Here is a 134,862-nt window from a genome sequence, read left to right on the forward strand (position 1 = left end):
TGGACACTAGGTGGCTTTCTGGAGCTAAGGCAAACCTTGGCAGATGAGACAGTAAATCCTGTTCACCAGAATCATGTCCAAATTACACGCAGCACTTTGATGAGGTAAGCACGGGAAGAAATGTCCCAGCAGTTCTCATTGAGGAGACATAAATGTGCAGTTGAAGGTAACTTGAAGATATCAGTTGCTGTCTTCATTTGCTTGGTCTGATTGTGGAGGACATATGCCCTGAATGGAATTAAACAAATTAGGTAATGGTTTCTATATGAATTTGTGAGAAAATAATTAGATAACAGCTTCCATTATTGGTCTGTCTCTTTTCTTTTTTCTTTTCTTTTTTTTTTTTTTTTTTGTTAGTTGGCTTCATACCCAACCACAGGGCTTGAACTCACAACCCTGAGATCAAGACCTGAGCTGAGATCAAGAGTCAGGTGCTTAACCAACTGAGCTACCCAGGCACCCCCCCACCATGTCTCTTTTCTATTCTTGATGTCTCTTGGGTTTCTTTAAGGCTCTGAAAAATAACAGTAATAGCAAATAATTATTAGAGGCCTAGGGTCTAATTAAAGCATGTAGATGTTCAGGGGCTGATAATATTCTAGAGTGTTCCAGGGTCAATTAATCCAATAGTTGGAAAGTCCAATGGTTGGACAGTCCAGTGGTTGGAAAGAATTGCAGTCACTTCAATTGTTTCAGAATGATATTTAGGGATTTTCAAGTTCATTGTCAGATCATGGATCTTGATCCAAAGATCATGGGAGAAAGATGTTGATACCAAGAACCATAAAAACTCTTGGCATTAGAGCTCCTGGGTAGCTCAGTCAGTTGGGTGGCCAATTCTTGGTTTCGTCTCAGGTCATGATCTCAGGGTTGTGAAATTGAGCCCCATGTCAGCTCCCACTCAGTGCAGAGTCTGTTTGTCCCTCTCCCTCCACTCTGCCCCTCCTCCCCTCCTCCCGCTCACACACACGTGCCCTCTCTCTCTTAAAATTGTTCAAACAAAAAACTCTTGGCACAAATGGCTCCAATCCAAACCCATGCACTAAGAGGCTTGACCAAACTCTAGCATGGTTCCTAGCAGACTAAGGCCATGTCCCTGGGATGACCACCGCTCCCCCCTCACCACACCCCCTGGAAAAGCTCAAGACTGCCAAAAGAACTTGCTGTTTGTTTCAGCCAATACCTGATAATAGGCCCTGGGTCTTCCTTTCTTAGAACATTTACTAAAAAGGACTTACAAGTATAAATCCTTCCTCTGTCCCTTTGAGATGTGTTTGTACTTCCTATAACCAGGAGTGTCTTTCTCAAGGACCCAAAAACCATACCTTTGAAATGTAATCATCAGGAAGGATAGGGTATTTGCCTCCCAGTCTTTTGGGGGAGGGAGGGAGCCTAATTTTGATAAATGGTAGTTAGCAGAAACAGATGGTCTAATCACATTTAGGTTGACCAACACTTTTACACTTTTTATGTAATTTTTCACTTCCCTGACTCTGCTCAAGCCTGTACTTGCTCCCCCTCCCTATTCCCTCACTCTCCCTTAAAAAAAAAAAAAAAGATTTATTTATTTATTTGAGAGAGTGAGAGAGAGAGAGAGAGAGAAACTGAGGAGGGGGGGAGAGCAGAGGGAAAGCAACTCCAAGCAGAATTCCTGCTGAGTGCGGAGTCCAATGCAGGGCTTGATCTCATGACCCATGCAACCATGACCAGAGCCGAAACCAAGAGTCAGATGCCCAACCAACCGAGCCACCCAGGTGCCCCCCTCATTCTCCCTTTAAAACGCCCTATCACCTCTGCACGAATTATAATGGAGCTCACTTCTTTCCCCTATGGCACTAGCTGCTTTTACCACTTTAACCGATGTCCAGCTTTGTTTATCTTTGCCAATACCGAATGGTATCTTATTGCTATATAAATTGTTTGGAGATAGATTTCTACTTTTGGAAGTCTTCTGCTTATGGAAACCACTTAATGAATCTCAGGACTAGATCTCCAGTGGAGCTAGATATCTGGGATCCCAAACACATCAGGCTGATGGTATGGACTGAATTTCATCCACCCAAAATGCTTTTGTTGAAATCCTAACCAACAGTGCCTCAGACTGTGACTATATTTGCAGGTAGGGTCTTAAAGAGGTAATTAAGTTAAAATGAGGTCATCAGGGTGGGCCCTAATCTAAGTGACTGATGTCCTCATAAGAAGAGGATATTTGGATATACAAGAAGATACCAAGGATGCTTGTGGATGGAGGAAAGACCGTGTGAAGACACAGTGAGAAGGAAGCCATCTGCAAGTTCAAGGAGAAAGGCCTCAGAAAAAAACAATCCTGCCAGCACCTTGATCTTGGACTTCTAGCCTCCAGAACTGTGAGAAATAAATTTCGATTATTTAAGCCACCAGGTCTGTGGTATTTTGATACGGTAGCCCTAGAAAACTAGTACAGCTGGGAAGCACATTCCCACAAGAGTATGCATTGGAGCTTAGGCAACCCATATAAGGTCCAAAATGTTCCTTTGTAGTATGTTCTAAGGCTGACTTCTACTGGTGTCTCTTCTTATATCTTATGGTAGTACATGAAGAAGGAGTGTGCCTAGTAATGCTCGTTTTGGAAATGTGTCTCATACATGTTGGACATATACTATGAAAATGGTATTTTGAAAATACTTGACAATATTAGAAATGTACCAGGGAGGAATCTATCATAGTAGGAGTCAAGCCAATCTTTATGTGAACTTCTATAAAAATTTCATGTGGTGAAAGTTTATGGGGATTTTGAGGTACAGATTGTATTATTATTATTATTATGGAGTACAACTTTAAATAAAGGAAGACTATGCTTTTTAGGAAATTCAAACTGTTCTGCTCTTGTAATCATGTCATTTTATCTTCTTAGAGCTCAGGGAATGAAATGCACAATGACATTTCTGAAAGTGTCTTTCATAGTTCCTTAAGCATTTCACCTGTAAAATGGGGTGTTTTTAAAAATTATCATTAATAGACTATATTAAAGGAATTCCCCATGTTGGAAAAACAAATATATATATGTATATTTGTTTGGAAATGTGTGTGTATATATATATATATTTAGTAAAATTTAGAGCATGGCAGAAAAGTTTCAATACCAGAAAATTTACAAACTATTATTCGAACATATTCAAAGATTTACAATTTGGGTAACTGGAGGGTCTATTTGTAAATTTTTTTTTAAGATTTATTTATTTATTTGAGAGAGAGAGCACACACACACGAGTGCGGGAAGGGGCAGAGAGAGAGAATCTCAAGCAGACTCCCCACTTAACGCAGAGCTCAACTCAGGGCTCGATCCCAAGACCCATGAGATCAAGACCTGAGCCAAAACTAAAAATCGGGCACTTAACCAATTGAGCCACCAGGCACCCCTGTAAATTTTTTAAATAGTTCTTAAAGTGGAGATTCCAAAGTTTCTCCATTTTTCAGGTTTTTCTGAGTTATCATATGCTAATTATAAGATAAAGCAAAGTAAAATCAGGTAAAACAATTTTTCAACAATACTTTAATATTGTTTGAACCAGGGCGCCTGGGTGGCTCAGTTGGTTGGGCGACTGCCTTCGGCTCAGGTCATGATCCTGGAGTCCCTGGATCGAGTCCCGCATCGGGCTCCCTGCTCGGCGGGGAGTCTGCTTCTCCCTCTGACCCCCCTCTCATGTGCTTGCTCTCTCTCATTCTCTCTCTCTCAAATAAATAAATAAAATCTTTAAAAAAAAAAAAAATATTGTTTGAACCAGTTTGTCCCTGTCATTGTGGGTTATTCTTTGCAGCATTTAGTTGTCCAGTTTCTTTAGTTTTCTTTAATCTAGAGCGGTTTCTCAGTCTTCGTATTTCATGACACTGACCTTTATGAAGAGTACAAGTCAGTTATTCTGTAAACTGTTCTTCAATTTGAGTTTGGTGTTTCTTCGTGATAAAATTCAGGTGACGCACTTTTAGCAAGAATATCGCAGATATGGTGTCTTCTCAGAAAATCATTATCACACGGCATCTGATCTTGATTTGTCTCTCTACTGGTGATGTTAACTTTCATTATCTGGTTAAGGTGGTGTTTGTAAAGTTATTTTTCCTCCTGTCATTCACAAACATCTTTGGGGAAGATACTTAAAGCCTACATTAACAGACTCTTCCTCAAACTTTACCCACTAGTTGTAGTATCTGTTGCCTGTATTGATTATGATGATGAGGATGATAGTTGCCCAAAGAGATCTTCTAATTTCATGATTTCTTCTGCATTTATTAATTGGTATTCTAATGAAAGTAAGAGCTTTCTCATACCCCAATTATTTATTCATTAGTTTATATCAGTATGGACTCAAAGATTCTTATTTAATGGGACATAATCCATTAGTATCATGATTTTGATACTTAAGTTGCCTCAGATTTGGTCAATATCTCCCTTTCCCACCTGATTCTTTTTAAAAAATTTTTATTGTTATGTTAATCCCCATACATTACATCCTTAGTTTTAGATGTAGTGTTTCATGATTCATTGTTTGTGCATAACACCCAGTGCTCCATGCAGAACGTGCCCTCTTTAATACCCATCACCAGGCTAACCCATCCTCCCACTCCCCTCCCCTCTAGAACCCTCAGTTTGTTTTTCAGAGTCCATTATCTCTCATGGTTCGTCTCCCCCTCCGATTTCCCCCCCTTCATTCTTCCCCTCCTGCTATCTTCGTTTTTTTTTTTCTTAACATATATTGCATTATTTGTTTCAGAGGTACAGATCTGAGATTCAACAGTCTTGCACAATTCACAGCGCTTACCAGAGCACATAACCCTCCCCAGTGTCTATCACCCAGTCACCCCATCCCTCCCACCCCCCACCACTCCAACAACCCTCAGTTTGTTTCCTGAGATTAAGAATTCCTCATATCAGTGAGGACATATGATACATGTCTTTCTCTGTTTGACTTATTTCACTCAGCATAATACCCTCCAGTTCTATCCATGTCGTTGCAAATGGCAAGATCTCATTCCTTTTGATGGCTGCATAATATTCCATTGTATATATATACCACCTCTTCTTTATCCATTTATCTGTCGATGGACATCTTCACTCTTTCCACAGTTTGGCTACTGTGGACATTGCTGCTATAAACATTGGGGTGCATGTACCCCTTCAGATCCCTACATTTGTATCTTTGGAGTAAATACCCAGTAGTGCAATTGCTGGATTGTATGGTAGCTCTATTTTCAACTATTTGAAGAACCTCCATACTGTTTTCCAAAGTGGCTGCACCAGCTTGCATTCCCACCAACAGTGTAGGAGGGTTCCCCTTTCTCTGCATCCCTGCCAACATCTGTCGTTTCCTGACTTGTTAATTTTAGCCATTCTGACTGGTGTGAGGTAGTATCTCATTGAGGTTTTGATTTGGATTTCCCTGATGCCGAGCGATGTTGAGCACTTTTTCATGTGTCTGTTGGCCATTTGGATGTCTTCTTTGGAAAAATGTCTGTTCATGTCTTCTGCCCATTTCTTGATTGGATTCTTTGTTCTTTGGGTGCTGAGTTTGATAAGTTCTTTATAGATTTTGGATACTAGCCCTTTATCTGATATGTCATTTGCAAATATCTTCTCCCATTCTGTCAGTTGTCTTTTGGTTTTGTTGACTGTTTCCTTTGCTGTGCAAAAGCTTTTTATCTTGATGAAGTCCCAATAGTTCATTTTTGCCCTTGCTTCCCTTGCCTTTGGTGATGTTTCTAGGAAGAAGTTGCTGCGGCTGAGGTCGAAGAGGTTGCTGCCTGTGTTCTCCTTTAGGATTTTGATGGACTCCTGTCTCACATTGAGGTCTTTCAACCATTTGGAGTCTATTTTTGTGTGTGGTGTAAGGAAATGGTCTAGTTTCATTCTTTTGCATGTGGCGTCCAATTTTCCCAACACCATTTGTTGAAGAGACTGTCTTTTTTCCATTGGACATTCTTTCCTGCTTTGTCAAAGATTAGTTGACCATAGAGTTGAGGATCCATTTCTGGGCTCTCTATTCTGTTCCACTGATCTATGTGTCTGGTTTTGTGCCAGTACCATACTGTCTTGATGATAACAGCTTTGTAATAGAGCTGGAAGTCCGGAATTGTGATGCCGCCAGCTTTGCTTTTCTTTTTCAACATTCCTCTGGCTATTCGGGGTCTTTTCTGGTTCCATACAAATTTTAGGATTATTTGTTCCATTTCTTTGAAAAAAGTGGATGGTATTTTGATGGGGATTGCATTGAATGTGTAGATTGCTCTAGGTAGCATTGACATCTTCACAGTATTTGTTCTTCCAATCCATGAGCATGGAATGTTTTTCCATTTCTTTGTGTCTTCCTCAATTTCTTTCATGAGTATTTCATAGTTTTCTGAGTACAGATCCTTTGCCTCTTTGGTTAGATTTATTCCTAGGTATCTTATGGTTTTGGGTGCAATTGTAAATGGGATCGACTCCTTAATTTCTCTTTCTTCCATTTTGTTGTTGGTGTATAGGAATGCCACTGATTTCTGTGCATTGATTTTATATCCTGCCACTTTACTAAATTCCTGTATGAGTTCTAGCAGTTTTGGGGTGGAGTCTTTGGGGTTTTCCACATAAAGTATCATATCATCTGCAAAGAGTGAGAGTTTGACTTCTTCTTTGCCGATTTGGATGCCTTTTATTTCTTTTTGTTGTCTGATTGCTGTGGCTAGGACTTCTAATACTATGTTGAATAGCAGTGGTGATAGACATCCCTGCCGCATTCCTGACCTTAGGGGGAAAGCTCTCAGTTTTTCCCCATTGAGGATGATATTCGCTGTAGGTTTTTCATAGATGGCTTTTATGATATTGAGGTATGTACCCTCTATGCCTATACTCTAAAGAGTTTTGATCAAGAAAGGATGCTGTACTTTGTCAAATGCTTTTTCTGCATCTATTGAGAGGATCATATGATTCTTGTTCTTTCTTTTGTTAATGTATTGTATCATGTTGATGGATTTGCGGATGTTGAACCAACCTGCAGCCCAGGGTTAAATCCCACTCGGTCGTGGTGAATAATCCTTTTAATGTACTGTTGGATCCTATTTGCTAGTATTTTGGTGAGAATTTTTGCATCCATGTTCATCAGGGATATTGGTCTGTAATTCTCCTTTTTGATGGGGTCTTTGTCTGGTTTTGGGATCAAGGTAATGCTGGCCTCCTAAAATGAGTTTGGAAGTTTTCCTTCCATTTCTATTTTTTGGAACAGCTTCAGAAGAATAGGTATTAATTCTTCTGTAAATGTTTGGTAGAATTCCCCTGGGAAGCCATCTGGCCCTGGGCTTTTGTTTTTTGGGAGATTTTTGATGACTGCTTCAATTTCCTTAGTGGTTATAGGTCTGTTCAGGTTTTCTATTTCTTCCTGGTTCAGTTTTAGTAGTTGATATATCTCTAGGAATGCATCCACTTCTTCCAGGTTATCTAATTTGCTGGCATAGAGTTGCTCATAATATGTTCTTATAATTGTTTGTCTTTCTTTGCTGTTGGTTGTGATCTCTCCTCTTTCATTCATGATTTTGTTGATTTGGGTCATTTCTCTTTTCTTTTTGATAAGTCTGGCCAGGGATTTATCAATCTTGTTAATTCTTTCAAAGAACCAGCTCCTAGTTTGCTTTATCTGTTCTACTGTTCTTTTAGTTTCTATTTCATTGATTTCTGCTCTGACCTTTTTTATTTCTCTTCTCCTGCTGGGTTTAGGCTTTATTTGCTGTTCTTTCTCCAGCTCCTTTAGTTGTAGGGTTAGGTTGTGTACTTGAGACCTTTCTTGTTTCTTGAGAAAGGCTTGTATTGCTATATACTTTCCTCTTAGGACCGCCTTTGCTGCATCCCAAAGATTTTGAACAGTTGGGTTTTCATTTTCATTGGTTTCCATGAATTTTTTGAATTCTTCTTTAATTTCCTGGTTGACCCATTCATTCTTTAGTAGGATGCTCTTTAGCCTCCATGTATTTGAGTTCTTTCTGACTTTCCTCTTGTGATTGAGTTCTAGTTTCAAAGCATTGTGGTCTGAAAATAGGCAGGGAATGATCCCAATCTTCTGGTACCAGTTGAGACCTGATTTATGACCTAGGATGTGATCGATTCTGGGGAATGTTCCATGGGCACTAGAGAAGAATGTGTATTCCTTTGCTTTGGGATGGAATGTTCTGAATATGTCTGTGAAGTCCATTTGGTCCAGTGTGTCATTTAAAGTCTTTATTTCCTTGTTGATCTTTTGCTTAGACGATCTGTCCATTTCAGTGAGGGGGGTGTTAAAGTCCCCCACTATTATTGTATTGTTGTCAATGTGTTTCTTTGCTTTTCTTATTAATTGCCTTATATAATTGGCTGCTCCCATGTTAGGGGCATAGATATTTACAATTGTTAGATCTTTTTGTTGGATAGACCCTTTAAGTAGGATATAGTGTCCTTCCTCATCTCTTATTACAGTCTTTGGTTTAAAATCTAATTTGTCTGATATAAGGATTGCCACCCCAGCTTTCTTTTGGTGTCCATTAGCATGGTAAATGGTTTTCCACCCCCTCACTTTCAATCTGGGGGTGTCTTTGGGTCTAAAATGAGTCTCTTGCAGACAGCATATCGATGGGTCTTATTTTTTAATCCAATCTGATAGCCTGTGTCTTTTGATTGGGGCATTTAGCCCATTACTTTCAACTATTGAAAGATAGGAATTTAGTGCCATTGTATTGCCTGTAAGGTGACTGTTACTGTATATTGTCTGTGTTCCTTTCTGGTCTATGTTGCTTTTAGGCTCTCTCTTTGCTTAGAGAACCCCTTTCAAGATTTCTTGTAGGGCTGGTTTCATATTTGCAAATTCCTTTAGTTTTTGTTTGTCCTGGAAGCTTTTTATCTCTCCTTCTATTTTCAATGACAGCCTAGCTGGATATAGTATTCTTGGCTGCATATTTTTCTCATTTAGTGCTCTGAATATATCCTGCCAGTCCTTTCTGGCCTGCCAGGTCTCTGTGGATAGGTCTGTTGCCAGTCTAATGTTTCTACCATTGTAGGTTACATATCTCTTCTCCCGAGCTGCTTCCAGGATTTTCTCTTTGTCTCTGAGACTTGTCAGGGTGTTGACCTATTTTTATTGATTTTGAGAGGGGTTCTCTGTGCTTCCTGGATTTTGATGCCTGTTTCCTCCCGCAAATTAGGGAAGTTCTCTGCTATAATTTGCTCCATTATACCTTCTGCCTCTCTCTCTCTTTCTTCTTCTTCTGGGATCCCAATTATTCTAATGTTGTTTTGTCTTATGGTATCACTTATCTCTTGAATTCTGCCCTCGTGATCCAGTAGTTGTTTATCTCTCTTTTTCTCAGCTTCTTTATTTTCCATCATTTGGTCTTCTATATCACTGATTCTCTCTTATGCCTCATTTATCCTAGCAGTTAGCGCCCCCATATTTGATTGCACCTCATTAATAGCCTTTTTGATTTCGACTTGGTTAGATTTTAGTTCTTTTACTTCTCCAGAAAGGGTTTCTTTAATAACTTCCATCTTTTTTCAAGCCCAGCTAGTATCTTTTTTTTTTTTTAAGATTTTATTTATTTATTTGAGAGAGAGAATGAGAGAGAGAGCACATGAGAGGGCGGAGGGTCAGAGGGAGAAGCAGACTCCCTGCCGAGCAGGGAGCCCGATGCGGGACTCGATCCTGGGACTCTAGGGTCATGACCTGAGCCGAAGGCAGTCGCTTAACCAACTGAGCCACCCAGGCACCCAGCCCAGCTAGTATCTTTAAAGTGATGATTCTGAACTCTAGATCCGACATCGTACTAATGTCTGTATTGAGTAGGTCCCTGGCAGTCGGTACTACCTCTTGTTCTTTTTGTTGAGGTGATTTTTTTCTGTCTTGTCATTTTGTCCAGAGGAAAATAGATTAATGAGAGAATAAAATGCTAACAGGGTAACAACGTCCCCAGAAAATATACTCTAAACAAATCAGAAAAGACCTGAAGCAGTGGGAAAAGAAAGGGAAAGAGAGAAAAAAGAAAAAGAAAAGAAAAAAAAAGAAAAAGAAAAAGATAAAAACAAACAAAAACAGAACAAAAAAAAAAAACAGAATATGATCAAAAATGATCAGGCTGGTATATAGATCAGTGCCACACAAGATTTTGGGTGTATTTTGGTCTGTTAGAAGAAAGTGCCTCCCAAAATTTTAAAGAAAGAAAAACTTATATATGTACAAAAATAAGGGTTGATATGATGAAGGGATGGAATTTGACTGTAAAGATGGAAATTATAAAAAATTTTATAAAAGGAATTGATAAGAAGTTGTTTGAAAAAAGAAAGAAGAGGATTAAAAAAAAAAGGGAGAGAATGTGATCAGGCAGGGGAGTAGAAAAAACCATACACTAGAGATTTAGGGTATATTTTGATCCGCTAGAAGAAATTATCTCAAAATTTTAAAGAGAGAACAACTTATATATATATATGCCAAAAATACAGGTAACTACTATGAAGGGATAGAATATGACTCTAAAAATGAAAAATAAAAATGTTTTTTAAAAACGGGATTGATAAAATGTTGGCTGAAAAAGGGAAAAAGAAAAATTAAAAAAAAAAGACAGTTAAAAAAAAATTAACTTTGAAAGACTACAGAATCATGGTAAAAAAGCCATGGATTCTATGTGCAGTATTCCCCTAGCGCTGGAGTTCTGCTGTTCTCATTGATCAGTAAACTCGGTCTTGGCTGGCTGTTCTCGCTGATCTTCTGGGGGAGGGGCCTGTTGCCGTGGTTCCCAAATGTCTTTGCCAGAGGCGGAATTGCCCCACCCTTGCCCGGTCCGGGCTAAGTAATCTGCTGGGGTTTGCTCTCAGGAGCTTTTGTTCCCTGCAAGCTTTCCATACAGCTTTGGAGGCCAAGAGTGAAAATGGCAGCTTCCCAATCTCCGCCCCGGAGGAGCCGAGAACTCGGGGCCCCACTCCTCAATGTGCCCCCAGAGAAAAGCAGTCAATCACTCCCGTCTCCCCGGTCTACGGCTGCACTCCATGCTCACCCAGCCTGTGACCGCGCGTTTCTATCTCTGGCACCCGACCCGGGTGGAGTCTCCAAACCCAGCAGATCCCTGCGGTGCACTCCCGCACCGCTCCTCCTGGGGAGGAAAGGGAGTCTCCCTGGATCTGCCGCTTGTTGGGTCCCTGCTGGAGGAGCAGTGGCCCGACTGTGCCCCGGATCACGGTTTATGGCAACCCCGAGCTGAGAGCCCGCGCCTGGGCTCCGTCTCTGCTGCCGGCTTCCCTGCTCTGATACCTGGGAACTCTGCCGCACTCAGGCACCCCCGGTCTTTCTGTGACCCCAAGGGTCCTGAGACCACACTGTCCCCGCGAGGGTTCCACCCCCTGCTTAGCCACTGGAGCGACGTCCCTCAGCGGAGCCGACTTCTAAAAGTTCCGATTTTGTGCTCCGAGGCTCTATCACTTGCCAGAAGCGGCCGATGGAGGCCCCTCCCCCGCCGTCTATCCTCCTGAATATCACCTCAGATTCACTTCTCCACACGTCCTATCTTCCAGAAAGTGGTCACTTTTCTGTTCAGAGAGCTGTTGCTATTCTTTTCTTTGATCTCCTGTTGAGTTTGTAGGTGTTCAGAATGGTTTGATCCCTATCCAGCTGAATTCCTGAGACCAGACGAAATCCAGGTCTCCTACTCCTCCGCCATCTTGCTCCCCAGCCCCTTTTCCACCTGATTCTTACGTCAAGTTGACCATTTACATCATTATTTGAGCCCATCTTTACTTTCTAGAATTAAAAAAAAAAGTTCCAGATAGACTCAAAGATTCTTATTTAATAGGACATAATCCATTAGTATTGTGATTTTGATACTTAAGTTGCCTCAGATTTGGTCAATATCCTCTTTTTCTTTCTTTTTTTTTAAAGATTTTATTTATTTGACAGAGAGACACAGAGAGAGAGGGAATACAAACAGGGGGAGTGGGAGAGGGAGAAGCAGGCTTCCCACTGAGCAGGGAGCCCGATGCGGGGCTCGATCCCAGGACCCTGGGATCATGACCCGAGCTGAAGGCAGCCGCTTAACGACTGAGCCACACACGTGCCCCAATAGCCCCCTTTTCCACCTGATTCTTATGTCAAGTTGACTATTTACATCATTCTTTGAGCCCATCTTTACTTTTTAGAATTAAAAAAAAAAAAAGTTCCAGGCTCATCTTGTATTTTCTCTGCTTCAGTCCTTGAAATTAGCCTTTTTTCCAAGAAGTGCTAGATCCTTTCAGTGAAGAAAGGTACCAATTATCATTTTTTAAAGCCTTTTAAAAACAATTCTACTGTTTGTGTGAACCCAGTATTTAGACTTCTGGTAAATGATTTCTATCATAGTTCCATTCACCCATTGGTCCATTAATCCTAATTAGTAATTGCCTCTTATTTAAAATAATGTTTTTTAATCATAAGGCAGGGAAGTGTTCCTAAACATGATAGCTTAGACAGAAAGATTAAGAACATGCATGGAAATTTTAAATACAAAGTTTTACATTTCTGTATTAAAAATGATTCCCTTAAACACAATCAAAAGTTAAAAAATATCTGAGAAAAAAATACTTTCAATATTTGACAGACAGGGCGCCTGGGTGGCTCAGTTGGTTAAGCGACTGCCTTCAGCTCAGGTCATGATCCTGGAGTCCCTGGATCGAGTCCCGCATCGGGCTCTCTGCTCAGCAGGGAGTCTGCTTCGTCCTCTGACCCTATCCCCTCTCATGTGCTCTCTCTCTCTCATTCTCTCTGTCTCAAATAAATAAATAAAATCTTTAAAAAAAAAAAATATTTGACAGACAAAACTCAATACCTTTAATACATTAACACTCTTTTAAATCAGTAAGATACAAACAGCAATAGAAAAGGAGCAAATCTACATGGATGTAATTTACAAGAGAACAAATAAAAATGGCCAAATAATGTCTCAGTTTCATGAGCAAGCAAAGTACCAATTATAATAATTGAAACTACCTAAGAGGAAATTTTTGACCCATAACACTGGCAAAGATTCCATTTAGTGACTATTTTTTCAAGGCATTCATTTCTTATGGAATTGTAAATTACAATCGTTTTACCATAGGGCAATTTGATGGTATAAAGTAAAAGCCTTAGCAGATTTTCGTTCTACAGTACTAAGTGTAGAGGCCGCTTTTAGGCAACCAACTTGAGCAATGAAATCTGAGAAAGGTAAAAGGGCCCACAGTGACGCCCAGGCTGAATATAAACAGGCCCATTAGATGACCCACCTCAAAATATCTATAAGCCCTAGCTGACCGATGGGTACCGGTAAAAGGAAAATTCCATACTTTCCCATATTTCCTCACCTTCCCTCCTTAACTGTAGCCCCCCACCACTCCCTCCTGGTAGACAGTCTGTCCTTCGTGTCTGCTCCCTTGCAGTGTATTCAATAAACTTCTATCTCTCTTCAGCTTTGGGTAAATACTTTCACCTCCTGTGCTGCTGGCCTCCACCCAATCAGGTTGCCCTACACTATGTAGGGAAAGTGTTCCCTAGTCAGATATAATACTTTTACAAAACAAGATTCAACTGAGTAAGTTTTAAAGATCTTATTGGCTTTATTCAATGACTCATAAATTGGGAAGCATCCAATCTAGCAGATAGAAAGGAGCTCCGAGGAGCTATACAAAATGACGTGTTTTTTTTTTAAGATTTTATTTATTTATTTGAGAGAGAGACAGAGAGAGCAAGGGAGGAGCAGAGGGGAAGAGAGAATCTCCCGCAGAATCCACGCTGAGCACAGAGCCTGATATGGAGCTCGATCCCAGAACCCCCAGATCGTAACCTGAGCTGAAACCAAGAGTTGGACACTTAACCCACTGAGCCACCCAGGTGTTAAACTAGACAAAAACGTAGGTTGGTTATTGCAAGTTTGCTTTCCTTTTGGGTATAGCAGGCGGTCTATCAGGCAGATTGCCTAACTAGTGCTAATTAGACACTAGTTTAAGATTCCATCCCTGGGAAAGCAGAAACTAAGTTAAGTCTCAGTTCGGGCAGGGGGCTTTGCTGAAATGACTCCCCTTTAGGCCTGTTGTCTTGTTTTTAACAGTATCTATTCCCATAAAACATTCAGATAAAGGAGACAACAACCTCTTCACATAAAGCCTGTTTAAACATTACAATTTTCACTTAAACTTTCACCTTAATCCTATCAACTCTTACGTTTCTATATTCCTTCAATCTAATTGCAGCCCATGTTAGGGCTTCACCAACAGGTTTTGGTACCAGAGTGTATGTGTCTCCTGCATGGAGACACATGGAATGGAATCTCAGGAACTTCTTATCTTTATTCTCTGACCATTTTACCCATTTCTGAGTGTTAGCTTTGAGTCCCAAGCCAAGGGACCCTGGCCCGTGTGTCAATCTTTATCTGGGTTAATTTGCCTGACTATTGTCCTAGGTGATTCCAGGCCAGGTTTCTCTTTGCCTTCCAGCTTTTTAAATTCCTCCAAACTGGGGTAAATAGAGCAAACTTGTTTGGGGCATTTTAATGTTGGGGAACCAGAAGGGAGTTCATTTGGTCCACCCAATCTTCAATAGTTCTGTATTAAGAACTTTTTTCAACCCCATCTATGTCTGTTTTATTTCATTTCTTAATAACCACTTAAAGATTTCCACCTTACTGGGAGAGTTCTTTGACTCTCCTCTCTGCCTTTCCCCATTTCCTTGTTAACTAATTTAATTTTTTTATTAGTCTCTGAAAGACCCATGAAAGGAAGCTGAGACAACGAATTTTATAAGGCTTCTCAGACATTTGCTTGCTTTTGTTCAGGGAAATCCCATTCTTAAGGAGTTGTAATGGCAGTTTCATTACTTAGGCATGATTAAGTCATTGGCCATTGGTGATTAAACTTAATCCCTAGCTCCTCTCACCTAAGAGGTCAGGAATGGAGCGAAAAGTTCCAATCTAATCAAGGTTTGGTCTTTCCAGCAACTAGCTCCCATCCTTGTGCTATCTAGCTCTCCCACTCTTAGAGTCACATTAGCAAAAGATACTTCTATCACTTTGGAGACTCCAAGAGTTTAGGAACGCTGTCCCTGGAGGCAGGGACAAAGACCAAATGTATTATTTATTATACCATCGCCATCCTGATGTACGTGAAGTAGTATCTAACTTTGGTTTTGATTTGCATTTCCCTAATGATTAGTGATGTCATCTTTTTGTGTGCTTATTGGCCACCTGTGTATCTTATTCAGAGAAATGTCCATTCAAGTTCTTTGCTCCTTTTTTAATTGTGTTGTTTTACTGTCATCGAGTTGTAGGTCTTTATATATATTCAGGAAATTAATCTCTTTTTTTTTTAGGAAATTAATCTCTTATCAGATACATGGTTTACAAATATTTCTCCCATTCTATAGGTTGCCTTTCACTCTCTTGATAATGTCCTTTGACAGACAAAGGTTTTAATTTGATGAAGTACAATTTGCATATTTTTTCCTTTGGTGTCTGTGCCTTTGGTGTCATCCAAGACATCATTGCTAAATCCAATGTCCTGAAGCTTTCCCCCTATGTTTTCTTCTAAGAATTTCATAGTTTCAGGTCTTATGTTGACATCTTTGATCCATTTTGAGCTAATTGTTGTCTGTGGTGTAGGGTAAGAGTCTAACTTTATTCTTTTGCATTTGCTGAAAAGACTGTCCTTTCCCTAATGAATGGTCTTGGCAAACTTGTTGAAAATTGACTTTATATTGAGGGTTTATTTCTGGTCTCTTGGAATAGTGTTACATTTTATTTTTTAATCCTTCAGATCATTACCATTCATAAAACAGAAATTATGTGAAAAATCTTTTCTTTTTTAAATATTTTATTTATTTATTTGTCAGAGAGAGGGAACACAAGCAGGGGGAGCAGGCAGAGGGAGAAGCAGGCTCCCCGCTGAGCAAGGAGCCCGATGCGGGGCTCGATCCCAGGACCCTGTGATCATGACCTGAGCTGAAGGCAGACGCTTAACCGACTGAGCCACCCAGGCGTCCCGTGAAAAATCTTTTCATATCAATAGTGATTTTGCTCAAATGAAGGCAAGAAACTTAATCTTAGGTAATAAACACGTAATTCTACACATCTGTCTTCAAGGTGTTAGCCAAACATGGCTACCATACAACAAAACCCAGAAATGTGCAGTACTAACTCAGTTCAGGAGTCTGGTATTTTGCTGACTTTTAATCATTTAAGAAACATAGCTTTATCACAGACCTGTACCCCTGAAACAAATAATACATCATATGTTAACAAAAAAATTAATAAAAAAAGAAACATAGCTTTACATATTTGTGTGTAGAATATTGTCAAGCCCTGGTCTTCGCACTCCCCTTACTATTTATATCAAATGACCCAACACAGCATGGCTTACAGATCATTAAACTGTCAGAACAATGTTCACAATCAGTGTATCCATTAAATTACCCTGAGTCCTTAATTTTCTAAAAGTTAGCAAACCTTCAAAGAAACCCAAGCCATCCCACCCCCACGGGACGGACCATCACTGGAGTGTTCTAGAAGAGAGTCTCTGAAAGGGGTACTAGTATTCTAGAAGTTTCAATGAGTTAAAGGCTTTGAAACCATAAACACGGCATTTCCATTGTGCTATTACAATGACATAAGCAATGCTTCTATTCTGTCAGCACTGTTCATTTTTTATAGTTTGCATATATGCCACGGATCGCTCAGCAGCAGCTGGCCACCCAAACTTGCTTTACGGTGCTCTGCAACGGTGTCCCAACACCCACCAGCCTCGAGGGCGAAGACTGAAGCCGAAGTCACGGTGCGAGCCCGACGGCGCCGCCACGGAAGAACCCAAGGGGCCCCGGCCCGGCCCGCCACAGCCACCCAGCCGCACCCTCCCAGCCGGAGAACGCCCGCGCCTCCCTAGGCCCCCTCCCTCGGCGGAGCGCGCGGCATCTGGTGCGCCGGCGCAGGCCCCGCCTACTCGCTCGGCCCCGCCTTGCCGCCGCGACGCATAAGGACCCCGGCCTGGCGCGTCCGGTCTCCGCACCGTCTTGCGGCGCTTCGCTTGCGGAAGCATGGAGGGCGAGAGCACGTCCGCGGTGCTCTCCGGCTTTGTGCTCGGCGCGCTCGCTTTCCAGCACCTCAACACCGACTCGGACACGGTGAGCCGAGGGGCGAGGCGGGCTCCGGCGTCGCCTCGGAAGAGGCCCCGCGCGCCGGCGCCCCCCGCTGCCGTTTCCCCGGTCCCTGCCCACGAGCTCCCCGACGGCGCCCCACCGGCTCTCTGCCCTGGCGCTCTGCCTTCTCCCGTTCCTGGGCCGTCCTAAGTGTACCTACCTCCCGCCAAGTCTTTTCCAAGGCTAGCCCTCCCTCTTCTAACCAGTATTTATTTCTTCGCCCGGACCGGAGTGTCCCACACGCCCCCGTTTCTCTCTTCCAGCAGTCTCCCTTTTTTTCTGGTTAAACTTGGTTGGAAAAGGATGGAAAGTTCACATAGCGTTCTCCCACTACGCTAGGAAGGTGGCGGATTAACTTTCCGTTTTTCCTCACTACCGCCAGTAGTTTTCAAAGACAGCTGAATTTTTCATGCACAGCACCCACTGTGCGTGTTTGTTGAAATGGCAGGCTAGTGAGGGAATTGTAGGGGATGCATCCAGTGCCTGTTTTCGGGCAAGGCTTAGTGGATGATAAAGTCTAATTTGGTGTATCAGATATCTGACTTTTGTTTGCATTGGTATTAAATTTATGAAATTGTGCAGCCTTAGTTCCTTTTCTGATGAATTCAATTATAATGGAAACATTTGTTTATCCTCAAATATTAATTATTATTTTATACTTCTGCCAGGTTCAAAATCTATGGATGAAGTAGTTTTTTAAATACGGTACACGTTTTAAAAAACTTTTATGAAATCAGAAAACTTTGAGCCTGATAAGTAGTGTCTTAGATTTAAGTGCTTAGTATGCTAGTACAGTTTAGAGAATACCATACCGATCAAAACCTACTGATTTCTGCTAAATATTGTGCCCTTCATTTTATAACGTCTCTTTTCTCTAAAATTGTTTTTTGGCACAATCCTGATAAGGTTGGAATTGGTATCTTTCATGTGTCCAATTTTAAATAACCTTGTGGATTAACACCCAGCTAAGAGCAAATATATGGCGATTTAAAATGTGTGCGATGGTGGAAATCATTTTGGAATGCCTTAGTGTGAATATAAACAGAATGGGTCCTTAAGTCTGTGTAGCTTAAAATATTAGCCCTTGGGAAGTACCATAGTGTTAAATAGGCCCTTATTTCTTATATCTTTTTCCTAACATCTTTAAAAGGTGGCTTTCTGGATAGCTGTACTTGCATTGACCCTGCTTCGTTTCCCAGGGTTTGTCTACAACACTGGACTATAGAGTTCTGGATTGTTACCCCGATACTCCAGTAAAGACATCCAGTTATTGAAACATTCTATTTGTGGGGTTTATTTTTTTTAAATGAGGGGGGGGGCATTCTTAACTAATTATGAAGAAGATAAAATCTTTATTGTCTGTTAAGCGTATTGCGTCTTTAAATGTGCCAAGTGAAATAATTGAAAAATCCGAAATTCAAAGATATTATTACTGTTGTGGCAAATGCTTGCATTTTAAAAACAAACAGGGCTCGTAGCTCGCCTTTTAGAAATCAGACCGAATTCCCAGATCTTTAGTATTTTGTACAATTTTTAATCTAAAAACACTAATCATTGTGTCGTTTCATAGCTCAGAAGCATCCACTGGCTTCCAGAAGCACGTGCCATTAATCCAGAGTCCTTGACTAATTATTTGGGATGTTCCATTATCGGCGCTATTCCTATCTATCTATGATTTCATTACTCAGAAACGGGAGCCTTCTCTGTTCCAAGGCAAACTGCTCTGCTCCTCCTCCTTCAAACATTGTGTGCTCATTTCTGGCTTTAAGCCTTTTATGTTCCAGGTGTGGTAAAATCACAGTGGTATTTACAATCTCTTCCACTCATTTTATTATTTTATTTATAGTCGCTCTTCTGTTCATGTTTCCCAACTACACTGGAAGTGCACCTGGTCTTTCTTTTGGGTACCTGGGGCTGTAGCACACACTCCCCGTATACATTGTGTAACACTTAGGAAATATTGGTTAGTTAAATGACTGAGTAGTTGATTCAGTCACGGTATTCCATATACTGCTTATTTTTATCCTTATAGGAAGGTTTTCTTCTTGGGGAAGTGAAAGGTGAAGCCAAGAATAGTATTACTGATTCCCAAATGGATGATGTTGAAGTTATTTATACAATTGGTGAGTCACTTATTTCTGTGTCTCTTATATTTGGTGCTTTATGCTGAACAGGATCAGCATAAATTAGTTTTTAAATTGTTTTAAGAAACAGATAAAACATTTTAAAGCCAATTTTATTGCATTCATTTCTCAATTAAAATTATGGCCATGGCCTGCTAAAGCAAGATAGAGTGTGGGACATAGAATGCAGATAAGACTACTGTGGGGAAAAGGATGGAATAGCTCCTGCTTATATTTAAGTGGCACAGAGATGGCCCAGCAAAAGGAGAAGGAACCAGCAAGTGAAGACCAAAAAAAGATAAAACAGTTCGGACAAAAACATGAAATGCTCCAGAAAAGTTGGAAGAGGAGAACTGAAAAAACTGTGATTAGATCACCGAAAACCCTAAGTAACTTGTGGAGTATAAGGCCAGCCTGCGGAGAGGTTGAGGAGTGGGTGGTGAAGCACCTGCAGCAGATGGCAGCTGTTCTTTCAGGAAGAAGGGAAAAGGGAGCTTTAAAATATATATGGGGTTTTCTGATTACCTAGTATACGATTTTTTCTAAGCATATTTTGAAAAACAAAATTGGTGATGTGCTTTATAAAAAATGTGGCATGATGACATCAGACTGTGTCATGACCACTTTCCCATGTTAAACAAGCCTCTAAGTATCACTGTTTTTTTGTGTTTTTTTTTTTAAAGATTTTATTTATTTATTTGACAGAGAGAGAGATAGCGAGAGAGGGAACACAAGCAGGGGGAGCGGGAGAGGGAGAAGCAGGCCTCCCGTGGAGCAGGGAGCCCGATGTGGGACTCGATCCCAGGACCCTGGGATCATGACCTGAGCCGAAGGCAGACGCTTAATGACTGAGCCACCCAGGCACCCCTAAGTATCACTGTTTTAACTGCATTGTATTCTCTATGTGATTTCAACAGTCCTTTAAATAAATTATAATCAGTTTCCAGTTTTTCATTTTCATAAATTATACCACAGTAAACATCCTTACACATTTTTCTACATTTATTATGCATAGATTTCTGGGGGTGGTATTATGGTGTCAAAGGGTTTGAGCATTTTTAAGATTCTTGATCTGTATTAGCAAATTGCTTTGCAGAAAGATTGTATCGGTTTATAGTTCTGTATGTCACTTTTCGTTTGCCACTTTAAAAGGTTAAAACTGGAAGTATATATGTAAATTTACATCTGTATATAAATGTAGTATATGTGTGTAAAGTAAATATATAAAGTCAATTCAGTCTCATTAGAGTTTCTTCTGTGGCAACCCGTTTTACGAGTATTTTTTTACTCATTAACAATACACATGTATATAAATGTGTATATATTTTTATTTACACAAATGGGATTATACTATACGTGGATAAATATTTCCAAGATAAATATCTCTACTGATACTGTTCTATTAGTGTAGAATAGTATCAATGTGTATAGTTTGCCCTTCTTTCTAATGGATCTGTATTCTCACTGTATCTGTATACTGCAAATGAACGACTTCCTTTTTTTGTTAATACAAAACAGTATAATGATAAACACTTTATAGTGCATATATTTCTGTGCCTTGAGTCTATTGGAAAGTCAGATTCCTTGTAGATCATTGCCTTTGGAAAAGTCATGCTATTTTAAGACTCCTCCACAATATGTAAAAGTGCCTGGGTCCCCATACTGTTGCCACTACTAGGTATTATCCAATTTTTTAATCTTTGCCAATTTGATAAATGAAAGTAATTTTAATTTGTATTTCTTAATTACAAATGAAGTTGTTTATTTCTTTGGGGGCAGCTTTCGTTTTTTTGAAAAGGACAGGCCTGTTGCATGCTTCAACTATATTTCTGCTGAACTATTTTGCTTTTTATTACTGATTTGTAATACCATGTTACAACTTAAGGTAACTGGTCTTTTGTCCTGTGTTACACATGTTTATACAGTTTGTAATTTTACTTTGTTAATGATGTTTTTTTCTGCTCAGACACAAGCTTTATTTTTTTTTAAGATTTATTTATTTGAGCGGGGAGGGGCAGAGGGAGAGAAAATCTTAAGCAGGCTCCACGCTGACACTCAGCCTGGAACCCATCCAGGGCTTAAATTTCAGGACCCTGAGATCATGACTGAGCCAAAACCAAGAGTCAGATGCTTACCAACCGAGCCATCCAGGCGCCCCCAGATACAAGCTTTTTAAAAGCAAACCCTTGGGGGCATTTTTCCCTCTAATTGTAATTGGCATGCTGCCCAAAGTAATCAAACATATTTTAAGGAGTTAATTAAGCAATCATTTATTGAGCAACTCCATTGTGCTGGGAACAATGCTAAGCATCAGGGTATTAGGCAACTGCTGTAGGATTCCACTTAAGTATTTGCTCAGATTATTTTAAAATGTTGGATCACTAGATGACTAACAAGTAAAATCCAGAATCACCAAATCACACTGCTTTGGTTAATGAGATTTTCATCATAACACATTTTCAAACACACACCAGCATGTTTGGCCAGTTATCAGTAACAGACTATTTCTGTTAAGCTTTGTTTTGTTTTTCAGACAGGGATTTATCTGAGGATAACACATTTGCTAGAAAAATGTCTAAAGAGAATAATCACTTTTCCTTTTCTAAATAGACTGAATTATTTTTATTAATATACACATAAAGTTATTGAAATGGTGATTTCATGTAGTTTTCTCTTTAAAGATGGCACTTGCAGGTACAAACATGCAGAGATGTCTCCAGCCTTCAGATATTTACTTGAAGAGATTGTTCAACAGCAGTTTGGGTTTTTTTGTTTGTTTTTTAAAGATTTTATTTATTTATTTGATAGAGCATAAGCAGGGGGAGCTGCAGGCAAAGGGAGAGGGAGAAGCAGGCTTCCTGCCGAGCAGAGAGCCCGATGGGCTCAATCCCAGAAGTCTGGGATCACGACCTGAGCCGAAGGCAGATGCTTAACCGACTAAGCCACTCAGGTGCCCCTCAACAGCAGGGTTTCCTCATCTAGCTGAAGAGTCACAAATTCTCTGTAATCAAACGGATGTCTTTGATTTAAGTGACTAAAAAAATTTCTAGTAATCTGGCTAGGATATGCGCAAAGAAGAGACACACAAATAGGACATGTCACGGGAATGATCTGAAATAGATGATTGCTGTTACAGTGATCCAGTAAATGCTATCTGGTAAAATTTGATTTTTGACACAAGGGACACTTAAAAGTGGAAAGCCTAGAAGAACTTGTTTTCGCTTTGTTGTTCTTAAAATAATCTCTGCACCCAATGTGGGGCTCAGATTCACAACCTTGAGGTCAAGAGTTGCACGCTCTGCCTACTGAGCCAGCCAGGCACCCCAGAACTTGTATTCTCTTGACAGGTTTCTGTGTTATCAGGTGTGAATGTTTCACTCCTACTGTTCCTTCAATAACTTTGAAAGATCTGAAAATTTGGAATGATAGAGGGAACACCATATTCATCTTGATGTTTCTTACAAGATTTATAATGGTGTCTTATGCAATAGATTTCATCTCTTTCGCACAGAATTTAGATGTATTTTTGTTGACAAGAGTAAAACTCACTTCCTAAAAGACACTGGGGTTTTTTTTTTTTCCTTAGTCTGTAGTTAACATTGACAAATCCTTTATGAAGCAACTACTTGGAATAACAGAAGATAATCCATTTAGCAGCTGTTGTTGTCAACTGGGTAAAATTAGAGCATAACCTTTTTAGAACTCAATGAAAATATAGCAACTTTTAAATTTATCTCTTATGTTGCCGTTCATTATTAAACCTGTTTAGAGGGAATGTAGTGTTCTAGTTAAGACTGAGGCACTGGGTTTGAATTTTAGCCCCACCATTCTGTCTGTTACCTCATCTTTAAATGGAAGGAATGATATAACATCTGTGTCATAGGTTTGTTGTGAGAATTAAATGAGACTGTTAAAGTACTTCTTTGCTCAATATATGCTATTCATATATGAAGTCCTCAATATTTGCTATTCAAATGATAATTAATGTAATCATAGCAAAAAATTCCTTTTTTCCAGACATCCAGAAATATATTCCATGCTATCAGCTTTTCAGGTAAGTAGTAAGAGCAAGTAAGTGATCCATTGTGAAAATTACTTTCTGCAAATGAAGTAATTTTTATTTATTTTTATTTTTATTTTTTATATTTTTCTTAAAGATTTTTGTTTATTTATTGAGAGAGAGAGTGATAGCATGAGAGGGGGAAGCAGACTCCCTGCCGAGCAGGGAGTCTGATGCGGGACTTGATCCCGGGACTCCAGGATCATGACCTGAGCTGAAGGCAGTCGCTTAAACAACTGAGCCACCCAGGTGCCCTGAAGTAATTTTTAAAACAAAACATCTATCAGTTTATACGTGGTGGTACTGGTGAAAATGAAAAGACTTCTGAAAAAATACCTGAAAATTCACTTGTTCATTTCAACCCTAATAGTTCTTTCTCTGTATTTATATGCTTGCTTTAGCTGGTCTCCACTGACTCTCCCAGGTACCAGTTTACCTGGAGGATTGCTTTTCTCACAGAGTCACCTCATTGCATATTATAAGCTCAGTGACATGTTCTCATACATCAACAGCAGCCCTTTTTTTCTACTCTTTTATTCAGCTTATTTCATTATTTGTTTTCTCACTTACTACATATTTAATGTAATCTTTTGTCTGTTAACTGGTTAGGTTCTTTATCCAGCCTGCTTCCTATTGCCTTCCTATGGTGAAAATTTGTGTTATTAGTCCTACAGATAGTAATAGTACTGCAGCCCTAATAGGCCCTGATATTTTTTAAAAACTTTTCTTTGAGGTATAATATATATAGAAAAGTACACGCATAAATGAATTTTCATAAACACCTGTAACCACAATGTGTAGTTTTAACTTTATGATTTATATAAACTGTACTTGAAAAATCGGCATTTCTATTTTAGATATACCGTATGTACACTAAGGTTGTGTAAGAATTGCAGTAGAGCAAACAATAAAGGTGAAAAAGTTCTGTGGTTGCGGGTGACAGAAATCAAGGCTTCATGTGGTCTTAAACTGCTGTACCAAAAAGAGATAGATCTTGAATAGTGCTTTACATACAATGGACATAGAAAAATACTTGTGGAATGAGGGATTCTTGGTGGAGAGTCTTAAAAAGTACTTCCTTAAGGGACTCTGGACCAGTAAAAGATTAGGAAGGAAGAGTGAAAAGAAAAAGTGATTCAAAATCTACTGGCAACTGTCTTAAATAATTATACCAACTTAATAGTCTTAGAATGGAGGAAGCCCATCTGGTCCAATGATGATCAGCCTTTTAGCCTCAGCCTTTTAGCTTTACAAGATAAAGGGGAGGGAAGCATAAGGAGAACCACCTGAAAAGGCTGGCATTCAGTAAAGTTTTCTACACACTTCATTTTCCCTTAGTAAAACAATAGGCCTAAAAAGTTCATGTTACAACCAATGCCACAGAACTGGTTAATGGTAGGGCACAAACTAGAAGAATGAGGATTTCGTCAGTTCTAATCCAACAGCATACCATGATGTCTCTTCCTTGTTTTAAATAATACAGGTAAACATGTTAAAGCCTTTTGATACCATATTTCTTGGAGTCCCAGTTGGATAAGCTTTAATGCCCAGTTTTATGTGCTAATACAGAGGGTGCCAAAATATGGCCCATTTTTATAGGGCCATCTATGAATAGTTAATATATTTTTTAAGCGTTGTTTAAAAAACAAAAAGAGGGATGCCTGGGTGGCTCAGATGGTTGAGCATCTGCCTTTGGCTCGGGTCATGATCCCAACATCCTGGGATTGAGCTCTTCATCGGGCTCCCTGCTCGGTGGGGAGCCTGCTTCTCCCTCTGCCTCCCTTTCCCCTGCTTGTGCTCTCTCGCTCTCTGTCAAATAAATAAATAAAATCTTTAAATAAAATAAAATAAATAAAAAACAAAAAGAACAACAGAGGAACATGCAGCAGAGACTGTCCAGCAAAGCCTAAAATACTTACTCTCTGGCCCTTTACAGAAAAGTTTGCCAACCCTTTTCTAATAACATTGTTTCTCAAAGTTTTCCATTGAATAACACCGAATCACTTACCCAGAATCTGGAGGAAACATCTGGAAAACAATCCACTGAAGCCTAAAACTCACTTAAAAAATTACGCAGTTTAACATGAATTCTGCACGATATCTTTCTATATAAAAATGGCCCCACTTGCCAGGAACTTCACATAAAGTCAGTGTTTGCACAGAGTGTACACTGTTATCCTGTTGTTTCTTATATACCCAGTGTATTTAGCGTTATGCCCCAGTTTGAGAAGTGGGAAGTGGGCCATGCTAGAGAAATACAGGAATAAACTTGTATTTAGAGTATTCATGTTAGAATAATAAACAGGTAAAGTGGAAGGATCTGTTTGATCAGTTGAAACCCCCTTTTGATAAGTGGAACACTCCATTTTGTCTATTTTCCCATTAAAATTTTTTGATGGAAAATTTTTAATGAAAGTCTTTGTAAGTTAAAAAAAAAACATTGCTTATTAGGATATATTTTTTTCAGTTTGACATAACTAAGTTTTTTCAGTACAGAATAGAACTACCAGTAAAAGTCTATTACAGTGAGTATTATTTATAAAGGATTTTGCATAACAGGTATTTCACTATCATAGGAAAGAATATTGTTGATCTCAGTGCATGTTAAAAGGAGGAAAATATGCAATCCCTTTTATTGAAGAAGGAAGAAAGCCGGAAGTAAACACTTTAGAATCTTTTAGAATTATCTTTCAATTCTCCCTACATCTTTGACATTCCAACAGAACAAAGACCACTAAACTAAACTAACATCTAAACCCCCTTGTCCCCCCACAAAAAAAAAAAAACCCAAAACCAACCAGCTCCTAAAGTGCTTCTCAACTTGATAGAAGTATATAGCTTTTGGAATTAGCAATGAATAAACTGTCTTTTCATTATGTGTTTTTTCAGAATGTGTTTCATTACTCACGCATTCTTTTGTATGTATCAATATTTTAAAAAAAGTTTTAATAAGTGAATTGTGAACTGGCTATGTAGACTTTTAAAACTTCTTATATTTAATGGATAGTTTGTTTTGTTTTAGGCTTAAAAAAATGTGATGCCCAAACTTATTTCTTGAAATTTCTCCACTCCTTTTCCTTTCTCGTTGCTTATGGGCCTCATATTTCAACCACTTTAAGTCTGTTAATTTGAGAAATTTCTGTTTTTAGAATTTCATCTGACCAGCAAGTGGGTATATGGATTTTGGTTGGGTAAGGAGTAACTAAATTAAAAGTGCTAGTAAAATCATATTTTTAGCCTATTTGTAATGCCTTTAATTTTGGCTTTTACAGCTTTTATAATTCTTCTGGTGAACTAAATGAGCAAGCACTGAAGAAAATATTATCAAGTGTCAAAAAGGTATTCCCTGACTTACCTTTTGTTTTTTGTTTGGTATTATATGTATTATCTTCAGCTCTGAAAAAACGTGTAATACTTTAACAGAACTTTCAAGCAGTACTTACTTGTCTTCACAATGTCCTATAAGCAGGTGAGGAAAGGCTTGTTCTTTCTGGAAATTCAAAGTTTTGCTCTGAGAACAAACTAGTCATTAAAAGTATTAATCTTGGTCTCATCCTCAAATATTTTAATTAGCATTGATCTCTTTCTCTTCTACATTCCTACCATACCCCTTTCCAGTGCCATTTATTCTAGGACCTAATTCATTACTGTTCTTTTACATAGCTGCAGTTACTAGCACTTTGCTATATAGAACCTCATTGGAACCCTCCACACATACGTGGTGTTTAGTTAAGACTTGTTGAGTGATCAAAATAGGGTTTTTTTTTCCAAATACATAATGGGGCGGGGGGGATACTTTCTTTTTAAAACATTTTGATCTTTGAGTTGAGAATAAAAGTAGATTCAGTAAAGGGAGTTTCTTTTAAAAACCATCCTTTGATGAAAATGCTTTGGACTTCCCCCCACAATTATATTTGGATATTTAAAATGTACCTGTAAAAACGTTTTAGTTTTAAAAAGAAGAGAACTCATTTTAATTTCCTCTAGTGCAGATATAAAACTTAGTTGCTAAAGTTGTCACACAGAGATCTCTAAGCAAAGTGGTTGTTTTTCTCTTATAATTATTAAGTTCCCTGTGAATGAGATTTATTTTTCCAGTTTAAAAACATTTAGTAATAACTAACAAATTTGTTCAGCAGATGTTACAGTTTATAAAACCATTTAATATGATTTTACTCAATTTTGAAACCAACTCTGTGGGGTAGGTGATATCATTCCCATATAAATTTCAGTTAAAAGTTGTTGGGTTCAGTTTACTTATTTAGCAAACCAAGTACCCAAACAGGAAGTTAACTTGTTTTCCGTGACATTTTCTTCATTTAAATTTTGACTAAAGACTAAAAATAGCAAAAACCATAAAGAAACTAGAGGAAGTTAGGAATTTTTTTCTCTATATTGACTAAAATAGTAGCCCTGTAACTGGATGGAAAGTAATTTGACTGTAAGTCAGTTTGCATACTTTAAAAGTAAAGTGTAGGGGCACCTGGGTGGCTCAGTAGGTTGGGTGAGCCTTTGGCTGGGGTCATGATCCTAGGGTCCTGGGACTGAGCTCCACCCCGTCGGGCTCCCTGATTGGCGGGGAGTCTGCCTCTCCGTCTGCCCCCCCCCCGGCTCGTGCTTGCTCGCTTTCTCGCTCTCTCTCAAACAAAATCTTTAAAAAAATAAATAGAAAAAAAAAGTAAAGTGTATACTTAAGTTTGTGCTTTGTTTATAAATTTAAGAAAGCCATTTTTAAGGCTGTCAACTTTATTGCTTAATTATGATAGTAAGACACATAGTAATTGTAACCATTAAGGTATATACCTGATTTTTTTTTTTTTTTTTGTATTTTCTCTCAGACTGTGGTTGGTTGGTACAAATTCCGACGTCATTCAGACCAGATCATGACATTTAGAGAGAGACTGCTTCACAAAAACTTACAAAATCATCTTTCAAGCCGGGAACTTGTTTTTCTACTGTTAACACCAAGTATAATAACAGAAAGCTGCTCTACTCATCGGCTGGAGCATGCCTTATATAAACCTCAGAAGGGGTAAATGTTGGCCAGTCACTGGCAATTTAAGTTAATAGGAAAATATACCCAATGTTTGCATTGTACTTTTTGCCTCTTACCAAGTATTTTCAAATATTGTTGCATTAGATTGTCACAATAACCCTCCGAAGTTGGTCTACCATGTTTCTTTATAGATGGGAAAATGAAGGTTAGATAAGGAAATTAGACGCCTAGTATGGAACGATGACGAGTGTTTTTGACACCGAGGATTTGTTATTATTTACCATAAGGTGGAAAAGTGGTTGCTAAAGGACATAATATGGAACTAAGCCTCGGTACTTGAGCAGCTTTTCTCTAACCTCTGCAAGGAAGAAAGGTCATTCTTGATGGCCCACCAAAATGAGTTAACGCCCCCCCTCCCAAGTTATAGAACATTCTCATGGAATATGAGGATTAAGTAAAAGAGTTCGAAATAAGACTAATTTTATTATTCATGGAAGACAGGCTAAATCTCAACAATACTGCCTATTTTTACATGTTAAGATAGCTATTAAAGTATTATTTTCACACAGCTATCTTACACTGTGCACATTTCACCACTTTTGAAAGCCATTTGCCTCAAGTCAGTAAATTCTATCTCAGGTAAGTAGTATGGAATGGTTTTTTTTTTTTGTTTTTTAATCTTGTAGGGGAAAGGTACTCTGTACATAATATATATAAGTATATATAGGTATATAATAGGTGGATGCTAATATTTCACTTTAAGTTTATACTTTAAAATTTCATTTCTTCAGACTTTTTCACAGGATACCATTAGTGGTGGCCAATCTGGGCATGTCCGAACAACTGGGTTATAAAACCGTGTCAGGTTCCTGTGAGTCCACTGGTTTTAGCCGAGCAGTAAAAACTCACAGGTGAGATTCTTCAGCTGCTTTCCACTGAACTTACTCCTATTCGTTTGTTAAAATTAATTTTTTATTACATAAAATAAAAATGAAACTAAAGACCACCTTACTCAAGTAAAACAGACTTTTTAATTTCTCCATATTTCCTTCTAGCACTTGTTCATTTATAATATACAAAAAAGGGGGGGTATTTTATATCCTGTATGTGTCCTCATATGTATTCTAAGAATAAGTAGCTAGTCTCAAAATAATTTTCTAAGGCAACAATTTAGATTATAAAGGCATTAGGGCGCCTGGGTGGCTCAGTCGTTAAGCGTCTGCCTTTGGCTCAGGTCATGATCCCAGCGTCCTGGGATCGAGCTCCGCATCGGGCTCCCTGCTTTGCAGGAAGCCTGCTTCTCCCTCTCCCACTCCCCCTGTTTGTGTTCCCTCTCTCGCTGTGTTTCTGTCAAATAAATAAAATCTTAAAAAAAAAAGATTATAAAGGCATGGAATTAGAGTGGATATTAAGTAATGACAAAAATACGAGGCTTATCAAAAGGAATGAGATCTTGCCATTTGCAATGACATGGATGGAACTGGAGGGTATTATGTTGAGTGAAATAAGTCAAACAGAGAAAGACATGTATCATATGATCTCACTGATATGAGGAATTCTTAATTGCAGGAAACAAACTGAGGGTTGCTGGAGTGGGGGGTGGGGTGGGAGGGATGGGGTGACTGGGTGATAGACACTGGGGAGGGTATGTGCTCTGGTAAGCGCTGTGAATTGTGCAAGACTGTTGAATCTCAGATCTGTACCTCTGAAACAAATAATGCAATATATGTTAAGGAAAAAAAAAGAAGAAGGAGGTAGCAGGAGGGGAAGAATGAAGCGGGGGAAATCGGAGGGGTAGACGAACCATGAGAGATGATGGACTCTGAAAAACAAACTGAGGGTTCTAGAGGGGAGGGGGGCGGGAGGATGAGTTAGCCTGGTGGTGGGTATTGAGGAGGGCACATTCTGCATGGAGCACTGGGTGTTATGCACAAACAATGAATCATGGAACACTTCATCTAAAACTAATGATGTAATGTATGGGGATTAACATAAGAATAAAAAATTAAAAAAAAAAATACGAGGCTTTAGCCAAGACTCACTCATCCTGTAGGGTGCTGAGCTATAACTTTTTTGTGTTCATTAAGGGAATAGTTAATGTCAGAAATAACACTGGTACTATAGAGCGCTTACTCGAGTGGAAACTGAGAATAAGGGACTAGATTTTTATTTATTTTTGTGTCCCCACAAGGATTAACCATTTTATAGAAACTGAATACCATATTTCACTGATTCTGAGAAGCAGTTTTACATCTCAAATTGGGATATTTTACAAACTATGCCTTAGCCCTTTTTTTTTTCCTTTTTGGTATGTAAAATAATGTTGCCTCTTTCAGTGATGACTTAAATTCAATAAAATATTTTTTAAATTGACTGGTCCCCATTGCCAAGAAAGAAACCTTTTCAACCCCTCTCTCCTTCAGTCTTTATTTTTACTTAACCTCTTTTGAGTCCTGGCAATAGTCCTTAAGAGGCTTCAAAGTCTGCTAATATGAAGATATATGAACTAAGTTTTCTTTTTTTTTTTCTTTTCAAAGATTTTATTTATTTATTTGACAGAGAGAGAGAGAGGGAACACAAGCAGGGGGGAGAGGGAGAAGCAGGCTTCCCACAGAGCAAGGAGCCCGATGCGGGGCTCGATCCCAGGACCCCGGGATCATGACCTGAGCCGAAGGCAGACGCTTAACCGACTGAGCCACCCAGGCACCCCTGAACTAAGTTTTCTGATTGGTTTTGCTGTGAAACAAGTAGGTTGACAAAATATGGTCCCTACAACCAGTAAAAAGAATCTTCTGTTGTTCCTCAACTACAAATAAGTGTTTCATTATAGCATTAAAATGACTTCTATACATTTGCCTGACAAAATGGTAATTTTTCCAGCTCTGAATTTTTTACAGAAGATGGATCTTTAAAGGAGGTAAATAAAATAAATGAAATGTATGCTTCTTTACAAGAGGAATTAAAGGTAAGTTAACATATCAAACACTTAAAAGACTACTTCTGGAGTTCATATCAAATTGATAACTGAAATCTTTTAGGGATAACTTGACATTTTATTAGGTTTATATTTTTGTAGTAGTTTAGGTTCGGTAAGACCTCAATCTCAGTGGCCTACAAAAGCAAAAGTTCAATTTCATTCACATTATATCTTGGCTGCAGCTCTCCTCTTGTTCTAAGTGCCATCTTCATTCTAGGATCCAGACTGAAGGAGTAGCCCTTATGTGGGACATGCTCTTCTCATGACAAGGGAAAAGAGCAAGAAAGCTGGTAGACATTCACAACAGCTCTTAAAACTTCTCAGAGCCGGCATGTCACTTCCACTCACTTTCATTGGCCAGATTATATATCCCTATTTCATGGTGGTAGACAGGGATATATAATCCTTTTACAGGATAAAAAGGGAAGCAGTATTTGAGAACAGAATAATCTACCACAGGACTGAATTCAGTCTCATTTAATCAGTTGAGTAGTAGACATCAAGATGGGACTAGCCATGTAAGAGATTGATTAGGCCTGAGAAGGATAAAAGGGGGGAGGAGCAAGAGCGGGCAGAGAGACTTGTAATGCTGAGTCTGACACCTGAGAAAGGGGACAGGAAGGAGGACAGTTGGGTAGAGACAGTTTTAGATTGCAGGGCCGGAGTGGTTTCAGCCAGGCTGATGGGAGTCTCAGCAAAGTTTTCCTACTGGAATGGATTTGTACCAATACCCCACTGTGCTCAGTCAGTTAAGAGCAGCCTCTGGCTTCAGTAGTGGACCCAAAAGGATGGTAGCTGGGGCTGTTAGTCAACTATGCTTCCTCCAAATGGAGATGTGGGTAGTATATTCCATGGCCACCATACTCATCAACAAGGCGCATTAAGAGAAGTAGGGTTAATACATTTTACACTACTAATATTGCTGTTTTTTAATGTGAATGATAAAATGGGAATTTTAGAAACTAGAGAAAGATCCAGAATCCCATCATTGTAGCATAACCATTTACACTTTGCCATATTTTCTAATTTTTTGTATATATGTATAAAGTATATACATACTTATACATAGTTGACAGTGATGGGGACTTACAAATTTGTGTCATTTTTACTTGCTGTCATTAAGCATTTTTCATTTCAAAAGCATTAAGCATTTTTGTTACATATTCTTTAGTTCTTTTTAATGGCAGTGTATTTCATATAGCAATATATTAGAACTCTTGTGTCAGAGTACTAACTAGGGCTAAAATAGGGGATGTAGAGGTATATTACAGGAACTGTAGGCAGAAAGCAGCTGAGCTTCAGGAAGGAATTGGAACCAGGAGCCGGAATGTCATCAAACTTACTTTTTCCCTTTTGTCTGCACACTGCCTGCCTTCATAGTACCTACAGATCTGTTTGTTCATTCACTGGCTAACCAGAGAACAGCATTTAGATCTGTTCAGAAGATTGGGATTTGCCAGCTGGCTATGTGGTATCTCTGCTTGGGTCAGTTAGGGTGGAAGTTGGTAAAGGGGTTACTGGTGAACTTTTATGGCATGGTGGACAAGATCATGAGAAATAGGCTGGGCAGATATCCTAAAATGTATCCATTTTAAAACTAAGCATGAAGAAGTAAAAAAACTAACATTCTAAAACAAGATGTAACAATCTGTTACCCTATAATTGGAAATAAGTAACTTTTGATTTGATATTATACTAAGAAACATCATCTTATATAAATTTTTATTATTTACTTAAAATATATTCCCAAAATGAAATCACGGAGTCAAAGGGTATTTTAACTAGTACTTAAAACTGATGACAAGTAAGGCCAGTCTGCTTTTCAGAAGTTGTTTCTTTCACACTAATTAAAAATCTGTAATAGCTTTTTCATAACAATAAAAGTTACTTTTCCTTATTGTCAGTTTCTTAATGTTAAATGTTTGCAGTAAGCAAGCATCTCTCAAAATACTACAGTATTTTTTGTTCCAAAGTGACTGAAATACCTTTTTTATTTCTGTGTATTATCAAGCAGATATCACTGGTGTGATAAAGCTGTGTATAAATGGAAAGTTAATACGTCTGGAAAGCATGTTATAATCTATAAAGCACCATATAAGTGCTTGTTGAGTTCCTTCAGAAAATAGCAAAATACAGTGTTTATAAAGGCTAATAATAATTGATACTGTGTACCACAAAGGACTGTCTATCATTTGTGAACCTAGCTGTAGTATACAACTTGGATTTTGTCTGTGCCCTTATTTTATTTTGCAGAGTATATGCAAGAAAGTAGAACACAGTGAGCGAGCAGTAGAGAAACTACTAAAGGACGTAACCAGACTGAAACGGGAAATTAAAAAAAGAAAACAGGCACAAATTCAAGTAGCACGTAAGTAAAAAGTTCACACATCACTACCTTCTGTGCTTTAAAAAAAATTGTGTGAATTATTAATACTATTAAATCCTACTAAACAAAGAACTTGGTATTACTGTAGCTATACTATATTGTTGATATTAAAAAATACAACTTAAACTTTTAGAATACAGTGGCATATAAATTAGTATTTGGGATTATGCACACCATTTTTCTCAGTTTAGAGGATCTGATATAACTGTTCAGTTAAAGTCTTTTTGACTTTACTAACAAATAGATTACAAAAGCTTTGTAGGACAAATACGGTATGTTGAACTATTGTTTTATTTTGTTTAGGAGAGAACATCGAAAAAGACCCTCAGGAGAACATTTTTCTTTGTCAAGCTTTACGGACCTTTTTTCCAGATCATGAATTTCTTCATTCATGTGTTATCTCCTTGAAAAATAGGCATATTTCTAAAAGTAGCTGTACTGCCAACCACCAACTCAATGTGATAGAAAACCTGACCTTAATGGTAGAATACACTGACATTCCTGAAGCTAGTCCAGCTAGTGGTGCCCTGCAAATGATTAAACGTAAAGCTTTAGATACCAATGATGGATGGCAATTCAAGAAGTCACGGCCATTAGAGATACAAAACAAACCATCTAAAACAGATACTGATAGTAGTAATCAAGAAAAAGCATCCACAATGAGCAGCCCCGAAACAGATGAAGACATTGAAAAAATGAAGGGTTGTGGTGACTATCCACAGTCTCCTACATTTTGATCATTTTAGGCCAAAAGGACATTTTTAATTGGCTGAAGGGTAAAGCCATTTATGTTGTTTTTACTATGTTCAGGTATTTTGCAGTAATACATAAGTTCTAGGACATTTATTTTTTAAAGCACTTTATTTTAAAACCATAACCTTTTTTTGTCCCCCTCCTTTGTTAAAGATTTTAAGTAATTCCTACACCCAACATGGAGCTTGAACCTACAACCCCAAGATCAAGAGTCGTATGTTCCACCAACTGAACCAGCAAGGCGCCCCCCTGTTTTTTGCTCCTTATACGAAACTGTTGAGGGAAAAGCTTAAATGATATTCTTTTAAACTTCTATAGCATTCTTTAGAATTGGAAAAGAAAGACTAACCTTATTTTCACAATAGAAAAAAATGTCTAAAGTTAATATGAAATGTATTTCATTTTTATCTAAGGCACCGTAATTCCTGCTCCTTAAGTTACAATAAATGGCTAGGGTTGCCAGATAAAATGCTGGACAACATGCAGTATTAGGCATTGAAAACTTACTCATTGTTTAAATGAATAATTGAATTTGAATCGGAGTTCAAATTTAATCACATGTCCTATATTTCTATTTGCTAAATCTGGCAGTTCTAATTATGGCAAAACTGTAATGTGGCACAAATATCTCTCCCTAGTCTAGAGTCTTCTACACAGAATTGAGTGAATCCAGAATTTGAGAACAGAACAAGCCTGATAATGCAGCGTGTCTGAGATCAGCAGCTGGTCAAGTAGCTGAAAAGGCCAATTAAAGTGGGACTCAAAAATGTACATATGTGTATAGGGTATACATATGTCTCTCACCGAGATTTCATTTTAACATAAAGCAGAATTGTACATTCATTTGTCAACCTTTTGTTGTAGGATTAGGAACTTTTCTGAGTATGCTGGTGTTCCAGTATAAATCACATCCATTATTTAACCTTTACAATTCCCAGTTTTAGTTTCTTTAAAGTGAAGAATTTAAAGAAACTTGAAAAGCAACCTGAGTACAAAATGCTTTTTTTTTCATTTCACAGCACCCTCCTACTTCCAACCTTCTTCAGCTGTCCTAACCACACCTAACTTGACAACTATTTTCTTAAAACTATTTTTTTATTTCAAAAGCATTTACTTCATTTTCATTGCAGCAATAACTTTAATGCTCATACTTCATCAATACAATGACAGACAAAACTAACACAGGTCTGGGAACAAAATAGCTGCCTCTTGGCAATGCAAAACTCAACAGGTTTGAAGAGTATGGGCTTCAGTATGATTTTAAGGATGTAAAGCTCCGGTTTAATCCAGTGAATTGGTTAAGTGGAAGTTGGCTAAGAGAGCTTTTACTGTGTTTTTTGTATCTGTCTTTTCCATAATTTTGAGAATTTTCCACAAAGCCTACACATCATATGAAGCCTTTATGTTTTACTCACTGGATGAAATGCTGAACACACACTTTGACCATTGCTTTTCCATCTGCTACTTCCTAAGTGACAGAACAAATTCATAGCTACTATCAAAACTATCTTTTATCTATTTTAACATGCATTAGTTACCATGGGGTGCTAATGAAGCCCATATAACAGCAGGGATGTTCTGTACAAATAATGAGTTTCTGTTGGGATCGTTTAACTGGTTACCTAAGAAGCACTGCTGTTTAACAACACCAGGCAGAGGGAGATGTAATAGGTTGGCAGTCTGAAGCCTAACTTAAAAATAACCACAAACAGGGGCGCCTGGGTGGCTCAGTCAGTTAAGTGTCTGCCTTCAGCCCAGGTCATGATCCCAGGGCCCTGGGATGGAGCCCTGTGTTTGGCTCCATGCTTTGCGGGAAGTCTGCTTCTCCTGCCCTCCACCCCGCCCCCCTCCCCCGCCACCTTGTTCTCTCTCACATGCTCTTCCTCAAATAAATAAAATCTTAAAATAACCACAAACATCGCTAGAGCATATAGAACATCACAGAGAACATAGATAAGGATTAAATGCAACCAACAAATGAACTGCTGGAGGAGGTTATTGAGAACACAAGACTGCTGGTTGACCTGGCAGCCGGACTGAAGCAAAGGTTCCACTTCCGTCCTTGGAATGTACATTTTGCCTACTGCTCCCACAGTGTGAGCTGTTCCAAAGACATAGCCTTGAGAAAGTAAGATGTTGACACCATATGGATTGTATGTGTGACTGAACCCAGTTAAGGCCTCAGTATAAACTTTTAAGACTAGCAGGCAGGTGCAGAGACGTACTTGTCTTGCGGCCACCCAAGACAAGCTTCCTAAGTAAGTTCCCTTGCTTATTACTAAGCCTGCCACCTACAAATAGGGAGTTGCCTGCCTCTTCAGTCTCTCCCTGCCCTCCATGTACCAGTTTATGAACCAACTGCTAGACAAGGTACTGCAGAAGCAATAAGTAACCAACATACGCGACTATCTTCTGAAGACAATAGCTTAAGATTTTTCAAAGACTGCTTACAAGAAACAGGCTTTCATCCAAAGTTAAATTTGCTAAAACACTATAAAGAGGTAATGTATTTGGCTTATACTTGTGCACAATGATCCATCTTCTTTGAAGAAAGAAATGCTAAATTTTCCATCAGAGAACCTTGCTGAGGTCCGTACCAGCTTAACTTCCATAAATAAGTTTGATGACCCAAGTTTCAGGGCATTAAATGAAGAAAAAGGGTCCTCATAGATCATTTTTCCCCAATTATTCTCATCTTTGGCAATTAGTTTGTATCACTGGAGTAAGATCTAGACCATTTGCCTATGGATCATTTTTAAAGTACGCTACCAGTTTTAAGATAGACTAGCCCAGGAGTAAATCTGAGGTCCTGCAACTGCATCACTATCCATCCCCATGTAACATCTCTACAAAGGGAAGACCCACGGTCCTAGCCAGGCATATTTCTATTTACTAGTTAGAAAATCTGAGCAATTTTAAATCCACACCCTGCCACATGGAATTTGTGTATAATACAAGCATTCCACCTTCATGCGCCCATATCCCTAAAATCCCATTTACAAGACAGAATCTGGGCCTAAAGTAAAATTCCAATAGAAGTCATCCTTTCCATATATTTTTTTAAAGATTTTATTTATTTGACACAGATTACAAGCAGGGGGGTGGGAGGGCTGGGTTGCAGAGGGAGAGGGAGAAGCAGGCTCCCGGACGAGCAGGGAGCCTGATGTGGGGCTCCATCCCAGGGTCCTAGGATCATGACCTGAGCCAAAGACAGACGCTTAACCGACTAAGCCACCCAGGCGCCCCCATCCTTTCTGTATTTTAAATCCCCATGAGGTTTATGAGCTAACTAGGGACCATCCTACAGTACCAGTTTTTTAAAATTTGTATGTATATAAAATAATGAGTATTAACATTTTAAATAACTCATGTTCTTTAAAAGTGAAGAGGAAGCTTTACTTTTTCCTTGTAAGATTTCAATTATTAAGAACTAACTTAAAACTTCAGTTTGAAAGGATTGAGCCGATTTTCTACCCAAAGGTTATTAAATCTTGTAATTTGAGTCAATATTAGAATCATACAACCATTTATTGTAAAATATGTTTATTGATGAATGTTAAGACTCCTATAATTTATTCCCGATACTTGATGTTACAAACTTTAGGGTCTTTGAGATATGCAGGATCCTTGTATGTAACTGGCATAAACCCTGTAAAAGATAATGAAAGTGCTTCACAAAAGATAATGAGCAAACTTTTGATTGGCCCAATTCAGTTTTTCGGGTGCTCTTACCCATTATTTGAGCTCTCTTAATTGCTTTTGTGATTTCTTTCTGTTTCTTCCCACAAAGACCTATAAAAAAAATGCTTTCATATTCATAAAAAATGTCAACACTCAAAATGCATAGCAACTATCTTAAGTCAAGGAAAGGTTGGAAAACCTATAAATAGCCAGGCAGTAAATATCTTAGGCTTTGCGGGCCATACAGTCACTGCTGTAATTACTCTGATGTAGCTCACAAAGCAGCCACAGGCATTATGTAAATAAGCTACTTACAAAAACAGGTGGCAGATCTAACTTGGCCTATAGGCAAATAGGCCCTGGCTTAAATAAGTAGTCTAGGAACGATTACAGTATACTCCAAAACATCAATACAATTTTCTAAAGCCCTAGTTTTTTACATGTTGTCTGCCTATAGTTAACTCTGAGCATAAGAAGACATGTAAAATAATAATCCTTTTGGGCTACGAAGAGGCTTTCTCAAAAGTACCTCTAGTATCTGGTCTACTAGTGATTTATAGCACAACTTGAAAATTTGACATTTTTCTTAAATAAATAGATTTGTATAATTTTTTATAAGTTGCTATAATAGAAAACAAAATACCTGTTATGTGCCTTCCATAAATGCATCCAGTAAATGGAGAAATAAACTGGGACAAAAGCTGTTTTGTGTTACATTTGGAGAAGAAAAAAATTTATATCAATACATTTGTTCAACCTTGATTATGTAAATTAAAAAAATTATATATCACTGTCCAGTTATGTAAAGGTTTATAAATAAATTTCAAACTTCATAAAATACTGAACTATGCTCATTCTATTAATAGGTCATTTTTTTAAGTGAAAAAACTGATTACTAAGTTAACATCTCTTATCCAGTATGATGAAACAGATTAATGTACACATTTTTTTCAGTGCTAAAGCTGTTTTCTTGAACTTTTCCACAGATACTTCCTAAAATACTATTGCTTGTAATAAGGCACTAAGTATTTCATCTGTCACGATAGGCTATCGCACCGTATCAGACTACAGTGAGGTCTTCCAAGAGGTACAGGTCCATCAGGCCACTTGCCATAATTTACGTTTTATTAAATTCTTTAGTACTTTTCAGGTACCAGGCATTGTTCCTGGCACTACACATAATCCTTCTGATAAGATGCATCTTTAAACTTCTTGGTTTTCACCTAAGGCAGCTACTATCACTTTTTGCTGCTGTCTGTATACTTTACTACAGCACCATTCTCTCCCCCAGATTTTCCACTTTTAATCTGCTCAGCCCTACAACAGATAAAATTACATTTAAAGCAGTGATATCGGTAGTGTTATTAGTACAGAGACCAAATTCACCAGAGATTTTTCCAAACTATTCAACTCTACCAACTAAGAATCACTGCATAGTGAGCTATTAGTGACCTCCAGGGCAGACAAGAAAACACCTGAAATAATAGCAGATGAAGGAGAGCTAAAGGGCTCTCATTAGAATAAAACAGATGACTTATACATAGAAAACCAGATTTGAAATTACGAAGTTACTAAAACAGGTGCCTCTACACAAAGCCTGTTAGTTATGACTAACAAAGCAGCAAATCCTAAAATCAAATATCACAGTGAAGTAAAACCTTATCTCACCTGTACATTCTTATAATCTACACGTTTTCCACACAAGATACATTTTTTAAGAGGCTCCTTATAAGGATTTTCCATTGGAATGGGCTAAAATAAAGGAAAGAAAAAAAGATAATACAGTTTAATGTGTTAAATTTAAAAAAATTAAATCTTAAGGTTACCACATTTAAATCTATCCAAAGGATTAGTTGTACCTTTCTTCCTATGAAAAAAAAATACAACAGCTTGGCTTATATAAGAAAAATCAGTGTTTCTGAAAAGGAGTCACCATTTTAAAGATTTCAGTGTGTTCATACATATTTTGTACAAATACTCTGGTTTGGCTAAGGAGGAATTAAATCATGGAGGAGGATTCTGGGATAAAATACAATCCTTGGAGAAAACAAAGGTTTATGGGAGGATAACTTTTATGGTCCCAGATTGCTTTACACATTTATGTCAGCCTTTTTGTTTTCTCTGTCTTCATTACTGCCTCTAATGCTTCTGCCACATGCCTCCCCCCTTCTATACTCAGTATACTCACGTCACCAATCAAGAGATTCTTAATCTAGAAATGGCTTTGAAGTCCATAATCCACTGTAGTTGTATGCAAAATTTCAAATGAAAGAGACTGTGAGCTTTATTCTGAGCCCGTACTTCATTTAGAGCCTCAGGGGAATTGATGACCTAGAAAAGAGCTCTAGTAATTTCCTTTACTCCCTTGAACTATGGTGTGCATTAGATGACAAGAAGGATGCTCAAGGGACTAGAGGACTTCTGTGTTTTCCAACTCAAACTTGCTTAATCCAATTTACATGCAGTTCACTTATAATGACTATGTTCCTTCTTTACACTGCGCTAAGTGCTTTGTATGGTTTGATTAGTGTCAAATCATCTTTGCAGGTAGCAAGAAAACTTACACTGGCTAAGCCCAATGCTAGTACTTGAAACCCATAAAAATACACCTACAGGCTAATAGAAACTATTTAATGTCCCAGTATAAAACTTCGATTTTGATCCTTCATTTACTAAAACACCCACTCCCCACCCCCAGTAATGAATAGGACAAAGAATTGAATCTGAAGTGGGGAAGAGAACCAAGGTACAGGTAGACTTTGTAATCCCTCTGTTGGATATTCTGTAATTACTGCACCCACCAAAACTATCTTTTTTAATTTCCAAAGCACATATCCTTAAATTTAAGATCTAAGAAGAAAAATACAGTGTTACACAAGCAATGCTTCTTGTTAGGACTCTAGGAATTCTCTTACTTCAAAGCTCACTTAAGTGACAATTCACCAATGAATTGTAATTTTCAAACGCAAACTGATTATCATCTTAATCGTTTTGTCGTATTCAAATAGCTAAAATATAAGAATTTGGTCATATTTGCAAATGCCTTAAAAAGAAGGAAAAAAGTCTTACCAGGTCCTCATTGCCGGCTACCTGTTTATATTGTGAACAACTTCTCCACAGCACTGCAATTAAATAAACAGCAACAAACCAATTCTTTTTGTCAGCTCAGCAACTAAAGAAAGATTTTTGTTTTTATGGAAGCAAGATGAATCAAGGGATAGAACATAAAAGAAAGGTTTTATATTCACATACAACAACTGGATAAAAACCTTTAGATGTGAGGCAGAATAAGATTTAAGATGAATGTGCTTTCCAAGGCTTTGGGGAAAGGGCATGTATTTCTCCACCCCTACAAACCTCTCACCTGCTCTCTTCATGAATTTTATTTTCCCCTCACTCCATGGTTAGAGACAGATTTTAAGGCAAACACTTAAGGGGAAAGCAATAGAAAGGCACTGTTATACCAAAAGGAAAATGTAACAGACCTCCTAAAGAGTAGTTATTGACAGAAGATAAAATGCAGAAATGAAAGACTCGAGAGCCCATGTCACGATTGCGCCCTGATCTGGGACCTTAGACAACTCCTGTAATGCACTACCGGGTGACTCTGGAAATGTCCCTTCCTTACCAACTCTACCTGGAGCTCTCAAGCAAGTTAAGTCCCTGCCTCTTTTTGAGAATCACGCGATCACTCTCTTTGTGTGTTTAAAAGGAAAATAGAAAGTGTACTAGATAACATTCACGCCCCCTTCTGCTTTATCCCCCCCCGCCTTCTGCTTTAAAATACTAGTCATGGGGCGCCTGGGTGGCTCAGTTGGTTAATCGTCTGCTTTCAGCTCAGGTCATGATCTCAGGGTCCTGGGATCCAGCCCCACAACCGGCTCCCCGCTCAGTGGGGAGTCTGCTTCTCCCTCTGCCCGCCCCCCGCTCATGCTCTATCTCAAATAAATAAATAAAATCTTTTAAAAAATAAAATACTAGTCATTGGTCATTACAGATTCCCATCTCTCTTGGAGAAGCTCTTAGTCGCCTAAAACCCGGCGTCGTTGAGCTAATAATGACAACTCCACCAACCTAGTTAGCGCTACGGCAATGGCTGCAAAGAGTATAGGATATGGAAACTGTACCCGTGTGAGTCCCAGGATCTGTGAGGCAGAGAGCAGCCTTGACGAAATGCGTTAACTTTTTCCTCCCTAGACCACCGCAAACAGCAACCAAAGCCGCCATGGCTCCTCGCTCCTCCTCTTCCTTTCCTCTTTCCAAATCGTCCTGACAAGTCCCCGCCGGTGCTCTTCCCCTGTTGGCCCGAGTACTCAGTTCAAAGGTTCCGCGGGCGAACAAGAGAAGGGCCGGTAAGGTTTTCAACGCGCCTGCGCAGCATCTTTGCGTTCTAACCCTCACGGAGCAAGCCTGGGACACCTATGATTGGACAAGGAAAAGGCGGGTCCCTACGCTTCTGCCTCCGCTTCCGGTCTGAGAGCCCCGGCAGTTGATTTGTGGTCTTATTCTAAGGTGGATGGAGAAGCGAGCGCAGTTTCCCCCAGTTGCTACCCGCGCCCTGCCCTCCTCTCCCTCTCCTCGGGGGTTTGGCGGCTAGGTCACGCGGGACGAAGTTCGGGCAGGGTCCTCGGCCCCTGCCATGGATGAAGGTGTTTCCCGCATCCGTCGGCGGGTGTCTGTCCGCAAAAGGGACCGTCCTAGCCTAGGGAGCGGTTTTGCCGCCCCCACCGCGGCCGAGCTCAAGCCGGGCGATGAGGAGGGGAAAGAGGAAGAGGAGATGATGGCTGGGAGCCGGCGGAGGAAAACCGTGGAGGTGCAACCGGTCGAGGTACAACCTTCTCAGCTCTCAAATTCCGAGTTCCTTGTCTCATTGCCCACTTTGGGGGAGATGATACAAATCCAGGTCTCCTACCACGCATGCCCACTGAAAGAACACTAAGACCAGCTCTAGAAGCCAGGGAACTAGACACTCCAAAATTTTGGTTGTTCCCTTCCTACATGCAAACAGTGGACCAATTGTCTACTAGCCTTCATTTGCTTACCTCGACTTTGTTATCGCTGTTAATTCTCACTTGTGAGGTATTGCTTTGCTATCCTCATTTTTATATTGATCTCAAAGGTAGACCCCCGAGACATAAAAGTCGTACATGCAGCAAATAAGAGGCATGATTGCGACGCAAATCTAGATTTCCAGGTTACTGCTGCTCCTGCGGTACCAATAAAACCTATCATTTATCGCACACCCATATGTACTGGGTACTTTGTTAAGCTATTTACATTATCTAGATTTGACAACAGAAATCAGGCCCTGAGAGGTCAAGAAACTGCACTTCTGACTCCAAATCCTGTTTTCTTAATCACTTCACTATATTGCTATCCCTAAATTTACATCTCTTCTGTTGAGTAGACCATCCCAAGTCAGTGTGCAGACCCTCCCAATTCCTAATTCCTAAGAACAGAATCTCCTTAAGAGTGTCCAGTCGTTTTGTTACAAGCCAGTTTCTGTAGATTGGAGTCTGGGAGGGGGAATGGTGCTGCAGTTACCCGAAACTTCTAGTGAGATGACATTCCAGTAGATGTCTATTGGTCTTGCTACCTTTTTAAGGATTTAACACTAGCTTAAGAATTAGGATCCAAGTATCACCATACCCTAGGAGTGCAGCTTGTGAAAATTACTTAAACACTCTGGCTTTCCTTTTCTTCATCTGTAAAATGGAGATGATAATATCCATTTCATAGGGTGATTTACATTTCGGTCTATGATCCATGTAATTATATACCTGGTATATATTTAGAGGTAGCAATATAGCTGAAACTTTTGCTCTTAGTGAAGCTAGAATTGACCATAACGCATTTCGTTTTCTTTCCAGAATGACAGTGAAGAGGACATGTTTGGTGACTATGACAGCTTTGCTGAAAATTCTTTTTTAGCTCAACTTGATGACCTGGAACAACAACATATGCAAGTTGCTGAACATAGGAAACATGCCTCAGACCTTAGCACTGAAGATCTTTGTTCAGAAAGCATCAAACACAACAAACTCAGCATTACTACTGTAGGCAACTTTACTGAATTAAAAACGGATGAGCACATAAAGAACCAGAGTAGGCATGAAGATGTCTCCATTGAACCTGATATTTTGTATGATGTACCTTCTTCACAGGTTTTATACTTTGAAAATTTGCAGAACTTTTCAGATGATTTGGGCAATCAGTCTACTAAAGAGGGGGATTGGAACGCATCCTCTCACAAGACTGTGAATGAGGAATTACCCCAGAATAACATAGAACAACACCAGCAAATTGATGGTTCCTCTTCTAAAGTCAGAACTAGTTCAGAGGAAAATAGGAGAAAAAGTCTTAAAGAACATCTAAAAGGTGCCATGACTGGAAATGCCAAGGCCCAAACACCAATATTTTCTAAAACTAAACAGCTCAAAGAGACTCTCCTATCTGAAGAAATTAATGTTGCTAAGAAAACAATTGAGTCATCATCAGATGACCTTGGTCCTTTTTATTCATTACCCAGCAAAGTGAGAGACCTTTATGTTCAGTTCAAGGGAATTGAAAAATTATATGGTAAATGCTTTTTGCTGAAGTGAAAAAAATTTACCATTATTACCATATTACTAGTGCAAGTCAATAGAAAGCAGATGCTTTTGTGGTCCTATATCTCATCTTAAGACAAATAAAAATATCAGTCCTCTCAACCTTCCATCCCTAACCTGCTGCTACTGAACATCTTTCCTTCCCTTCATGGTCACACTTCTCAAATCTATTATCCTTGCTGTCTCCCTTTCCTCACCTCAAGTAATTCCCAGCCCACTCTGGGTTCTAAGCTCTCACTTAAGGTCTAATGACGAGGGTGTCTAAATCCAATGATACTTTTGGTTCTCGCTTGCCTGACTTCTCAGTAGCTTACATGACACAGTTGTCCAGACCCTTGAAACACTCACTTCTTGACTTCTTGACATTCCATGCTGATTTTTTCATCTGACTGTCTAGCTGCTTCTCAGTTTTCTTAGCTGGTGTGTTTTTGGCTGGCTCTGTCTTCTGTACAAAAAGTTGAAGTTCCTTTGACTATTCATGGCCTGAGTGAAAGTGTCAATATTCGTAATACCATTGATTAAGACTAAACATCTTTAAAGACAGCTGAAGTTAAGAGTTAAGTGCAAAGAGATAGTATTAATAACAATATATATTGTAATGTTTTTCAAAAATCCTGGGTCCTTGCCTATATTTCAGATATGTGTCATTTTAGACAAAGAAGGGACAGTTGCTGGCATCCTGAAAGATGAGCCTATCAACCAATCACTTCATAAGTATTTCTGAGACTCCTGTGTTAGTGCCGTATGAACCATATGAAACCATGGTTCTCATCTCAGGGAGAAGACAATCAGGTGAAGAAGTAGAACTACAGGAAACAAAGTAACATAAGACTACAAGAGTCTAATAAATTCTAAATTGTGAGGTTTGCAGTTAAAGAGCTAAAGGTGTGTATTGCCCTTGAAGTAGGTGTTAACTTTCTTCCCTCTGCTTTTCTCCTAGTACCTTGTTCTTTATTTAATCTGCATCTCCTGCCAGACAGTACCTTGAGGACAGGGCTCTATCTAACTCATCTTTTTCTGATGTAACTAGCGCAGTGCCTAGTACACCCTGGTAGGTTCTCAATTGCTGGGGGTTATCAGCCTAGTTAGGAATTCTGGCCCTGTCACTGAAACACAAGTTTTGCACTCTGAGCCTTAGTTCCTGATCTCGTAAAAAGGAATAATAATAACAATAATGGTTGTTTTGTAAGTTATGTTCTGCATCAAGGACATGCCAAGTTAGACTGTGGTAATGACTGTCCATAACTATATTAGTAGCTTCTAAGTAAGAACTTCAGTAAATAACAGGTTTTTAAATCACTTTTTACTTATAGATCTGGCTTGATGACATGACCAATTTAAAGCATAAATATGTATGCCACTTTTCATTGCACTAAAGCAGTGGTTCTCAAAGTGTAGTTCCTGGACCCCAAAGTCAGCATCACCTGGAAACTTGTTGAAATAGGCATTCTCAGGCTCCACCCTAGGCGTACTGAATCCACTTCTGAGGTTGTGACCTGGCAATTGGTTTTAACAAGCCCTCCCGGGGATTCTGATGTGCCAAAAGTTTGAGAACCACTGAGCTTGAGAACCTCAACCTTACTCTTATTTTTGCCTTTTTATTGTAGAATTGCATGCTTGATGTGTTTTATATAAATGTTCAGAACCAAGTTAATTTCATCCTTTTTTAATGTGTGAAGATAAGTGATATTACTAAATATTTGCTGTTTTGGTCATTTTATACTTTAAAAATTTGAGTTGGATAAAATGCAGAAATGGTCAAGTTATATTTTCATACAAACAGCTTCATACAAGCAGCTTCATATATAATGGGTGATACCAGTCTGAAATATTTTTAATATGTATTAAATATTAAGCTTACGTATTTAAGTGTTTTTGAAATATTTTTAAAGTGGAAAAAAGTCATTTGCAAATATTTGGGAATCACCAAAATACAAGAAATTGAAGTCCCTTGGCTGTCATTCAGACGTAACTATTTTTAATACCTTTGTAACATATCCTCTTAGTCATTTTTTTAATTTAATTTTTTTGGAAAACATAATACATTCAAGTCCAACTTTTATATATTCTTTTCTAATATCTCTACATAATTGGGTTTATGCAATCCAATACACATTCATGATCTTTTACTTAACTGTATATTGAGCATGTATAAATCAATCTACCACCTGTTTTCAAGCTGCAAAGAATGATATCATATAATTGTACAATAATTCATTCAACTTTTACCCCTTGATGGCTCTTTGTTATATATAAACACTGCTATGGATGATGCATCCATGCTATGGTGAACATCTTGCACATAATCTTTATATGTCCTTGCTTTTATTTCTATAGGTGTAGAGACCTAGAAGTAATACTGTTAGATGAAAGACAGTGTGCAGTTTTGTTTTCAGTACTGTTAGTTTGCTTTCCAAAAGGATTATAGTATTTTATGCTCTCATCAACCACCACAAGAATGTCTATTTGTCCCCAGCCAAGTCAGCTCTGGATTTTCCATGTGTGAGGCTTTTTTTTTTTTTTTTTTTGGTAGTAGTAATTACTTGTATTTTATTTGTGTATTTATTTTGCCAACCCATTAAGTAACAGTTGAGCATCTTTTCATGTATTTCTCCCTGCTGTGAAATGTCTTATCATATCTTTTGCCTGTTTTTCTAGTGATAAAATACTAGTGCACGTTTTGAAGACTTTTGATGATCCACATTGTCAGATGAGCCTACAGAGTAGTTACACTAGTTTTCACACTATGTTTTGGATCTGATGTGATCCTTTTCATGAATTCCACCTTTCTAAATTGTGGAACTCCTAGATGGCCAGTTAATAATCTTAGTCTTTTATATTTTAAAGATTTTATTTTTGGGGTGCCTGGGTGGCTCAGATGGTTAAGCGTCTGCCTTGAGCTCAGGTCATGATCTCAGGGTCCTGGGATCAAGCCCCACATTGGGCTTCTCCGCTCAGCAGGGAGTCTGCTTCTCCCTGCCCCTCCCCCCTGGTTGTGCTCTCTCTCTCTCTCAAATAAATAAATAAAATCTTTTAAAAAAAATTAAGATTTTATTTTTAAGTCATCTCTACACCCAACGTGTAGAGCTCTTATTACACTGAGATCAATAGTCACATGCTCTATCAACTGAGCCAGCCAGGCACCCTAATCCTAGCCTTTTGTGGTTTAAATATTCTTACAGTTCAAGGTATTCAGACCAGAGTTCAGCTCCCTGTGAGAGCCAGTTGAATAGTCTTCCTTAGTGTGTATAAAACCTCATAGATTTTTTTATTCTCCTCCTCCCATTTCTCTCTAGGATGTTGTTTGTGTGGATGAGAAAGGGAAGCTTACACAATCTCCTTGCAGAACAAAAGGAAAGGCTAAGAATTCACACAGATTTTTGTACTATCCTTTAGTTCTTCTGATGTCTCAGATAATGTCCCAGGCACTGTTGGCATCTTAGACCTAAGTGTGCAGCTAGCAAATAGGTGGCCCAGTTGCCCACTCCGCTGCCCAGGCCTGAAGAATTAAGACTCTCATTGGCTGTGTCCACTGTGCCCTGGGGATGTTTGACACTTAACATTGATGTATAATTACACTTGTCATTATAAGAAGATGGATATACAGAGTGGGATTTGATTTTTCCTTCTTAGGAAACTTTCTTGAGACTGAATTGCAGAAGGGGAAAAATAATTTTTTTTTTTTAATTCCACAGAATGGCAACATACTTGCTTAACATTGAATTCTGTGCAAGAAAGAAAAAACTTAATATATTCCTTGCCAACAAGTGGTGGAAAAACCCTCGTGGCTGAGATTTTAATGCTGCAAGAATTGCTTTGCCGGCGAAGAGATGTTCTAATGATCCTACCATATGTGGCAATTGTCCAAGAAAAGGTGTGATTCTTTTTTTAACAAACAGTATTTGCTAACATTTTCACATTAAAATATAAAAACTAGCATAAATGTAACAACTTTTCATTGAGAAGAGGTAGAGAATATTTTTAGGATGTGCAAAAACAAGTGTAGGACCTACCAAAAATCTCTTCTAATACTAGTTACCTGTTGCAACAAGAATTTTATTTTTTTTTCTAAACTGGTGGATTAAATTCCATTTTAATATTGATATTTAATATATTGGTATTCAGCCTGCCTTTTCAAGCAGAAAGTAACCAATTATTTTATCAAAGTAAGTGAATTATTCTGGGTTGTTTTTGTTTTTGTTTTGCATCAGAGGAGACAGTTGAAATTTATTTCCACATCAATTATGTAGTTTAAAAGTTACATTCATTTTGCAAAGAGCCACACACAATAATTATGACATTTCTTAGATATATGTCTTATTTCCACATCGATTGTGTAGTTTACAAGTTACATCCATTTTGCAAAGAGCCACGCATTAATTATGACATTTCTTAGATATATATGTCTTATCTGTGACCTTGTTCTCATTCATTGGTATTATATACTATTTTAGATTTTTTAAAAATCAACATGAACACTTGGTAATTGAGTTCTTATTTATCTGATTTTTTTGTTTGCTTATTTTAACTAATATTCTAGATTTCAGGTTTGTCAAGTTTTGGTATAGAGCTGGGTTTCTTTGTTGAAGAATATGCTGGAAGCAAAGGAAAATTTCCTCCAATTAAAAGAAGGGAAAAAAAATCTCTATATATTGCCACTATTGAAAAAGGACATAGTCTGGTGAACTCCTTGATTGAAACTGGAAGGATTGGCAGTCTGGGTCTGGTTGTTGTAGATGAGGTTGGTAACTACTTTTATAATTTATCAACATTTTTATTATACTAACATTATTATGTGTATCTGCTTAGTACCTCTATGAAAATAAGTAATTTATTTTAATATATAGGCAATACAGATTAATACATTTCATGCTTGGTAATCTTAAGTTCAGTTTTGTGTCAAGTGTTTTTTGAAGAGTGAATATATGTGTGTATATATTCCAAATTTTATAATGGTATTTATGAATTCTAGATATGTCAGGATGTTGCCCCAATCCTCATTAACCAAAATACCAGTGATATAATGCATATGTACTCTAGTTGCTATATCCGGAATGCTTAAGAGTTATAAAGCAAAGATTACTTCATTTCATATAAATACATGCATGTTCTATATAGGCATTATATGCAAATTTACTTTTCTCCCTCCCTTCTTTTTTTAAATCTCAAAGTTGCACATGATTGGTGAAGGGAGCCGTGGGGCTATACTGGAAATGACCCTAGCAAAAATCCTCTACACTAGCGGTAAGTACTTTTTCAAATGTGGTCACTAACTGATTTATCCTCAGGAGGCCTATGAAAGACTTAATTCTCTCACTAGCTAGACTCTGTAGCCTCGAGTAAGATACTTAACCTTCCTGCCTTGGTTTTTTATTTCTAAAGTAAACATAAATTTTGGTTGGAAAAATGGTTATGTGAGCATAGTGGTGAATATGAGGGAAGTTAACATTTAGACATCCCATATTATTATCCTCCACTTACTAGCTGTGAGTGCATAAGCATGTGACTCAACCTCTCTATTTCTTCATCTGTAAAATGGGGATAATAACAGTACCACCCTGAGGGGAATGGTTGGGAGGATTATATGAGTTAATGTAAAGCAGTCAGCAGTTGCCCAGCAAGTAGCACTCCGTAAGCATTTGTTGCTGCCGCCACCATCTATATCGTCCGCATCATACTAATAAAGCAGTAAATGTAAGTAGTCACCTTAAGGAGCTATTTGCAACATCAGATAGTCTTTCAGCGTATGTGAAATATTTGTTCTAAATGTCTTCTTTGCTATTTATAGATACACTATTGCAATACTTATTAAGTTATATATTGCAATAGCTTATATATGGAAAAATTATTATAAAGGTCAAATATTAAGGATTATTTTTAAAATTTTGATAGCAGTGGTATTTAGGCAGGTTGTAGCACTTTATAATCATACATTTAAAAAGTTCTTGAGTACCTACCTTGTGCCAGGCACTATTTTAAGTGCTAAGGATATAGCAGTGAATAACACACAAAAAAATAACTCTGCCTTCCTCAAACCTGTATTTTAGTGAAAGTGAGTAGACAATCAGATAAACAAGAAAACGTACAGTGTGTCAGATGGTGACAAATTCAATGGAAAAATATAAAGCAGAGGAAAAGAGGAGAATCATCACCTACTTGTCAAATCCAGTGCACACTGACTGTCCTTGTCTTATTTTTCTTTAGCATTTGGTTGTTTATCATTTTTTTTTTTCCTTTGAGTGCTAAAACACTCTCTCGGCTTCCATACTGTCTCTCTATGGGGGATCGTGTGTTACAACTGAGAGATAGCATAGCGTAATGGCTGAGGGCAGACTCTGGAGCTTGATTAAAATCCTGACTCACTTTTAACTACATATGTGACCTTGAGCAAATTATATTAACTGCACCTCTGTTTCCTCATGCATCAAAAATAGATGATAGTGAAATGGGCAAAATTGGTGAGGGGGATTAAGAGGTACAAACTTAACAGTTATAAAATAAGTCACAAGGTTGAAAAGTACAGCATAGGGAATATAGTCAATAATATTGTAATAATGTTGTATGATGACAGATGGTAGCTATACTTACTGTCGTGAATAGTGTATAATGTATAGAATTGTAAAATCACTGTGTTATACACTGAAACTAATATAACATTTCATGTCAGCCATCCTTCAATAATAAAACATTTTTAAAAAAATGGATGATAGTAATAGATCCTGCCTGACTGAACTGCTTTCCTGTGGAAGGCAGCCATTTCATACTGCCCAGGAAGACATGCAGCTTCATGAGTTTCATTCCACCTTTGTTTAAAAAGAAAAAAAAGTTGACAACCTGATAGCAAGATCCCATAAAGGGCTTTATTTGGCAAGAGTTCAGGACCTATTCAGCCCTGCATCCTACACCATACATCTGCCTATAGGCATACCTGTGGGACATGTCATAACTCTTCATAACAGTGGTCCACAGAGTCAGCAACAAGCGTATTTATACTCATTATTGTTGCTTAGAAGTCTTGATTAAGATCCGACTTTTTGCCCAGTGTGAAATTCTGTAAAATTCCAAATAGTAACTTTCAGGACACCTGAAAGTTTTCAGTCTTTGATTCACAGAATAATCCTCTGCTACTATCTTTGTATTTTTCTTACCTCCTCTCCACTCCCTCCTTTCCCAGATCACTCAGGAAGAATCCAGAACACAAAAAGGTTGTTAATTACTATTATGTTACACTAAATAACATATTTTCCTCAATCCTTTGGATTTTTTTTTAGAAACAACTCAAATTATTGGCATGAGTGCAACACTGAACAATGTTGAAGACCTACAAGAGTTCCTTCAAGCAGAGTATTACACCAATCAGTTTAGACCAGTATGTACCTAAGGTTTGCACTGTATGGATTTATGTCTATCATCTTACTTAGAAAGAAAAGTAGCAAACATACTGTTTTAAAAAAGTCTATAGAGTAGTGAAGGGGCATAATTCCCCTGACCATGGCTATATGCTAGTAAGAGTTTGTGTATAGAGAATATAAACTTTGGGTTTAGGGATCTTGGCTCGGGTCACTACTGTATCTGTAGCACCTGGAATAATGCTTGGCCCATGGGCCTTCAATGAATATTTATTGAATGAAATTTTCCAGACCCATTCTATTTTTCCACTTCTTATTCTGTAAGATAAATTTTTTTTTTACTTGGTCAAAAAAGAGAATCACCAAATTTTAATTTGAAATTTGATATTTTTACATTTTCACCAAAGAGGAGAATTTTCGAGAGATACTTGCTGACTTTAATAGTCGAATTAGACACTATTCTTTTAAAAATGCAATGAACTGTATTTATAAACATTTTTTGTCAGGCACCTGGGTGATTTAGTTGGTTGAGCATCTGCCTTTAGCTCCGCCGCTTCGGGCTCCCTGCTCAGTGGGGAGTCTGCTTCTCCTTCTCCAGCTCTGCCCCTGCCCCCCTGCTCATGCACTCTCTCTCTTTCTCTCAAATAAATGGATAAAATCTTAAAAAAATTTTTTTTGTCTATAAATACTTAAAAATAATGTATTTATAATTAAAAATGATGGCTGATAAGACAGAAAATTTTAGGTCTTGAGGAATAACACAAATAAGACAGAATGTGAACATTGACTTATACTTCTTATGACAAATACAGAAGTGTCTGGTTTCCTTTTAGATAGTGGCTGTTCAAAAGTATTTCTTCAAGGGTATTAATCTCTACTTTGAAAGGGAAAAAGAGACTTAAAGAAATGGTAAAGAAAAAACTTTTACATTGAAGCATGTTTTACATACCTTAGAAAAACTACAGTTTTTGTATAGCTGTCCGTTTTTACACCATTTTACAAAATTTAAAACTCTGGAAAGAGGAATTTGTATATGGTATTAACTGCAAATGTCTTTCTAATTCAAGGTTGAATTAAAAGAATATTTGAAAATAAACAATGCAATATATGAGGTTGACTGCAAAGCTGAGAACAGCATGACTTTTTCACGTCTCCTTAATTGTCAGGTAACATTGATAACCCTTGAGTATGAAGTTCCCAGACTTGGTGCCCTGGGGCACCACAAAAGATTCACAGGGTACCATGGGATAGTTTAGTAGCTGGTGCTTAACAACTGTTGCATACCATACAAACTGCTGGTTCAGTGTAGTTTCCAGTTTGGACATCAGATCACACTGTATTCCTTTCTATGATATCGTATCTTAGTGAAGATTTTGTTTGTTTTTTGCAGTTACTGTAAACAAATACCATGTGAAAATCAATGTGGGACGGAAAAAGAGTAGCCATGTCCAATTTGATTCTAAGATTTGAAAGACTATTGCAGTGCCCGGTTGTGCACACAGCCTGTTAGTGGGTTGTTACGTTTAAGAATGAGATAATACTTTCTTCATTCAACTGATGTGTATTATTTATTCAGATGGCTACTAAATTGTGAGGAAAAACATATTTAAGTTGTCTGTACCTAAATACCTAATAAACAAAGCTGTTAGGTACTTCTTTTGGCCGTGGAGCTCCATGAACCAAGAAAATCTGCAGACCTCTCCCTTAAATGTTTATTCATTCAGCAATAAGCGCTAAACAAGAAGAAACTTTTGTGGGCTATGTAGTTCAGATACTGGGTATGAAGATGTTAATGTCTGCTGTGTTAATGTTCTGTAGCTTGTATAAAGGATATTAAAAGGGGGAGAAAGGGATTTTACAATATTTTTAGAATTCTGTAAAGGTGTATTACTCTAAATCTGTATCTTAGTTTTCAGTAAAGCTGAAGCAAGTGAGATTTTTAAATAATTTTATATTTTTCTCTATGTTGGGTTCCTTGTGTCTGCTTGATGAATACATTTTTTATTTCTGAAAATTTATCCTGTAGTATGATTGAATCTGTTTTTGAAAACTATTAGTAATAGTAAAAGTATATCTAGTTTATGTGGTCCTTTGTTATTAGGACCAATCTGTGTTTGTGGACTTCTTTGCTTTGCTCTGGTAGAGATGAACATGCAGTGGGGTTATTAATAGCATTTACTGTTTTCACTTCTTTAATTTAAAACCAAATATACCTAACAAAACCCTTATAACCTAAAAGTGGGACTAAACATTTTGCTGTTTCATCTGGGTTGCATCTTTTCTTTTAAATGATCAGATTTATTAAATGAGAAGTTCAAAATTACAGATGGTTTACTTACCTTTCAAAGCACTGTGGTAAAATGACAGGTTTTGATGGTTACTAACTACCTTGTTCCTACCTCTTGTTGTACAGTATTCTGATACTCTGAAAAAGATGGATCCTGATCACTTGGTGGCATTGGTGACAGAAGTTATTCCCAATTATTCCTGCTTAGTTTTTTGTCCCACTAAGAAGAACTGTGAAAACGTAGCAGAAATGATATGCAAATTTTTAAGCAAGTATGTTAATCTTTAAAAAATTTTCTGTTTTATTTTATCATGGTTTACATGCTGTGTATTCTGTTTATTCAGCAAGCACTTATTATTTCTTGTAGAACATTATATTAAGTTGCTATACTAAATTCTAAGGGCCCTAACCTTGAAGAAAGTTTGTGAAATTCATGTATGTGAAATAGCCAGAGAAAAATTCTAAGACTACATGTAAGTAAGAGAATGCTGACTAATATAATGGCTTAGATCAATGATTCTCAACCTTGACTGCAAATGAATCCTCTCAAGGGCTTTTAAAAATCCCAGTGCCCAGGTTACATTGCAGACAAATCAGAATCTCTGGGGGTGGGACCCAGGCATCATTATTTTGTAGAACTTTCCAGGCAGGTTCAACATGCAGCCGAGGTCAGCCACTGGTTAGGAGTCAGAGGACCAGTCACTAATCACTGTGGATATGAATCATATCTTTATTTTTTTTTAAGATTTTATTTATTTGAGAGAGACAGAGGCAGAGAGAGAGCACTCAAGAGGGGGTGGGGAGGCTAAAGGAGAGGGAGAAGCAGACTCCCCGCTGAACAGGGAGTCTGACTCAGGGCTCAATCCCAAGACCTTGAGACCATGACCTGAGGCAGACACTTAACCGACTGAGCCACCCAGGTGCCACATGAATCGTATTTTTAGTTTAACCTTCTCTTTAATTAAATACTGTTGCCTTTGTTTTCTTAGTAAACTTCACACTTAAGTTGTGTGGACATTTGAATTAAATTTGTTAAGTAATTAAGAAATTTATTAGTTTGTAATTTGATAGTATTTTAATATTGGCTCTGTTATACTCACAGAGATAAGTATAAAGTGATCTTGAATATGAAGAGTTCAGTTTTTTTATGTACCTGTGTCCCGTATGTAGTTTTATCGGATTTTTCAGACTTCTTTTTGGCCCCTTAACCAGTGCTGTATCACCATAGACCATTATTACCCTGAATTCTTTTTTTTTTTTTTTTAAAGATTTTATTTATTTGTGAGAGAGAGAATGAGAGACAGAGAGCACATGAGAGGGGGGAGGGTCAGAGGGAGAAGCAGGTTCCCCGCCGAGCAGGGAGCCCGACGCGGGACTCGATCCCGGGACTCCAGGATCATGACCTGAGCCGAAGGCAGTCGCTTAACCAACTGAGCCACCCAGGCGCCCTATTACCCTGAATTCTAATCTAGTCAGCTCCCACCTCCCCTTCCAGTCCTACTGTCATGGATTGGTTTAATAGAATTAAATTTATTGACCAGCCCAAAGATCTAGATGTTTGGGATAGAGTCAAGGAGTTTTCCATTTCGGTAACTAATAGTCTGCCTTTACACTGATGATGTTCATTATAAAAATCTAAGGAAATTAAATTATCATTGAGGTAGTCTCAGTAAATCATTTGTTTTAATAGTATAATTTAAGGGAATTTTAGCACTGGTTAAGTATAATGTGGAAATTTAGAGACTAACAGTTGACTGGAAGACATGCAGTTTATTAGTTATACCCTTGACTTATTTTGCTTGTTGATGATAATAGTTTATTTGGATCATAAATGTTGATGTTTAACATTGAGGCACTTAAAAATTTGGTTTCCAGAACACTTAGTTAATGAATTGTAATGGATATTTACTTTTTTTTTAAGATTTATTTATTTATCAGAGAGTGCACCCAAGCCGGGGGAGGGGCAGAGGGAAAGAATCTCAACCCAACACCCCTCTGAGTGCAGAGCCCTACACAGGGCTCAGTTTCATGACCCTGAGATCATGACCTGAGCCTAAATCAGGAGTCAGATGCTCAACAGACTGAGCCACCCAGGCACCCCAGTACTTGATACTTTCTCAAAGAAATAGGATTTAACATTCTCTGAAGGAAAATTTCCTCTAAAATATATTTTGCATATTACTTGCTGCTTTCATAAGCTGAATATTCCGTGTATAGTTTAGCATCCTTTTTTGCGGCTATTGATTAAAAAACGGTGAACATTCTCCAGAATAGATCACATCCTAGATCACAAATCAGGTCTCAACCGGTACCAAAAGATTGGGATCATTCCCTGCCTATTTTCAGACCACAATGCTTTGAAACTAGAACTCAGTCACAAGAGGAAAGTCAGAAAGAACTCAAATACATGGAGGCTAAAGAGCATCCTACTAAAGAATGAATGGGTCAACCAGGAAATTAAAGAAGAATTTAAAAAATTCATGGAAACAAATGAAAATGAAAACACAACTGTTCAAAATCTTTGGGGTGCAGCAAAGGCAGTCCTAAGAGGAAAGTATATAGCAATACAAGCCTTTCTCAAGAAACAAGAAAGGTCTCAAGTACACAACCTAACCCTACATCTAAAGGAGCTGGAGAGAAAACAGCAAATAAAGCCTAAACCCAGCAGGAGAAGAGAAATAATAAAGATCAGAGCAGAAATCAATGAAATGGAAACCAAAAGAACAGTAGAACAGATCAACGAAACTAGGAGCTGGTTCTTTGAAAGAATTAATAAGACTGATAAACCCCTGGTCAGATTTATCAAAAAGAAAAGAGAAGCGACCAAAATAAATAAAATCATGAATGAAAGAGAAGAGATCACAACCAATACCAAAGAAATACAAACAATTATAAGAACATATTATGAGCAAGTCTATGCCAGCAAATTAGATAATCTGGAAGAAATGGATGCATTCCTAGAGATGTATAAACTACCAAAACTGAAACAGGAAGAAATAGAAAACCTGAACAGACCTATAACCACTAAGGAAATTAAAGCAGTAATCAAAAATATCTCAAAAAATAAGAGCCCAGGGCCAGATGGCTTCCCAGGGGAATTTTACCAAACATTTAAAGAAGAATTAATACCAGGGTGCCTGGGTGGCTCAGTCGTCTGAGGCGTCTGTCTTCCGCTTGGGTCATGATCCCAGGGTCCTGGGATCAAGCCCTGCATCGGGTTCCCTCGTCAGCGGGAAGCCTGCTTCCCCTCTCACACTCCCCTTGCTTGTGTTCCCTCTCTTGCTGTCTCTGTCTCTGTCAAATAAATAAATAAATATTTTTTAAAAATTTTATTTTTTTAAAAAAGAATTAATACCTATTCTTCTGAAACTGTTCCAAAAAAATAGAAATGGAAGGAAAACTTCCAAACTCATTTTATGAGGCCAGCATTACCTTGATCCCAAAATCAGACAAAGACCCCATCAAAAAGGAGAATTACAGACCAATATCCCTGATGAACATGGATGCAAAAATTCTCACCAAAATACTAGCCAATAGGATCCAACAGTACATTGAAAGGATTATTCACCACGACCAAGTGGGATTTATTCCTGGGCTGCAAATTTGGTTCAACATCTGCAAATCAATCAATGTGATACAATACATTAATAAAAGAAAGAACAAGAACCATATGATCCTCTCAATAGATGCAGAAAAAGCATTTGACAAAGTACAGCATCTTTTCTTTTTTTTTTTTAAAGATTTTATTTATTTATTTGAGAGTGAGCGAGAGAGAAACAGTGTGAGAGGGGAGAGGGTCAGAGGGAGAAGCAGGCTCCCCGCTGGGCAAGGAGCCCGATGTGGGACTCAATCCCAGGACTCCGGGATCATGACCTGAGCCGAAGGCAGTCGCTTAACCAACTGAGCCACCCAGGCGCCCCAGTACAGCATCCTTTCTTGATCAAAACTCTTCAGAGTGTAGGGATAGATGGTACATATCTCAATATCATAAAAGCCATCTATGAAAAACCCACAGCGAATATCATTCTCAATGGGGAAAAACTGAGAGCTTTCCCCCTAAGGTTGGGAACACGGCAGGGATGTCCACTATCATCACTGCTATTCAACATAGTACTAGAAGTCCTAGCCACAGCAATCAGACAACAAAAAGAAATAAAAAGTACCTGAACCGGCAAAGAAGAAGTCAAACTCTCACTGTTTGCAGATGATATGATACTTTATGTGGAAAACCCAAAAGACCCCAAAAGAAAAACCCAAAACTGCTAGAACTCATACAGGAATTCAGTAAAGTGGCAGGATATAAAATCAATGCACAGAAATCAGTTGCATTTCTATACACCAACAAAGAAGAAAGAGAAATTAAGGAGTTGATCCCATTTACAATTGCATCCCAAACCATAAGATACCTAGGAATAAATCTAACCAAAGAGGCAAAGAATCTGTACTCGGAAAACTATGAAATACTCATGAAAGAAATTGAGGAAGACACAAAGAAATGGAAAAACATTCCATGCTCATGGATTGGAAGAACAAATATTGTGAAGATGTCAATGCTACCTAGAGTAATCTACACATTTAATGCAATCCCTATCAAAATACCATCCACTTTTTTCAAAGAAATGGAACAAATAATCCTAAAATTTGTATGGAACCAGAAAAGACCCCGAATAGCCAGAGGAATGTTGAAAAAGAAAAGCAAAGCTGGTAGCATCACAATTCTGGACTCCAAGCTCTATTACAGAGCTGTAATCACCAACACAGTATGGTACTGGCACAAAAACAGACACATAGATCAATGGAACAGAATAGAGAGCCCAGAAATGGACCCTCAATTCTATGGTCAACTAATCTTCGACAAAGCAGGAAAGAATGTCCAATGGAAAAAAGACAGTCTCTTCAACAAATGGTGTTGGGAAAATTGGACGCCACATGCAGAAGAATGAAACTAGACCATTTCCTTACACCACACACAAAAATAGACTCCAAATGTTTGAAAGACCTAAATGTGAGACAGGAGTCCATCAAAATCCTAAAGGAGGACACAGGCAGCAACCTCTTCGACCTCAGCCGCAGCAACTTCTTCCTAGAAACATCACCAAAGGCAAGGGAAGCAAGGGCAAAAATGAACTATTGGGATTTCATCAAGATAAAAAGCTTTTGCACAGCAAAGGAAACAGTCAACAAAACCAAGAGACAACTGACAGAATGGGAGAAGATATTTGCAAATGACATATCAGATAAAGGGCTAGTATCCAAAATCTATAAAGAACTTATCAAACTCAGCACCCAAAGAACAAAGAATCCAATCAAGAAATGGGCAGAAGACATGAACAGACATTTTTCCAAAGAAGACATCCAAATGGCCAACAGACACATGAAAAAGTGCTCAACATCGCTCGGCATCAGGGAAATCCAAATCAAAACCTCAATGAGATACCACCTCAGACCAGTCAGAATGGCTAAAATTAACAAGTCAGGAAAGGACAGATGTTGGCGAGGATGCGGAGAAAGGGGAACCCTCCTACACTGTTGGTGGGAATGCAAGCTGGTGCAGCCACTCTGGAAAACAGTATGGAGGTTCCTCAAAAAGTTGAAAATGGAGCTACCTTACAACCCAGCAAGTGCACTACTGGGTATTTACCCCAAAGATACAAATGTAGGGATCCAAAGGGGTACATGCACCCCAATATTTATAGCAGCAATGTCTACAATAGCCAAACTATGGACAGAGCCAAGATGTCCATCAACAGATGAATGGATAAAGAAGATGTGGTGTCTATATATACAATGGAATATTATGCAGCCATCAAAAAAAAAAAGAAATCTTGCCATTTGCAATGAAGTGGATTGAACTAGAGGGTATTATGCTAAGCAAAATAAGTCAATCAAAGAAAGACATGTATCATATGATCTCACTGGTATGATAATCTCAGGAAACAAACTGAGGGTTGCTGGAGTGGTGGGGGGTGGGAGGGATAGGGTGGTTGGGTGATAGACATTGGGGAGGGTATTTGCCATGGTTAGTGCTGTGAATTGTGTAAGACTGATGAATCACAGACCTGTACCTCTGAATCAAATAATACATTATATGTTTAAAAAAAAAGATAGCAGGAGGGGAAGAATGAAGGGGGGGAAATTGGAGGGGGGGTGAACCATGAGAGACTATGGACTCTGAGAAACAAACTGAGGGTTCTAGAGGGGAAGGGGGTGGGAGGACGGGTTAGCCTGGTGATGGGTATTAAAGAGGGCACGTACTGCATGGAGCAGTGGGTGTTATACGCAAACAATGAATCATGGAACACTACATTAAAAACTAATGATGTAATGTATGGTGATTAACATAATAAAATAAAATTTAAAAAAAAGAAATGGTGATTCATGTTTTATGCATACTACTTGATAATAGTCTGTAATTTACGTGTAGCTGAAGTAAAATCTAGAGCTAAATGTCTTCTGATCCGAGCAGTATCTTTAAAACATGATTTCTTGGGCGCCTGGGTGGCTCAGTTGGTTAAGCGACTGCCTTCGGCTCAGGTCATGATCCTGGAGTCCCAGGATCAAGTCCCGCATCGGGCTCCCTGCTGGGCAGGGAGTCTGCTTCTCCCTCTCCCACTCCCCATTTGTGTTCCCTCTCTTGCTGTGTCTTTCTCTGTCAAATAAATAAATAAAATCTTAAAAAAAAACAAAAACCATGATTTCTTGAGAGTCTTGGGATATCCACTCTATCGTTATTATTTGCCTCCTTATCATAAATGTCATGGGAAGCTGGTGCAGTAAAACCACCTCGGCAGTAAAATACAGCTCTATGTCTGTTTAAGTGCAAAGACTGAAACAGGTTTTTCCCAATTGATTGTCTCAATCTCAAGGAAAATTATCTTTTTTAAAAGCTGTCACTACCTTTGACTTCTGAGTCAAGAACGACTTTTAAACACCATTTGCCAACAGCTGCCAAAGCTCTAGTCATATCACTTTCCCTCACAATTTCCCCAAAAATGATACCACAGTGCTTTCTTGGTCTAGAATTCAGGCTGGGATCCAACTTACTTCTCCATCCTTATTTCTTTATTCTTCATTCACCTTGCAGCTCATCCAAACTACTTCTCTTTGTTTATGCTTTGAATTTCTCATTTCCGTGCCTTTGATCATGCTTCACCCTCTGCCAGGAAAGGGCTCTTCCCTGCCCCCTTATTGTCACCTCTCTGACCCTCGTTCTTCAAGAGCCAACTCAGATCTCAGTTTCTGCCATGAAACCCTTCCCCGTGTAACCATTTCTTACCCGGTGGTCAGTTATAAGTAGTGTCTCCTTTCTCTAAAATTATATGGTAATTATCCATATTTTCAAATGACATAGGACGTCATTTCTTGAGAAGAGTTCATCCCATACACCCCTTTCATGGCCCCACACGCTGACTGGAAAGTGATAACAGAGTCTGCTCCTCCTTCCTCAGCTGTCATTTCTAATTCTTACACCCATGACTCCTGACCACTCTTCATTGTTCTTCTTTTATCTCCTTGCACCCTGTTTCCAGCTTTTTTTTTTTTAGATTTTTTATTTATTTATTTGACAGAGAGACAGCGAGAGAGGGAACACAAGCAGGGGGAGTGGGAGAGGGAGAAGCAGGCTTCCCGCTGAGCAGGGAACCCAATGTGGAATGTGGGGCTCCATCCCAGGACCCTGGGATCATGACCTGAGCCGAAGGCAGATGCCCAACAACTGAGCCACCCAGGCGGCCCTGTTTCCAGCTTCTTATACAGTTACTGACCTTCTACCATAAACATCAGAGTAATAGAGCCAGAACTCTCTCTTCTTTCCATGAAGCACACTGAAACAACACAGGCTGTGGCTATGACATGTACATCGTAGACTATATTTATTTGCTACTGGTATTCAGAAGGCAGTTATTAGTTGCACTTAGTCTTTCAGTCCTTTCTCTCTTTTCTAAAAGGAATTTAAAATAATAGGTACTTTTTTTTTTTTAAAGATTTTATTTCTTTATTTGACAGATAGAGACACAGTGAGAGAGGGAACACAAGCAGGGGGAGTGGGAAAGGGAGAAGCAGGCTTCCCGCTGAGCAGGGAGCCCAATGCGGGGCTTGATCCCAGCACCCTGGGATCATAACCTGAGCCAAAGGCAGACGCTTAACGACTGAGCCACCCAGGCGCCCCAATAATAGGTACTTTTAAATGCAGAGACATTGTGGGATATCACTGAAGCTTCTAAAATGCTAGTGTTTGGATAGTGTTTTACATAAATACGTATGATTTGATAAATATATTTCCATCTTTAGAAGAAAATTTACGACTTAAAATTTTTTTTAAAGTCGTCAATAAAAATGTATGTTCTAATGAAAAAAAAAAATTGTAACATCTACAGCAGGTGTCTAAACCTAGCATCCATGGATTCACAGGCAGTATAGAAATGCACTTCAGGAAGTCCATGAACTTATAAGCAATGTGTTGTGTTTATGTTATGTTTTTTTTTTTCCTTAGCTTCAATCAGATTTTCGCAGGGCTCTGTGATCCACAAAAAGGTTGAGAGAGTGCCTAATAGTTAATGAAATCAAGAATCAAAATTCTAAGAACATTTCATATACTTATTCATGAAAGTAATATATTTTTTAATAAAGAATGTTTACATGCATCTACTAAAATTAAAACAGTAGGCACTTTGTCACTCTAAGATCGAAGGTTCATATTTCTAACAGATCTTTTTTCCTAGGGAACATCTGAAACACAGGGAGAAAGAAAAACATGAAGTGATTAAGAACTTGAAGAATATCAGCAGTGGCAACTTGTGTCCCGTTTTAAAGCGCACCATCCCTTTTGGCGTTGCTTATCACCATAGTGGTTTAACGAGTGATGAAAGGAAGCTCTTGGAGGAAGCCTATTCCACAGGAGTTCTGTGCCTTTTTACCTGCACATCCACCCTAGCAGCAGGTGTTAATCTACCAGCTCGAAGGTAAGATAGAAGTAGCTTTTGGCCAGGCTCAAAACTTTTTAATTCTTAGCTTGCCAGGAGTTTTGTTGTTTTATTCTTTCTCAGTAGTGGATGAGAATTTATCAGATTTTTTTTCATCATTTGCTGAATTGATTGGTTTGTTTCCTTCATTCTATTTATTTTTTTAAGATTTATTTGTTTGATAGTGGGGGGAGGAGCAGAGCGAGAGGGCGGGTGAGTCTCAAGCAGACTCCTCACTCAACACTGAGCCCAATGCGGGACTCCGTCTCATGATCCTGAGATCACGACCTGAGCCAAAACCAAGAGTCAGCTGCCTAACCAGCCGCGCCACCCAGGTGCCCCTCATTTGTTTCCTTTAATATTTTAATGAAAAATAACTTTAGGGTGCCTTGGTGGCTCAGTCGTTAAGTGTCTGCCTTTGGCTCAGTTCATGATCTCAGGGTCCTGGGATCAAGCCCCTCCTCAGGCTCCTTGCTCAGCGGGAAGCGTGCTTCTCCCTCTCCCACTCCCCCTTGCTTCTGTTCCCTCTCTCGCTGTCTCTCTCTCTGTCAAATAAATAAATAAAATCTTTTTAAAAAAAGAAGACAGAAAAACAACTTGAGTAGATTTCATGGTATTAGAATTCTTTCTTTGGGCCTCTTTCTCTCTCTGGTTTTGATGTTAGGGTTTATTTTTCTAGTTGTAAACAGTTGGCAAGCTTTCTGCCAATTTTTATGATCTGAAAGAGTTTACTTAACATAGGTATTTCCTTGAAAACGTAGAGAACTCATTCATAAAGACTTCTGAGTCTAGTATCTTTTTTCAGAGTAGATCTTTGATTATCTTTTCAGTTATTACCAAAGCTATGGACCTATATAATTGATGTCTGCTCTTTATAATTTTTATTTAAAAATTTGACTTTAAAACTTATGACTTTTTTTTCAAATACATGGGTGATTTTTAAAAATCGTCCTCCACATTAAAAAACACATGTATTTTCTGTTGGGTATGTAGTTTTCTACATCTCCATGAGAGCACAGTTATTAATCGTGTTACCAGCTCCCTTGATTTTCTACTTGTGATTCTTGAATCTGTCAATTTCAGAGTTGTGTTAGTCTCCCACTGTTATTATGGAGTTGTCTTTCTCCTTTTTGCATTTCTAGAAGTTCTTGCTTTGTATTTCAAAACTCTTTAGGTATACAAAGTTTCATTTCAAATATCTTACTGCCGAATCATACCTTTTATCAGTATAACAGGTCCTTGTTTTTCTCACTGAGTGATTTCACTTTGAACACTAGGATTACATTTTCTTTGCCAAGTATACCTTTTCCCATTCTTTTATTTTCATCCTCTGTCATGGATTAAATTTTCCATTTTTCAGACAAAGTTATGTATCTTATTGCCCTTATCCCAGTTGTTACTCTTAATTGTAACAGTTATAATCAAACATGCTTTTCTGCCATTTTAGAATTAATCAGTGACTGTTTGCCCTCCTGAACATAACAAGAGTCGTAGTGCTTGTGGTTTCTCCTGCGGCCTTGTGTATGCTGCAGCTACCTAGAATTTTAGTGCCAGACTTTTAATTTTCTTTCATCTTACAGTCCATAATTATTTAAACCTTCCTGTAAATTATACTTGTTTTCTTTGTTTACCACTGCCTCTTGTATCCCATGTCTTCCTTCTATGATCTACTTTTTTATTTTGCTACCCTTGAGTAATTATTTTTATATTTTTTAAGATTTTATTTATTTATTTGATAGAGTGAGCATGAGCGGGGGCAGGGGCAGAGGGAGAGGAACAAGCAGACTCCGCGCTGAGTGCAGAGCCCAATGTGAGGCTCAGTCCCAGGACCCTGAGATCATGACCTGAACTAAAGTCAGACACTTAACTGATTGAGCCACCCAGGTGCCCCCCAGTTAGAATTTTTGAAAGTTCTTTCTGTTCCCTGTTTCTGTCAGACATTTATTCTGTACATTCTTGCTTTTCTTTTACGCCCTTAGTTTTCCTCAAGTGTAATTTTGGCTGTCTGTTGAGGTTTATAACGGAGTTGGTTGATTGGCAGATAAATGACATAGGTTTCCTCTCACTTTTGAACAGGAAAGCTGGCTACAGCTTTCTATCTACATAAGCAGGATTGAAATTACCATAATTTGAAATTTCCAAAAACAGTTGAAACCTGCAATGTTATATAGCTGACAGTAATATAAATTAATAAATAAATATGCATATGTTGGCGATGCATGGTCCGATTTTTCATTTATGGGGTATAGAATCAGTCTTGGAGACTGTTGCTCTAGTAACAATCAAGCTCTGTAGGTAGGCCAACACGTCCAAAGTGTGGTCCTGGTCATTACTAGTTTTGTGTGTTGAGGTGAGCCACTTAGTTTGTCTGTGCTTCAGTTAGCCCTTTTGTAAAAAATAGGTAAAATAATAAAGAACATTATTACCAAGAATTTTGTAAGAATTACTGATAACGTACATAAAGAATCCAGGACATCACCAGTTCTTGTTAAATAGCAGTTACTTATTATTTTGAGTTAACATGTCATTAAATTTAATATCACATATATAATGGAATTAAGAATTTAAAAAATAGGGGCGCCTGGGTGGCTCAGTCGTTAAGTGTCTGCCTTCGGCTCAGGTCATGATCCCCGGGTCCTGGGATCGAGCCCCGCATCGGGCTCCCTGCTCAGCAGGGAGCCTGCTTCTCCCTCTCCAGCCTGCTTCTCCCTCTCCAGCTCCCTCATGCTTGTGTTCCCTCTCTCACTATCTCTATCAAATAAATAAAATCTTCAAAAAAAAAAAAAAAGAATTTAAAAAATAGATATTATTATAGATGTAGCATCACTTTTAATTAACATTATCAATTCCATAGAGTTATTTTAAGAGCTCCCTATGTTGCTAAGGAATTTTTAAAGAGGAATCAATATAAGCAGATGATTGGCAGAGCTGGCCGTGCTGGAATAGATTCTATTGGGGAGAGTATCCTTATACTGCAAGAAAAAGACAAGCAACAGGTAATCATCTGGTTGTTGGTTTGTTGTTTTATCTTTTTTTGGTCTTTGGTCTAGCCCTTTTATGATATCATCTTTTAAAAATTAATTGTTAATGTTTCCTTCAATATTTTTTCTCCTCTACTATTAGGAATTAGAAAGAATAGTTTGAATATTTCTGTAGTTCAGACAAGCAATGAAAAGTATTTTCCTTATTTATCTTTCTTCCATTTTCATGAGAACACCTGCTAAATTCTTATTTGTCTTTATGTCCTTAACACCCCCTGCTTCCACAAGGTCTATACAGAATATAAAATTTTATATGGAACACTTAATTTTTTTATAACAACACAAAACATAATATTGCTTTAACTTTTGTAGGTATTGGAGTTAATAAGCAGACCACTGGAAAATTGTTATAGCCATCTTGTTCAAGAATTCACCAAGGGAATCCAAACTTTGTTTCTCTCTTTGATTGGTTTGAAGGTATTTTTCATTATTTTTAAATCTTGTTACCATTACCTGAGATAATAGAGATTTAAAAGTTATGAGAACTGTAAGTATGAAAAAAAAAGGCTAACTTCTAATCTAATGTGGAAAAGAATAATCTGACATGATAAATCTGAATATAGATTTCTATGTCCATTTTAATGCTTTGAGTTGTATGAAATATGAAAAATCCACAAATCATAACTGGGTATTATTACAAGTGAGAGACTTTTTGGATACTCTGGAGGATATAAGAAGCTATAAGGGCATAGGTCCTGATGTGGGATAATCCATCTTCTCTGCCCTTGTTAAGAATAAGGTTCACCTGTAGCACTGTGATCATTCTAGGATGTTATAAACATTTGTGAGATCAGTATAGCCTTTATCAGGCAGAAAATTAAAAAAGAAAAAAGCACAGCAGGAAAACACTCTTTTTCTTAGAAATTAGCTCTCTCTTTTAGGATTACTCCTGAGTTAAACTTCCTTTTATGGTTATTCTTTTTTTTTTTTTAAGATTTTTTTATTTATTTTAGAGAGAGAGAGAGAGAGTGCAAGCTGGGGAAGGGGCAGAGGGAGAGAGACTCTCAAGCAGACTCCCCACTGAGCCTGGAGCCCAACGTGGGGCTCGGCTCAGGGCTTGGCTCAGGGCTCGATCCCATGACCTTGAGATCATGATCTAAGCTGAAATCAAGAGTCAGACACTTAGCAACTGAGCCACCCAGGCACCTCTATGGTTATTCTTAAGTAAATTTTAATTTTGTGTCCAAGGTCACTTGGCCATAAAGTAGCAAAGCCAGGGTTTGAATTTGTTGTTCCACTACAAAACCAGTGCTCTTAACCTATCATGCACTACCTTCATTAACCCAACCAGTTTACATGAAAATACAAAAGGTAATTAATAAATAAAAAATACCATAAAATAAGTTGTAGATAAGTAGAGGGAAAGAATAAGTCATTTCAGGTACTTAACATAGAATTAATGATGAGAAAGCTGAAGAAAGTCAACAGACTAGATTCTATAGCTCTAGAGGAGGGCTGCATATCATGAAGAGTTGAAAGTTGGGTGGGAAAAGTTAGGCCCAGACTGTGTGCTGTAAATTGGGGAAAATGGGAGAGCATGCTAAAGTAGTAGACTATAGAGTTGCGACACTGTCACTTATCAGTGGAGAATTAGTGATGTGTGGTGGTTGAGAGTAAAGGCTCTGATATCACGCATACCTGTGTCCCAGTCCCAACTCTGTCTCTTAATACTCTGCGTAAGTTATTAGCTCTCTCTTAAATCTCACTCACTTGCCTTATCTGTAAAATGGAGATAATAGTATGCAGAAGTATTGCAAGACTGTTTAGAAGCAATTGTAGTAGTCCATGTATAATGTAATAAAGACCTGCATTAGGAGGGTTGCCAAGGAATTAGTAAAGGAGGGAGAGCTCATGAAGATCATCAAGTCCTCTATTACATTTATATATTAGATAAGGTAACAGACTCAGAGAATTGGTGAGTAGTCTAAGATCATTCAGTGAGTTATGGTTTAGATGGGACTATAATTTAGGTTCCTGCCTTGCTGGCCCATACTCTTTCCAGTGTACCATTGTATGTGTGGACTATTCCTCAACTGCGCATGGAATATTTCACCAACATAGACCATAGACCATATTCTGAGACCATAGACAAGTCTCAATACATTTAAAAGGATTGAACTCAAATATGGTATGGTGTCTAATGGAAACAATTATAGTATACCAGCAGTAATAGAAGGATATCAGGGAATTATCCAAATATTTGGAAATTAAATAGCGTACTTTGACCAAAGGTCAAAGTAGAAATTACAAAGGATATTAGAAATATTTTGAATGGAATGAAAATGAAAACAGAGATATCAGAATTACTGGCATGAAGCCAAAGAAGTGCTTAAAAGGACATTTATAGCTTTAAATACTTATTAGAATACAAGAAAGATCCAGATTCACTAGTCTAACTTTTACTTTAGGAACCAGGGTGAGGGGGACTTAAAGTAGAAAGAAGGAAATAATACAAGTAAAAACAGAAATGAAAAAAACGTAGACAAGAGAAAAATATAATGAAACTGCAAGCTAGTTCTTTGAAAAGATCAGTAAGATTATTGACAGATTTGATCAGAGGGGAAAGAGAAAATACATCAATTACCATACCATCAGGAATGAAAGGAGGGTCATCACTAAAGATCCTAGAGATATTAAAGGGATAGTAAGGAATAATCCTTGAATAACTGTATCCTTGAATGCTGAAAAATTCAACTACTTAGATGAAATGGGGAAAATTCTTGAAAGACATAATTTCCAAAATTGACTGAAGAAGAAGTAGAAAGTCTAGTCCTAGATCTATTAAAGAAATTGAATTTATGGGGCACCTGGGTGGCTCAGCCGGTTGAGTGTCTGCCTTTAGCTCGGGTCATGATCCCAGGATCGAGCTGCATCGGGCTCTCTGCTCAGTGCTGTCTTTCTCTCTCTCAAATAAATAAATAAATAAATCTTTAAAAAAAAGAAAGAGATTGAATTTATAACCTAAAACTTCCCACAAAGAAAACTCCAGGCCCACCGACTTCACTGGTGAACTCTGTCAAACATTTAAGGAAGAAATAATACCAATCATACACATATTCTTCCAGAAAGTAGAGGAAGAGGGAATACTGCTCATCTCATGAGACCAGCATTATTCTGATACCAAAATCAGACAAAGATATTACAAGAAGAGAAAACTACAGGCCAGTATCTGTGGTAAAAATAGATATAAAAGTCCTTATCAAAATATTAGTAATCCAGCAATACAATCAGAGTTTATGCCAGTAATGCAAAGTTAATTTAACATTCAAAATTCAATGTTACTATTTATTTGACAGAATTCAACAGCCATTCATGATAAAAACTCAGCAAACTAGGAGTAGAAGAGAATGTCTTCAACCTGATAAAGGGTGTTTATTTAAAAAAAAAAAAAAAAAGGGGCGCCTGGGTGGCTCAGTTGGTTAAGCGACTGCCTTCGGCTCAGGTCATGATCCCAGGGTCCTGGGATGGAGTCCCACATCGGGCTCCCGGCTCAGCGGGGAGCCTGCTTCTCCCTCTGACCCTCTCCTCTCTCATGCTGTTTCTCTCTCGCTCGCTCTCCAATAAATAAATAAATAAAATCTTTAAAAAAAAAAAAATTAAAAAAAAAAAAAGCACTACAGGTAACATCACACTTAATGGTCAAAGACTACATGTTTTTCTGTCTAAGATCAGGAAAAGAAAGGAGGTCTGCTCTCACCCTACTTTTCAGCATATATTGGAAATCATAGCCAGTACAAGACAGGAAGAAAAATGAGGGCATATAGATTAGAAAGGAAGAAGTAAACTGTCTTATTTGCTAATATTAGGTTCAAGAAAAATCCAAAGGAATGTAGAAAAAAACTAGAGTGTAATCAGCAATGTCATAGGATACAGGGTCAATGTACAAAACTCAGTTGTATCTGTATACTCACTACAAATAATATACTCACTACAAATAATTGGAAAAACAACTCCACAGTAGCATCAAAAAATATGCAATACTTAGGGGTAAATTTAACTAATATGTGTCAGATCTATACACTGAAAACTGTAAAACTGTTGAGAAAAATTAAAGGAGACCTAAATAGATGGAGAGAGGTACCATGTTCAGGAATTAGAACACTCAGTTTTGGCCAGATGTTACTTACCAAATTGGTCTATGAATTTAATGCAATCCCAGTCAAAATCTCAACAGGCTTGTTTGTGGAAATTGAAGGCTGATAGAATTTATTTGGAAATGCAAAGGAGTAGAATAGCCAGAATTAATTTTGTGAAAATATAACAGAGTGTTCATCCTACTTCAAGACTTACTGTAAGGCTACAGTAATCAAGACAGTGTGGGGATATTGGCACAAGGATCATATAAACCAACAGATCAGTAAGTCCAGAATTAGGCCCACACATATATGACCAATTTAAAAAAATAATAATTATCTCTACACTCAACATGGGGCTCGAACTCAGGATCCCGAGATCATGCTCCACCAGCTGAGCCAGCCAGGTATCCCTATATATGATCAATTTTTAACAAAAGATATCAAGATATTTAAATGGACAAAAGATAGTTTTTTTCAATAAATGGTGCTGGAATAACTAGATAGCTATATAGAACAACAACAAAAAATTAACCTGTGCTCTTACCTCACTCTAATTTTGTCCAAAATAATTAATTCAAAATGGACCATAGACCTAAACTTAAAAGCTAAAATATAACTTCTAGAAGAACATATGGGGAAAATTTTTTGTTACCTTGGGTAAAGATTTCTTATGTGGCAAACAGAAAACATAAACCATGAAGAGAAAAATCAATCAAATAGACTTCATCATAATTTTAAAAATTATCTTCAAAAGACATTGCTAAAAAAGTGAGAAGGCATGAAGGAAATATTCCTAATACATACATCTGACAAACATGTAGATGAGTTAGGACTCAGCAAAAGGTAGTGGAATTGGGAGGGAGTTGGGACTTCACTTAAGACGGGAGCACTCAGGTAACAGGGAGACTGGGAGAACTGACTTGGCCACAGGGGTGTGGTTTTATGGGCCTGGCAGTGCAAGATCTACGGAGCACAACAGTTGCGTTTAGATTCTGTTTTAACCGTTGAAGTACAGCAGCGAGAAGTCCAGGCAGCAGCTGGTGCAGGAGATTAGCAGGTAGGCAGCTGTTGTTCCAAGCTGCCCATAGGAGGCAGAACTCAAGAAACTGGACCCAGCCATGAGAAGGCCAGGCCATCAGGGTTCCTCTCTCACCTTGGGATAAGGGCTTATAACGGGGCTCTAGCTGTGGAAGAAGGCTGGAACTCTAGACACAGTGGAGAGCAGGAAGACCTTTAGAGTTGGAATTGAAGCTCCAGTCAAGTCCTCTGGACAGGAACAAGCAGGTGGAAGAGAGGGGAGAAGCAAGAAGGGCAGGGTCTGTGACTTGGGCAGTGAGGTCGGGGGCAGGAGGATACAGATGAGCACCCCTGGAGATACTAAGTCCCTGCTTTGGTGGAAGAGAAGGAAACTCCAGGAATTAATGAGAGGACATAACAGTGTTTGGGCCATAAGATTCAGGGAGCCTCCAGTTATCATGTATTTATCACAACCATATTTCCGACACCCTGTGAGACACTTTATGTGTTTTATCTCTGATCCTTGCATACCTTCAAATTAAGTAATGTAACTCCCTTTTACAGAAAAAGAATCGGAGGCAAAGAGAGGCAGGTTCTGTAGGCTGCTTGCAATCTTATCCCCATACCTGCACACTGGGGTCAGCAATGCTCCCGCAGTCTCCTGTCTGGGTCAGTGTGATTGTCCCCTAACTGGTCTGACTGCCTTGCAGCCATTCTGCTGTGCCTTCCCACATCCCCTCCAAATAATTGTTCACACAGATTGATCTTGTCAAAATGTAAACTCAGAATGTGCTACCTGCTTAAAATTTGTCAGTGGTGTTTCCCATTGCTTTTAGGATTTAGGAAGCCCAAATTCCTTGTCATGGTCTACCATGGTAGATTTGGCCTCTGCCTGTCTCCATCCTCTCTCACCAGCCTCCTTGCACTCTGCACTCCAGGAGAGCCGAGAGCCTTCTCAGTTCTCAAATATGTGATGCCCCCTCCCATCCCAGTGCTCACTAAGCCTGGGACTAGCCCATCTTCCCCACCGCATCTCTCTACTCACCTTCACCCACTCACCCTTGAGGCTTCACTTAATCATCGCTCCTCAGGGAAGCCTCCCTGTGCCTCTGAGTCCAGTCAGGTTATTGTATGCTTTATAGAACCACATTGCTTTAGTAGAACCTATCAGTTTGTAATCATATTCTGGTTAGTGCAGTGATTCCCCACAGGAATGTAAGCCCTGTGCAAGCAGAGTCCACATTTATTTTTATTTGTCCCTGAATCCCAGGGCCTAACACAATGCCTGGCATGTGGTTGGTGCTCTCTAAATACTTGAATGAACGAATGAATTGATTTTGGAGTCGGGCATGGGTGAACCTGAAGGTTGGGGCAACAGTGGAGAATCCAGCTTTGAGAAGCTGTGGAGGCCAGAGGCAGAGCCTGGACCAGTGGGTCTAAATCACTATGTCTGTAAATTTTTCACAGAGGGATAGAAAGATAACAGGATGGTAGTTAGAAGGATCAAGTAAAGGATTTTTTTTTATATCCCCAATGTTAACTGTAATCAACCAAGTAGAAAACAATACAGCAACTAAGTTCATGGATAATCTACAAACTGAGTATCAGTCTTGAATATCTTACAACTACAATTTTGGCCTAACTGAATATTACATTAAGAATGAGTTTTGGGGCCTCTGGGTGCCTCTGGATCTCGGCTCAGGTCATGATCTCAGTCATGAGATCAAGCCCATTATTGGACTCCACACTGAGTGTGGAGCCTGCTTAAGATTCTCTCCCTCTCCCTCTGCTCCACCCCCTGCTCTTGTGCTCTCTCTTAAAAATAATAATAATAAATAAATATTAGAACATTTCCAAAAAAGTGAGTTTTATTAAAAGGAGGAATAACAATAGGAAATGTCTATGCCTCATTATATTTTTTGTTAACCCTTATATCGGTTTATTATCAAATAACCACTTAAGTTTTCCAGTTGAAAATATCATCAGAGGGGCACCTGGGTGGCTCAGTCGTTAAGCGTCTGCCTTCGACTCAGGTCATGATCCCAGGGTCCTGGGATCGAGCCCCGCATCGGGCTCCCTGCTCGGCAGGAAGCCTGCTTCTCCCTCTCCCACTCCCCCTGCTTGTGTTCCCTTTCTCTTGCTGTGTCTCTCTCTGTCAAATAAATAAATAAAATCTTAAAAAAAAAAAAGGAAATATCAAAATTGTAAGAGAGAAATATGCTTATTGATTGACTGTATTTTAATATAACATGCTGATTTCATTGAAATAGGCTAATACAAAATTCTAATTCAGCATCAACTCTACATCTGAATACCAAATGGAGGGTTAAGTATTACTTAGGATTGCCATTATAGGTTTTTGGGTTTTTTTTAAGATTTTGTTTATTTGACAGAGAGAGAGATAGTGAGAGCAGGGGGAGTGGGAGAGGGAGAAGCAGGCTTCCCGCTGAGCAGGGAGCCCGACACGGGGGCTCAATGCCCAGGCTCAAATCCAGGACCCTGGGATCATGACATGAGCCGGATCCTTAACAACTGAACCACCCAGGTGCCCCACCATTATAGGTTTTAAATAGTGACTAAGAGGGGGAGAGAGAAGGCAGCAAAAGAACAGGAATGAGAGAGACAAAAAGAGAAGAAGACTGCTATTTATTTCTAGGTGATATGCGGGAAATACTGCCTGATCTTATTTCAGTGGAGACTTTCAGTTGTGTTTTGTGTGTGCGTGTGTGTGTGTGTGTGTTTTATTACCATTTTTATTGCTAAGGAATGCTTTCACAGGTGGATGGAAAGGGGTGAAGGGAGGATTTCTGAAGGAGGCTGAGTGGGAATTAGTGATAATTGGAATGTAAACAGAGAGCACAGCTTTGGAGATACTGTGAAAAATTATTCAAAAATCTGAGGATTTTTTGAGTGAAAAATATGTAGATGTTTTCATAAAAAGTATGAATATGATAACTTCTTTAAATGGTTTCTTGTTAATTTTTAAATGTCCCTATAAAATTATCTTTATATATGTGAGTTTGTCAATTTTATACTAATTTATTTCAATAGCTTTGAGGTATAGAGGTAAACGTGCATTCAAAATGATGCCTTAATTAAGGAAAATGCTCCAATGATGTCCTGAATTGTTTCAGATTGCAACAAATCTTGATGACATATATCACTTTATGTGTGGTACATTTTTTGGTGTTCAGCAAAAGATTTTGTTGAAAGAAAAAAGTCTGTGGGAAATAACTGTGGAATCACTTAGATACCTGACAGAAAAAGGACTTCTACAAAAAGACACTATTAATAAGTCTGAAGAAGAGATCCAGTATAGTTTTCATATTACAAAACTGGGACGAGCTTCTTTTAAGGGTAAGAGTTTACCTAAGTTACTGAGGAAGTGTGCTGGGAAAAAAATGGAAATTAGATCATTCTCTTTCTTTAAACTGGAACTGTAGTTTCATATTAATAACATTAATCTTAAAAGCTATTAGAGTACTTTAGCTTTTAAAAGTTGAAAAATGGGGACGCCTGGCTGGCTCAGTCAATAGAGCATGAGACTCATCTTGGGGTCGTGGGTTCAAGTCCCATTTCGCATGTAGAAACTACTTGAAAAAAAAAATTCTTTTTTAGTAAATAAAAAGTTGAAAAAATGTTGGGTTTTTGGTTTGGTTTTTGTTTTTGTTTTTTTAGAGAGGGAGGGGGAGGGGCAGAAAGAGAGGGAATCTTAAGCAGGCTCCACACCCACCATAAGTCCAACTTGTGGCTTGATCTCACAGCCCTGAGATCATGACCTGAGCTGAAATCAAGAGTTGAACACTTAACCAACTGAGCCAGCCAGGCACCCTGAAAAATATTTTTAATTAAAGTAATTTAGGATATTGCAGAAATATTTGGGAAAAAAGATGGTCATCCCCCTTCACACACCCCTCCCCTAGCAATCATACAAATCTTAATATCTTACCAAGAATAACAATTTGGTGTATGTCTTTTCAGGCATTTTATGTACATTTCATTTCAATGCATAATACATACTTGTATACAAGTTTAAGATTTTTTAAGCTTTTGTTTTTAAATAAACAATCATTTGTATTGTTCCAGAACTTGCTTTTTTTGCTTAATATCTTAAAAATTGTTCCATGACAGTGAAGTTTTTTCTTAATGGCCAATCATAATTTACTTAATGAAAAATAATACATGTGTGTTGTTTAAAAAAAAAAAACCTTAGATCTCAGAATGATGTAAAGGAAAATCCCATTCTCCTGTCCCATTTCCACTCTCCCAGGGGCAACCACTGTTAACAATTTGATGTGTATCCTTCCATATATATTATTATGTATTTAGATAAATATGTATATGTATATTATATATGTATATGTGTATATGCATATTTGCAAGTATACGTGTACAAATTTATACACATACGTTCATACACATTTATATATGTTATTTTATAGTTTATTTTTTAAGATGAAATCACAGTTGTAAGTATTTTTTGGCAGCTTGCTTTTCTCACTTAAAATATTAGGAGCATCTTAACATGTCAGTCCCTTTAATCTACCTCATTTTTCTTTTACTACTATAATCACCCATGGTCTGGATACTGTAATTTAATTAACCATTCCCCTATTGATGGACATTTGTACTGTGGTTTTTTTTTTATTTTTCTCAATTATAAACAAAGCTGCAATGGGCATCTCTATTTATGTGTTTTTGGGTGTGTGTGGAAATGTTTCTCTTAGATTTCCAAAAACAGAGTATTTGGGTCAGAAGGTACGTACTTATTAAATGTTGATGTATACTATCAAAATGACCTCCAAAATAGTTGTGCTAAAATACATAAGAAAAGATTTTGGTGGGAGGATGGGTGAAATAGGTAAAGGGGATTAAGAGTACACTCATCATAATGAACACTCGGTAATGTACAGAATTGTTGAATCACTGTATTGTACACCTGAAACTAATATAACAATGTATGTTAACTATAAAGTAGTTAAAAAAAATTTAAGAGATTTTGAAGACTTTTTGCTATGTTTAGGTATAAACAAGACCTTTTTAAGATACCTTTTTCCCCCTTTGGTAATTATGAAAGATGAAATATTTGATCTTTCTTTTAGGAACTATAGATTTGGCTTATTGTGACATTCTGTACAGAGACTTGAAGAAAGGTCTCGAAGGACTTGTGCTCGAAAGCCTTCTTCACCTAATTTACCTAACAACTCCCTATGATATGGCTTCTCAGTGTGTCCCTGACTGGATGATATACTTCAGGCAGGTGAGAATATAAGGTTCTTCAATATAGGATATTTTATTTATTAATGATGATGTAATTTTTGTCGAATGATTATTCACTTTTTTTCTCTACTAAATATATTTGAAATTGGGCCTTTCATGTTTCGGTTTTTAAAATAGTTATATGGCAATAGCATTTTCAGTTTGTTTAACTTAAATATTACTTTCCTATTAAATATAAACATGTTCATTATCGAAAAAATAAAGAAAGGTGCAGAAAAGAAAAGAGGATCATCCCTGGTCCCATTCCCCAAAGATAGTTACTGTTACGGTTTGGTGACCACTCCATTTTATGTTGCCTAGAATGTGAAGAAGCGGTTTTTTTTTTTTTGAGATTTTTAATTACATGAAAGCTCTATCAGAGCCAAGCATGATGACTAAACCTAGTGATGTTAATACCTGAGAAGAAATGTCAGTTTTATCACCAACAGGAAGGTACAGCTGGTCCTACTTGTTACAAAACCAGGTGGTAGAGTATAGTCTATTATGATTTTACTATGAGCAGGGCAGATACATGAACACATGTTAGGCAGAAGCAGTATGGAGCTCTTAATTGCAGGAAGTTAACTTTCTTTTTAATGTCATCTTTTAAAATTGTAACTTAAGTTTTTAAGTGGTACTATATAATGCAGTTACTGTCAAAAGCTTTCCCTCTTCTTCCTACCCACCAGACGTCTCAATATTAAACATAACCACAAAGTCCATGGAAACCATAGTCCATAGTCACAGTGCTTGTGACCGTACCTTTAAGTATTCTACTAAAATATGTTGTATTTTAATAATACATTTTTAAGCCATGAAAATGTGATATCACAGGAAATACTGGATTTGGTTCAAATGGCAAATTTTTAAAAGTTACAATTTGAGGGGCACCTGGGTGGCTCAGTCAGTTAAGTGTCTTACTCTTGATTTCAGCTCAGGTCATGATCTCAGTCAGGGTCGTGAGATCGAGCCCTGTGTTGGGCTCCACACTCAGCAGGGAGTCTACTTGAGATTTTCTCTCCCTTTCCCTCTGCCCCCCTACATGCTCACTCTCTCTCAAATAAATGAATAAATATTTTTTTTAAAGTTACAATTTGATTTTTCTCTATGTTTACTCTTTTTAAATGTAGTTTAGCCAGCTCAGTCCAGCAGAACAAAATGTAGCTGCTCTTCTTGGAGTCTCTGAAAACTTTATTGGGAAGAAAGCATCAGGTCAAGCTATAAAAAAGGTACCATAGTCTTTTTCTCTTCCTAAATAAGTTGATTTAGCAAAATTCATGCTGTTGTATCATCTCTTTTGTTGATTTGATCTTTTTGTTTTGTATTTTTTTCTTTAAGTTAATATAATTCCCATTTTACCATTTAAAACATGTGAGGACCAGAAATTTGGGCATTTTTTTTAAAACAGTATTTTTGGTTGGTGTGATGGCCTTTTTTTTGTATGTGTAACTTTGCATTTCTGAAACACTCTGTCATGCACGTATAAGCTTCTTAATCATAGGAGAAGGTAAACCTTATTAATCAATTTTTCTTAGGCTACTTATGGCTTACATTATAAAAATTATAAAATTTTGGACGCCTGGGTGGCTCAGATGGTTAAGCGTCTGCCTTCGGCTCAGGTCATGATCCCAGGGTCCTGGGATCGAGTTCCACATAGGGCTCCCTGCTCCTTGGGAGCCTGCTTCTCCCTCTGCCTCTCTCTCTCTCTGTCTTTCATGAATAAATAAATAAAATCTTAAAATAAATAAATTAATTAAATAAAGTAAAATAAAAATTGTAAAATTTTATAAAATGTTTTTATGATAGTATATAATCCTGAAATAAGTTTAGTTCAAGGGAGAAAAATGTATTTTCTAGAACCTTTTTTTTTTTTAAGTAATTTCTACACCTCATGTGGGGCTCGAATTCATGACTCCAAGATCAAGAGTCACATGCTCCTCTGACTGAGCCAGCCAGGTGTGCCACCCTCCATACCTAGAAACTTTTTATTAGGCATTCTACTTGGTGTCAGAGATTCTAAGATAGGGTGGGTTTGAGGTTTTCATTGTTGTTTGTTGTTCTTAAAGAACCCCCAATCTAGTTAGTACTTGAACTACATAAAGCTGTAAAAGTTTGAAGTTGATAAATTAATACTTTTTTGTGTAATATTCTTATGGTGTTTTGAAGTTTAGTCAACAAATATGAAGCAAGTGTCTAATACACTAACTTTAAGAGGAATGGAAATAGGGGAGCCTGAGTGGCTCAGTTGGTTAAGTGTCTGCCTTCGGCTCAGGTCATGATCCCTGGGTCCTGAGACTGAGCTCCATGTCAGGATCCCTGCTCAGCGGGGAGCCTGCTTCTCCCTCATCCTCTGCACCCCCCCCACTTGTGCTCTCTCTGTCTCTCTCTCTCTCAAATAAATAAAACCTTTAAGAAAAAGAAAAATGGAAATAATTTTTTGGCAAACATTCCTTCAAATTCCTTAAGTTAATACCATTTTCTACCTTATAATACACTTTTTTTCATTTTTCATTTTGTTGGTAATCCAATCTTTATTGAAACCTAATTATCTTACCTGCCATTTCCCCCATATCTTTAAATTTACATAAATATTACTAATTTCATTTTGAAAAGTGAAAGATGGTGTTTACTCACATTTGAATTGAATGATGCCCTGTCCTATGTACTGCTATATCATAAAATTATAAATGTCTCTTTAGTAGTTCAGTGTTCATGTTATCACAATATTTTGATTGGGTCTTTTACCTCAGAAATACCTATGTTGTTTAGACATTCAAAATGTTAAATAAAAATATATCTTAAAACAAACCTTTTATATACAACTTTAAAATAGAAAATAAAAAAAAGGGCGCCTGGGTGGCTCAGATGGTTAAGCGTCTGCCTTCAGCTCAGGTCATGATCTCAGGGTCCTGGGATCAAGTCCCACATCAGGCTCCTTGCTTAGCGGGGAGCCTGCTTCTCCCTCTGCCTGCCACTCCCCCTGCTTGTACTCTCCCTTTCTCTCTCTCTTTCTCTCTCTCTGTCAAATAAATAAATAAAATCTTGAAAAAAGAAAAAAAGAAAATAAAAACAAAATCATGTTAATTTGGAACTCATTACCAAATAATAAACATTTCAAAATCTTTTTAGAATAATGCATCTTTTTAAACTTGAATCAGAATTTATTTTTGTTAATGAAATATAGTCAATAAATGTTCAGTTGTTTTAAATTCTAGAGAACATGATATTTACTTAAAATCAAGTTTATTTCTCTACATTGAAAAAGACACTCCCATTTTTCTTTAAATATTTCTTATAAAAGATCTTGAAATTGGCATAAAGCATCTTATCCTGCCATGTAATATAATTATATCATTTTTCTTGGCTTAGAAAATACATTCTAAGCAAAATCTACATTGACTCAAATTATAGTTAATAATGAAGGTGCACTAAAATTGGGAAATTAAAAAGCAATCTCTCTCTACTGGCAATTCAACTATCATGATTTTTCAGCTTAATGCTTTTTAAAAGTATCAACATGTAGAATCTGTAATTCATACAGTCTTCGATATGCCACTGTAAGTTCTCATCCCATTCTTTTACCATCATAGGGGATATAATTTTATATTTTATACCCACTTTTTCTCCTTCCAGTTCATCTTTTCTTTCCTCTGATTTTAAGCATGAGTTACTCAGTTCCTAAGTTAGCTTGATATTGGCTGTGAAATACTTTACACAAGAACTGGTCACTAGTACACATGGGGTAGAGCCAGCCAGGAGGCAGGAGAGGCCAGAGCTGTCGTTCTGGGCAGCCCGCTCAAGGATGGCTCCCAGTCTTCTGGAAAGTGCTTGGCTTGGGGAAAGCAAACCCTCGCCTTGCTCCTTTTCAATTGAGAGCATTTTAGGATTGGACCAGAAGAAAGACTGTGTTCCTTCAGTGAAACACCATAGACTGTGGGCAGACACCTGCAGCTCCTCAGGGAAAGATGATAACCTATGTGTGCATATCCCGAGCCTTCCTAATGGGGTCTCATTCCCTTGTACTGTGGATCACCCAGTACCAGAAGAAAGATTTTTGAAATACGAAAATTACTTTTCAGCCTCAGAAAGACTGTCTTTGAAAAGAGAGCTGAGTTGGTATAGAGGCCGGAGACCCAGAACTGCTTTTACTCAAAACCAGATTGAAGTGTTGGAAAACGTCTTTAGAGTTAACTGCTAGCCGGGCATTGATATCAGAGAAGACTTAGCTCGAAAATTGAATCTAGAGGAAGACAGAATCCATATCTGGTTCCAAAATCGGCGTGCAAAGCTGAAAAGGTCCCATAGAGAATCACAGTTTCTAATGGTGAAAAAAAATTTCAACACAAATCTCCTGGAATAGATAGAAAACTAAATACGTGAGATTATCTTACAATTGCAGAACATGAAGAATCAATGGAAATATCAAGTGTTAAAAACGTGATGTTTTCTTTTCTGCATTTAATCTAAGTGTTGTCATTTTTTCCCTAAAATATATTGTAAATATTTACTGTTATAACATGGTACCTATTATACTTGGCACTTTTAGTTACAATAAAGGCCTTTCCTATATATTTTAATAAAATTTTCATAAAAAGCCAGCTATTTTTTAAGTGAGCAAATTTAATCTAATTAATTAGTTCGCTAAAACTCATGACTAAGTGATTCCACAAGCTGGATTCAATTTACAAAATAATTCAAGTAAAATAATCTGAAGAACGGCACAAAGATCTGATCTGTTTCAATTACTTTTCTTCAAGTGCATTTTGAAACATGATTATTAGTTTCTCTTAATTTCTGGCATGAAGCAGTGAAAATTTCTCATCATCAATACAAATCCTTCTAGCATGCCAGTTTCAAGTTTGTTTGTTTTTTTTTAAGCAAAATCATTATGGCAAGGTAGAGATAGAAAGGTATCAGTTGTCATATTCATATATATTATATTGCAAAAAGACTCAAACTGGAAATAAATGCAAATTTTTAAAATAAAAAAAATAAATAGAAGAGGGGCAACCTGGGTGGCTCAGTCGGTTAAGCGGCTGCCTTCGGCTCAGGTCATGATCCTGGGGTCCTGGGATCAAGCCCCGCGTCCAACTCCCTGCTCAGCGGGGAGCCTGCTTCTCCCTCTCCCTCTGCCTGCCACTCTGCCTACTTGTGCTCTCTCTCTCTCTGTCAAATAAATAAATAAAATCTTTAAAAAATAAAACATAAAAGAACTCGTCACTAGATAGTGCAGGCAAAAACAGGTACACAGAAATTGTCAACTACAGGTAGCATTTTTCTCTTTCGGTGTTTTAACTTTGGAAACATTAATTATTTATCATGACCATGTAGAAATCATAGAATCTAATATTTACTCTTAGTTTACAATATGGACAAGCTTATTAACATACCTATCTACATAAATGCATTTGTCTAATTACATTCACAAATAAATCCAACCTATAAATACCACAGTAAATGTAGTCTTCCCGGGCAGCTGGGTGGCTCAGTTGGTTAAGCGACTGCCTTCAGCTCAGGTCATGATCCTGGAGTCCCAGGATCGAGTCCCGCATCAGGCTCCCTGCTCGGCGGGGAGCCTGCTTCTCCCTCTGACCCTCCTCCCTCTCATGCTCTCTGTCTCTCATTCTCTCTCTCGCAAATAAATAAAATCTTAAAAAAAAAAAAAAATGTAGTCTTCCCAACTCCTTCCCTTCCTATATTCTTTTCCTAGGGCTACCACAACAAATTAGCACAAACTGAGTGTCTTAAAACAACAGAAATTTATTCTCTTGCAGTTCAGGAGGCCAAAAGTCTGAAATCAAGATGGCTCCTTCTGGAGGCTCTGAGGAGGAAAACATCTTGCCTCTCTCTTAGCTTTTGGTGCTTGTTGGCAGTCTTTGGTGTTCCTTGGCTTATAAATGCATTCCTCCAGTGTCTCCATTGGACACTGCCATCTCCACATTGCTTCTTACGTGTGTCACTCTGTGTCCTCTCCTCTTACAAAGACACCAGTCACTGAATAAAGAGGCCTAAAGGGTCTACTCTACACGCAAGATGATTTCATCTCAAGATCTTTAACTAATTACATCTGCAAAAATCCTATTTCCAATAATGTCACATTCACAGGTACCACAGGTTAGGAATGAAACATATCTTTTTGTGGGGGCAGACATGATTCAACCCACTACAGCTTCCCCTGTAGAAGGAAGTTTAAATTGGAAATAATTTGGCATATTTTCCTTTTTTTTATACTTGGAAAAATGATAATCTAAAGTACATATGGTAGAACTTAGTTTTATTTCTGTGGAATCATTCTGTTCTGGCTTTCCTATAGTATAACTTCATTCATATTACCTTTTGTCCAATTTCAATATAATGTACATTTTTAGCAGGTCCAGTACATAAATTCATTTGCTTGTGTCTTTCTAGAAAGTGGACAAGGACGTTGTCAACAGACTATACCTGTCTTTTGTTCTTTATGCCCTGCTCAAAGAGACCAACATTTGGAGTGTGTCTGAAAAATTTAATATGCCTCGAGGCTATATACAAAGCCTTCTCACTGGAGCTGCCTCGTTCTCCTCTTGTGTGCTACATTTCTGTGAGGTAATTCCATTAACTACACATGCCTTGTGCATCTTTTTGTTTTAACTTCTACTAAACTTGTAAACCAGTTAGTCATTATTTCCTCATTGTTGACTTGTTCTATTAATACAAAGCACTCAAACCTTATTTAAAATATATTTGTTTTTATCTGCTTATAAAAGTCCTATGTACTAACTTATGGTGAAGATACAAAAATGACAGACTCACCTAAAATATATAGCAAACAGGTAGAAAGCACCTAGTTATCCCTACTCTTAGAACCACCATTAGTAGTTACAAGTATTTGGAATCAACTCTTAAAACAACAATTCTCCATCGATGTAGATTGTGTGAGAGTATCTTTCTCATGGTGATAACCATGGAAAGTGTTTGATTAGTGCATCACCAATACCCAGCAGCTACCTTGTCACTACTTGAGCCCATGCTCTCATGATCGCCACAGTATGTTGCCATTTTTTCTTCCAATGTCTGGCAACTGCTTTAGGTTTCTATGTCAAATGTTTAGTTTATAAAATAACTCAAGAAGAAAACTTTATTTTGGCCATGTGCATTTGGAATGGATTTGTGTAAGACTTTACTAATGTCTTTACTAAAAGAAGCTTTCAGAGTTTCCTTAAATAACATAATAAAGCTTTTTCTACTCGGACAGTTTTTGGGATGAATTTATAATATAAGCCTTTTTTGGCTGCATTTAAATTTCTCCTAATTGAGTAATGTAATAATCCTTTCCATATTTGTTTCTATACTCAATTTTTTAAAAAACATTTTTCTCACATGAATTCTATTTTTAAATTTGAATCTTCATTTTCCCTATCTTAAATTTCCATATTCTATGTATGTATATGGCAGTTAATTCTATCATATGTACTAATGAGTAAGTAATCCAAAATACTTGACTTTGGGTTGAATGATAATTATTTTAGCAAATTCACATTTCTTCATATCTCGTACTCACACTAAGTTTTAAATATTAGCTTACATTCCCTAATCATGTGCTAGCTAAGCAGAAGACAAAATTTATAGGTAATAAGAAGCTAGCCTTTAAAATGTATTTTCTTAAGTTTTCTGTGTTTGTTTTTCTTCATATTTAAAGATACTTCCCCTAAAGTTCTATCCCTTTGTTTTACTTAGGACTATAAGGATTTCAGCCTTTTAGACTTGTTCAAGTAAAAGAAACTATATTGAATTTGAAAAACAACTATAATTTGATGGTCGTTCCTAGAAACAATCTACCTGACAACTTGTGCTCTCATGAGTGTATTTTCAGTATTTTAAAGTGTTTTTTTCTTCTTAAAAAGCTATGTAAGTCATATGAAATAGTACATCAATAGTGTTAGCTAAGATGCCTTTAACTACAAGTAACAGAAAAACCCCATAGCAGTTTAAACAATAAGGAACAAAGATGATCATGTGGAACAGGAAAGCTAGAGCTAAGTCTGTTCAGGGTTGAGGGATTCATCGTTCTGGTCAAGGTTTTCTTCTCTTTACTCTGCCATCTTTGGTGCATTGGCTGCTTTCCTAGTGGTCACAAAATAGCTGGCTAACGCTGTTCCATATATCATGAATGCCCACAGTGACACCCAAAGGTTAGAAAGCGACTTAAAAAAAAAAAAAAAAAAACTACTACTACAGAAAATTTCAAACATAAAATAAGACAAAATAATATAATAAATGCCCATTTACCCACCCACCTTTAACAGTTATTGACCCATGGCTTCCAATATTTTTATTGTCTTAAATATTGCTTCTAATATTTTTGTTGTTTTAAATATTGCTGCATCTTGCATTGGAATCCTTCCACGTGTAATATTTTGTCTTCAGGATAAATTCCCAGAGGTGGGAACTGTTTTCAGTTATTTGGGAAAGAAAAACTATGCATTCACTTGCTGGTGTTTTGGTGAAAAAATGAATAGAACTCTTCTCACTGGCTTATCTTTCAATTTTCAGTCTTCTTCCTCATCCCAAAACCAGTTTGTCAAATTCCTCAGTCTCTGCCCTTGTTTCCTTATAATAATTTTGTGTGGAATTATTGTTCATCTCTGGCTTAACCAAGTTTCAGAACTTACATCAGGGAACACCCTCTCTGAGCCCCCTCCAAGCCAACCAAACTTTGAAATAACTTACCAGATTTAAATTCTGTGTATTTCTTTGTGTCCTGCAGGAACTTGAGGAGTTTTGGGTTTATAGAGCCCTTTTGGGAGAACTCACCAAGAAGTTGACTTACTGTGTAAAGGCAGAGCTAATTCCTCTCATGGAAGTGACTGGAGTTTTAGAGGTTAGTAGCTTACCAGTTTCCCAACTGAGGTGATTTCAACTAACAGAAAAATCAGGTTTTACTATTTTGTGATGTCTTATCACAAAGTAAGTAACAACAGCCTTATTCCTTATTGGTCAAGAGAGGGTGTTTTTTTGTTGTTGTTTTCCTCTTTAAATAGTTATCATGGCCTCCCAGAAGTCCCCTATAAATCTGGATAAGTCTTGATGAAAAAAAATCACACTTGTGAAAAAAAATAACAGTAGGGATAAAAGTGAGACTCCCCAAGTATATGTATTCTACCATTCGTCCTTAGCATCTCTTCCTTCCTCCACTCCAATGAAGAATTACCTTCTGTCAGGTTAAACTCAGTGCTTGTTTCAGGAAGTGGTGATTCGGGGGCAACGAGGCTTATTTCTATTTACTAAGAGAGTGAGAAGAAAGTATCCTCACCTGGTTTCTCAGCTTTCTGTTTTTAGCCAACTGTTGATTTCAGCTTATTCTGTTATTCAGTCCTTCAGTTGGAAGCATTCTTCTGCCTGAGAACACACACACACGCCAGCAGTTCCCTGAGTAGATGGTGAGAACATTAAGGATATTGGACTGGAACATCTTGATTGGGTGTCTAAAATAATTTATGCCCCTCACCTGAGTGCCTTAATGGATTTCTCATTCCTGATTGCAACACACATCGGTTAACTTAAGCTGCACAGAAAGCTGTCTTGCAGTCAGATTGGAACCACCCAAATTCATCTTTTAAAATTTCTCAGGATTCGGATGTGTTATCTCTTCATGTTTATTATTACCTTAGTCTGTTTCTGTCTCTTGCATGTGAAATTTTTCCCTTCAGTAAGACACTTGATTATTTTTTCCTAATCCCAAATTCTGACCCTGCTGATTTGTGTAATACCTTTCAGGGTCGAGCAAAACAATTATACAACGCAGGCTATAAAAGTCTGATGCACTTAGCTAATGCAAATCCTGAAGTGTTAATAAGGACAATTGATCATTTATCAAGACGCCAGGCCAAGCAAATTGTTTCATCAGCAAAGGTAAGCCAACAAACCATTTTTTACCCTTCATGATATTTTGTAGTGTTATCTCCTTATACTTTGGACATAAAAGCAAAAACATCTAACTATAGACACAAAAGTGTATACTCACAATACGTGGATAAAATAGTGCATCTGTTACGATACAAGGCTTGCTAGAAAGAGAAAAAGCACCTCCTAAAAATTAGACAATCTTAAGAGTCCCCTGAAGTACAGGGAACTCTGGAACTCACGGAATTCTGCCTCCTCACCCTCTTCACAGAAGGCCTTTCCTCAGCATCCCTGACATCTGGTCTTCCCACCTTTGCGTGCCTTCATTGACATGAAGCTTACAACCTCAAAAATTAGGTTGTTCTATTTTTGGACACTCTTAGTGTTCCAGAAAGCACCCCAATAAACTGTTGCCTTCTTACAATGTCCACCATTAGATTGTAAGTACTACCGTCTAGAACTAGTCTATTTTCTTTGTTCCTATGGTAGTTTTTCACATATTTGAAAACAGCTCTCTTTGTTTCCAGGCATTTCTCTTTTCTGCTTCTTTCATCCATATTAAATAATCTAGTTTTAGGCAATTTACTATCCTAGTTATCCTTTTCTAGATGTGGGCCTATTTGTCTTTTTGACCTGTCCCCATCATTACTGGATTTTCTTACTTTTGGGGTACATCTGTCAGGTTCTAATTTTAGGAACAGAAAGCACACAATAATGTGAAGAGGAAAGTTTAATATAAAGAATTAGTAACTAGTAACAAAGGTTATTCGTCGGCTTCTAAGGGGTAAACAGAACTGCAGCAACCATGGGAAGGAATAATGCGAAGAACGTCCACCCTCACCCCACACCACCCCCTGTGGTTGGGCTTCATACTTCATCAGAGAGGCTTCATCGGAGAGGGTGTGGCTGTGGCTCACCAGAGAGCACATGAGTTCCTTGTGTCGCAGCCAAGGCTTGAAGCAGGAAGCTGCCCACCAGGATGCTGACAGAACTGCCAGGAAGCTCCCCGGAGTGTGCTATGGAACTTGCTTGGAAGCTAGCTTGAGTACCCATGGAACTTGCTGGAAAGCTGTCTGCAGGGATGCTGTTGAAACTCACTGTAATGAGGACCACCAGATCAGCATACCAGACTAGCACTGCAGGAGCCCTAAGAAAAAGACACACCAAAACCGGGAGAAGCCCCTTCCCCTGCAGTGCCTCCAGTGCCCTCTACTGACCAAGCTGAATATTGTACCCGCTGGCAAAGGAGAAGTGTTTACAGGATCTAGCTCTAGGGTTATCTGTCTCCAGCAGGACCATGAGGGATGGATTTGGAGCTGAGAAACAATAAAATTAATAACTAGTTCTCTCTTTGTTTAAATAACTGTACTCTTGCACAAGATAGTCCATGTTCAGCTTGCCTTAGTCATGGAATCAGCCGTTTTTCCAAAGAGTCCTAATTCTTTTTGGTGAGGAAACCCAAGTTTGAGGGGCTAAGTATGCTCACAACGAGAGAGATATCATTGTTTCTAGGTTCTCTTAGCAGAGAGAGCCTGTATAAGCCTGTATATTTTTCTATACTTACATATAAATTCTTAAAGGCCATGAACTCATACTGATAACTCCAATTCTAATTTTTCCAGGTACATACTGCTGCATAACAAAGTTTTACATCAAAATTTAGTGGTTTAAAACAGCTCTTTTATTTTGCTTATGTTTTTGTGGATTAGGAATTCTGGAAAAGTTTAGCTGTGTGATTCTTACTTGGAGTCTCATGCAATTACAGTCAGATTTTTACTGGGGCTATAGTCATCTGAAGGCTTGACTGAATTGGATACCCAAGATGATTCACTCACATGAAAATTGGCTGCTACTTAGGGCTTTCAACTGGAGCAACTACATATGGCCTTTCCATGGGGCTTGGGTTTCTTATGGCATGGCAGCTCAGTTTCAAGAGGAAATGTCCAAAGAGTGGACATTTTGAGAGATCGAGGCAGAAAAGGCAGGAAATATTCTGAACTAACCTCAGAAGTTAAGTAGTGTCACTTCTGCGGTATCCTATTGGTTACTAGAAGGCCATTAAGATCAGCCCAGATCTAAAGGAAGAGGAATTAGACCCCACCTCTACATGAGGGGAGTGCCAAATAATTTGCAGTCATCTGTAATGTCTGCTCTCTGGTCACAGATTATTTACATTCCTCCCACATGCAAAATTACTCATCCCTAAAAGATTTATCCCTTTATGGCTTCAGACTGAGGCTCAAGGTCCAGTATTTCTCCTAAATCAAGCCTAGGTGCAGGTGATGCTCCTTGAGCACAATTTCACAGATATATTCCTCTCACTCTGAAGATCTGTGAACTAAAGAGATACAGATACAATGGTGAAGAGAGACAGGATAACCACAGTAAAATCCCATTCAAGAAGAGGGAATATGTGTGGTACATAGAAGCAATTCTGATATCCAGCCAGGCATATGTGGCCAGTTCCTTGATTAGGACTTAATTCTCCCTGGGAATGATTCTTCCTGGCTTTGAATTCCCTCATCTGAATCATTCTTTATTTCCCGTAAGTAGTGGCCCTTGTTTGCAGCTGGGTAGCTTTCTCAGTCTTTTCCCTGTCCAGAAAAGTTCAAGCATTCAAAGGTTCTTTTTATTTTGTACCATCTCTGTCCCCTCTTATTCAATCTGGTATAATTTCTTTTAAAATATTATGTGTTTCTCGTTTATCTATAGCTTAAGTTTCTTTTTTTTTTTAAGTAAGCTCTGTGCTCAGCATGGGGCTCAAACTCATGACCCCAAGATCAAGAGTTGCAGGCTCTACCAACTGAGCCAGCCAGCCGTCCCTAGCTTGGGTTTCTTACAGCATGGTGCTGGGATATGCGAGGGAGCATTCAAGAGATCTTGGAATGGTCTCATTCCAAGAAACCAACGCAAAAACTGTAGTTTCTTTTGACAGACCCCTGAAAATCATGCAGCATCATTTCCACTACATTCTGTTAGTTACCTGAATCACAGGTTCAAGAGAAGAATTAGATCCCATCCATCAATGTAAACATCAAAGAGTTTCCAGTCACCTTTAATGCATACTGATCCCACACTACAGGACTCACTGTAGTCTTACCTCTTCTCATATTTTTAGTTCCTTTCTCCAACAGTGAGAAACCCAGCTCCTGTCTTCATCAACATAGTCATCTGTTTTGCTCAATCCTAGAATGCACTGAAAATAATTTCGGAATTGTTAAAGCATACTATTGTAAAAAAACTAAGGAGTTAGTATTATTTACAGCTCTTTTTGTCTTTAGTCTGAGAATATATAATTGAAATAATGTGCTCAAATGTTACTTTTCTAAAAAATCTGCTTCACTGTGGTTATGTAATTCGTTTGAAGAGCAGTTAGAGTCTGTTTGTGTTCCATTTTAGTTCCCCCATCCTTACGAATTTTTTTTAGTATGTAAAACATGAACATATTTTCTTTATTTTAAATTGAAATAGTTTACTAGGATATCTTTATTTTCTTTTATTTCTGGAAGTTTCCTTGGATTGTAGTTTTGTTTTTTAATATATTTATGTATTTGAGAGAGAGAGAAAGCACACACAGATATGCACGTGTGAGTTGGGGGTGCAGAGGGAGAGAATCTCAAGCAGACTCCCCGCTGAGCATGGAACCCAACCCGGAGCTTGAACCCATGACCCATGAGATCACAATCTGAGCTGAAGCCAAGAGTCAGTTGCTCAACTGACCAAGCCACTCAGGTGCCCCAGATTGTAGGTTTACATATTAGTTCAATATGATCCACTGTTTGATTCTTCTTTCTTAGCAACTCCAATTATATGTATGTTGAATCTTCTTTGCCCATCTTCCATTTCAATCTCTCTGGCCCTTTTTACTTCTCTCTCTCTCTCTCTCTCTCTCTATTTATTTATTTATTTATTTATTTATTTATTTATTTGAGAGAGTACAGGTAGGTGGGCAGAGGGAGAAGGAGCGAAACTCTAAGCAGACTCTGCACTCAGCACAGAGCCCAATGCAGAGCTTGATCTCAGGTTCCTGAGATCACAACCTGAGCCAGATGCTTAACCAACTCTGCCATCCAGCCGCCCTTTTACTTCTTTCTTTATCTCATTTTCATTATCTTGTTTTCTTGCCCCACCCCTGTTCCTGCTCCCATTACCCTAATTAAGTTTTATTATAATCTATTCTTCTTTGATCACTTGGTTAGTTTTTATTTCTAATATGATTTTGCCTGTTTCTTCTAATTCTTGCCTGAGCTTACTCAACTTTTATTTCATTTCTTCCTGTTCTGGGTCCATTTCTGTTCTTAGTTTGGGACTTATTGAGGGTGTGTTTTTCCCCCATATCTCCAGATGTTTATTTGAGAATATTTAATTCAGTTTGGAATGTTGCATCACAACTTTTCTGCTTCGTAGTTTGCTTTCAGAAGAATAAATTTTTATGAGCTGGAGAACTTTGATTCTCATTTTGTTTCCTTTTATATAGTAATGTAGTATAATAAGAACTGCTTATGCCCCTGCATTTCTCAGACAGAGATGGCCATCTGGAATGGCTGATGAGAATTCTAGTTCAAGAGTCTCTCTTCTGTCAGTGTTGCAAAGGATAGTTTGGGGTGGGAGAGGAGTGCAAATAAAAGTGTGTTCTTTGATTTTTTTGAATTTCCTTTTGTCTTACAGGATCCGAAATTTTACCCTCATTTCTTTTTCCACTCCCTGCTCAGCCTAAGGGGCTCTTCTCCCTTTTTACTTGTCTTCTCCCCCAGAGGCATTACCTTTCCAAGACTGCTTTCTAGAGTTTCATGCACTTTAAATCCCTTCTTATAGACAATGCTTCCATCTATCAAGAGTCTTTTCTCAGTATTTTTATACTTGGGGTAGCCTTTCTCTCTCTGAAGGTGATTGTATTTAATCTAAGACCTGTTTCCCTCTTCTCCTTCCCATGTATTTTTTTCTCAATCTCACCTTGATCTCTGCAATCCCTTGGAGTGGGAGCCTGAGAAATGGTTCTGCTGGAAATTGGCAGGTATTTTTACTATGATATGAAGGTGATGGTGTTCTCTGTATTCTAGTAATGCTGGCCCCATGGGTTTTGTGCAGTGTACTGGCTGTTCTTGTTGATCTGTATAGTTTTTGGAGGATGCATTGGGAGATTAGCTTTACTTGGTCACCATTACCTCAGCTACTGGAAAGCTTGCCTCGTTGCATTTTAATCTCTTCTATTTATAATGCTATGTAATGCTATGCTTTATGTCACATGGATAGAGTGGGTTTTTCACTTTCATTTTGTGTCCTATGATTTTTTTTTCTCTATGTGATTTTGCTGAACTTTTTGTTATAAAACTTATGTAACAGAAGTAATGTACATACTGCACCCCAATATACACAACACCCAGCTGCAGCAAACACCAAAACTGTATTTCTGGTTTTTTGTTTTTTGATTTTAAAGTTTATTTTTTTAGTGATCCCTACACCCACTGTGGGGATTGAACTCACAACCCTGAGCCCGAGAGACTCTACCAACTGAGCCAGCCAGGCACCCCTATTTCCGGTTTTTACAAGAAAGAGGGAAAATCGTTACTCAGCAAATATTCCTTGACATCTACTATGTGCCATATTCAGAAATACTTTCTTGACTCTTATGTTTCTTTGGAAATTAGCCATGTTAATTTTAGGAGCTTGAATAAAACTTTCCTTTGAAACACTGATAGGTTTTTAAAAGATAGCATACTAAACTTTGAGGAATAATAAAAAGCGCATATAAAGGATAACATTTTCAAGAGCTAATTAAATTTTTGCAAAATTGCCTTAAATTTTATAGATCAAAAGTTAATTTTTAAGTGGCTGAGTCTTCAATAAAACAGATCTTTGAGAGTGATAAAGCTCCTTTATTTTTGGGATTCCAAAAGCAGTGATCAGCTAAAATGGCTTTAGCTAAATGCTGCAGTTTCTTTGACTATAATCACTTGTCCTTAAGTGGCTATTTTTCAGTCTCATTATTAGTTTTAATGCCTACATTGCTGGTGTGTAAGGGTTCAAGGATCTAGTAGGTGGTGGTAAAAATGGTAGCAGTTCCTGACAATGCATATTTTGGCCTCATGTCTTGATGTCTTTATTGTAGATGCTGTTGCATGAAAAAGCAGAGGCTTTACAAGAGGAAGTGGAAGAGTTGCTGAGGTTGCCTCCTGATTTCCCCAGTATTGAGGTCTCTGCCGCTGAAAAGGCATGAAGCTGTCTGACAAGCATTTTCAAACAGGAATGATTTATTGTACCTATTTTTCAATTAAATATTCCCTATAATTTATAAATGAAAAAAATACATTTTAATTATACATGAAGAACTGTAGATGATGTTTTAAATATACCTCTCACCTTTCCCACTAATAATCCATCTTCTTCAATACTTGCACATTATTTCTCTGCTCAAAAATCTAGTGTCCACCACAAAATGCGATCCAACTCCCTCAACATTATCTCCAGCCTACCTTTGCCTCCAGACCTTTTATTATTCTCTTATACATTTTTTCATCAAACTAGACTATTTGAAATCCCAGAATTTTCCCTGGGATTTCCAAACCCTTCATTTCCTAATTGTTTTTTGCTACCCCCAGTGCATGAAAAATTATCTTTAAAATGTACTATATGGGTGCACTTGGGTAGCCTAGTTGCTTGATCGTCCAACCCTTGATTTTGGCTCAGGTCATAATCTTAGGGTCGTGAGATCGAGCCCTGCGTCAGGCTCCATGTTCAGCATGGAGTCGGCTTGAGATAATCTCCTCTCTCCCTCGTCCTTTCCCCCACTCACTTGTGCATGCACACACACACACACACACACACATACTCTCTCTCTCTCAAGTAAATAGATAAAAAATCTTTTTAAACAATGTACTGTATGCTTCAAATTCTCAAATACTGTCTCCCCTATGAAATTGTCCAAGTACATCCTCATCCCCACCCCATACATGGGTTCTTCCTCTCCTGTAAGTATTCTGAGCCCTTCATTATGCCCATGTCTTTTTTTCATACTGGTAATTTGAAATCTCATGGAGGGCCAAGACCTTTTTTATCATCTTCATATGCCACATGGCACTTAGCCCAGTCCATCACACAAAGTAGGGACCTGTGCAAAGAATGAATACAACCCAAATTAACAATTCAAAGATTCTTTTTAAACACAACTTAAATATTGCCTCTCCCCCATCCTTTTTAAATTTATAGCTCAAATATACACGGCTAGTTATCTATAGGTAAAACGGTAATAACTAGCAATGTTTTTGAATGCTGGACTGACTTAAAGTTTTACTCACCTGTCTGAGATATATATTGGAAACATTGCAAAAAGATCCACAGTCTAAGTTCTTCGTGCCTTAACATTTTAGACTACACTATTATAACCGTCATTTACCTGGTAATTTCTATGTGCCAACTACTGTTGTAAGTCTTTCATGTGACTAATTTAATCCTTACAACAACACTGTAAGGCCCATACTATTATTTCCATTTTACAGATGAGTAAACTGAGACACAGAGAAATTAAAATAACTTTCCCAAAGTCATGTACAAGTTAGTTGCAGAGCAGGAATTCAGGACCCAGGCTCTCCCATCCAAAGTGTGTGCACTTAACATTCATACAGTATTGTCTAGTAGAATCTGCCCATTTTATCCCCTCTTAAGTGTCCCTTTCCCCTGGCCTTGATCTTATCCCTAGCATCACATCTCGTTCATTGACACTCCGCCCTTAATGTGAGCCAAAGTATGGCATCCAATGTCTTAGTAAAACCTTGGGTTTCACTGCACGTCTGCACGTATTCTACTTGTTGCAGCTAAAAAGGTTGTGAGAGAGCAGCTGTCTAGCCTGAGGTGTGCTCACAGTGGTTCATAGTCCAGCTTTCATTTTTTTGTTTTTTGTTTTTTTTAAAGATTTTATGTATTTATTTGACAGAGAGAGACACAGTGAGAGAGGGAACACAAGCAGGGGGAGTGGAAGAGGGAGAAGCAGGCCTCCTGCGGAGCAGGGAGCCGGATGCGGGGCTCCATCCCAGGACCCCGGGATCATGACCTGAGCCGAAGGCAGATGCTTAACGACTGAGCCACAAGGCGCCCCTGTTTCTTCTGAGTATTTTAAATAAAAATAAATTTTTTTGTTTTAAGAATTTTGACTCAAATACTGTATGTTTTAACTTATATGTGGAATCTAAATAAGCCAAACTCATAGAAACAGAGTAGCTTGGTGTTTTGCCAGAGGCTGGAATGGGGGAGTAGGGGGAATGGGGAGATTTTGGTCAAAGGGCACAAGCTTCCAGTTACAAGATTAATAAGTTCTGGGGATCTGTGTACAGTATGGTGCCTATAGTTAACAGTACAGTATTATATACTTGAAAGTTGATAACAGAGTGCATCTTAAATGCTGTCACTACACACAAAAAATAATTATGTGAGAGGTTGGAGATACTAACTTTATTGTGGTAGTCATTTTGCAATATATATATATATATGTATATATATATATATGTATATATATATATATATATATCAAGTCTTCAGGTTGTACACCTTACATTTCATATGTTATATATCAATAATACCTCAATACAGCTGGGAAAAAATTTTTAACTCAAATGTGTATAATATCTGGTATGGTGGACAGAATTAACACCCCACTACCCTACCCAAAAGATCCCTACCTCCTAATCTTTGGAAAGTATAAATATGTCATGCTACATGGCAAGGGGGAATTAGCACTGTAGATGGAGTCAAGGTTGGCAATCAGCTGATCTGGAGATGGAGAGATTATCCTGAATTATCTAGGTGGCTCCATTGTAATTACAAAGGTCCTTATAAAGGAAAGAGGGAGTCAGGAGAATCAGAGTCAGTCAGAGGATAATGATGTAAGAGACTCAACCAGCCATTGCCGGCTTTCTGGGTGGAAGGGGGCCTCAAGCCAAGGAATGCAGGCAGCCTCTAGAAGCTGCAAAAAGCAAAGGAACAGATTTTTCTCTTAGAGCCTCAGAAACGAACTCAGCTCTGCTGACACCTGTTTGCCTACTGAGACCCTCTTGAGACTTCTGACCTTCAGAACTGTAAAATAATAGAATTGTGTTATTTTGAGCCAGTGGTTTGTTGGTGATTTGTTCAACAACAGGAAGCTAATAAATCTGAAAATAGCATGGAACACAATTGGAAAACCACCATCCTAGAGGACCCCTTGTGGATCACAGCATATGAACAATCTAAGTTAAATGTGTTATGCCCGTTGAAAGGATGATTTTATATTCCTGAAAATTGTAGAAATTCACTGCGACAAATGCCTACCATTTCTTTAAAGATTTATTTATTTATTTTAGAGAGAGAGAGAGAGTGGTGGGGAGGTCCAGAGGGAGAGGGAGAGAGAGTCCCAAGCAAACTCCATGCTGAGCACAGACCCCGGCACGGAGCTCTATCCCACAACCCCGAGAGCATGACCAGAACTGAAACCAAGAGTTGGACACTCAACCAACTACACCACCCACGTGCCCTGCCTACCATTTTTATTAATTGCACTTTTCTCCAGTGAAAAGATTTTTTTTTTTTACTTATCCTGTTAACAACAGCTTAAGTAAAATGTAAAAGTCCTACCCCTGTTTGATTAAAAAAAAACAACAACAAAAACCATACAATTACCATGGACACTGGAAGCTTCAATCCCTAACTCTGAGGAGTTTTACAAGCCATCTAGTCTATGAAATTTCCCCACACCTTTCTTTTTCCTCTCTTAAATGAGCATAAAGTGTGTTATAATAATAAAGAGATCTGTGTAAAACTATGAAAATATGGGCCAACAGCAAGGGAAGTGTAAAGAACTAGTTGTTATAATGCTGTACGCTAAACAATTTTTTCCTTGTGGTAAAATATAATATTGTCTGATCACAAACAAAATTGGAGGAAATCCACAGGCAGTAGCCTGACTCCTCACTCTGTATAAAGTGCAGTAACACCACTTGGATTCGGAATAAATTTGTAAGCACTTTGAGCATTAGGATAACAGCCTATTGCCCATCCTAGAAATGATGAAGGAATTCAACATCATTCTGTTGAAATTTGCCAAAGCTGTTTGAAAGCTCCATGAAAATATCTAAATGCATTTTACTGAAGGTTTTGGATATACTTAGCCTGATGCTTGATACTGATGGAAAACAAAAGGTGGGATATTTGGTTCTTGTTTCCTGCATGGTTACATGAACCATGAACCACTGGTGTAACAGATGGAACAGGGTACGAAAGACCAGTGCTCATAGACACTACAGAGAGAGAAGTGGGAGGTGGAGTTTTTGAGAAAGACCTGGTGGAAGAGGTCGGCCATGAACTAGATGCTAACAGGGCAGGGTAACTGGGAATGTCTGAGATAGAAAGGGAGAAGGACATCTGCAGGAGGGCAGACATGAAGGTAGTCTTCTAGCCGAGGTAAACAAAGTGAAGGCTAGATCCCATACCATCTGGATATCTGAGCTCTTAAAACAGTAATGAGAAGCCAAAACAACAACAACAAACAAACAAACAAAGCTGCAGCAAATGGTTAGTACTCTCTACTTTCTAATCTGGTGTCCCTCGTGATCAGTGAGAGGCACTGATGACACCTGACCGAGGTGTGCACATGTGGCCCCCATGTGGACAGAGCCATGTGGAGATCAAGTTCATAACCTCAGCCTTGTTAACACTGTGATCTGTGTAAAGTAACTTTTGCTCCCTAGGGCAGATACAAAATGTGGATTTGGCCTTTGTCAAAGATAAGCTGGACACCAGTTAGAGTGGCAAGAATAGACTTTATTCAGTAATAACCACTGCAATGGGGAAGAGGGTCCAGTGTGACCAGAGCTCAACTTCTATCCATGAAGAGGGGCTGGGTGTTTTAAAGCCAGAACGAAGGAGTAAGGAGGGGAACAAGTGGGAGTCCCAGCAGACTGGGTTTATTCATTGGTGCTTATCTGGAGGAGAAGCAGACGTCTAGTATCTTTGTGACAGGAGGTAGTGGTACAAGTTAGAGCAAGCTGCCCATTGCCTGGGTGGGAGATCCGGAGGTGCCCTGCACATCTGCATTTCAACAGGCAGCTCCAGGTTCTTGAGAAGGCAGTGCTGGGTGGTAGGTCTGCATCTCAAAGGTGGGGAGATGTTCTTTAACCTCCATGTATTTGTGGTCCCTCCAAATTTTTTCTTGTGGTTGACTTCCAGTTTAATAGCATTGTGGTCTGAAAATATGCACGGTATGATCTCAATATTTGTACCGGTTGAGACCTGATTTGTGACGCAGGATGTGGTCTATCTTGGAGAATGTTCCATGTGCACTTGAGAAGAATGTGTAGTCTGTTGCTTTAGGATGGAATGCTCTGCACATATCTGTGAAGTCCATCTGGTCCAGTGTGTCATTCAAAGCCCTTGTTTCCTTGTTGATCTTCTGTTTAGATGATCTGTCCATTGCTGTGAGTGGACTCTTAAAGTTCCCTATTATTATTGTATTATTATCAATGAGTTTCTTTAATTTTGTTATTAATTGGTTTGTATATTTGACTGCTCCCAAGTTGGGGGCATAAATATTTACAATTGTTAGATATTCTTATTGGATAGACCCTTTTATTATGATATAGTATCCTTCTTCATCTTTTATTACAGTCTTTGGTTTAAAATCTAGTTTTTCTGATATAAGGGTGGCTACTCCAGCTTTCTTTTGATGTTTATTAGCATGATAAATGGTGCTCCATCCCCTCACTTTCAATCTGGGGGTGTCTTTGGGTAGAAAATGAGTCTCTTATAAGCAGCATATCAATGGGTCTTATTTTTTTAACCATTCTGATACCCTATGTCTTTTGACTGGAGCATTTAGTCCATTTACATTCAGAGTAATTTTTGAAAGATCTGAATTTAGTGCCATTTTATTACCTGTAAAATCACTGTTCCTGTAGATTGCCTCTGTTCCTTTCTGGTCTTTGTTACTTTTGGTCTCTCTTTCTGCTCAAAGGATCCTCTTTAATATTTCTTGCAGGGCTGGTTTAGTCCTCACAAATTCCTTTAGTTTTTGTTTGTCCTGGAAGCTCTTTATCTCTCCTTTTATTCTGAATGACAGCCTTGCTGGATAAAGTATTCTTGGCTGCATATTTTTCCCATTAACATGTTGAATATATCATGCCATTCCTTTCTGGCCTGCCAGGTCTCTGTGGACGGGTCTGCTGCCAGCCTTATGTGTCTACCCTTGTAGGTTAAGGACCTCTTGTCCTGAGCTTCTTTCAGGATTTTCTCTTTATCTTTGAAATTTGCAAGTTCACTATTATATGTTGAGGTGTTGACCTATTTTTATTGATTTTGAGAGGGTATTATGCTAAGCGAAACAAGTCAGTCAGAGAAAAACAAATACCATATGATTTCACTCTTATGTAGAATTTAAGAAATAAAACAAATGAACATAGAGGAAAGGAAGGAAAAATAAACAGAGAGGGAGGCAAACCATAAAAGACTCTTAACTCTAGGAAACAAACTGAGGATTGCTGGAGGGGAGGGGAGGGATTGCTGAAGGGATAATTGGGTGATGGGCAGTAAGGAGGGCACTTGATGTAATGAGCACTGGGTGTTATATGCAACTGATGAATCACTAAATTCTACCCCTGAAACTAATAATACCGTATATGTAAACTAGATTGAATTAAAAAAAAAAGAAAACTGGGGAGAAAGGATTGACAACTGCAAGCTTTCTAAAGTAACTGTGGAAGGTTTTGGGTAGGGGGTATTCCTGGGGCCTCATTATGACCAGGTTTTGGCTGGAATAAACAGTAATTCTCTGGGCAATTTTCTCAGACAGATACTTTAAAGGGATTTGGGGTCATCCTAGGGGTGCTGCCTTGAGCAATTAGAAACTATGTTAGTGTTTGCTCAGGTCTTTTAGCAGGGGCTTCTAGGGGCTGCAGAATGGATGAAATCATTTGTGCTGAGAGTCTGCAGGTTTTATAGTTCAACGTTGAGTCCTGGTCAAAAAGAGGGCCCAGAAGAGCCTATTTAAAGTGTGGTCAAAAAAAAAGTGTGGTCAAGGAAAGGATCTTCATCACTCTTTAGTTATTTCAAAATGCATCACTTAGCTCACTTTAAAAAATTCCATCACCAAGATCGATATTTGGTTTCCTTCAATCTATATTACACAACCTTAGTCCTTGGTTCTTTTCCTCAGCATGATCACAGGAGAGTAGGAAGAGGGTTTTGCATAAGTAATCCCAGCTCTTCGCATAGCTTTTAAGTTCATCTTTCAAGACTCCTGTAGCAGGAAGAAGCTGGAATGACTTTGAACAGCTTCCTCTACCCCTCGCTTGGGCCTGAGCAGGTGCAGTTCAGAATGACCTCAAAGGGGCTTGAACTTTTATAGGCAACAGGCTGCACTTGAGTCGTTCCAGCCAGTGTAGACATACTAAATCAAAATTAAATGTTAAGGATGGTGGTGTCTGTGTCACTCTGCTGGGGAAACTAAAATGCAGAGAAACGAGGCTCTAACAGCTGTCAGTAACCGGGTCATTGCCTTCCCCTGTGCCCCAGCTTCCTAGATTTACACCAGCTCCCACTATCATTAGTGGCCCTGCTGCCAGAAAGACTCGCCTATGCCAAGATGTTGGGCTGGAGGAACATGTGTTCTTGTAGGAGAAGCTGAAAGTCCTTGAGAGAAGCATAGAGGAGGACATGAGTCCACATCCACACACAGAAAAGGTAAGAATGTTGTGATGCCTCCCTAAGTAGGAGAAGAACAAGAAAAACGAGCTTGGTGTTGCTGCATTGGTCCTTCTGTCACTGAGGGTAGTGCGTACTTTGTTATATTTTCCTGCCAAATGAGCAGATTCCAGCGAAGCTGCCAAAACTTCTTTCTTGTCAAGAAACTTCTTTCTTGTCAATTCGGCAAAGAGAAAGAATCTTTCCCATTATTTATTCCAAATGCATAATTTGGATGTTTCTGATTCATAGCAGCTGGTGATTCCATTCATAAATAGTGGTTGATTGGATTCCTATGTCTGATACAAGCCACTAAGCAGGCTAAGACCAAAGAATCCCATTCCAGATTTCTGCTCTTCCATCGTGAACTTCAGTGATATCTGGAGAGAGAGGTTGAATCCCACCTTTGAAACAGGTGCCGCTGCTGGTCTCTGCTAGAATTGCAGGGCAATTGTTCAGTAGGTACAATGGCTTCATTCCGTATCTCTGTGACACTTGTCACATCTACGTTGTGAATTAAGAAGCTTCCAAGTGTTATTTGGGTGTTTTATTTGGACAGTTCAGTTTGATGATGCTTATAAACCAACACAAATTGGTAGTTTTCATGTATGTGACTGCTGGAGGTATGGTGGAAGTCTCTCAGATACAAAGCTCTGCTGGCTATTTAGGCAGTACCACTAAGTTAGCAATTTAAGTAGACCCAGAAGTGAATCACTAGGCTTGCTGTCTGACGGGTGGGCATTGTTTCCTTCACAGTGGAGGACTCGAGAAGAGGCAAATGGTAAAGCTGTATCACAGGTGACTGCAGAAAAAGAGATGGGCCAGTCACTTGCCTGTTTGCTCTTAGAACCATTCCCTGCTTCTTTTTTCTCTGAATTTCAGGGCCTGGAGTCTGGACACTGCCATTTCCCAGGCTCTCTTGCCCAACTGGCCCTCAATTAGGTTAAACCTGTGGGGGCTGCAGGGAAGGAAAAAAGTTTTCCTCAACCCTCCAACGTCCCTGGCTCGGTCTGAAAATTAAGCCCACAGGGACAGAAAAACAGGAGAAAAGTAGACAAATTTCTTTAATATAGGTTTCACATTATGCCCAAAGAAACAGTTAAACCTGAGTATTTTTATGTTAGGTTTAATGAAGAGTGGGCAGTTGTGTAGAAATTTAACAGTTAAGAGAGTATAGGGTAAGCCTAGTAGAGGAAACTTAGTAAGACCTGTTTGTTCAGATGCTTCTCCATGTCCCTTTGTCTTTGGAGATAAGGGTATTCCTTTCCTGGGGTACAGGGAAGACACTTCTCACATGGGGGTTTTATCACCTATTTTGGAAGAAGGGCAGAAGGAAGGTCACTGTGACCTTCCCACTTGTTTTCTCAAACTCCTCCAGCTTAAAATATTCAATATGCTACAGTGCCATATTTGGGGGTAGCATGTCCTGAACCCCCTCAGGATCCATCTGGAACCCCAGAGTTGGTATGAAGATTATCTTAACTTGAAGATATTTGATTCAACAGATACAACAAGAAGCCCTCCCTTACCTGACTCAAAGGAGAAACTTCTGAGAAATTTAATTTCCATAACTTCCTTCTGGGGGTGGGTCTGTTCCCAGGAGAGAGACCAAGAGTAAACCTACCATATTTTCCCTCTCTAGGGAAATATCATGGTGGAAAGACCACCTGCACCTGTATAAACAGACATCACCACACATTTTTTTATCTCCTGTTTGTTCTCCTAAACACCATTTGTCTTTCTTAGAGAAACCTATTTGTTCTTCCAATAGAAGACTTTTCTCCAGCCTCTCTTTCCCTTACTTACTTAGGCATATAAACTCCCAAATTCTAACCTCCCCTTTGAGTTACTCATCACAGCATTCTGGTGTGTGAACTGATGGAACACACAAACTAACTCTGCCTTTCCTCTTGTTAATCTGCCTTTTGTCCGTTAAATTCTCAGGACCCCAGTTATGGAACCTGAGAGGGTAGAGGAAAAGTTTTTCTTCTCCAGTTTCTCCCAAGAGAGGCAGTGGTAGGAGACTGGGCCGCATTTCTGGCCACGGCTTCCCCGAGGTTCCAGCTTCTGTGAGGCAGCCCCTCTTTGGTCTCAGCTCCTCTGGGAGCTTCCAGTGTGGGTAGTTCTGTCAGAGAGCAAGAACTCCTATCCCGTTCACAGTCCTTCTAGCCAAACTAAGAATCAAATTGACATGAAACAGATTAACAGGAGAAAAATCAAATTTAATAGCGTATTTATGGAGAATCCACATAGGCATGGAAATTCCAAAGACAGTCAGGCAACAGGAAGTATATATGTCATTCTGAACTAAGCAGAGGGGGTAGGAGTCTGGGTCTTCAAAGGGAAGGAATGCAATCTTCAGGAAGAATGAAAAAAAGTCAATGTTTGGTAAACAAATGTTTGCTGGGCCACTCAGAAACAACGGGACCTAGAGGACTTCGATCAAACAGGCCTTGCTAGGTTCCTCCCTGTCTACCATGTGTAGTTGTCTATGGGGATAGCTCTCTACCTGGAGCAGGTCCTCTATCTAAATTCTCTTTAGGCAGTTGTGGGGGGAGGTAAAGAGCTTTTCCTGAATCAGCTGGGTCTTGATTGCTTTTAACTAAAAATAATCTTTATGCTAAAGTGGCCCACCTTGGGGTGGCCTGCCCTAGGCCCCTACAGTTCCCACGGTGCTGGTAGCTCTGGTTCTTGGCCTCCTGATACCACCTTCTCCCTCATAGCAGCTTTCTATTCTTCCTAATATATGGCTTGCTCCTCCATCCTTCCTCCCCCCATCCTTTCCTTGACTTTTCAACTCTTTCAGCACTTTGTAAACAGTTGCCTACATCATATTCCCTCAACTGAACTATCTAGGATGGGCTCTGTTTTCAAACTGCACCCTCTCTAGTAAACAGATAGTCACTGTTTGATCCTCCTCAGCACCATCAGGGCCCCTCGATTGCCCGCCATCCTTAAACTCTCTACAGGAACAGGGAATCTGTTGGTGTTTTGAAGACGGCAGGAACTCAGGAAACATTGACTGGCTGGCAAAGAAAGGGACAATAGAGCTGTTTAGCCATGGCATGTGTCCCTAGCTATGAGCAAGGAATAATACAGAGAAAGGAAAGATGGAGTCCAGATAGTTAAGGGGAAACAAACGGTCCCTGCTCCCAGAATCTTAACACTGCTAAAAATCTCCCTCTAATCTTACTGCGGAAACCAGGACATCAATTTAAGACACACGTAGATCACTGGGTTTGGTACCTGTTCAAGTTGCTTCATGTAACCCATATTTTCGAGGGTCTGGTGTGTGCTGCAGAGGATATAAAGATGAATCTGGGGGCGCCTGGGTGGCTCAGTTGGTTAAGCGACTGCCTTTGGCTCAGGTCATGATCCCAGAGTCCTGAGACCGAGTCCCACTTCGGGCTCCCCCTGCTTGTGCTCTTTCTCTGTCAAATAAACAAATAAAATCTTAAAAAAAAAAAAAAAAAGAGGATGTTAATAATCAGGGTAATAATCAGGGTGCATTATGAAAATTAAAAAAATTCATACTGATACAATACTATTAATGAAACTAAAAACTTAATTAAATGTCACCAAATGTTCCAATAATGTATTTCTAATAATTTTTTTTTTCTGTTCCAGGAACTAAATGAGATTCCATATTACATTTAGTCATCATGCCTGCTTAGTTAACTTCGGTTTCTAACAGTTTATCGGTCTTATCTTGTTTTCATGACCTTGACCTGAAGAAGACTGGTCAGTTATTTTGTAAAATGCCCCCACATGTTAGTTTGTCTCATATATTCTCATGATTACACTGGAGTAGTCCATTTCTGGAAGAAATATCACGTGGTAGAATAGCTTCTCGTTGCATCATATCAGGAAGTACATGATACCATCATTGGTTATTGTTGGAGATGTTTCCTTTGACCACCTTAGTTCAAGTGGTGTATGTAGATCTTGATATTGTGGTTAGTACTTTTCCATGTCCATCCTCTACTCGCTAGAAGTGAGTCACCAAGTCTACTTAGTACATAATTAAGGGGAGACAAATTTAGCTCCACTTGCTTAAAGGCAAAGTATCAAAGTATTTGTGGAAATATGTTAAAACTACCAAAGAAATTAATAAGTATTTTGAGGCAAAATTTTTGCAACTGAAAAAAAAAGAGAGATAGAGGATCAAGATCTCGACTCTCATCCCTCTCCCCATCCCCGTCCATTTGGGAAGAAAGGAGAGCGCTGAGAGTCTGCGAGTGAGTGCTGCGCGCCAATTGCCCACCACATCTCCCCCGTCTCCCCTTGGATGACTCAGTAACAAACGATTCAGAAGCAGTGGTTTCAGACTCAGCTAGAGCCAGGGCTCAACATTTGTCCCCAGCATACTGTCTCCTGTTATCCTAATTCTGCTTCCCCCTGAATTGCTTCCATTCTCAGCCAGGTTTCCCCCATGATGGTGGCCAGATGGCTGCCTACAGGATCATCTCCTCACAGCCAGGCAAAACCATCCAAAAAAGAATTCCTCTTTCCTCTTTTTCGGGATAGCCAAAAGGAGAGATTGTAGTGATTGCCAAGGACCTGGACACAAGACGAACCCTGGAGCTACACTGATTCGGGTCATAACCCCCCTTCCTGCATCACAAGGACTGAGAAAGATGACTAAAGATACTGTTGGGGTGGAGCGTGGGGAGGGGAAGGAGACTGGCTGCTGGCGGTACGAACAGGGATGTCGTCCACTAAGAGGGCTGGCCGTCAGTTCCTCCGGAATAGCAGTGCTCAGGCCGTGCACCACCAAACACTATGCAGCGTGCCTCAGATGGGTGTGGCTCAGGTAATGAGAGCAGAAGACTTGTTGGAATCCCAGCCCAGGCTAGGCTCAACTACCTGTTGGGGCAGTGTGTGGTGGGGGCGGGTGGGAGGTGGGAGAGACGGGCAGAGAGAAAGGGAGAGAGAGAACCTTAAGCAGACTCCTCGCTGAGTGCTGAGGAGCCCACACAGAGCTCTATCTCACGACCCTGAGATCATGACCTGAGCTGAAACCACGAGTGGGACTCTTAACCGCCTGAGCCACCCAGGCGTCCCAAAGGCTGTGTGTTTAGATCATTCGTCGAAGCCAGTGCTTTTCACCTGAAGGCAATTCCGACCCTCATTCCGCTGGGGACATCTGATTATGACTGAAGACATTTTTAGTTGCCAAAGTGTTACAGGGTTACTGCACTCTTGTCTTACGGAGTCAAAGAATGTTAAACAGTCAAAGAATGAATCTCGCAGACACAAAAGGCTGAAGTGAAAGTTCACCAAGTGATGGTGAGAACAGAAAGGAAAGAAAAAAGCTCTCTGGAGGGAGACGGGTCCCGAATGGATTGCCACTGAGGGCTGTTAGTGGCAGTCTTTTCTCGAGAACTGACCAGGGAACTTAAATCTTCTGGACGCCTCTACCACTGATAGGGCCATGTTTAGTTTTTCTTTGACGTTTGAGAACTTTCAGTGGTCCAGCTGTAAGTGCCATAGAGATACCTCATATCTGATGTTTAAGACAAACGAGGTAGTCTTCTTAGTCTCATTACGTTCCCTTATCTCTGGTTTTGTACGCCTCAGCATTTCTCCACATCTGGGACTTCTGTGAGCCTGGTCATGTAGCCCCCTGCGGGAGCCTCACCTAGCCTCCAGTCTCTCCCTGCCTATACCTTAACCCTTTCCTCACTCAACAGGTTGGAGAGGGAGTTATCCTACTGGCATCTAGTGGGTAGAGAGGCCAGGAATGCTGCTAAACATCCTACAATGCACAGGACTGTCCCAACCGCACAGAATCATCTGGCCCCAAAATGGTAATAGTGCCATGGCTAAAAAATCATTAGTCTAGGCAATCAGAAAAAGAGAAAAACAGTGATGTTTCCTTAAGATGCATGCGCGAATTTATGCCTACCCCTACATAAGATGACAAAACTCCCCTTTCTGAAGATTCATCCTAACTCTAAAGAAAAGAAACCCACTCACCCCTCCTCCCAGAGTTACAGCTTTGGAAATTATTCCTCGTGATCTCCTTATTTGCTGTAAATAAAATTTCCTTTTTTGCCAAAAGGAAAAACTGCATATTTGACATTCGCTGAACTGCTTTTCCCCTTGGTTCTCTGACACACACACAGTAAGTGAATTGAGAAGTCACCCTACAGTGTGTGTAAGGGCAGATAAGGGGCTTCATTCTGCCTTTTGGAAACAGGGGAAGAGACCTTCCTTTCCCTTTTCTTTCAGAATTTCTTTCTCTGTTTTTTTCAAACAAAAGATGTAAATCTGGGCGCCTGGGTGGCTCAGTTGGTTAAGCGACTGCCTTCGGCTCGGGTCGTGATCCTGGAGTCCCGGGATCGAGTCCCGCGTCGGGCTCCCTGCTCGGCAGGGAGTCTGTTTCTCCCTCTGACCCTCCTCCCTCTCATGCTCTCTGTCTCTCATTCTCTCTCACTCAAATAAATAAATAAAATCTTTAAAAAAAAAAAAAAAAAAGATGTAAATCTTTTAATGGCTAAATAAGCCTGTTGCCAGTCTCACAACTCAGAAATGTTTCCCTGGGGGCCCTAGGCTGAGGAGCCATCTCTCTGAAACGTGATCATCAGGGAAGATCATGCCCTATCTCCCAGGTGGCTAGGAGAGGGCGGGCCTAACTTCAACTATCACCTGACTTCGAATTGCAAAACCCACCGAATGTCACAGGGGCATCCACTCAGCTGCAAGAGAGCAAGATTTCCTTCTGTCTTTGCCAGCTTTAGCAGATGGCCCGAGATGCGTATCACATTCTGGCTTAATGCTTATTCAATAAAAAGATGATTTTCTTTCTCTTCTTTGTAGAGAGGTTTTCTGAGTTATGAACACATTTCATTTTTAATTTATAGTTCCGGGCACCTGAGTGGCTCAGTTGGTTAAGCGTCTGCCTTCGGCTCGGGTCATGATCCCAGGGTCCTGGGATCGAGCCCCGCATCGGGCTCCCTGCTCAGCAGGAAGCCTGCTTCTCCCTTTCCCACTTCCCCTGCTTGTGTTCCCTCTCTCGCTGTCTCTCTCTGTGTCAAATAAATAAATAAAAGCTTTAAAAAAAATTTATAGTTCCTCAACAAATGCCAGTTTATTAGAATAGTTAAAAAGCAAAATCTGTCGGAGATGTGGACACGCATTTCTTGTCTTTTCCTAATAAGGCCATTTGACACCAATTAATTCTTATTTTCTTTTTATTTCGATTCAGTTCAAGATTAAGTTCTCAAAGAAGTTGTATGTGATCTTAAAATCACCTTTGTTTCAAAGCACGTTTCACTATTTCATATTCCTTTACAAGAAATCATTCTATCCATTTCTTTTTTTAATTTTTCCTTTCCTTTGTTAATAGGAGCTTTGCTTGATAAAAATAGCTCCCAGAGGGCGCCTGGGTGGCTCAATCGGTTAAGTGTCTGCCTTCGGCTCAGGTCATGATCCCAGGCTCCTGGGATCGAGCCCCATATTGGGCTCCTTGCTCCGTGGGGAGTCTGCTTCTCCCTCTCCCTCTGCTGCTCTCCCTGCCTGTGCTCTCTCTCTCTGTCAAATAAGTAAATAAAATCTTAAAAAAAAAAAAAAAAAAAAGCTCCCAGAGCTGGGCTCTAGTAAGAAGTAGTGACCAGCCTAGGTATTTTTGGCAAATAAAATAAAAGGAGCTCTGGTGGGGTGCCTGGGTGGCTCAGTCGTTAAGTGTCTGCCTTCGGCTCAGGTTATGATCCCAGGGTCCTGGGATCAAGCCCCGCATCAGGCTCCCTGATCAGCGGGAAGCCTGCTTCTCCCTCTGCCACTCCGCCTGCTTGTGTTCCCTCTCTCACTGTCTCTCTCTGTCAAATAAATAAATAAATAATCTTTTAAAAAGGAGTTCTGGTTTCGGGTTTGGGAGGCAAATGTTGAATCCCTGAGTTAAAAAAAAACAAAATTCAATTGAGTAAATTTCAAAGATCTTGTTGGCTTTATTCAACGATTCATGGATCAGAATCCCATCTAGCAGAGAGAAAGGAGCTCCAAAGAGCTGTACAAAATGAAAGAACTTTATAGGCAGAAGGCAGCAGGACAAGGAGGTTACTAGCAAAGAGTAGATTTTTTGTGGCAAGATCACCTTCCTTTTGGGGGAAGAGCAAGGGTCTGTCAGGCAGATTACCTCTCCAGTGCTAATCAGCTGGTTCCAGACTGACTGATTCCAGACTCCATTCCAGGGAGAGGTTGAGACATTATGTAAGCAGAAAGAGTGAGGGGTCCCTAGATGATGGGTAACGTCATCAAAAAGACAATACCTCCAACAGACGCATGAGCTGGACTGGGACACTTGAAGACTCCTTACCCCCTCCCCTGTCCTTGGAATGTGCCTTTCCCGCTCCTAGAGCCTGCTCCAAGGACATAACCTTGAGATGGTGATGTGATGTTGAAAACACCTGCACAGTATGCTTGACTGAGCCCAGTTAGGGCCTCTGTATAAATCCTAAGATTTGGAGGACGGGTGCGGGGATCCATTCATCTCGCAGCCTCGCAGGACAAGCTTCCTATGTAAGTTCCTTTTGCTATTATTATAATTGCCACCTGCCAACCTGGAGTGGCCGGCCTCTTCCTTTGGTCTCTCCCTGCCCGGAGAGTACTGGGGCGGGTTTCAAATTTCACTGGGAAAGCTCCCAAGAGGGTTGTGAGCCAGGAAAAAAAAGAGGAGACAGAGCTTTTGTGAAACAACGGAAGTCATTTTAGGCCCCCAGTCATTTTAGGCCCCCTTGCTCGCCAAGCACTCTGCTTGCAGAACTTCCCAGGAGGTGTGGAATTACAAAGAAATGCAAAAACCTCAGTCGTTAAGGTTGTCAAGGGAATGCAAAAACTAACACTCCACCAGGCCTGGAAATTGCCACACCAGATTACACACAAATACATCAATGCTGCTTCAAAAGTAAGCAAGGCCCTGCACGCCTTACCCAAGATAAGGAGCCCAAGACCCCATCCAGTTCATTCCTGCTCTTGGATCTTGCCCGTAGCCGCCCCTCCCTTGTCCGACGGTTTCCTCTGCCCCATTATATTGTTAAAAGCTCCGCCCAAGGAGGAGCACAAACCTCCCTAACAAAACGTATCACAATGTACCTACAGTGACGTTTTCTTAAGATGCATGCGCAAGGGCGCCTGGGTGGTTCAGTCGTTAAATGTCTGCCTTCGGCTCAGGTCATGATCCCAGGGTCCTGGGATCGAGTCCCACATCGGGCTCCCTGCTCGGCAGGAAGCCTGCTTCTCCCTCTCCCACTCCCCCGCTTGTGCTCCTGCTCTCGCTATCTCTCTCTCTGTCAAATAAATAAAATCTTTAAAAAAAAAAAAAAAAGATGCGTGCGCAAACTTATGCCTACCCCTACGTAAGATAACAAAATTCCCCTTTCTGAAGATATAGCCTAACTCTAAAGAAACCCACTCAACCCTGCTCCCGGGGTTACGGCTTTGGAAGTTATTCCTTGTGATCTCCTTATTTGCTGCAAATAAAATTTCCTTTCTGTGACAACCCCACCTGGTGTAGCCTCCACCTGTAACTCGTCCAGGAACAAACTCACGTGAGTTGAGTTACAATTATGGTTACATTAAGTTAGGTATTAAATTTTGGTTTGGTGATGTGGGTTTGCACAAGTGACTCCATTCGGGGCCTGTTGTCTCTTTTTTTAACACTTGAATCGACTGGAAGTCTGGGAAAATCCCAAAAGAAATGACTCTCTACCTTCTATGTAACCAGTGAGCAAGGAATGCTGAATATGCAGTCAACGTTTAAAAAGCCATGTCAAATCTGGATTGAAGGTAAAAAAAAAAACAACAATAAACAAGAGTGATCTAGGAGATACTGCCTATCTTGTATTTCTAATTACTTACTTTTGTTTTTTAAATATTTATTGAGGAGGAAAGAGCTTTTTTATTACAAAACTAATATTCGCTGCTGAAAATTTAGAAAATGAAGACACCCCCCCCCCAAAAAAAGGACATTTAAAAATGTCTTCATCCAGAAATAACTCATGCTGACACTTTGGTATGTATTCTTTCCTTCTTCCCTTGCAAACATACACATTTTAACAATGTAATTAAACGTACTGCCTGTTCCTTCTGTGTAAGGAAGAGAAGGGTCGCTGTGGACATCTGTGGTTCAGACAGGGTTCAGCAGTTGCTAGAAGCTGGCGAGAGCAATAATGATCACACCGTCTTTTGGCAGAATCATCCATCCTTGTTAAGATAATGTTCCAGGATGTATGTATTTGTACACAGTGGAGCCACACAGCCAGAAATGAAAAAGATAGATCTTTTCCAAAGCCTTTGTAGGAGAGGAAAGACGTTTTCCCCTATTCTCTTAGGTTTAGTGCCCGGGGCCTGTGAATTAAACTGACAGAAGACAGATTAACAGGAGAAGGTTTGTCACTATGCACAGGAGTCAGTAAAAGAAGTAGCTGGTTTAAATGGTTAAAGCTAAAGGTTTGTATATCTAACAGCTTCTATTAATAGGAAGAAGAAATAGATTCCTTTAGCAAAAACAAATGGATTTTTAGGAGAACAAGTGGGAGAGAGGAAAAAATTATGAGAATGTTTGTTTATACAGGTGCCAGGTGGTCTTTCTATCTTCTTCATGGCCTTGAAACACCCCTGGAGAGGGGCTATATGGTAGGTTTATTCTTGGTCCCTCTCCTGGGAGTAGAAACCACCCCAAAGAGAATTTAGGGCAGCCTCATTTCTTAGGAATTTCTGCTTTTAGATAAGGGAAGCTCTAAGAAGGCTTTTCTCTACATTGGTTGAATCTCAAATATCTTCATCTTAAAATAATCTTCATACCAACTCTGGAGGTTCCAAGTGAGTCCCCACACCTTCAAAGATGGAAAAGCAACAAAAGGGTTGGAAGCTAACACTTTCTGAACCATGGCACTGGACTGGGTCCTTTATTTACACAGTTCCACAGTTAGTTTTGACTATTTCTATTTTACAAATAGCACACTAGAGGCTCAAAGGAGCTAAGTAATGGACCCAATAATCTAAGCCAAATTGTATTTGAGAGTCTAGACCCATTCTACTTTTATTCAACAAGCATTCGGCGAGTGAATCCCGTGTGGCTGGTTTAATAGCAGGCACTGAGGATGCCAAATAACAAATTGCTCCTGCCCTCAAGGCATTGCAGTCTAAGGGAAAATCAAAGCAGAGTGGTGATTACTGTAGAACGTAACAGGCCAGGCGCTGTGATAGAGACGGGTCCTCTGCACACAGGTAGAAGCAGGCGCTATAGAAACACAGAGGAGGAACACCACAATCAGCCGGCTGACAGCCCTCTGGCTGAATCAGGCCCTCCCAGGTGTCTTAGTTGACCCATATAGTCATTATGGGTTGAATTGTGCCCTCCAAAAAGATATGTCGAAGTCCTAACCCCAGGACCTCAGAAGGTAATCTTATTTGGAAATAGGTCATCGTAGAAAGAGTGAGACAAGGTCATCGTGGAGAGGGTGGGCCCGAAGTCTGATATGACCGATGTCCTTATGAGAAGATGATGTGAAGACACAGGAAAGAATGCCCTGACAGAGGCAGAGATCGGAGCAATGTGTCTACAAGCCTTCTCTCAATTTCCTCTTAGGAATGATCCTGCCCTAACAGAGCCTCTATTCTTTCCAGATCTTCCATGTTATGAATGTTATTGGGGCGGACCTCCCTTTGGGGGTGGGTCTTTGGGTGAGTTCCCCAGAAGCAGAACATGAGATGCGAATTCACGTTCAAGTGCTCTAGGGGGAAAGCGTGGCAGGAGGAGCAGAATGGGGGAAGCAGGGCAGAACAGGGGAATAAAGTGAGGCAAGCCTGTGGTCTCCACGGAAGCCTAACTCAGTCTCATAACCTGGAGATGCTCTGGAGCACAAACTGCAATACCGAGCCAGTCGCCTCGGAGGCTGCTCGTACCCTTCTTCGTCAGTCAGTCATTGGACAACTCAGGGATGGGCGAGCGGCAAGCCGAGTTGCCTGGGCAGGCCAAGGCAGCACCTATGTGGCTGAGGGCAGTTCTCTAGCTAAGGCAGCAACAGCGGATGTTACCAGGCCCCCCTCACAGCCACAGTAGGGGGGTGGGTGCACCGGCTGGCAAAAGGGTTCTGGGCCCCCTCACACCAACCACCTCCAGCACGGGGGAGCCTGCTGTGGCCCCGTGCTCTTCTGCCTGGGTGGGCAAGTGTGTCTAATCTGGGGAAAATTAAGAACCAGACCAGAAGGAGAAGCCCTTGCCTCCTGCAGTGTCCTTCTAGCACCTTCTATTGACAAAGTCTAACAAAATGCTCGCTGCAAACAAGAAGTGCTTAAAGGGTCTAGCCCATTACAGCAGAGCAGAAAATAAAAGATAGATTCTGAGCCGAGTAGCAATAAGTTGATAACTGGTACAGCCACTGAGATCACATCTCCCTTTGCTTTTCTTCTTTCTCTCCATTCTTTTTGCGTGTTTATAACATTCACTCCACAAAATGAGCAAAAGAGCCTGTGCAGCCTCACTCTTTCGCTCAAGCCTGCAATGGCTGGCAGGCTAGGCCAGGGTTTAGTCTCCCCACCGCCGGGAAGCTCTGAGCCGCTGATACGACCAGCGTGGCATGATAAACGGTAGGAGAAAACCCATTGGGGCACAGCCCTGAAGGCCAGATCCTTTGGGGGGTGCTGGAGAAAGTAGGGGTCAAAGACAAACTTCCAGATTCTGCCATGCATTGTCCGAGCAGTTACGGCTGCTCAAACTTTATGGAGAAACATGATGAAGTTCTGGTGGTTGAATTTCGTCTCAAAGGTCACGCTGTTGGGGACATGACTGAGTCTGCCTTCAGATCATCAAAGTAGCTAGGGCCTCTCTTTTGTCCTTATGAGTTTTCATAATGCAAACAGGGTAGTAATACATTTTCATAAAAACATTTAAAAATTATATTTATATTTTCTATTAAAATATATTGGAAAATAAATTTCTAAGAAATTAACAGAAGAAAATAGAGTAACAGTCTATTTTCCAAATAATATCTTTTTCATTGTCATAAGGAGAACACTTTGTCATTATTATCCCCAGAAGTTACAGAGGACAGTGTGCGAAGCACCAGGTAAGGTCTTTTCCCATTCTGTTCTCTGTGGTGACCGACCTCCAAAGTCAGTTTCAAATCATGTGCTCAGCCTTAATTTAGGCTGTTAGAGCTGAGTGAACCTGTCAGGCACAGAACTCATTTATACTCAACCTTGCAGAAACAAAAACAAAACTGCTCACCGGTATTACACACTTCCTTATTTCCTTTTCTTTTTTAAAGATATTATTATTATTTTTTTAAGATTTTATTTAGGGGCGCCTGGGTGGCTCAGTCGTTAAGCGTCTGCCTTCGGCTCAGGTCATGGTCCCAGGGTCCTGGGATCGAGCCCCGCATCGGGCTCCCTGCTCAGCGGGAAGCCTGCTTCCCCTCTCACACTCCCCCTGCTTGTGTTCCCTCTCTCGCTGTCTCTCTCTCTGTCAAATAAATAAGTAAAATCTTAAAAAAAAAAAAAAAAGATTTTACTTATTTATTTGAGGAAGAGAGAGCATGAGCAGGGGGGAGAAGGATAAGCAGGCTCCCCACTGAGCAGGGAGCCCGATGCGGGGCTTGATCCCAGGACCCTGGGATCATGACCTGAGCCGAACGCAGATGCTTAACCAACTGAGCCACCAGGCGCCCCAAGCCATATATTCTTATTCTTATTTCACAAAATGAGAAAAAATAGGTTTAGAATGCTTAAGCATCTTGTCCAAGGCCACAAAGCTAGTACCGGGGACAAGAGTAAAACCTGTGCTTAGTTCCAAAGCCCCTCCCTCCCCCCAAGCAACAGTCAGAATTCTTGGTTGCAGGTGACAGGAAGTGGATTCTAATAGAAGGACAGTGCAGGTTTACAATATTCGCCTGGGGCCTGAGGGCCACACTGGGAAAACTCGCTGGCAGGAAGGACGCTCCAGGGAACAGAAAAAGGAAGGACGTAAAGTCCTCTTTTAGCCACGACCGTTGGGAGGGACACTGACACCAGACACTGCTGCCATCTCCATAGAACATCACTGCAGTTGCCACGAACAACTGTTTGTCCCAGATTCAGAGTCCCAGGTGAGCATCAGATTGAGGGAGCCTGGCACGTACCACCCAGCCCAAGAAGAGGGGAGGCGCTGTGAGACTTCACGTGGGGACTCAGTTTCTGCACACACCTCTACAGACAGAGGAGACCAGGGCAAGGAGGGAAGTAGGTTTGCAAGTGACCCTCCTAAGCCGCCTCCTCACAGGCAGAGGGATGCCCCAACCGAAACATGAAAGAACACTTTCCCATTCTTTCTGGTACTGGTCTGAACCCATATGTAGGTCGTGGGTGCAAAGCAACAGAGTTACATAAAAAGACATTTACAGCATTATAAAAAAGACATCATCACTTATCAAATGAAAAAAGGAAGGCATACTCAAAAGCTGATGTTGGAGGGGCATCTGTGTGGCTCAGTCAGTTAAGCGCCCGACTATTGATTTGGGCTCAGGTCATGATCTCAGGGTTCTGGGATCCAGCCCGGCATCGGCATCGGGCTCTGTGCTCAGCGGGGAGTCTGCTTGTCCCTCTTCCTCTGCGCCTCCCTCTGCTCACACTCTCACTCTCTCTCTCAAACAGATAAAAAAATAAATTGTCTTTTTTTTTAAAGGTGATGTTGGAAAAATTAGTTAAAAATTTTAAGAAATAAAAACTATTTAGGTTCTCACTTGAATAATACCAAAATAAGCTTGAGAGACTTTATATAAATAAATAGAACAAAAAATTCAGGGGCATCTGTATGGCTCAGTCGGTTAAAGCATCAGACTCTTGATTTCAGTTCAGATCGTGATCTCAGGTCATGATCTCAGGGTCGTGGGATGCAGCCCCTCAGGGAGCTCTGCACTGGGCTCTGGGGTCAGCGAGGAGTCTGCTTGTCCCTCTCCCTCTGCTCCTCCCTACCCCCTGTTCATGCTCTCTCTCAAATAAATAAGTAAATAAGTAAATAAACATATTTTTTAAAAAGAACAAAAAATATAAAAACTATAATTGAAGAATTGAACGAAAGATGCCATTGTCTGACTACATAAAACATTTTAACTCCTGTATCTAAAAATAAAATTAGATTTGGAAAAATGTATTTGGTATGAAAAATGCTCAGAGTACAATAGTTTAATTGGCAAAGGACATTGTTATGGGCTGGACTGTTTCCCCCTATATTCATATGTTGAAGCCCGAACCCCCAGGTCCTCAGAATATGAGTGTATCAGGAGATAGGGAATTTCAAGAGGTAATTAAGTTAAAATGGGGTCATTAGGGTGGGCCCTAACCCACTATGGCTGGTTCTAGAAGAGGAGATTAGGACAGAGAAACACAGAGGGAAGGCCACCTGAAGACACAGAGGCCTCGAAAGAAACCAACACTGTCAACACCTTGACCTCAGACTTCCAGCCTCCAGAGTAGTCAGAAAACAGATTTCTGTTTTTAACGCTGTCTATGGTAATTGTTACGTCCATCCTAGCAAACTCCTGCAGGCATGTACAGATCTTTCATAGAAAAGAATTAATACACAAAAGTACTCAATGCCAGAGGGAAATCCTCACAAAAGAGGTGACTTTTAAGTTTGGTTCTGAGAAATGAAGGGGAATCGTTGACAGCCAATGAGCTTGTGATATTTTGTAGGGTCGGTTTGCTTGTTTTTAAAGAAAAACACTTTGTATTTTGCCAAAAATGAGTGAATCCGAAACACTAAATTTTAGTTAGTAACTCTGTATAAATGAAATAAACACAGACAACAAACTAAATGAAGCTTTGTTCAAACAGGAGCTGTGTCAGATACCATCTAGAAGCTGTCCATATTGCTTTGATAGGGTTTTGTGGTGAGCTAATCTTTGGAGACCAGATGACAGATTCAGTGCGTTGAATCTATTTGTGCTGAATCACTGTTGCTGTGGCATTTTTGTGGCTGTGAGCCGGGGGTCTGCAACTGCGTTGTGGGGACAGATGTGGTAGACAGCCCTGTTGCTGCCTTCCCGGCTCCCTTCTAGTGTGCCCGCAAAAGCTGCAGGGGTGGGAGAAGCAAGTCATGCTTTATTTCCCAGACTTCCTTGCAGCTAGGGTCTGAACAGGAAATCAGTTACACCAATAAGATGCATGCACATCTCTACTGCTGCTTACTACCTCTGTGACCTGAATAGGCCTACTCTCTCCTTTCCTCAGCTTCCTTGTCTGGAAAGTGGGGTAATAACAGCCTTTACCTCAGAGTTGTTATGAGGACTAAGTGAGTAACTCATATGAATTGCTTAGACTGGTACCTAATGCCAGTAAGTGTTAGTTCTACTAACATTGAATAATCATTGTTGTTATTTTGAAGGCAGAAGTGAGGTAGAGGCCATCTTCCTGATGTGTAGCTGTCTTCCTTCGGCAAGTACTGTCCTGGGGTTTTCTGTAGCAGGGTTCTGATGGCCATCAGTAGCTTCGTGGGTGTCCAGAGGCAGCTGGTCCTGGACCAAGGCTATAGAAGTGTGTCTTTGAAATCAACAAGTGCCGCTTCAGCCTCTGATTCCCTCTGGTGAGCCAATTCTACAGTATGTTCTTGAGAATCATCCCAGATGCCCAGCCTAGAGCCCTCTCTTACAGTCCCAGCAGCAATTTTGTAGGCACTTCTTGCCTTTTTAAAAAATCCCTTTCCACAAAATATACATGGAGTGGCATCCATTTCTGACAACTGAATCCTGAGTGATCTACCCACGTGAGCCCTTCTCAGTTTCCCTTTGCCCCAGTTACAGCTGTGAAAATAAACAAGGAAACTGGCTTAGGAAAAGGCTTCACAGATCTGGGTTGGTACTGGCAAAGCCCAGCTTTTTAAGCAGGTTTTTAATTCAGTGCTTAAAAAAAAAAGATTATTTATTTATTTGTCAGAGAGAGAGAAAGCACAAGCAGGGGGAGCGGCAAGCAGAGGGAGAAGCAGACTCCCCGCGGAGCAGGGAGCCCAATGCAGGGCTCCATCCCAGGACCCTGGGATCATGACCTGAGCTGAAGGCAGAAGCTTAACCAACTGAGCCACCCGGGTGCCCCAATTCAGTACTTTTCTGCTAGCTCAGACTCCAAGGAAGGTGGCTCATTCAGACCAGCTAGCTGACCCTGGTGGCCACACCCGATCTTCCCATAGAACCCCAACAGCAGAGATAGGGGAGGAAGGGAATTTACATGTATTGACATTCCCTCTTTATGCGTTTGGCACTCCTCTAGAGGCAAGAACCAATCCTACTCATCTTGTATTCCCAATATTGGCATAATCTATTATATGCCTATTAAATGTCTGCTAAAAGATCTGAACTGAGTTGTTGAATGCGGTCTATTACAGAATTCACAAATCTCCACCGGAAAGGAAAAGTTTCTGAGGAAATCAAATGAAAATGACAATGTGCTTATTTTTATGCAATGTTCCCTCTGGTAATTTAGGTTGAACTTTTTGTGCAGTTTATTTACTCTAAGATAGGAAGGAAAATCCTAACAACAGTAGAACCTAATAAAACAGTTTGGATCATGATCTTTATTTAATATTGGATTACTCTTAAACAGACTCTTAACCACAGAGAACAAACTGATGGTTACCAGAGGCGGGGGTGGGGTGGGGGTGGGGATGGGTGAAGTAGGTGCTGGGGATTAAGGAAGGCACTTGTTGTGATGAGCACTGGGTATGTATAGAATTGTTGAATCACTACATTGTACACCTGAAACTAATATAACTCTGTATTTTAACTATACTGGAATTAAAATAAAAAACAAAACAAAAACGAGAAAAAGATTGCAATACTCTTCTCCTAAATAAGTTAATTTTAAAAAAAAAGATTCAGATTCTATACCTACTATTTAGTAAGTGGCCTTTATTTCGTAGTCAAAGTTCTTTGGGTTACAAGTAAGAGAAACCCAAGCCAAGTAACCCACAATGAACGGGAGGATTTATTATAAAATGCAGGGTCACTTCACAGATTCCAAGGAGAGGATGTGCCCTCAGGCTCGCAAGGGATTGGAACCAGGAACCACAAAGCCATCAGAAATCAGCTGCTCCATCTCTCTCCCTTGCTACCTTGGCGCCTTATCTACCTTTACTTTGCTCTGAACATCTGGTTCTCTCTCTGTAGATGGGCTCCTTGGGCTCTACAGATGGGGGGCAGCCTGGCTACCCCAGAGCAGTACATTCTGAACCCTGTTCACGGGACCTCCCACGTGCATATCAGCAGACACTCTCCCAGATTTCTATCTAAATTTCCCAAAAAAGAATGACCAAGTTGAGACTGCATTTCTGTCCTTGGGGCAACCAACGACGGCAGTAAACAGTGGCCATCAAGTAGTACAAATTTTCTGCCCAGAATCAACTCTGTGGACGAGTGGGAGGAACAGTTCTCAGAGGTGTGAAGAGTAATGTGTGCATGACAATATCCCAGGGAACAAATATTTTAAGGTGAAATTAATATAACTTAAACTGCCTGTATATCAGAATATCATCACCTTCACATTTAAAAAATGATACTTTTTGCATATGAATCTGTACATATTATACGTATACGTTTCACCTCAGATAGCAACTTAAAATAACCCACATTAGCTCAGTGGCTTTAATATTCCCCTTATCCAAGCAAGATGATATGGCTACTCTGAGAATAGTTCTCAGAGTTAACTAGAAAGTTAACTAATGAGATAAATAAAAATAGAATTCTAGATGTTGCCGGGTGGCTAAATCATGCTCAGGATGCAAATTAGGCAATTTGAAAGGGGGCATCTATTTATTCAGGCCACCAGGGCAGCATTTAAGGAATTATTATTCTTTAAATGAGGGTAAATAGGACCCTAGTGACTGAAAAATTTGAGGCTGCTTCCAAAAGCTCTCATTTGCACCTAGGGAGTAAAAAGAAGAATCTAGGTGGAATAAATAGCCAGATAAACAATGCAAAAGCAGAGAGTCTGGGCCAAGGAGGAAGTCATATTCCAGAGACCAGGTACTGATGGAAAGATTTAAAGTGTATTTTGTAGGAAGATGATTGTAGCAAATTGACCCAGGGCTTTGACATTGGGGTGTCAGCATCTAGGACATATGCCACATGACTTCATAGACACATGTTTGAGCTTGGGACCAAAGTCCAAACATGGCGAATATGAGGCTTGGGTAAGAGGAGCGGGCTCCTCTTCGCGCTTGGCTCCCGGGATCCCTGCTTTATGCAGCCTGTCCTCGTCACTTATCCAAAGCAAGTTTCCTTCATTGTCGCAATATACAATGACCACACCAATTTTTTAATGTCCTCATGGATGGTTTTTTGTGCACAGAGTTATTTTCAGTTTAAAAATTAATATTCAAATAATTCAAAATCTATTTCTTAAGCTTTTAAGCAGTCACAGTTTTAAAAAATTTATAACTCTCTTGATAAATCTAGACAACTTTAGCACTCACCTTAAAGGATTTTTAAAGTGAGTAGATTCCCTTACGTATTTCCAACTATATTTATACATTTAACATATTTGATTTTCTTTCAAGTACTGCTTAAACAAACAAACCTTTCTATGTTCTTAGGTAAGTTAGAATCTAACAGATTAAACTTACAACACCTGAACTTAAAACCATGGGCTGAATCAGTTGCTCAACTGTACATTTAGTTGGGACTCTCAAAGCTGAAATATTATTCTAACAAGCCCAAATCTCTTAAACCCTTAAATATCAAATTTGTACAGTTTCTTCCCCCCCAAAATATTCATTTATAGTTGTGATTTTCCTGAACATTCCTATAGCACTATGTATAGATGCTTCTCCACCAGGGAAAAGATTACGTTGTCCCACACTTTGGGGAATTACCCTCTCAGATGCATGGAAGGTTGCAGAACAACCAGAAGATTCAGCCTGGATTACAGACCTCAAGGCCTGCTTTTCTCACAACCCAGACCTTGGGTGAGTTCCCTTTTATAATCACTATAGTTTTATATGCCATAATTTAAGGAGGAGGTGGTCAGTAACAGGAATGACCTTCATTTTTGAGAGTGGCACACTGTCTAGGACCTCTCATACTTTTAGGTGCCCACAAATATACTTTAATTTTAATTTATTTTATTTATGTATTCTTTTTATTTTTTTTTAATTTTGAGTAGGTTCCATGCCCAACGTGGGGTTTGAACTCACGACCCCGACATCAAGAGCTGTATGCTCCACTGACTGAGCCAGCCGGGCGTCCCTGAATTTCTTTTAAAATCAGAAGAAAAATATTAATGTAACAAAAGTGAATATATAATGCCAAATCAAGGTTGGATTATATTCATCTTTATACCAATACAGTAGTAGAATACAATTCCTAATATTTTTTCTCACAAAGGCAAAAGGGCCCCAGAGCCTCTGAAAGTCATAATGTGACCCTGGTCACGGTACACATCCTTGGGTGTGAGTTTTATCAGGCCCTAATTCTTGAATGAATTTACAGAACTCTGACTGACCCCACCTAGACTGGCCCATCATGCCAATGCCTTTTGCATTTCTTTGGCTCTTTATTTAATTTAAATATTTAAATATCTGAATTCACAGCACTATGGTTTTTTTTTTTTTTTTTTTTTTTTTTTGCTATCTGGAAGGGCATATAACCCTTACATATGTTAAAAAGCTGTACAATTAACTAAATTTTGGACAGTCATTTCATAGAGGAAGCTATTCAAATGGCAAATAAGCACATAAAAAAATCATTAGTCATCAGAGAAATGAAAATTAAAGCCACAATGAGATAGGGTTATATGCCCTGTCCTATCCTGGTATACAAAGCTACAGTTTTTAAAACTGACAATGTTTATTGTTGGTGGGGATGTAGAATGACCAGAACTCTCATACATTGTCCATGGGAGTATGAAATGGTACAATCACTTGGGAAGAACTTTTGGCAATTTCATAACGACCCGATGACCCAGTAATTTCACTCCTATTTACCCTAGAGAAATGAAAATATATGTCCACAAAAAAACTGAGATAAGGGTGTTCTTAGCAGCTTTATTCATATTAGCCCCAAAATTGGCAACAACCCCAAATGCCCATCCATAGGAAAATTGATAAACAAGCTGTGCTATATTCATACAATGGAAACTGCTTAGGAAAAGAAGAAATGAACCTTGAGACATGCGACAGCCTGACTAATTCCAAAAACAGTATTCTGAGTGAAAGGAGCTTTACACAAGGCTATGTAATATGTGATTCTAGATCAGGCTAAACTAATACATGTTGAATAAAATCAGAAGAGTGATCGCCTTGGGCTGAGAGCAGGGGTTTGCCGGGAAAGGCTTTGAAGAAACTTTCTGAAGTGATAGACGTTCGGGTTCATAAATTTGTCAAAACTCATGCAATGTTACACTTAAGGTTTGTGCATTTGTTAGAAAACAAAATTCAACTGAGTCTATTTTAAAGATCTTATTGGCTTTATTCAATGATTCATGAATCAGGCGACATCCAATCTAACAGATTGAAAGGAGCCCCGAGGAGCTATACATAATGAAAGACTCTTATAGACAGAAGGGAACAGGAACAAGGAAGTTACACTAGGTAAAAAGAGAAAAAGTGGGTTAGTTACTGCAAGGTCTTTCTGTAGGGGCATGGCAGGGGTCTCTCAGGCAGATTACCTAACTAGTGCTGATCATGTGATTCCTAACTAACTGGTTTAAGATTCCAACTCTGGGAGAGCTGAAACTGTAATTAAGTCTAGTTTTGGTGACAGGGGACTTAGCATAAGCGACTCCATTTGGGGCCTACTGTCTTGTTTTTAACACACCATATGTAAATTTTACCTAAAAACAAAGAGAACCATAAACAAATATTGAACTCTCAGTAATAATGATGCATGTTGGGGCACCTGGGTGACTCAGTCGGTTAAGCATCTGCCTTTGGCTCAGGTCATGATCCCAGGGTCCTGGGAATGAGCCCCACATCAGGCTCCCTGCTGAGGAGCCTGTTTTTCTCTCTGCCTGCCACTCCCCCAGCTTGTGCTCTTTCTCTCTCTCTGTGTCAAATAAATAAATAAATAAATATTAAAAAAAAATAATGATGCATGTTGAAGTCTTTAAGAGTAAAGTATACAGTCTGCAATTTACATTGCACTATCAAAAAAAAAAAAAAGATTATGGGCAGGGGCCCCTGGGTGGCACAGTGGGTTAAGTGGCTGACTCTTGGTTTGGGCTCAGGTTGTGATCTCAGGGTCCTGAGATCAAACCCCGAGTCAGGCTCAGCACTCAGCACTCTGTCCCTCTCCCTCTGTCCCCTCCCCCTGTGTTCTCTCTCTCTCTCTCTCTCAAATAAATAAATATATCTTTAAAAAAAAAAGATTATGGGTGAAGAATTTAAATAGACATTCTCCAAAGAAAATGTACAAATGGCCAAAAAAGAACAGGAAGAGATGCTTAGCATCATTTATCATTAGGGAAATGCAAATCAAAACCACAAGAAAATATCACTTCACATCTACAAGACTATAATCAAAAAGACAGAAAAGAACAAGTGTTCAAAAGGATGTGGAAACATTGGAACCCTCAGACATTGTTGGTGGGAATGTAATATATTATAGTCACTGTGGAAAACAGTTTGGCAATTCTTCAAAATATTAAACATAGAGTTGTTATACGACTCATCAATTCCACTCCTACTCTCGAGAATTGAAAAACATATATCCACACAAAAATTTGCATTAGTGTTCACAGGAGCATTAGACACAATAACCAAGAATGGAAACAACACAAATGTCTATCAACTGACAAAGGGATAATACATGTGGTATGTCCATACAATGGAATATTATTCGGCCATGAAAAGGAGTAAAGTGAGTAAGGAGTAAAGGAGTAAGGGAGTAAAAGGAGTAAAGCCACAACATGGAAGAACCTTGGCAATAGTGTGTTAAGTGAAAGAAGCCAGACACATATTGTATGATTTCTTTTGTATGAAATGTCCAAAATAGCCAAATCCATGGAGACAGAAGGTAGACGGTGATTTAGAGTGACTGGTGAATGGGGTAATGAAAATGTTCTGGAATTAGTGGTGATGGTTGAACAATCTTGTGAATATACAAAAAACTACTGAATTGTGCACTTTAAAAGGGGGAACTTATGAGAATTATATCCCAATTAAAAAATAAGATGGATTGATGGAGGGATGGTTAGATGGATAGACATATGTAGAACAAACATAGCAAAATGTTCATTGCAGCATTTAGATGGTGGTTATATGGGTATTCACTGTATAATTCTTTCAACTTTTCTATGTATCTACAAATTTTATAATAAAATGATAGAAAAATTATGAATAGTTAACAACTTTTAAGATTATTCTACCAATATGTAACAAAGACCTTTTTTTAAAAAAATAAAAAGCAAAATACAAACAGATGATAGGTGAGAGATAGATGATAGATGCCATAAACCTTTGACCCAGGAAGTCTGCTTCAGCAACTTAATTTAAGGAAATAATCATACCTTAGCTGAAAAAACAAAGTGTATGGGAAGAAGTTTCCCAAAGTGTTGTTTATCATAACAAAACATTTGTAAACAAACTAAATAGACACTGTGACAGAAATGAATCTCAAAGCACAAATTAAGGTGTGTACTACATGTGAAACTTTACATTTTCTACAACAATTTTTATTTTGAGCCCATTCCATAGAAGGGGTAGATGCAATCTCAGTCAATTAAGACTTTTCCCTCGTCTATATGGTTAGATCTGAGTTCTGGGGTGCATGTAGGGAGCAGGCAGGGGATGGGCAGGACTGGTCCTCCAGGCATCTGCCCACCCTGATATCAGCTGGAACATCTATTGGTCCATCTGCCTGTTGGCTATCTGCAAGCTCTTTCTGTCAATCGTAGCTTCATTATTTTGAAATACTTATTGTGAAAAAGTTTATTATATCTAAAAGTCCCTTCACTTTATCAGGAAATTCCAGCATTATCTTTGCCACCAGAGAAAAAGAATTGCTGTGAGATTCTTTGAATACAATTACAACTGTTTAAAAAAATAGAAAATTGCTGGAGCACCTGGGAGGCTCAGTCAGTTAGGCAGACGACTCTTGATTCCAGCTTAGGTCATGATCTCAGGGTCCTGGAATCAAGCTCCTCGATGGACTCCACGCTCAGCTGAGAATCTGCTTGAAGATTCTCTCTCCCTCTGCCCCTCCCCCACCAAAATAAATAAATAAATCTTTTAAAAAATTTGAAAATTGCTTATGATCTACTTGTGTGAGCAAAATCTGATCAAGAATCTGGGGATAGAGGGATGGGCAAAATGGGTGAAGGGGAGTGGGAGGTACAGGCTTCCAGGTAGGGAATGAATAAGTCACAGGGATAAAAAGTTCAGCAGAGGGAATATCTGTAATAGAGTTGTGTGGTGACAGATGGGTAGCTACACTTGCGGTGAGCCCAGCATAACATACAGTGTTGTCGAATCACCATGTTGTACATCTGAAACTAATGGAACATTGAGTGTCAACTATATTTCAATAAAAAAAAAAAGAGTTTGAAGAGATTATCATCTATTTTGTTTTAAAGATTTTATTTATTTATTTGCGCGAGAGAATGAGAGAGAGCACGAGAGGGAGGAGGGTCGGAGGGAGAAGCAGACTCCCCGCTGAGCAGGGAGCCCGATGCGGGACTCGATCCCGGGACTCCAGGATCATGACCTGAGCCGAAGGCAGTCGCTTAACCGACTGAGCCACCCAGGCGCCCCGGAAGTTTTTTTTTTTTTTAAAGATTTTTTTATTTATTCATTCGAGACACAGAGATAGAGAGAATATGAGCAGGGGGAGAAGCAGAGGGAGGGGGAGAAGCAGGCCCCCTGCTGAGCAGGGAGCCCGATGTGGGGCTCGATCCCAGGACCCTGGGATCATGACCTGAGCCGAAGGCAGTCGCTTAACCGACTGAGCCACCCAGGCGCCCGAAGAGATTATCATCTAAAATTTTTGATCAAGACGGTGATCAGCCATTTGAAACACAACCGTGGATATTAAAAAGTTTTGTTCATGAAATCAGACTCCAGTCTTTTGTTAAAAAAATGGAAGAGACAATATTTGGAAGTTATTTAGCAAACATATGCTCTGTATTTATTTTTCTTATCATAATTACATAATATATAAAATGGAAAGCATTTTTCACCAAGGCTGTATATAGATTTCTTCCAAAGCACTAGCTTCCCCCAGAGTGCCCTGCAAATGCTGTAGTTGTTTATGTATGTCAAGATGCAGAAGGTTGGGAAACTGCACTAGGATGAAATGTTACCTCTCGTGCACCTCATACAATCTCCTTCATGGATTTAGCTTTAGGCTTTTGGAAATGAAAGCTTTTTTTTCTTTCCCCTGACTTTTCACCCCCACCCGCAACCCTGGCAATGAGCCTGGCTGACTACTTGTTCAAAAGGGAAGACTAGGGCGCCTGGGTGGCTCAGTCGTTAAGCGTCTGCCTTTGGCTCAGGTCGCAATCCCAGGGTCCCGGGATCGAGTCCCGCGTCGGGCTCCCTGCTCGGCGGGAAGCCTGCTTCTCTCTCTCCCACTCCCCCTGCTTGTGTTCCCTCTCTCACTGTGTCTCTCTCTGTCAAATAAATAAATAAAATCTTAAAACAACAACAACAAAAACATATAAAAAGCCCTTATCTCGGGCGCCTGGGTGGCTCAGTCGTTGAGCGTCTGCCTTCGGCTCAGGTCGCGATCCCAGGGTCCTGGGATCGAGCCCCACATCGGGCTCCCTGCTCCGCGGGAAGCCTGCTTCTCCCTCTCCCACTCCCCCTGCTTGTGTTCCTGCTCTCGCTCGCTCTCTCTCTGTCAAATAAAGAAAATCTTTAAAAAAAAAAAAAAGGGGGAAGACTAGAAAGAAAAAAAGAACATAGAGAGGTTGGTAAAAGGATGCAACTTTGCAGCTATAAGATGTGAAACATGGTGACTATAGTCAATAATGCTGTGTTGTAAAATTGGAATTTGCTTAGAAAGTAGACTAAATGTTCACACACATGCACACAAAGATAAATATGTGAGGTGATGGATGTGTTAATTAACCAGATGGGGAAATTTTTTCACAATGTATACATATATCAAAAAATCACATGGTACACCTTAAACGTCTTACAATTTTATTTATCACTATACCTCAATCATGCTGAAATTAAAAACAAATTTTTAAGGACATAGAGCAATATCTATAAAACAATGGTTCTTAAAATGTGGTCCACAGTCCATGAAAAGTCCAGACATCCTTGCAAGGTCAAAATTCTGTCCATAATAATACATAATAATTTCCATTTTCATTCTCTCATTAGAGTACAGTTTTCTAGAAGCTACATATGTAATGTCATAACGGATTGATTACAGAAGTTGATATGAGAATCTAGCTGTTTTCTATTAAGTTAGATATAAAAGAGATTTACAGAAATATAAAACAATGCCACACTTCATATTAGTTTTCTAGTTTTCGAAAATATAGCTAGGGCGCCTGGGTGGCTCAGTCAGTTGGGCGTCCAATTCTTGGTTTCTGCTCAGGTCATGATCTCAGGGTAGTGAGAGCGAGCCCCACATCAGGCTCTGCCCTGGGTGTGGAGCCTGCTTGGCATTCTCCCTCTCCCTCTCTCCTCCGTGCTCATTCTGTTTCTAAAAAAAAAAAAAAAAGGAAAGAAAATGTAGCTATTTTTCATAAAAATTGTATTTATATTAATATGAAATGAGTTCATTATATTTTTTAATGAATTAATAAATAATTTATCAGGTTTTTTAACGATTTTATTTATTTGAGAGAGAGAGCACACGAGCAGGGGGGTGGGCAGAGGGAGCAGCAGGCTGAGCAGAGCCCGATGTGGGGCTCCATCTCATGACCCTGAGATCATGACCTGAGCCAAAGACAGACACTTAACCTACTGAACCACCCAGCTGCCCTAATTTATCAGTTTTAATATCTAGTACATTAAATATCACAGATGTAATGCACAAAAAGTTCTTTGGTAATCTCGGTAATTTTTAATTGCATAAGGGGGGCGCCTGGGTGGCTCAGTCGTTAAGTGTCTGTCTTCGGCTGGGGTCGTCCCGGGGTCCTGGGATCAAGCCCCACATTGGGCTCCCTGCTCAGCGGGAGGCCTGCTTCTCCCTCTCCCACTCCCCCGGCTTGTGGTCCCTCTCTCGCTGTCTCTGTCAAAAAATAAATAAAATCTTTTTTAAAAAAATTGCATAAAGGGGTCCTGAGACCAAAAACTTTGAGAACGACCGCCAAAGTTTTATTTTGCCATACATCTAATACAGTGAAAAACTCTGCAGCCATTGAAATGGTGCATGAAAACATATTTACTAAATGGGTATGATCCCATATTTAATTAAAATTGTGTGTGTGTGTATGTGTACCCATAAGTAAACTGTATGGAAGGATGCATATCAGTTAATGCTAATTGTTTCTAGGTGATAAGATTGTGGAGATATTTATTTTCTTCTCTATTCCTTTTCTATATGTAGTAGCTAAAATTTTTTTAGTGTGGTAAAAAAGATCATGTAAAATTCACCATTTCAACTGTCTTCAAGTGTACAGTCCAGTAGTGCTAAGTATATTCACATTGTTGTGAACTCGATTTCCAGAACTTTTCCATCTTCTTTTTTTTTTTAAGATTTTATTTATTTATTTGACAGAGAGAGACACAGCGAGAGAAGGAACACAAGCAGGGGGAGTGAGAGAGGGAGAAGCAGGCCTTCCCGCGGAGCAGGGAGCCCGATGCGGGGCTCAAGGCGGGGCTCAAGGCGGGGCTCGATCCCAGGACCCCAGGGACCACGACCCGAGCCAAAGGCAGACGCTTAACGACTGAGCCACCCAGGCGCCCCTGGAACTTTTCCATCTTGCAAGTCTGGAGCTGATCCATTAAACCACTCCCCATCCTCCATTTGCCCCAGCCCCTGGCAACGACCATTCTACTTCCTATCTCTATAAATTTGACTCATGTAGGAACCTCATGTAAGTGGGATCATACAGCTTATTTCACTTGTCTTGCAAGGTTCATCTATGCTGTAGCATGTGATGGGATTTCCTTCCTTTTTAAGACTCAACAATATTCCATTGTAAGTATATACTACATATGTTCATTTTATGTTCACCCATCAATGGACATTTGAGTTGCTTCTAGATACACTAACTTTTAACAAAGTACACGAATTCATTTTACAAGCAGAAATAAGACAAAGCCATTTCCATTTTGGGAAAAGACAACACATGCTTCCTCATGACACACAGGTAACAGAGATGCCATGAGCATCACTTACCTATTGCTCTGATGCAAAAATTTTTACTCATGGGCAGTCTTACTTCGCCCATACCTGTACTGAGTTTATGTTGAAGCAAATCCCAAACACCATATCAGTGCACCCACGAACACTTCAGCCTGTAGCTCTAAAAGATAAGGAATCTTGAAAAATAGCCACAATGCCATTATCCTGCCTTAAGAAAGTTAACAATAACTGGTTTGATACCATTAACTATCCAGGGGATATCCATATTTCCCCAATTCCTTCATAATTTTTAAATAAAGTTTATTTGTCCAAGTGGAATTATAATAAGGTTATTTCTAACATTTTTGAATAGATTCTTTAATATGAGTTTTTCCTTCAGAAATAAATACACATTTGGGCTGCTTACATCTGAAGAACATCAGATCAAAGATAAAGATTTGTCTCTATTAGCACACCTAACAATTTCCCACCTGCTCACAAATGAAGGGACTTAATGAGACCCATGTTTCTCACCCATAGTATTTTCCGTTTTCTATTCCTATTATGAACTAATGACAAAGTCTAATGCAATATTCAATAATCGCACAATCATGCCTGAACCAACTATTCAATAAAAGTTGTAGAAGCAATTGCCTTCCCAACTCATTGACCAGTCAACAGGCACTTCAGCTGCGGTCTCGATGCAAACAGCAGCCATTATAACGCCTCAGTCCCTCCCACTAAATCGCTTCCACTGCATGGACTATTTCCTACATACCCCACCCTTCCTTATTAACTCCTTATCTGGAGCCAAAAAAGCAGGAAATACTTTCATCCCACTTCATAGCTCTTCTTTCTTTTTCTTTTTTATGTTTTTAATTTTAATTCCAGTATAGATAACAGACAGTATCATATTAGTTTCAGGTGTACAATATAGTGATTCAACAATCCTATACATTACTCGATGCTCATCAAGATTAGTGTACTCTTAATCCCCTTCATGTATTTCACCCATCCCCCAACCCACCTCCCCTCTGGTACCATGTGTTTGTTCTCTACTAAGTTAAGAGTCTGTTTCTTGGTTTGTCTCTCTCTCTTCTTTTCCTTTATTTGTTTGTTTTGTTTCTTAAATTCTACATCTGAGTGAAATTATGTAGTATTTGTCTTTCTCTGACTGACTTATTTCACTTAACATTATACTCTCTAGCTCCGTCCATGTTGTTGCAAATGGCAAGATTTCATTCTTTTTTATGGCTGAGTAATATTCCACTGTGTGTGTGTGTGTGTTTGTGTGTGTGTGTGTGTGTATACCACTTCTTCTTTATCCATTCACTTATCAATGGACCCTTGGGCCGCTTTCATAATATGGCTATTTTAAATAATGCAGCAATAAACATATTTTTTGTTTATTGGGGTGCACATATCCTTCTGAATTAGTGTTTTCGTATTCTTTGGGTAAATACCCAGTAGCATGGCACTTATTTCTTGAGAGAGCCCAAAACTACCTGATGCCTGGTCAAAAGTCAAGAACAGAGGGCGCCTGGGTGGCTCAGTTGGTTAAGCGACTGCCTTTGGCTCAGGTCATGATCCTGGAGTCCCGGGATCGAGTCCCGCATCGGGCTCCCTGCTCCGCGGGGAGCCTGCTTCTCGCTCTGACCCTCCTCCCTCTCATGCTCTCTCTATCTCATTCTCTCTCTCAATAAATAAATAAAATCTTTTAAAAAAAAGTCAAGAACAGAGTAAAGAGTCTTGCCTACATATGTATTATGTAATGTGTGTAATAATGTAATACATAATAAGTGTATTATGTAACACGTAACATTAAGATAGGATTCCTCCTACCTGTCTCCCCACCCCAACCACTTCCCTATTTCCAATGCATTTCCTGGAACTCTTCCTTTTCTGTCCCATGTTTATATTGTTTACACTGTTTACAGAGCCTGGGGGTAACAATAAATAATGTCCCACTGAATTCACTTTATTGTGTCTTTTTGTCATGAGTATAATTAATAGGGTCTCCAGGGCTTTCATCATTCCAGAGACAGGTGACCAAAATAGGGCAGTCAGCTCTCCCCTGAGGACTTCGGATAATCCTTCATCCTACACCCTAATAACGCACCTGGTTATTGTGTGTGTGTGTGTGTGTGTGTGTGTGTGTGTGTGTGACTGCTGGAACTTATGAGTCCTTATTCTAAGGACATTTCCTGCTTTCTCTGACACCCTCTGGCTCACTTACTGGCTCCAAGTAGCCACTTTCCTACAAACTCAGAGAAATACATATTTATAGGGTATATATAAAAATAAACTTTTTTTAAAGATTTTATATTTATTTGAGAGAGAGAGAGCACGAGCAGGGTGGAGGGGCAGAGGGAGAGGGAAAAGCAGGCTCCCCACTGGGCAGGGAAGCTCGACCTGGGACTCGATCCCAGGACCCTGAGATCACTACAGGAGCTGAAGGCAGACATTTAACTGACTGAGCCACTCAGGCACCCCATAAACTTTTTTTTCTCAAGATTTATTTATTTTAGAGAGAGTGAGTGGGTGGAGAGGCAGAAAGAGAGGAAGAGAAGCAGACTCTGGCACTGAGCCCAGAGCCCGATGTGGGGCTCGATCCCACAACCCTGAGATCATAACCTGAGTTGAAACTAAGAGTCAGGTGCTTAACCTACTGAGCCATGCAAGCACCCCTAGACATAAACTTAATAGAAGAGAATGTAAGCTTACTGCTGCTTAGCTGAATGCTTGGCCCATGGTAGGCACCCAATAAATATTTGAATGACTAGACAAATAGACAAATATGTGAAAGCATCTTGAAGAACAGCATGTACAATACAGGTTAACGTCCTTCTTTCCAGACTCTAGCACATATTTGCTTTTAGTTTTTCCTTGTTTTAGACTATAGCTTGAGAACCAAAAAATTTAAACTAAAATTTAAATTTAGTAAGTCTAACCCAATATCTCAAAACAATATAGTTTATGTGATTTACACAGCCTAAAGGGAACAAAAAATGCTTAAGAAATTACCCCCACTAAGGGATTTCTACGTTAAGAAAATCTTAATTTTCTATACAGTTGAGTAAAAAGATTATTATAATCTGAAGATGCCCTGAAATCAGCCTGTTGTCTTACGAGTGTTTCTAGTTGTTGACCAGTTGTTGACCTTGTGTGAGTCCCTAAAAGCCCAGTGCCATTAGAGAAAATCAACCCAAAGACCACATGGAAATGATACCACTTTATAATTATTAAATGATCCCCATGAACTGTCCTAATTTGAAGATTATTATTTATTTTTTTTAAAGATTTTATTTATTTATTTATTCATCTATTTATTTATTTATTTGATGGGGGAGGGGCAGAGGGAGAGGGAGAGAGAGAATCTTTTTTTTAAAAAAGATTTATTTATTTATTTATTTTAGAGAGTGAGCATGAGTGGGAGGGGCAAAGGGAGAGGGAGAGAGAATCTCAGACTCTGTGCCGAGTGTGGGGCCAGACAAGGGCTCAATCTCACAACTGTGAGATCACTACCGTGAGATCATGATCTGAGCCGAAACCAAGAGTCAGATGCTTAACCAACTGCACCACCCGAGCACCCCTGAAAATTTTTATTTCTAATTCATTATCATCACATAATTTGTGAGTCACCAAATCTGTGTGACACAGTGGGAAAACTCTGGACTTGGAATCAGAAGGCCAGGTCTAAATCTGCTTGACAAGGTTATTGTGAAGATTAAGTGAAGTACTACTACTAATAAAAACATCTATTGAACACCTACTTAATATTGTATATGGAGCTAGATGTGTTACATATATTAAGTAAGTTCTCAAAAAAACTATTGTGAAATATGCAGCATTATTGCCACATTACAGACGAGGAAATGGGGGCTCTGGGAGGTGGAAAAAGTGGCCAACTTTCCACAACCTTTCAAGATGCGGTGCCAGGATGCATGTAAAGGGCTCTCGCTAGGATGTATGTAAGCTGGAACTTGCCATAAGAATGTAGGGTGTCTAATTGCAAAGTGTCTCTGAAAGAAAGGATCATTTCTATTAATATCGCTTCTCTGGCAGAATGGATCAAACCAACTTAGATCCAGGAGCCAGAAACTCATCTAATCTCAACCACAGACCATCACGTGTGCAAGTTGCTTTTCTTCGCTTCCTCATTTATGTTTTCCCAGTTTCCATATTAGTAACTTATATGTGGACTGCACTGCCCACATCTCAGGATGTCACAAGGACTCACTGTTTAGAAAACTTGCAAAGATCCACTTTTCAAATCACCCAGATATTCCAAAGAAATTGTTGTGAGTTTTGCTCTTTGAGGTTGCATTTGGGTCAATGTCATGGCAAAGGCAGAGAAAGAGCCTAGGCGTCTGCTTTTCCACCTCCGTGTCTACCACCATATAGTCTCCTGGTGACTTGGTGTTTATGTATGATTTTTTTTCTTATGTATTGTTTCCGGATATCAACTTGATTCAGGTTGCAAAATAGTAACTGATACACACACACAAACTCCAAACTGTCACCTTCCTCAGCTAGCTATATAGTTAACTTTTAAGTTGCCTGAGAATAGACAGATCTATGCAAATTAGATATACATTTCAAAACAATCCATTCTTTTTTTTTTTTTTTTGACAGAAAGCGACAGCGAGAGAGGGAACACAAGCAGGGGGAGTGGGAGAGGGAGAAGCAGGCTTCCCTCTGAGCAGGGAGCCCGATGCGGGGCTCAATCCCAGGACCCTGGGATCATGACCTGAGCTGAAGGCAGACACTTAACTGACTGAGCCACCCAGACACCCCAACCATCCATTCTTATTTACCTATTTTTTTATTATGTTATGTTAATCACCATACAGTACATCATTAGTTTTTGATGTAGTGTTCCATGATTCATTGTTTGCATATAACACCCAGTGCTCCATTCAATACATGCCCTCTTTAATACCCATCACCAGGCTAACCCATCCCCCCACCCCCTCCCCTCTAGAACCCTCAGTTTGTTTCTCAGAGTCCATAGTCTCTCATGGTTCATCTTATTTACCTATTTTTTTAAGTAAGCTTTACACCCAGTGTGGGGCTTGAACTCATGACCTTGAGATCGAGTCACATGCTCTACGGACTGAGCCAACCACGTGTCCCCAGTCCATTTATTTATTTATTTATTTATTTATTTATTTATTTATTTATCTATTTGAGAGAGAGAATGAGAGACAGCACGAGAGGGAAGAGGGTCAGAGGGAGAAGCAGACCCCCCGCTGAGCAGGGAGCCCAATGTGGGACTCGATCCCGGGCCTCCAGGATCATGACCTGAGCTGAAGGCAGTCGCTTAACCAACTGAGCCACCCAGGCGCCCCATCCCCCATCCATTTTTATGTATTGTTTTATAGGTGGTGCAGTCTCAGTAGAAAATCCTAAGGGTCTTGGTGTCATTTGTTTAGTCAACAAATACTTATTGGATGGCCACTAAGTGCCAAGCAGGATGCCATGAACTTTAATGAGTGCACTACACGAGACAAAGGCCATCTCTGCATTCATGGAGTTTGTAGTCTAGCAGGTGAGACCAACGTGGGAGCAATAATCACAATACTAGCAGATGTGCCAAGTTCTAGCCAGGTCAGGATGCAGTGAGAACGCGTCATGGAGACTCTCAGCTGCCTGGCGTTCCAAGCACAGCTTCTTTGAGGAAGTTATATTTCAGCTGAGACAGGCTACCATCTGCCCGGGGTTGTGTAACTGTCTTCACATCCGAACTGTGACACTTGGACATGTTAATGTCTTAGAGCCTGAGTCCTCCTGTGTAAACTGAGCATAATACACACTTGGCAGGGAGGTGGAAATACGAGAGAATACAAGGAAAGCATCTCCTAGGGCATCAGGCATATAGAGTGAGCCGTAAGTGCATGGTGCTTTTCACAATTATCTATCAATGTAAGGCATCAAGGGAAAACTGAAGGAGATTGCCCAACAGCTAAAGATAAATTTACAGAGGAAAAATTTGGCAAAGACTCCAAATTGGAGAGATAGTCACCACCCCAAACTCAGGCTTGGCGTCCTGAATTTCAGGTGCTGGAGCACCTGATACTTAAAGGCTCTGCCAAGTGTTGTTTTCATGATAAGCTGGTAGGAATTTTTGAAGGTTGATCTCTTTCTAGCTGTGGGTGAGCCAACGCCCAGGTCCGACTTCTCCGGTAAAAGTAAGACGTCTGGGAAACAGCTCTCTGGTCAGAGGACACACGGTTAATCAAGAGACAAGCAAGCGTTTATAAGCCAGATGAGGCGGGGAGCGATGAATGCCCAGCTGGAGGTTCTAGTTGAGCGTCAGAAGACCCGGCGCCACCCAGATGAGGCCTGGAG

At 39.3% G+C, this 134,862-nt stretch overlaps 3 protein-coding genes and 1 pseudogene across 5 annotated transcripts; 3 read left to right on the top strand and 1 right to left on the bottom strand.

Moving 5' to 3' along the window:
• Window positions 1-17,043: 17,043 nt before the first annotated feature.
• ABRAXAS1 (abraxas 1, BRCA1 A complex subunit) lies at window positions 17,044-34,630 on the top strand. Its single transcript, XM_021702354.1, has 9 exons — window positions 17,044-17,132; window positions 19,180-19,270; window positions 23,288-23,324; window positions 26,603-26,669; window positions 28,169-28,362; window positions 29,118-29,237; window positions 31,207-31,291; window positions 33,557-33,671; window positions 33,993-34,630. Exons 1-9 carry the CDS (start codon window positions 17,046-17,048, stop codon window positions 34,424-34,426), a joined length of 1,230 nt encoding a protein of 409 aa, XP_021558029.1. The 5' UTR covers window positions 17,044-17,045; the 3' UTR covers window positions 34,427-34,630.
• Window positions 34,631-37,884: 3,254 nt separating this feature from the next.
• On the bottom strand, window positions 37,885-42,366 carry MRPS18C (mitochondrial ribosomal protein S18C). Of its 3 annotated transcripts, XM_021702347.2 has the most exons (6): window positions 42,251-42,360; window positions 41,193-41,245; window positions 39,792-39,875; window positions 38,767-38,824; window positions 38,175-38,234; window positions 37,990-38,091 (listed from the first exon to the last, which is right to left on the bottom strand). In XM_021702347.2, exons 1-6 carry the CDS (start codon window positions 42,348-42,350, stop codon window positions 38,015-38,017), a joined length of 432 nt encoding a protein of 143 aa, XP_021558022.1. In that variant the 5' UTR covers window positions 42,351-42,360; the 3' UTR covers window positions 37,990-38,014. The 3 variants fall into 3 exon arrangements, with proteins under 3 accessions (XP_021558021.1, XP_021558022.1, XP_044768618.1); XM_021702346.2 differs by having other exon boundaries at window positions 37,885-38,234; window positions 42,251-42,366; XM_044912683.1 differs by lacking the exon at window positions 39,792-39,875.
• A 244-nt stretch (window positions 42,367-42,610) lies between these two features.
• HELQ (helicase, POLQ like) lies at window positions 42,611-92,816 on the top strand. Its single transcript, XM_021702355.1, is given in 19 exon segments — window positions 42,611-42,981; window positions 42,984-43,067; window positions 43,994-44,702; window positions 48,427-48,605; window positions 49,272-49,472; window positions 49,903-49,975; window positions 52,003-52,100; window positions 53,148-53,246; window positions 54,494-54,639; window positions 63,088-63,327; window positions 66,182-66,323; window positions 66,681-66,785; window positions 74,596-74,818; window positions 76,564-76,721; window positions 77,851-77,949; window positions 83,129-83,302; window positions 85,464-85,577; window positions 86,474-86,608; window positions 92,709-92,816. Coding segments are annotated over 19 exon segments (3,306 nt in total). The 5' UTR covers window positions 42,611-42,762.
• Window positions 80,523-81,080, top strand: LOC110591450 (annotated as a pseudogene).
• Window positions 92,817-134,862: the final 42,046 nt, after the last annotated feature.

The sequence above is a fragment of the Neomonachus schauinslandi genome, chromosome 2 (genome assembly GCF_002201575.2).
Source record: "Neomonachus schauinslandi chromosome 2, ASM220157v2, whole genome shotgun sequence".
Taxonomy (NCBI): Eukaryota; Metazoa; Chordata; class Mammalia; order Carnivora; family Phocidae; genus Neomonachus; species Neomonachus schauinslandi.

Coding starts and splice junctions, on each gene's coding strand:
- ABRAXAS1 (XM_021702354.1), top strand. CDS start 17,046: ATGGAGGGCGAGAGCACGTCCGCGGTGCTCTCCGGCTTTGTGCTCGGC. Junction 23,325..26,602: donor CCATGCTATCAGCTTTTCAG/GTAAGTAGTAAG, acceptor TGGCTTTTACAG/CTTTTATAATTCTTCTGGTG. Junction 31,292..33,556: donor CTTTACAAGAGGAATTAAAG/GTAAGTTAACAT, acceptor TTTATTTTGCAG/AGTATATGCAAGAAAGTAGA.
- MRPS18C (XM_021702346.2), bottom strand. CDS start 42,350: ATGGCGGCTTTGGTTGCTGTTTGCGGTGGTCTAGGGAGGAAAAAGTTA. Junction 39,876..41,192: donor TAGCCGGCAATGAGGACCTG/GTAAGACTTTTT, acceptor CCTTTATTTTAG/CCCATTCCAATGGAAAATCC. Junction 38,235..38,766: donor TTATGGAAGGCACATAACAG/GTATTTTGTTTT, acceptor TTTTTTTTATAG/GTCTTTGTGGGAAGAAACAG.